The following is a 117,040-nucleotide window of genomic DNA, read 5'->3' as shown; positions in this document are numbered from 1 at the left end:
CTAACTGCCATCCTTTATCTGAGAAAATTGTGTATTTAGAGAGCAAAAATGTCCTCCCTTTCTGGCAGAAGTGATTTTGTTTTGTTGTAACAACTTTTCACTGTGGAACTAAAGTTATAAAATATTATATATTTACAGTAGTTATTGCTTGCCATATTACTTGCGGGCTCTGTCTTTCAATTGATATGTTACCATCATTGGTCATAGCAGTCTGTACAATACTTAGTTTAAATGGGCCAAATCCTGTAAGCGTTACTCCAATAAAACTTCCACAGAAAACCAGTGGGTGTTGTGCCTTATCCAGAATTGCATGATTGGGTCCTATGAGCCGAGTTATAGTCCCAGCTTGCGTTGGTGCAAATTCAGAGTAAATCCACTTCTTTCAATGAGCTTACTCCAGTTATACACTAATTTTTTTCAGAAGTGCTGAGCACCCACAAATCCCATAGGAGTCAGTGGAAGCTGCAGGTATTCAGCATCTTTGAAAATCGGGCCATATATCTGTGCTTTATATTCATAAAGGGGTTTTGCTAATGTCTTGAGATCTAAAAGAGATGCAGCGCTTTTCACTCGGTACTAGATTGAGTGTAAAGATGCCTGCCATCCCAAGCTTGTCAGAAGAACAGTACAGCAGTAAACTGCTGTTTGTTCGGTGCCTTGCCATACCGTCTGGCAGATGTAAGCTAACTACAGGAGGTCATATATACAGGCAGGCAGGCTGTCCTAATACTACTTTCCTTCTCAGAAGCAGATGAATGAGTAGAAACAAAGCATTGCTTTCACGATGTGGTGATGAAGGATGACAGTTTGTAGGAGATGAGTCAACGGTTATTGATGAGAAGATCCATCCAGATAATTGCTATAATTATACCCTGAGGATGCAGTGCCCATCAAAAAGAGTTATGCAATAATTCTATTTATCAATACATACTTGACAGTGAACTTCTATTCTTGGCCTTAAATCAGGCAAGTTCCTCCTTTACATCTAAAGGGAGAAACTTTCATTTTAGTTTTATTAATCCAATTGTGCTGCTTCTGTTGGCATGTGAAAAGGAAATGTTCTTGATCTTCCGAAACAAAAAAGCAATTGTGATTTTTTTTTTAGACAAGTTACTGATAAACAAAAATACCACTTTTTGTTAAATCCTTATGTATAAGTCGGTTGCTTTGAATCCACAACGAATTCAATAAATAGCATGTGTAAGATAAGTGCAAAATGTCATTCACTGAGAAGGTGCAGCTTTCTTGGAGACCACTTGGTTCATCTTTCTGGAGCGTGCCCAGTGGTGGGTCTGCAATGTAATAGAGAGAACAGCCCAGGGACAAGAACTCTATCTGGAACATTGGGGACTGAGTATATCATAGTCGGGGCACTCCCCATGTCCCTATTGCATTAACACCTGTTCAATCAGCTCCTTGCTGTACCACGTAGATGCTGCAGCAGCATGAGATTCTATGGGGTGTGAATCAAGGAAGTTACTGGAGAACCAGGACAACAGACAGGTGCAAATGCACCAAATTCCCAATCTCATCCTAGCAGTAGCTACTGTTAAATGTACAGTTAGTGTTAGACAACATTTTCAAAACTAGAAGCCTAAAGTTAGGTATCTAAGTCGATATTTAGGCTCCTGAATGTGTGGAGAAGAGGCAGAGACCATTTAATTTCCTATACATTGAGTAACAGATTTTTAAAGGTACTCCAGGTACTTTAAGATGTAGATATAATCATAAAATGTAGGACTGGAAGGGACCACGGTAGGCAATCTCGTCCAGCCCCCTGCACTGAGGTATGACTTATTATCTAGATAGGCACCTAATGAGAATTTCAAAGCACCTAGGTGCCTATCTCTCATTGATTTAATTGGGAAGTCAATAGGAGTTAGGGGTCTAGTGGCATTTTCAAAGCATCTATCTGCATTTTAGGCGTGTAAGTACCTTTAAATATCTGGCCCTTAGCCTTAATGTGGTTAACGGCTATGGGCCAGATTGATGTCAGTAATGCCAGTATAAATCAGTACCAAAGCAATGGATTTACACCAGTGTAGCAGCCTAGAACTTTGATTTCTAACACTGAAAGACCCCTTTTTGGATCCCATGACTGAGAAACTGTACATTCCCTGAAATCATTAAACACATTAACCATAGATAATATTTTTTTCAAAATTCAGGCTTTTATGAAAATACTAGACGTCCATCTAGTTATCAGGAAAGAATCAGTACAGGTTGAAATGATACATAGTTTCCTAAAGCTTTAACTAGCCAGATGCCACTCTTCAGTAGTTAGAGACTGGACTGGGAACTTTTTGTTTATAAAGTAATTAAAGGATTTAAGGGAAATGTATCTTTAATGCTTAATAAATCTTTTTTTTAAGAGTAACTTACAAGTATCTGACAGTAGCAAGACTGTAACATACCCTGCCAATCAAATGCATCTGGGATTTTTGAAGAAGGAATGAGTTTGAAAAATGCATGTAATTTGGATAATGAAATTGTTTAATCCCATGTCGGGTGACCAGACAGCAAGTGTGAAAAATTGGGACAGGGTTGGGGGGTAATAGGTGCCTATATAAGAAAAAAAATCTCCAAATATTGGGACCGTCCCTATAAAATTGGGACATCTGTTCACTGTAATCCCATGAGGCCATGTTCCCCCTTCTGCTGTATGACAGAGGCAATAGGGTATGTGCAACTACCAAATGTATCCAGGAAGGGGAGGGGATGTGGCATGTTCTCCCTCAGCCCATTGGTGGCTTCCTGTGTGTATGTGGCTCCTTGGGATTTTCAGAGGTGTCTCTAACTAGAAAGTGAGTGGGCACTTTGGGCAGAACACTGCATTCATTAAGGTATTTGACTACACTTGTCCATCACCCTCCAGTGCCTTTGGAGGTATAATACTTTACTATAGTACCAGTGCTTTGGTGATGCACCTTTTTCCCCTTCTCAGTGTTTTTGTAAGAAAAATAATTGAGCCAGTTCCTTTATTACTGTTTAAGACACAAATTTTTGTATAGTGTATTGATTATTGCCATATTTTGCTCCTTTTAATGCAAGCTTTCTAGAGAAAGCCACAGCTGTTGCTTGCTGCTTTATGTCTACCCCATAGAGAAAACAACAGGATAATATAATCTCATGCTACTTTGGAGTGTTACAAAACATCAAGTCCGGTGCTTCTTAATAAGTAGGATTACAATCCACAAGCTTTGTGGATACATTTATGAGTGCAGCTAAAGCTAACAGCAGAACACCATTACTTGTCAATTCCAGTTCTCAGAGACATTAAGTTTAATTGAGTGAAGAATGAAAAAGCCCTCTTAATCTAAACAGTGCATTCACTAAGCAAGAGTTAAAATGGCATGAACTGATTGACCCACAGAAATCATGTCTTGCTTCACACACAAACAATAATTTACATTCTAAAAATGTTTACATCACAAAATGCTTCCGCTTTTAGGTAACCAGCTATTTAACAAGAGACTCGTCTACACCAGGACACCCAAAACAATAGGAAGTAAAATGATTTGTTTCCAAGAAGAATGTGTCTATACTGTAGCAAACCAACAAAAAGGAGCAAAAACAGCTTGCCCACACTTTTGCGAGGAAGTGTGTTCCTAAGGCAAATATGACCTTGTTTTATTAACAGACTTTATATCTGAAGAAACGGACAGTGCATTTTTCAGACTACGTGTCCTACATAATGGTTTTCTATGGTTACCAGAGATTGCCAAAATTAAGAGGTGCTAGGGTTACCTGGCACTGCATTAAACAAAGGCTTGTTCCTCTCTGATGCACTCTGGGGATTGTTGGCATGTCCAGGCATGCTCCTCTCTTACAACAATTACACAAAGGCTTTGAGAGAGCTATTTTTCTGGAAGCTATTTGGCTTTTTTCTTAATCCTCCTATATTTTTCTCTTCCTCTGTCTTTCTGATCAGATTCCAAGAAAGTGTGATGGGAAGGAAGAATGTTTTTCCTTTAAGTAGATGCTGGTGTAGGCATTATAGTACAGTAATAAATCTTTGCTCTTAGATGGGGGTTAGCCTGCAGCCAGGAGTCCCATTGACTCCAGTGATACTTCAGTGGGAGTACTCCTGTGAGTAAAGACTGCAGGATCCAGTTCACAGTGGTTCATGTCTTTAAAAGTGCCATGCAAACACTCGCTAATTGAATTCTCACAGTATTCCTCTGAGGAAAGTAAATACTATTACACCCACTGAAAAATTGAGACACTAGCCTCTCTATGTTCTAGCATTGTACAATGAGTTGTCTATGTGGTGATTTTTTTTTCTTTTTTGTTTCTAATATAAAAATCCAATAAATTTTTCACTGAGCTCCATGGGAGTGTGTGGAGGAGAGCATGTGTCATTCAGACTATAATCCTCTTTTTAACACTGGTTCAATAATAACACTGCCTGCACCAAATACCTGCTCCCTGATCTTATTCAGGTTCAGATAATATTGAGCCAAACAGCACAACAGTTAATATATAGAATGAGCCAACCTGTGTAGGAGCTACATTTGATGTATACCCATAAACGTTTTTGAATTGTTCAGCCCTTTTTTCGTTACGAGAGGAAAGTTGTAGTGCAAGTTTCAGGACCAGCAAAGGATTGCCGTGTTTGCAGAAATAAGCCCTTGTGCACTGAGCCCACATTTCCAAACTGGCTGAAGGGGCCTCTTTTAGCAGGATCTGGGTTAGTTGTGACTCTTTGGCCTATCCTGCTGGCTAGTGGATGGCAGCAGCCTCTAAAACTTCATTGTTTTCAAGGCAATCACCAACAACAAGCAGCACAAAGAAAAATGCCACAAGTAAAAGCTCATTAAAACTCAAGTTTACAAGCTTGTGACAGCTGCCCAGGGATGGCAGATGTCAGTGAGGCGAGAAAAAAATTCCTCCGTTGACAGGAAAGTAGGTCCAACTGCTGGGGGCAGAGCAGGGACTTGGCCTGCCCCCACCAGTCAGGGCAGCCTTTTGGTGAGTATTGAGATATAATACGTGCTGACAGGCACTCACCCAACTTTGTTCATCCCTCACTTCTTCTTGTGGGCTTCCTGCCTGCCATGAAGCCCCATTGGTCTGGATCAAATTGGGAGAAAACATCAGGATTTTTGGTGCAGGAGCCAAAAGGACTATCTATCATCCAATAGCCATGAAGATTTTTGCCTCTAACATTCCCCCTCTCAACTCCCCAGCATGCATGTGCGTGCCCCACAAAACTTTTGGGTCTCAATGTTCCAGTTGCCCAAACACACCCCACAACTTTAACAGAACTTTCTGGCCCCAAAATTCAATTTGATGGCTCCCAACCCCCTCAGCAACTGCCACAGGATATTCAGGGTCCCATTATCTGACCTAACAGCTCCAATCCCCCTTCCTTCCCTTCTCCCCAATTCCCATGGAACTCTCAGCTCCAGGCGTTCCCAAAACACCCCTCTCAAACGCATGTGTGCACACAGAGATATGCACTTGCTGAGCTCACAGACACCCACCTTTACACAAACAAGCCACGGTCCGATCACACAAATAGTTTAATTACATGTGTAAATATTAATGAAGCACATACTTACCTGATTTGCATACAAATGTGAGACACTAGTGTCAGCAGATGTGCACTCAATTTTGCGGGTCACCCATTGCAAGACACTTTCAAAAATGTGGCCCTCCCTGTAATTTTGCACTCTAAACTCAGAGGGGTGTTAAAAGAATTAAAATGGAGCTGCACACAAATAGTCTGCTCACTTTACTGTCTTAAGAAACTTTAATTATAGAGATCCCTAAAGATGTAGTGCAGCTAAAGTGGCTGAGTAGTATTTAAAGCTGAGACACTTAAATAACCAGTTGGATTTGAGCTCTAATAAATTACTGTGTTTTGATGGCAAAAATTCAGTGAGAGTGTGACAGTCAGATGGGGGTTTGGCAGCAAAAGTTTTAAAAATAGTCATAAATTACAGGAAATTACAGCAAGCAGCTCCTTTGAGTTCTGTTTTTCCAATTTATTATGTGCCTGGGCAGCTAGGCAGCCTGCTGGTAAGCTTTTGACCTTTTGTGTATGGAATAAAATATGCAGATGTAATATTATGAGTGCAAGGATGGGAACCAGTAACTTTACACTGGGAGATTGTGTAATGAGTGTTTCGCAGGGTTTATCAAAGGTGTTCCTCATCGGCATCTAAAAGTTTACATAAAGCCAGCTAAAAATTAGAACTGCTAATGCCAGCTTGTAGGCAATATGTGTATCACAGAGATGTTGTAACATTCAAAAATGGTAGGTCAGTTGGTGCTCATTTTAAAAAAATGATTTTTTCCAGATGCTTGTCTCCTTTACACTGGTGTGAATCTGGAGTGACTATTACAGTCAATAAAGTTACTCCAGAATTACATTGGTGTAATTAAGAACCAGATCTCAGTTACCCTGGAAAAACGCGTGAGATCAGAATCAGGCCCTATTTTACTCTCACTAAAACTAAATTTCTGTAAAATAAAAATTAAACAAATCTAGCTAAGGTACTAATAATGCTCCTATTGCCATTGGATTTGATTGCCTCACAATCTTTGATGTATTTATCATCACAACACCCCCGTGGAATACAGCAGTGCTATTACCTCCATTTTATTGATGGGGACCAAAGTGACATGCCCAACGTAACATAGAAACTCTGTGGTGGAGCAGGGACACGCACCCAGATCCCCCAAACCAGGCCTAGGCTCCAGTCACTGGACCATCCCTACCTCAGTGAACAGGGAAATATAGTGAGGAAAATACTTGATGTAAGGTTTCATTCGTTAAGGATCTAATAATCTAATGCCCACTGAAGTCAATGGCTTGAGTGGATTGTGGATCAGGACTTTACATAGCATGACTTATACTAAGTGAGAGAGCCTGTATGATAATGTGGAACTGCTGCAGAAGATATTTATTGCTATAACTGGGATGACCACACAACTCATGAGTAAAGTTAGTTGAAAAATAGGGAAATAATTTCAATATTTTTTTTCCCAAAATTCCAAAGTTGTTTCCATTTTGCAATGTTTGAAATGGACCCTTTTCCAAAGTTTTTCAAACACTATTTTAAAGCATTTTAGCAACATTGTTTGTGAAATTACCAAAATTCCTCATTTACTGAAAATCTGATTTTCTTAGGCTACATCTGCACTACACAGCCTGTGCTGACATAGCTATGTCATCATAGTCCATAGTGTAGATGCAGCATACGCTGACAAAAGGAGTTTTTCTGCTGATGTAGGGACATTGTCTCCCCTAAGCGTGTTAGCCAGGCCGGCAAACGCACTCTTCTACAGCTTCAGAGATTTGGTTTGGATAAGATCCCAAAGTTTTACCAAATGTTTCACCAAATACAAACAATTTTACAGTTGTAGAATATGCAAAAACCGGGTAGAACTCTTTGCTAAAACAAGTTTGTGCTCCCTTCTTCTACTCAGTCTGGAAATGCTGTGAGAACAGATTTCTCATGGGATTTTTGTCACAGGGAACAAAGAAGCATAGAGGCATAAAAAATAATGTGATAAGAAAAGTTATCCAAGCCTTTCCTTCTCTTGCCCTCTTTAAAGATTCGCTTAAGGTTCTTTTCAAGTGTACCCAAAGGTTTGTGTCAGTTCTTATTTTATATCCAAACTAAATTGCCAAACCCTAATTCTAACCAGCTGCTCCTCTTTCTTTATGTGAAATCTTTTTCTTTTCCCCCACATTTTGACCAAGACAATTTTTCAATAGATTAACTATTCCTGATTACCTCGTGCCATCAAATTTATACTGCAGCATGTATTCTGCAGCTGAATTTATTTTAATCTCATTTTCAAAGAAGTTGGTTTAACTTTAAATGATTTACCTCTCATGTAAAAAGGCCATTCACAAATGAGATTTTCCTATGCAAAAAATGAGTTTTGGGCTGTAAATAAGTGACTTACACAACAGTAGAAGTCTGGCCATTCATATAAGAGGCAATAAAAACCACATTCATTGAATGGCAGTTTCTAAAATTCATTGCTGATGCCTATCAATAAATGAGATGACTTCAACAAGTTCATTTGCACAGTTTAGGAGTAATGAACTCCTTACATTGGTAGATTCAAGACTGCATGGCTCCACTACCGTATCGGACTTCAACAAAATGAGCGCGAAAGATGTATTTTAAAGTAACTTGTTTTAAAGGTGACCTGGAAAGGATTTTTAAAACAGTTTATATAGATATAGATGATATAGATATAGACATGTCTGTTTTAGTACAGTTTGTAGCAATGAAGTACTCATGTTAATTTACCTATTCAAACTACTAAAATAATCTTGTGATGCCTTTTGTTGTCAGTTTGAAAGCTACTGTATCTGTTGCATCTGTTCTACATAAGAGATTTGAGATTAGATAAAGTAATAGTTTGCTTACGTAAGTGTGTTCATGAAAGGACCTATGAATTGGGTAAGATATACACTCTATAGATTGTTGGTCACCTTGAGCTGACAGGCAGTGGAATCTGGTTGGGTCGGGAACCGAAATACAGCAAGGCGAATTTTCTGAGAAACCTAGAGCTTTGTGCAGAGCTCTTGCTCTGCTTTGGGTTTCCCAACCAGAGAGTCCGTTGGATTGGCCTGGAAGAGGGTCGGGGAAGTGATGGTAGCAGAGGAGGATTTTGCAGGACTGGGTTTGGGCAATGAAGAACCAGATTTTGCTAGACAGGCCTATAAAGCTACTGAGCTGACTTCACCAGGGCTGGACACAGGCAGCCACTGACTTGATAGAGTTGACCTCATGGTATCAGACCAGGTAACTGCAGGTCAGAGCTGGACCTGGTGTGGCAGGCTCTTCAGCAGAAAATTGGATTTTCAGCCCAGGGGCTCCCATGATGAGCCACTTCCTCTCACCAGAGGGGAAGCAGTGGTGCATTATGAGAGAGATTGTCTAACCAAGGAGCCTGTGGAGAATGAAAGCATGAAAAACTTGAACATCAACTCCCATGAGATGCCTTGGCCACATTCCCATATTAAAATGTTTAATTTTTTTCATCAAAAGGTCTACAATTTTTGTGCTTGTGAGAGGACATGTTTTCCAACCAGCTCCACCCACTTTTCTACCACTGAATCTATTTGGATTTGTGATTGAGTGTTTAGATGGGTGAGGATTGTCTTGTGAATAAGTGTTTTGAGCCTGAATAAATCAGATAATTCACAGCTGGGGCTGTGGGTAGGTCAGAATCCTTATATGGGTTTTGCTCATTTTTATTTCTGTGCAACTCTTTGATTGACATGTTTTTCCCTAGTTAAAGGTATTTGTGGTTTTGAATTCCCAAGGACTCACATGTGCTTGTGAGTGGGAAAGAAACACCTGCGAAGATGACCAGGTGATTTACATTTTAAGTTCCTAAAATCTGGGAGTGAATAATGTTTTAGGTGGGGAGGTTTATTCACATTAGGAAGGGTCCCCATTAATCATAGAATCATAGAATATCAGGGTTGGAAGGGACCTCAGGAGGTCATCTAGTCCAACTCCCTGCTCAAAGCAGGACCAATTCCCAACTAAATCATCCCAGTCAGGGCTTTGTCAAGCCTGACCTTAAAAACCTCTAAGGAAGGAGATTCCACTACCTCCTACATATTATTTATGCAGGCCCTGGTCACTGCCACTATCAGCTGGTAGAAGGGTTATAGAAATATCAGGTATGTCAGGAATGGTCTTCACTGGTTTTGTCTGAGTCCCAGAAACATGCCTGGTGAGTTCTTACACCGTAACACAGGGGTCAGCAACTTTTCAGAAGTGGTGTGCTGAGTCTTCATTTATTCACTCTAATTTAAGGTTTCACGTGCCAGTCATACATTTTAATGTTTTTAGAAGGTCTCTTTCTGTAAGTCTATAATATGTAACTAAACTATTGTTGTGTGTAAAGTAAATAAGGTTTTTAAAATATTTAAGAAGCTTCATTTAAAATTAAATTAAAATGCAGAGCCTCCTGGACCGCTGGGCAGGACCCAGGCAGTGTGCCACTGAAAATCAGCTTGTGTGCCACCTTCGGCACCTGTGCCATAGGCTGCCTACCCCTGCCATAACAGATAGGACCAGAGTGCTAAGTCCTTTAAAATAAAAAAAAAGGCAGCCTTCAAAGACATCCTTTCTCTCACTTGTTCTTTAGGCATTGGAATTAAATATGAGAAAAAAACAAGTTTCCATTGTTTCAGTTGTTCAGCTTTGAGTTTTGTGACATCATTATTTCACTCTTTCTTCAGTTACCACAGTCTTTCAAGCGAGACAAAGCCTGAATTTCTATTGAAAAAAATAAGCAGACATCTCTACTCTCAGGCTTTTTTTTAATTTACGAACATTTTTCAGATCATTATGCATCAGAAAGAAGCAAGAAATGTCAAAAATCTTTTTATTTTCCTCTTTTGAAGTTCAGCTTTATGATCAATTTTTAACTTCCATATTCCTACTGAAGTAGGTGATATTTTTAAAAAACATTTCAGTGTCAAATACTTGTAAACTTAAGCAATGTACATGAAGAAATCTATAATGCAAGATTTCTCTGCTGAAATCAGTTCTAGCTACTAGCTGGTGGTGGCACCATTACTCCAGAGGACGCTAATCTCAAATCTCTTATGTGGAAGAGATGCTACAGATACAGTATCTTTCAAACTGACTTATCAAAAGGCGTCGCAAGACTATTTTAGTAGTTTGATTAGATAATTTAACACTTGTACTTCATTACCACAAACTGTACTAAAACAGATTCTTAACGCTGATTTCTGAGTGTGAAAACCAGCAGGGCTGCTGAACTGGTAGGTGAGGTAAAAGAGTCATGCACAGACTGACGCTGGGACTTCCACCTGAGATTTACACTAGTGTAAGTGTAACCAAGGTCTGGTGGGAACTGAGAATTGGTGGCCTGAGAATCTGGTTAGCTGGGCAAGACGGGACTCACTATATTAGGTTTTTCAGAAACATTCAAATACTATGGAGTAGATTCAGACCATGATCTCTGCCAATGGGACTCGCTGAGATCCAGTAGAACCAAAACGGAAGCATTCTAGCATGGCAGAGGCCCCTGGAAAGATGCACCTGTTCAGTGGTTCTCTTCAGCAGCCTCTGCTGGTGGAGCTTCCAGCTTCCCTGGCCATACATTAAAGCTGCTTCTCCCATGTGGAAACCCCAAGGGAAGGTAGAACTGAAAATGCCATTATCTCCCTTTGCCTGGGATGGGTTCTTGGAGCACTGAGAGGTATATTTAAATCGGTCTGCATAACAACAGTGGATCTGGCCCTGTGCACATTAAAATCAAAGCCACTATAAAATAATCAGTTTATATATTAGCTATCAGTCCTTGGTGGTTGAAGATTTAAAAAAAAAGTTTTAATAGAGAACATAATTTATGATGAAACAGGGAATGAAACTGCTTGCTGGTGTCACCTAAAGCCTGCAGTCCTTTACACAATCATATCCTGTTCTCTTTCTACACCAGTAATATTCTCCATTAGGTTTTTTTTCTCCCCCTCTTCTTTTAAACTCTGGAAAAAATAGTAAAATTAATTCTAAACTCTGTTTACCTTTATTATGCTGATTATTAGCGTTTCATTTTCTGCATTTCTCATTGCATGTGGATAAGAACAAGACCACAATCCTACATCCCCTGGTTTAGGCTCTGGTTTGTGGTGTGATCAGTTGATAAGCTTCCTCATAGCTCTTTGTTTACTACATAATTACTCTACCAATGTGCACAGGATTCTGTCTGTGGAGCAAGCACAGGCATTCATTTTCCATCAGCTGCTATGATAGAGAGAGCCTCATTCTGTTCTCATTTATACCCATCTAAATCAGGAGTCATTTCCTTGAAGTCAGTAGGGTTATACTGGTGGGGGGAAAGGAGTATGAGTGAAAACTCAATTCAATATTTTGTTCATATATTAGAAAGAGAGAGAGTGTGTATGTGTAGAGAGAGAAAGTGCAAGCAGTTTTGTAAAAAGTATAATCAACGCTTTTCAGACTGTTTGGATATATCTTATCATTTTATATACATGATCATATTTAAGATCTGTATCAAATCAAGCACATATGCTACAGCTCCTTCCTGATCAGAACATGGGCTGGAAGGACAAGCAAGATGCTTATGTGGGATTTGGGGAAATCTACCAAAATCAGGCAGAGTAGCACAAGGACTGTCCCTCTCCTAGTCTCCACAAAGTTGATTTAAGGTTATTAAATAGACCTTTGGCTTATAAACTTACAGCATCTGGGTCATTTTTTCCATTGAGAGAGGTGGCTTCCAAACTTTCAGGAGATTGCTCAAAAATCCTCCCAAGAGCTCCACTGGAAAGACCCTCCATACATATCCATCTTTCAGATGAGATATAAAATGTGGTCCTGGCCACTTGTGGTCTAAAAACTCCATAGCATGATGAGATCCCATAACCCTGGTATTCTGTCTAGTTCCATCTCCTGCATTTGGTACCGTCCTAATTCCTTGTGTCATTTCCTAGATTTGTCTTACATTTATAGGTAGGTTTTACTCAGGGGCAACTTGAGGGAGGGGCACAAAGGGTTAGGGTTAAGGTCAAGTGACCCTCCCCAGGGTCAAGTGCCCCCAGCAGCTGGCCCAGGCAGGGAGAGGAAGGGACCGGGCCAGAGCCTTTCCTCTTCCAGCCACGCTGCCTGGGATGCTGCCCAGTGCAGTGCAGCAACTGCCATCCACCCAGGCCCGTTATACATGGAGGAGGGGTTGCTGAGTTTAGATTCTTTTGTGAGTGGCAGAGCCATGCTAGTGGCTGCATATTAGTCTGTGTCTGTGTTCTCTAACTTTGGCTTTAGTTTGTTTTTCCTGAAATGACTCCTATGTAGAGCTGAGTTTTTCAGTATTTGACAAAGTTAATACTTAATACTAAAAAACATGTATAGCATTATCTATTACCTACAGTGACTTGTATTGGGATATACATTTGCTATCTCTTCACAGGGAAGTTGTTTGATGATCTAAAAATTCCACAGCATGTTGAGATCCCATAACCTTGGTATTCTGTCCAGTTCCATTTTCTCATTATTTTAGAGGCTTTCTCATTCTCTGAAATAATGGGGAAATGGTAGGTTCCTTGATCCAGGGCTTATTTTAAAGTATGTTTTAGTATCAAACAAACACTAAAACTATACCACCTATAAATCCTACTACTGGTCTTCACAATTTTCTTTTCTTCCAAAATTATAGAAAGCACAGATTCACTTTCTCTCATAGTTAATATTGGCTTTTATCTGGGCAGGAGTAACTCATGCAAAACTTATTGTGTATAGGACAGTGCCTAAAAATATTCCAAAAGGTCACTGTGCCTCAGACAGAAGGCAGTGCTCCTTCCAGGCATCGGCACTAGGAAATTCAGGTCTTTGTTTAATATTCATTGTGCATATTCTAAACAGTCAGTGCATGTTTTAAATACACTGCACAAACATGCACCAATGAACATTTTATAATCCCAGAGACTGCCCGGTGGACCTTAGCTTTTCACTGGTGATTTCAGTATGGTCGTACTATTCACTGCCCTTTTGACCTCTTTTTATAAGGTTTACAAATTGGGCCCACACTTTCAGAATTGCACAGGTACTTGAAAAAGTCTTGAGTGCATTTCCATGCCTAACTTGTGCTCACAGTTACTGTAAATGAAAATGCAATGACAATAACAATGTGCATAAATTTCCGATTAGATATTTAACTGGTCGTTTGCACTATTGTTAACCAGGATTGTGTTTATGATGATCATTTTGCATGCATATCATTCTGAAAATTTTGCTCTTTGGTTCTCCCCTCCCGCCCCCCGAGTGATTATATGAGTTTTGCAAAATATGCTCAACTATTATATGTATTTTAAAAGGCCAGATTCTCTACTGTGTCTAATTGACAGTCCATTATAGCTTCCCAGTTCTGTCCCCCAGCTCTGCCCAGGCACAGGTTAGAATCTCCTCCTGGCCTAAGGGTCCATCTGCTAGCAGAGCTTAATACTCATAGTGCATTGGCCTCAGCCACTTCTCTCTCACTCACTCTGTACCCCTCTTGATATTCAAACCAATTTACCAGATCACAATGCTATTGACACTCCTACGCTGTCAGCTGCAGAGCAGGTGGCATTAGGACCCAGATACGCTAGCTGTTGATTGTTGGGGAGGGAGTTAGGGCTGGATTCCATTGTTTTTCCTGCAGGAGCAGTACAAAGGGAAGGGATGACGAAGGCCGGCGAAACCTTTTTTGACATCCCTGTCTTTGCACCCAAACAAAACCGAAGGGTCAGAGCCTGTCCTAAGATATGCACCAATCCAAGCATTATGCCTTTAACTGGCCAACCTGAATCTAAGATTGTTGCATCTCTGCCTGGAAAATGCCAAAATGCTTAGATTTTTAAAGAGTCTGTCCATTTTACTAGACTAAGAAACTGACCAACCTGAACATTGTTCCCATCAGGATCATCTCACAGTCTAGAATCTCCGTGTGTATGGCTTTTGAATTCACCCTACAAAACTGTAACAAAAGACTGATGCTGAGCTTTCCATCTGCCTATGTGATGACTGTATGCTTGGACTACTGTGCATGCACCACACCTTTCACAAGATATATGCACTGACTGTTATATGTCGACTTAAAATAATTGAGTTCCTGTTCAGCATGAATTGTTTGGGGTGGGAATTCTATTGCTGGGGATCCAGAAAGTGAAGCCAGGCAGATGGAATGTCTGCAGAAATAATACAATCATAATAAATATCAGTAATGTTAATTTCTGCTAGAAGAGAAGCAGAAAGAGCCCCATCAGGATAGATGCTGCACAAATGATGCAAAAAAAAAAAAAAAGGAAGCAAATTGCTGATGTTGACATTTCCTGGTTTTGCACCATTTTCTATTAAATACCATATAAAGCAGCCCTTAGCGGCCTCATTCTGTTTAATAATAGGGTCTGAAGATAGACACTTGAAGTCCAGCAGACATGCCACTGGTTTAGCGTGATCAGACAGTATTAATCTCTTATCTTGTGTTAGGAAACCACTCTCCTAATGTGATCTCTGCCCTGACAGATGCTTTTATTCCGTAGCTGAAAAAGATGTAGAGCTTAGGCTCAACCATTGCACTCCCTCTGCATATAAAGCTCTTGTTGACCTCCGTGGGGATTACGTATGGGTAGGACTCTGGCCACCTGAACATGTTGCTGGCTATCTGAGTTGCTCAAATTAGCAGCTCCACCTTGTCCATCCAAGGTTGACAGCCTGTCCTTCCCCATCCCTTCCATTGAGCATACCCCCAAACACTCAATTTCCTCTGTCTTCCCAGAGAGTTAGTTCCACGGAGTGGCACAGGAGAAGAAGCAGAGTTGAGTTGATTAGCTGAGCAGATAGAAGTGAAGGATCCCTGTTTTTGTCCTTCTCCCAGACAGATTTGTACGACATCGGATCATCCTTTGGGGCCCTCTGTCCCTAGAGGTGTCCTGCTTTTCACTTTGAAAATCTAGTCATCCTGCCTGGGCTCCCACTGTTGCCCACTGATGTTCTGTCTCTGGCTAGTGCACAACAGAAGCTATCAGCTGGCCCCTCCTCCACTGTGAATATACCATCACATAAATAACATTCATGTTTGTTCTCTTTACAACATTTGAAAGCAAATTTTAGTGCTTGTAACAAGTGCCTGGTTGTCAGCAGCAGCTCGTACTCATATCATAATCTCTTACTTAGAGGGTGACCTCTTTGTAGCAAGGACTGTCTGTTGGTTCTGTCAGTGCAGCGCCTAATGTCCTTCACCATGACTAGGTGATACCTCAATACAAATAACATATAATAGGCGTGATGGGTTCAATCACAGAAACCCCCTTGCGACTGTCACCTGATATGCGGAGACTACCTCCGAGCCTGTTTTCTCTGCCAGTTTGGGCCTCCAGAACCCTACCTTGTTGAGCCAGACATGCCAGTCTGCTCCAACACAGACCAGGGTCTGAACCACGTGCCCAAAGCTGCAGACTTAACTGAAAACAGCTTGAGAAGTGCTCCTGTCTCCAGCACTCAGACACCCAGCTCCCAGTGGGATCCAAACCCCCAAAAAATCAATTTTACTCTGTATAAAGCTTATACAGGGTAAACTCATAAATTGATCACCTATAATACTGAGAGAGAGGGAGATGCACAGCTGTTTACTCCCCCAGGTATTACTTACTTACCCTGGGTTAATTAATAAGCAAAAGTGATTATATTAAGTATAAAAAGTAGGATTTAAGTGGTTCCAAGTAATAACAGACAGAACAAAGTAAGTTACCAAGCAAAATAAAACAAAACACGCAAGTCTAAGCCTAATACATTAAGAAACTGATTGCAGGTAAAATCTCACCCTCAGAGATGTTCCAATAAGCTTCTTTCATAGACCAGACTCCTTCCTAGTCTGGGCCCAATCCTTTCCCCTGGTACCATTCTTGTTAGCTCCAGCTCAGGTGGTAACGAGGGGATTTCTCAAGACTTGAACCTCCTTGTTCTGTTCCACCTCCTTATATAGCTTTGGCACAAGGCAGGAATCTTCTGTCTCTCTGGGTCCCTACCCCGCCTTCTAAATGGAAAAGCACCAGGTTTAAGATGGATTCCAGTAGCAGGTTACATGGTCACATGTCCTGCGAGACTCCAAGCCTTCATTCTTCCTGGCTTGACTCACAGGCAGGCTTGTAAGTAAACAGAGCCATTTACAACCAGTTGTCGTAGTTGATTTGACCCATCAAGATTCCAAACCACCATTAATGGCCCACACTTTGAATATTACAATAGGACCTCAGGTAAGTGGGGAACAAGACCTGGGAGATGGGTTGGAAACAGGAGGGAGCACGGGCTATAATGGCAGAGAGGAAGGAGGGTCAGGGCAAAGCTGGGAGGCAAGATCAAAACCAGTATCTTAGATGCCTATATACAATTGCAAGAAGTATGGGTAATAAGCAGGAAGAACTGGAAGTGCTAATAAATAAATACAACTATGACATTGTTTGCATTACTGAAACTTGGTGGGATAATACACACGACTGGAATGTTGGTGTGGATGGGTATAGTTTGCTCAGGAAGGATAGACAGGGGAAAAAGGGAGGAGGTGTTGCCTTATATATTAAAAATGTACACACTTGGACTGAGGTGGAGATTGACATAGGAGACGGAAGTGTTGCGAGTCTCTGGGTTAGGCTAAAAGGGGTAAAAAACACAGGTGATGTCGTGCTGGGAGTCTACTACAGGCCACCTAATCAGGTGGAAGAGGTGGATGAGGCTTTTTTCAAACAGCTAACAAAATCATCCAAAGCCCAAGATTTGGTGGTGATGGGGGACTTCAACTATCCAGATATATGTTGGGAAAATAACACCGCGGGGCACAGACTATCCAATAAGTTCCTGGACTGCATTGCAGACAACTTTTTATTTCAGAAAGTTGAAAAAGCTACTAGGGGGGAAGCTGTTCTAGACTTGATTTTAACAAATAGGGAGGAACTTGTTGAGAATTTGAAAGTAGAAGGAAGCTTGGGTGAAAGTGATCATGAAATCATAGAGTTTGCAATTCTAAGGAAGGGTAGAAGGGAGTACAGCAGAATAGAGACAATGGATTTCAGGAAGGTGGATTTTGGTAAGCTCAGAGAGCTGATAGGTAAGGTCCCATGGGAATCAAGACTGAGGGGAAAAACAACTGAGGAGAGTTGGCAGTTTTTCAAAGGGACACTATTAAGGGCCCAAAAGCAAGCTATTCCGATGGTTAGGAAAGATAGAAAATGTGGCAAAAGACCACCTTGGCTTAACCACGAGATCTTGCGTGACCTACAAAATAAAAAGGCATCATATAAAAAATGGAAACTAGGTCAGATTACAAAGGATGAATATAGGCAAATAACACAGGAATGCAGAGGCAAGATTAGAAAGGCAAAGGCACAAAATGAACTCAAACTAGCTATGGGAATAAAGGGAAACAAGGAGACTTTTTATCAATACATTAGAAGCAAGAGGAAGACCAAGGACAGGGTAGGCCCACTGCTCAGTAGGGAGGGGGAAACAGTAATGGGAGACTTGGAAATGACAGAGATGCTTAATGACTTCTTCTTTTTGGTCTTCACTGAGAAGTCTGAAGGAATGTCTAATATAGTGAATGCTTACGGGAAGAGGGTAGGTTTAGAAGATAAAATAAAAAAAGAGGAAGTAAAAAATCACTTAGAAAAGTTAGATGCCTGCAATTCACCAGGGCCTGATGAAATGCATCCTAGAATACTCAAGGAGTTAATAGAAGAGATATCTGAGCCTCTAGCTATTATCTTTAGGAAATCATGGGAGACAGGGGAGATTCCAGAAGACTGGAAGGGGGCAAATATAGTGCCCATCTATAAAAAGGGAAATAGAAACAACCCAGGAAACTACAGACCAGTTAGTTTAACTTCTGTGCAGGGGAAGATAATGGAGCAGGTAATTAAAGAAATCATCTGCAAACACTTGGAAGGTGGTAAGGTGATAGGGAATAGCCAGCATGGATTTGTAAAGAACAATCGTGTCAAACTAATCTGATAGTGTTCTTTGATAGGATAACGAGCCTTGTGGATAAGGGAGAAGCGGTGGATGTGATATGCCTAGACTTTAGTAAGGCATTTGATACGGTCTCCCATGATATTCTTATAGATAAACTAGGAAAGTACAATTTAGATGGGGCTACTATAAGGTGGGTGCATAACTGACTGGATAACCGTACTCAGAGAGTAGTTTTTAATGGCTCCCAATCCTGCTGGAAAGGTATAACAAGTGGGGTTCCGCAGGGCTCTGTTTTGGGACCGGTTCTGTTCAATATCTTCATCAACGATTTAGATGTTGGCATAGGAAGTACGCTTATTAAGTTTGCGGACGATACCAAACTGGGAGGGATTGCAACTGCTTTGGAGGACAGGGTCAAAATTCAAAATGATCTGGACAAATTGGAGAAATGGTCTGAGGTAAACAGGATGAAGTTCAATAAAGATAAATGCAAAGTGCTCCACTTAGGAAGGAACAATCAGTTTCACACATACAGAATGGGAAGAGACTGTCTAGGAAGGAGTATGGCGGAAAGAGATCTAGGGATCATAGTAGACCATGAGCTTAATATGAGTCAACAGTGTGATACTGTTGCAAAAAAAGCAAACGTGATTCTGGGATGCATTAACAGGTGTGTTGTAAACAAGACAAGAGAAGTCATTCTTCCGCTTTACTCTGCGCTGGTCAGGCCTCAGCTGGAGTATTGTGTCCAGTTCTGGGCACCGCATTTCAAGAAAGATGTGGAGAAATTGGAGAGGGTCCAGAGAAGAGCAACAAGAATGATTAAAGGTCTTGAGAACATGACCTATGAAGGAAGGCTGAAGGAATTGGGTTTGTTTAGTTTGGAAAAGAGAGGACTGAGAGGGGACATGATAGCAGTTTTCAGGTATCTAAAAGGGTGTCATCAGGAGGAGGGAGAAAACTTGTTCACCTTAACCTCCAATGATAGAACAAGAAGCAATGGGCTTAAACTGCAGCAAGGGAGATTTAGGTTGGACATTAGAAAAAAGTTCCTAACTGTCAGGGTAGTTAAACACTGGAATAGATTGCCTAGGGTAGTTGTGGAATCTCCATCTCTGGAGCTATTTAAGAGTAGGTTAGATAAATGTCTATTAGGGATGGTCTAGACAGTATTTGGTCCTGCCATGAGGGCAGGGGACTGGACTCGATGACCTCTCGAGGTCCCTTCCAGTCCTGGAGTCTATGAGTCTATGAGAGTTATATTTCATATTTCTAGTTTCAGATATAAGAATGATACATTTATACAAATAGGATGACCACACTCAGTAGATTATAAGCTTTATAATGATACCTTCAAGAGACCTTTTGCATGAGGCATATTCCAGTTACATTATATTCACACACACTAGCATATTTTAATAAAATCATATGGAGCACAACGTAACAATAGGAATAATAAGAACTTAAATTCTCCACCCACAGCACAGGTATTGTATTGTGAGTTCCTCACACCTCCGACTGCCAATCCAATGCATGTTGTGATGGTGTTTTAGACACCTGTCCACTAAGAAATGGACTAAGACCATCCACGCATTTCTAACAGGCAATTTAACAGCGGTCAGACGATAATCCCTTTCAGCTGCTGATGAACTGGGCCGTATTCAAACCAGTGACCTAGTAATTTAAATGTTCATGAATATTCATGTGTGACTAACAAAACAGAAATTGTAAGTACAATTATCAGTGTATACTTGCATGAAGATATTGTACTCTGCTCTGAAGTATTCTGTGTTGGTTTTAATATGGCTAATGCAATGCAAACATGCTCTGAGCCAAGTTCTCCTTTCACTTATGCCAGAGCAAATCCAGTGAAGTCAAAGGGGTTGCAGAGGTGTAAATGAGAGCTGAGTTCATGCCACTGTATTATATATGCATAAATGTAATGGTGCATGCAGGTGGAAGTCTTGTTGTTTTAGGAGTTCCTTTAGAGTTCTGTTAATATTTCCATTCTCAGCCTATTCACGAGCAATTTAAAGCTTGTTCATAAAATGTGCTCTGGAATAAGACTAGGCATACAGGGACCCAGTCTATGAGCACAGTGTTTTGTTTTTTAAATTGTTTAAATTAGTATTTCCAATAACAGGAGAGTGATGATATGGTTGTGTGAAGAACTGATTCTTTTCCACGCACTTTGTCACTCTAAAATGACATTGACATCAGTATAGAAATGTTGAGTCAGTCAGCACCTTTGGACAGTTCACTTTTAAATTAAATCATCTGTCTTTCCTGTGGTTGAGATTTTGGATTTTGGATATTTGGATTTTTTTAAAAAACGCTTATACCGTGTTCCTGGGGCAGGCAGGGGTTACAGTGTACATTGCATATAGAGATTATTCTATAAATACAAAACAATGTGAAGGAACACTTTTGGTTCTCTTGAAACTTATCATCTCTAGTAATAAAAATGTGGGGAATGTGGATTTTTAGATCATTTAGTTTGTTCTTATTGAAACGCTATGACAGGCAATACAAAGAATTTAAGGTTTTTACACAGTATCTATACTTATAGATTGGGTGCCCGAATGTGGTCAATTTGTAATCCAGTTCTGCATAACTAATATATCTTTTCTGGTGTTCGGTAAAGCTGTGTTCATATGTCATCACAATCATGGGCATTCTGAATTTATCTAGCTGCTTGAGATAGCCATTAAAAGCCAGTAGAAAGCTGGCACTTTCCAGACTGCAAGAAAATTAAATTATTAGAACCTTACTCCTACGAATGGGTATGCATGGATGGATTCTTGCAACCACCCAGAGTCCTGTTCACTTCAATGGGGCTTTGAACTGGCACCAGTGTTCACCTGGACAGATCCCTTTGCAAGGTCCGGGCTTAAGAGACCAGACCTGCAACTACTTAGAATAACTGTAATCATATGAGCAGTTCCACTTGTAAATGTCCCAGTAGTGTAAATGAATTCAGTCCTCAATGTGTAATGTTGCTTATCCACTTACAAGAGCAGCCCTCAGAGCCTCCAACTGATTCACTTCATCTAAATCTGAAGATCTTTTTAATGCTTCGATAACAAAATATTGGTCAGATCTCTCTCTCAATTTTGGTCTCTCTCTGTTTATGTATTTTGGGAAATGGAATACATGCAATCCATCTTGGTACATCTGTGTTTTTGTCGGGGGTTAATTCAGTGTGCTACCGACCTGTAAAGAAAAATTAAATTGGAAATTATTATAAAATTTCAAGGGGATTGCTTACCTTGTAAATGAGTATAAATAAAATATTAACTAACACAGGTGTTGTTCGTGTGCTGTCAGGCTTTACAACTGCTAGGAGAAGAAGAGAAAAAGCAGAGCCATTTGCTAATCCTTCCCTTTTGTTGCTTAAGGGAAATTTCAGTATAAAGTAGCAATTTCCATATCATTTGAATGGCAGTTGCAACCCATTGATGTTTAAAACTAAAATGTGCAACTACTATATTCAGCAAAATGTATGCAAATGTCTATTCCTTTAAATGTAGCTCTTTGCTCCATTGCCATCTCAAAAATATCTTGGAATTAAGTTTAGAATGGAAAATTTATGAAGACACTTTAAACGTTCTTTAGAAATACAGTTTGTTTAAATTTAAGCAATTCATACAGTCAGAAATGTCATTGGTTTAAATGCAGTGAGAGAACAGACCTCAGCCTGTGCTATGGACTGTCTTATTGCTTTTTGGGGTAAGGATTTTTTTAAATTCTGCTCACACTGCCCGATCCAATAGCACCTTGATTAGGCCCTGTGAATGTTACTGTGATACCAGTAATTATTAAAAATAACAGAAATGAATACCAGACTGTTAATTTGGTTTTTAGCTAATACCGTGTTGAGGTAGCATACAGGACATTGGACAATAGGTTTGTAGATACCAATGTCCACAGAAACTGCCATTGCTTTGTGTTTTAAAACCATTCCCCAGAAGGCTTTTTGTTTGTGAAAATGGCACGATGGTGTTGAATGTAGAGCTTATTTTATAATTCACATTAACGAGTTGAACAATGAAAACACAGTGGTGGCACTTTCCCTGGCTTGGTCCTGCTGGCTTAACTAGAACTGGTCAGAATGATTTTCTGACAGAAAATGTCCTTTTTGCAAAATCAAATTTTCTTCAGGGGATCCCCATCAGGGAAAATCAAATTAGAGCTCCTAAGCTGCCCTCCCTGGAGGGCTCTTGTCAGTTTCACTTTATGCCTTCAAGGAAAAGTGAAACGGACAAAAATCTTCTGGACAGGCAGCGGGGAGCCACAGTCAGACTGGGAGGCTGAAGGCCTCAGCTGTCTGGCAGCTAGGCTAGCAAGGAAGGCCCATTTTCAGAAGTGACCTAGACAGTTAGAGCACAGATACGCAAAGGTATTTAGAAGTGTAATTCTCAGTGTAATCAATGGGAGTTAGGCACCTAAATACCTTTTAGGATCTGGGCCTTAGGATCCTAGGTGTCAATGAAAATCATCTGAGCACTTCTCAATATTTTATCTGAAGTTTATACTCCTTGTCATAAACAGATAGCTAAGGGTTAACGTCTCTTTCACCTGGAAAGAAGTAATCTGAAACACCTGACCAGAGGACCAATCAGGAAACAAGACTTTTTCAAATCTGAGTGGAGGGAAGTTTGTGAGTGAGTCCTTTGTTCTGGTCTTCTGCCTGTCTCTCTCTCGGCTATGGGAGGATTTCTGTCTCTTGCTTTCTAATCTTCTGTTTCCAAGTTGCAAGTACAAATATAGTAAGGCAGTAAGGTTTCTATTGTTTTTCTTTTGTATTTACATGGGTATAGTTGCTAAAATGTTTTGAATTGTATTCTTTTTGAATAAGGCTGTTTATTCATATTTCTTTTAAGCAATTGACCCTGTATTTGTCACCTTAATACAGAGAGACCATTTTTATGTATTTTTCTTTCTTTTTACATAAAGCTTTCTTTTTAAGACCTGTTGGAGTTTTTCTTTAGTGGGGAACTCCAGGGAATTGAGTCTGTGCTCACCAGGGAATTGGTGGGAGGAAGAGAGATTAGCTCTCGGTACTTCTGTTTTCCAAGGCTGGAAAGGGGAGGGTAGAATCCCTCTGTTTAGATTCACGAAGTTTGCTTCTGTGTATCTCTCCAGGAACCCAGGGAGGGAATACCTGGAAGGGAGAAGGGAAGGGAAATGGTTTATTCCCCTTTGTTGTGAGACTCAAGGAATTTGGGTCTTGGGGTCCCCAGGGAAGGTTTTTGGGGGGACCAGAGTGCCCCAAAACACTCTAATTTTTTGGGTGGTGGCAGCTTTACCAGGTCCAAGCTGGTAACTAAGCTTGGAGGTTTTCATGCTAACCCCCATATTTTGGATGCTAAGGTCCAAATCTGGGACTAGGTTATGATACTCCTCCTCCTCAAAAACCAAGAAGCTCACATTGTGCATATAGTAACTAACTAACAGCTGTGACATAAAGGTGAGGAGCAATGTGTGTATGACCTACCTGGTTCATGATGTAAATTACGTAGGGTGCAAAAAACCAATAAGCACAACAAAACATCATTCAAAGTTGTGCTTTATGTGGGACTGCAAGGATTGCAGACAAAAATTATGTAAGTACTTATTGTTATATTCAGTAAACAGAGATAATCCCCCTGGAAACCATGCATCCGAAAACTCCCATGTGGGCCCAATCCTGCTCCCAATCAAGCCAAGAGGAGTTTTTGCTATTGCCTTCGGTGGGAAGAGGATCAGCTTTTACATTCCTCATGTGGAAACAACAGTTTGGGGATCAGAGTACCAAGAATGCTTAAGGAGAAAATACACCATGTTCTGAAAACTATATATAAAGTAATAGATCATCATAACCACTGTCTAATTAGTACATAGCATTAGGAAAAAATATAGGATGTAAGTAAGATCTTAGAGAGAGATAAATCCCATGCTTTGCCATTTACACCTCCCAGGAGAATGCTGTGTTTACACTATTTACTTTAAATGTGAGAACTTTGTGTCAGATCAAGCCCTTAGCTACTCTCCAGGGAACACACAGTAAAACACTCAGCAACGATCTGGTCACTGTGAAGAAATACAGTTTCTACACTCTCACATTTCATCACAGGAAGAAAGGGAGGAGAAGAAATTAGCAAGCGGTAGAGAGAGAGAGAAGAGAAACAGACAAGCTAGCAGTAAAGGAAACAGCTGGGTTTCTCCAGCCTGTTCATGTGTGACTGTAGAACGACAAATCAGGAAAGCAAAACTGGCATGCACTCTGGGCGCCTGCACTCCCACAAAATCAAACTGTGTTGTTAAGTTGTGACAAACATTGTGATGTGAATCATAAACAATGATGATCATTGCCTGAGGAAACTGATAGGAAGGATGGGCTCCAACTGCAACATTTAGATCCAGACTTTCCTAGCATTTCAAGTCTGTTTGGATCTGAGGTTTTGAGCTGGAAATTCAGAGATAGGAAATAGCCTAGGTGCAGTCACAAATTTCATAGCTTTCTCCAGAGTTTGAGGGGGTTCAGAACTTGGGTGTTGGTCCCTATCTGTAATTATTCTGTTACCAACAGCATTAAGCACATAGATTTTAACTTCTCTTTTAGGAGTTTTGAAGTATAAATGGGAGTACATTCTTGCTCAGTGGTGAAGTGGTGAAGTTTATTCCCTTGGTCAAGATAGGTGGGACTATTCCACACAGTCAGTTTTGTATGATTAGATTGTATCTCCTCACCAGTTTGGAATTGCTGACTAGCTGGTGCCTTTGAAAGAAGTTTAATAATTTAGTACAAATATACACTATGGGTCAAATTTTAAATATGGCTGCAACAGTGAGCTTGGAAAAACACACATTTGCTTCTGTGAACAGGTATTTGTATGCTAAACTACCAGTTTGTATGCACAGTCACCCAGTTTGTGTGGGCAAATGCCCATTGGTTTATGCAAATGCAGATTTTTCTGGGTGTATCTGTTTCCTCCAATTTTGAAAAGTTTTCTGCATGCAAATAAATGCACTGCATAAATAAGTCCTTCTCTATCCTGCAGGCCTGATGAACTTGGCCTTTTAATGATCCTTCCTGCTTCCACGCCTGTGCCATCCAACACTGAAGAGGAAGAGAGGAGCACTTTGTAAGAAGGGGAGGGAAAGAGTTGTAAGTGGTTGTGAGCAAAAGGAGTGGTGCTCTAGGCAATCCTGAGTCAAAGGGGAGGTGTTCATGAGACAATGGGCTGTGCTATGAGATTGAAAAACTCTCATCTAGGTCATAATTAGATGTCAGATGCTGCTACCATGGAAACTAATGGCAGAACTCCTATTGACTTGACCCAAGGTATCTCTTCCTCATCATTTCCATTTGGTTCCCACCTTTGCCTAACCCATTCTTAGTGTAGTTTCAAAGTCCCCAGCAGTAGATGATAGACATGTGTAATGACCGCTAGGGGGCGAAAAAAAGTAATTAGTTGCTGGGCTGATTACTAGGGATTCAGCTTGTGGAAATCAGTAACAGGTGGCAGCATGGACAGAAAAGACTGTAAGATGCACCGCTCAGATTTTTTGAAGCTAACTGCTGGAACTTCCTCTTTCAAAGCTTCTGTTAGGAGCTCCCAGTGGGAGATGACAATGTTCAACAACCCAGCAGGATTGACTCTGAGGCCCACTGAAGTCATTTCTGGAGATTAGAGACCCAGGACACCGAGGTTGGGGTGAATTTTTTCCTGTTTACACAGCCCCATACCTTTTTGCTATATGTTCCCTAGCAGCCACCCTGAATAGTGGCTCTGAATGTTCACCACTGACTTCAGCAGGGCCAGGATTTCATACAGGAATCCCAACATGCCATTCCTATGTGCAGCTCCAATAGTTTCTATTGCCAGAAAAAGTCCCTTTTTTGTTTCAGTTCATAAACCACTGACAAGGTTTTCACTATCAGGCTCCCAGCTTTCAGCAATAAATAGCCAAGAAATAATGGTTAATCACTATTAATGGCTTATTAGTTCACAGCCTCCGGCAAACCTGAAATCATTAACAGTATGCCCACTGTGCTAAGGACTGATTTTTACTAGATGTATAATTTAATATATGGCAACTTTCATGCTTAATTATGCTTCTTCTGAAAGAATTGATTTTTTTTCTGCATCCATTTATTTAAGAATGTTGGAAGCTGAATGATTTTGTCTGCATGCTATGCCGGGCTAAGCACTAAACCAGGACAATTTGTCTGAGATTTCAGTACAGAGACGGGTATTCGCTTCTTTGCTGTTTCGTTCAATAATTCCATCTTGAAGTGTTTGAAAAATAACTAATGGGGATGAATTACTGGCATTTTTAAAGTGACAACATTTCATGCCTCATTGTGTCTCACTACACCTTTCTAGGTAGGTGTAAAACCCAGGTCCTGATGAATGGGGTCATTGTCCCATGGAACTTTGCATACGGACAAGGTTGTTAAACCAATGTCCTGGTGAAATTCCAATTTGGATCACTACAGTTTATCCACCTAAATATCCCCACTACTTTCAGTTGGATACATTGTTCTTCATTTCCTACACTAGACTGTTGTGGAATGTTGCCATATGCTGTGAAAAAATTACCATTACTCAGCCCAGAGAGGGCTGCATTTCAGTGCTGCGTAAAGCAATTCCTCTATGTACAGAGTGGGGCTTTCAAAAGTGCTCAGCACTGGCCTCTGTTCCCACCGAAGTCAATGGAAGTTGACTTTAATGGGAGCAGAGTTAGGCCAGTGCTGTATGCTTTTGAAAATCCCACCCAGAGTTTATATGTAATGCTCGTAAAGTACTTTGGGATCCATTTGGATGAAAGGTGCTATGCATGTACAATGCTTTTCATTGGCATCCCAAATCCATTCCTGTATCACTGAAAGCATATTATAACATTGTCAATCCTAATAATTTTTTAAACTAGCAGCTGACTGAGGATGCTAATAAAAAATAAATTTGATTTTCTCCATCTAAGTGCCAATGTCCCCTTCGTGGAGATTAAAAATTTCCCTATATTGTTTTCAACTCCAAAGAACAAGCAAAGGATAATCTCCTGCTTGAATACACTGACACTGTTTCAATCCACTAATAGGATCGCCATAGAATTTTGACTTAACAAGCAGTGGAAGAGGATAATCCTGTTTGTTTGGCCATCCAGAACACTGGTGATCTAAGACAATCAGAGGGGGTGGGAGGCGGGGGGCATTATCTGAGCAGTTTCAGCCTGAGAGTCATCTGTTCTCATTGACACTGGTTTGCCTTGATACCATCTAACGGGATGAACCTCCTAGCTTTGTGGCATTTATTGCTCCCATAACTGCAGCTCCATTTTACAGCACAGGCACAAGGGAAGTCATCCCAAACATATCACAGCATCCCTCCCAACGCAAGTCACTTAGAAACCTGTCAGTAGGGGAAAAAATTGGTTGATTAACACCGATATGTTGCAAAATGATTGGTCCTCTCTTGAGTAACTATAAATAGCTTTTTTAAGGCCAAATTTAACAAATGCAAATATCCAGGACAGGACCAGTTCAGTACCCCACCAACTAGCTTTGTGCAGGATCAGAAGACACCTTGATTTTCATGCTCATGCTGAGTATTTGCACATGTAAGTTAGGTGTCTACAAATGTGCATCTTCAGAAATCTGTCCCTTGCAACACTCTCTATGGTGATTTTGATGTGTGTGTTTTGAAATGTGCTTTCATGAGGTTTCTTGAGAAAGGGAGAATTATTTACACTTTGAAAGAGTTTCTCTTTCTGGTCATGCAATCATTAGGACTTTGACTCCAAATATTATATCCCAGTCACTTGGCATTTAACTTATTAGATAAAGTTACTGGGATATGCTACAGCTCCACTTCTGCTTCATATCCACTGTCATGCAAATGTAAGAGTTGATAGCTTTCCATCTCAGAAATTTTTGGTAACATTAACTCTTGCAGCTGACACACACTCTGTGGATTAACTTCAAATAACTATGTCAGTCTGGGAGCTTTATCTTCTGATCTCTGAGCTGTCACCGTTCATAATGACAGGTTTATAGGGTTTGGCAGGCTGACAACAATGGCTGTGCGGTAAGTCCTTCAGTTTTTATAACTAAAGCACTGTAGCTAGAGACAGAGAAACTCTTCACCATGGCGACACTGACAAATATTGAACCCAACAAATGATTCATGGGCCCTGGTATAATTCTTTCTTTAATGAACATTTCACAAGATACTAACTTTACTTTAAACTTCCAAATGTGAATGGATGCAGGATAGGATCCAAAGAACAGCATGTGGCCATGTAAAATGTATAAGCCCTAGTGTCTGTGAGCTTGTTTTTAAAAAAAAGGTTTTGCTCTCTGGCTGTTAGCTGGTATTCTGGGTCCCACATGTGGCTCTCATGGTTCTTTCATATCTTTTATGTGCACAATTAAAGAAATGGCTTTGAAAAGTAACACTCTAGCTTTAATTTTCTTCTTCTCCCTCTTTTTCATTCCCATGCTGTACTCTTGGGCTCAGTAAATCCTTCACAACTCGTTGTACAACAGGTGATGCATTGCACATCAGTCCCTAGCGGATATTTGGTAGTACACTCTCCATGCCCTGCAGCCACTCTGAGCACCAGACTCTACAGACTCAAGCTTTAGCTGGCTTCCCGTTAAATGAGCACTGGCTTCTAGAATGTAATAGAGGGTTCTATTACGGAGGTGCCAATGACCTAGTACTATGGTTTAGACGGCGGCCATAGAAGATAAGTGCAGCAGTTCCAAATTTGGCCCTGAGGGAACAGTACAATAGAGAGGTAGGAGGGTAACCTGGCTGTATGAGGTTTCTCAGACATAATGGCTGGGGTCAGGCTATAAGAATGCTATTGGCCTGTTGATCCCACTGGCCAGAGTTCAGGACCATCATCAGTAGTTGCATTTGGATCCATCTACATTATCCTCCTGCCACCCTGCTGTAGCGGTTGCCTCATGGTTGGCTACCCTGACCTTCCTGCCACAGCCAGCTAACAGAGTGCTGCCTCCAGCCCACTATGAGCATTGGCGGATGGACTGATTGGTCACTGTTTTGAACATGTTATTTGGTATATGGGGCCTCATCCTGCTTTCCTAGCACCCAAAGCTTCCAATAATACTGAACATGAACAGTACCATCTCCCAGCTCTCTCAATACCCAGCCAAAAGCAGCACCTGGTTGAAGAGCAGCTGACTAAAGCTGAACCCAGGTAAGACTGAAGGGTTGCTGGTAGAAGAGTGCAGTACTTTGGAGAACTTGCCTCTTCTATACCTTCTCCCACCCTTCTTTTGATACCATCTGCCCTCAGCATGCAGTCACTCCACAGTCTTGCAGTTCTTTGGACTCCTCAGTGCCATTGGGTGTCTCCCTCTTCCCCCGCCAAAATCTTCCATGTACACCTGACTATAAGATTGCAGCCTCATCCAATCAGATACAGAGCAGGCCACACAGTGGCCCCTGTACTTAGCAACACACATCACATAACCATATCACTTGGGTGAATTGCTTTCTGCACAGGTTTCCCATTGACTATGGAGTCCATTTGGAGGCCTCTGGCCTCATAGTCAAAGTCCTCCAGGGTACTGGGCCTAGCTACCTGAGAGAGCATCCCTCTCTCTCCACAACCATGAACTCCCACTACATTCTGCCGGAACAATGCCATTGTTAACCACCAGGGGTCTTGTGAGTGCAGTAACCAGAACTGAGGCAGGAACTACATCTCTAGCATCTGAGTATGGAACTGACCCTTGAGATAATAATGACCACGGAGCTTAGCATTTTCTGGGCTAGATGTAAAACTCAGTTCTACAATTTAATATTCCCCCAATAATTTCTTCACACACAAACTTGAACAAGTCAGCAACCAAAAATCCTGTAAACTAACCAAGCTATTCTTCCTGGAGGGTGTCAAAAAAAGAATCTTATTTCTATCTTAAAGTTTTATATGACTGCTCATCACTGTTGTGTCTGATGGTCTTCCATATAAAATCAGTAGCAACTGTGAAGTCCTTAGTCAATTTTATGGAATCTCTGGCATTTTCTCTTTTTTTCTATTTTAAGTATTTCGGAAATGCTCCAATACCACCATGTAAGTAACTAGATACAGCAAAATCCTGCATTAGAAAAATTTCTCACGTGTGTTTCTATAATACTACCATAGTTTTCTGAAACTGTTTTCAAGTCCAATTTACTTTTCACTGTTTGTTTGTACTTCTGCATTTCTTTTCACTTGGACAAGGGCCAATCAGTTTCACTGCTCTTTATTATGTTTCTAGTCAGTTTTCTGCGGAACTCTTTGCCAGAGGAGGTTGTGAAGGCCAAGACTATAACAGGGTTCAACAAAGAACTAGATAATTCATGGGGGATAAGTCCATCAATAGGTATTAGGCAAGATGGGAAGGGAAGGTGTCCCTAGCCTCTGTTGCCAGAAGCTAGGAATGGGCAACAGGGGATGGATCACTTGATGATTACCTGTTCTGTTCATTCCCTCTGGGGCACCTGGCATTGACCACTGTTGAAAGACAGGATACTGGGCTAGATGGACCTTTGGTCTGACCCAGTATGGCTGTTCTTTTGTTCTCTTTCTGGTTTTCCTCCACTAGCACAATCCTGCAAATATTGACTCCCAAAATGATGCAAGTGCATGTTTATTTGTTTAAATAAAAAATCTTTCTGAGTTTATTTGAAATGACATGCAAACATTTCTGTCAGTCCTAGGTTTTTGTTTGCTGGTTGGTTTTATTAAAACTCTGGGCCAGATTTGACCTGACTAACCCTTGAAGGAGCCATCATCTTGATTGCATGATAGCGTAGGTTTATTTTTCTTTCCAAAGTGTTCTTTGGATTCCCCTCACAGAAAACAGATGTAACCATGTAGATGTGTGGGCCATGGGTCCTCTGAAACTTTGGAGGATGAGCTCAAAGGATATCTTGTGTGATTAATCTTGACAACTTCAGTGGGACATCACTGGTGGACTTTGTACCTCCCGCTCTTCTATGGACTGTGTTTAAAAACCTTGTATTTTTTATTGGTCAGTAACACAAAGCAGAGGGCTGCATGAGTGACCTCCGTCACTAGTACAAGTGGGTTAATGTTGGTCAAAGTTCAAATCAATCAAAAGGTCAAGCTTGTATAAGGGGCCATTATCAGAGCAATATATGATAAGTGAGAAGACAGCTCTGAAAACTCATTCCCAGAAGCTGAAATAGAACCAGCCAAGCTGCAGAAAAAGCTGCAACCATCCACAGACATTTTTGGTGCTTGAAGTCCATGTGGATAGGCTGAATTACCTATGAGTTCATTAACCGAGGACTGGCCCCTGATGTGTAAAATTCTTGGCCTCTCTCCTGCAGAGAAATTGCTGGTTAGTAATGGAGTTAAATCTAGGTGCCACTTCATTTGCTTGAATTTGAGGTTGCCTAAGGTTTTGAGGCAAGCAATAGAATAGGCTTTTTAAGGAGTATGTGGCTTTTTTGTTGTGGCAGTTTCTCATTGAGGCAAGTAGCTGGACATAGCTGCTAAGGTCATTTGTAGCATAGCAGCCTCCAAAGCAGTGAATCTCTGTTGTTGTCTTTGTTTATATGTAGAGCGAGGAAATTTTTTTCTTTTTTCTTTTTCTTTTTTTGTCAAATAGCAAATTCACTGGAAAGCACAGATTCATAGCAATCAAAACAAATTCAGGTTGAATTTGGTGAATAGTTTTGGATGCATAAAATTGAAAGAAAGGAAAAAAACTCTGAAAAAGTTGAAACAGTTCACTTTTGACATTTCTGAAACAAACTATTTCATTTTGAAATGTTGTTTCCAATCAACTTTTTGTTTAGAAAACATTGATTTGAATCAACCCCAACAAAATATTTTTGGATCTTGCTTCGGCAAGAAAAATTAAAAAATAATTAGTTTTGGTTTGAAACCAACCAGTTTGGCTTGGATTTGTTTTGGTTAGGGTCATCCAAAACCAAAAAAATCAATTATTTGCTCATCAATATTCATATGGAATTAGTTATGAAAAAGAAATGTTCAAAACCTCTGGCAAATGAGGCAAATAACACTGGAAACTGATTCAGCCTGAAAAGCAGAGATGGGGGGTTGGAAGAGAGGGGATATGAATCCACTCTGAAATGTACAGCACCGTTGTGTTTAAGCTTAATACGTAAGATGTTCTAGCATTGCCGCACATTAAAAAATCATGAGTCAGAACCCAAGAGAGCACAAGATTGGTTTTAAAATCATGAGGGTTTTTTTGTTTGTTTTTAATGTTGGTGTTTTTTATTTGCCTTTTGGTTTTTGAGTCGTCAGGCACCATATTTTCCAGCTTTTCTCTACAGCCATGCAGATGGGTGGGGTTCTTTGCTCCCCTCACCCCCTCTCAAAAAGCCAAGCTTCTCATATGATCACACAAGCCCAGCAGCTGGCACTGGCAAAGAAACACCAACTAGCACGGAATTCATGATAAAATGATGAGAGTTGGCAACACTGATTTTTAGACAGAAACACAGGGCCAGGCCCTGAGTGAGGTCTTGTTTGTCTGTCCCTCCACCTCCCAGTCTAGGCTCTTAGCAGAATCCCTTGGCTCCATATTCTGAGCATTTAGGCAGTTGAACTCTGGCCTTGAGGTCAATGCAGGTGTGCTTAATTAAGGACTGATTAACATCTGAGGCCCTCTTGGGACTAATCTGCATAGGGGAAAAGCTTTACAGGAGGGATTAGGAGGAGAGCAATAAAGGTTTTTATCAACCTCTTTTCCTTTATTAGTGGGGTTGAAGGCAAGAATTCCCAAGTTTGCCCCACCCAATCCACAGAACTGGAACCAGTGAAAAACCTTTCAGGGAGATGGGAGAAGCATGCCTCTGAGACAGAATTTCCCCTGTCCGGACGTGCAGGCTTTCCCTTCATGTAAAAATACATAGGGAAGAATGGGCTTCGGAGAAAGATTAGGCCCTGATTTCACCAGGAGCTGCAGGTGTTTCTGCACCTCTCGGGTTTGGGTCTTGCAGCCATTTTGGGATTAACTCTGCAGTCTGCCTGAGAATGGCTTGTGGGGATATGGGGGGGGTTGTTAAAGAGGACTTTCTTATGGTATAGTCAGGTCATTTGAGAAATGATGGAGGGCATTACCAAGGCATTAGAAGTCCCACTAGCCTCCTGTGGCACCTGCCTATGCTTTCATACACTTGCAGGTGATGGATTTTTTTTGTTTTAATCAGAGCAAATATTCCCAAAGGGCCAAATATGTAAAGAACCTGGGGACTGATCTGTCCGAATTCCTTGTTATTGACACAGCAAGGAAGTTCTCTGCTCTGGCTTTCTTATATTTTACACTTGTTCATAATTTATCCAGGACCAAACCACCAATCTGACTGAGGGCCAGATTCTGCATTATCTCCCATGGAGTAGTGCCTTACTGGGCAAGTAACCCTACCGACTGATTGCAGTGGGAGTACTCATCAAGTACGACGAAACTTAACATGAGTCAAGGCAGCAGACTTGTGTGTGGTATTCTGTTTACTGGCTCCAGTTCTCTTGTACAGTCAAGCTGTGCTCAGCACAGGAATTAAAAGGTGTTGCCTTTATCTGACCTTTGCACTTCCCATATCTGGGGCCTCAGAGCTGTTCTAAGCTTGCACTTGATCGCATGTGACATGCTTTCTCCAAGGGCTGGATCTACTTCCCCAGCAGCATAAGCAGCGTATTGCAGCTGAGAATTGGGCCCCTCTTTCTCTAAGCTCTGATTCATGTAACCATGCGGGTTGGCTTTTTTAAAAGCAATACACTTCTTTGCAAAATCATCAGTTGCCAGATGTCTCCTAAATAGCTGTACTTTAGTCAGAGGTTAAATCTGTGTCAAAACAGTCACTGATAAGAATTTGTATTACTCTTTAAAACCTCCCCAGTTTCCTTCAGCTTTTTCCTCTGATAACTTCTCTCATGAAAGTTTTATATTTTGCAGAGGGTTTGACACCAGCATCAGTCCCTGATCTACTGATTAATGTTTTTAATGATTAATAGTTGCAATGACTTTGCATTTCCAAGTGACATGGATCACATCTGTCAGCCAAATAATAGCCCAGTGTATTAATACAGTCAGAAGCATTGAATTCTAGTGGATTGAATTCTAGCCTGAGCTGTAATGTCTGGATCCAAATCCAAATTTTCCCAAAGTCTAGAGGTATTCAGCTCCCAGGCTTTCATTTGGAACCAACTATAAACTCATAGGAACAGAGACTCATGGGACTCTGGGGGGATTCCAGGATCCTGCACTTTGGCAGGAATCCCAGAGGGTAGAAAGAATGGAAAGGTTCAGATATGGGTGTGCTCCTCCTTTTTTAATTGCTCTTCAGTCCTAGCATTGGTTGCCTTAACTGTTGGAGGGTCATACTCTAAATTAGTACTGGATGCTCATTTTGGAGGGACGTTGCAGCGCAGAAGGCTTTAAAAATGCTCAAGAGATCAATTAGATTAAATAGATTTACAGAGATTTTAAAGCCAAAAGAGACCATTATAATCATCTAGTCTGGCCTCCTGCACAACACGGGGCAGCAGCTATCGGGTGATAGATTGGATAAAAAGCGTGCTTACTTTTGTTTTTAAAAGCACTGAAAGCTGCATAGTGCAGTGTGTGAGTATGCAAGGCTGGAGACCTGCATTACAACTTGGAAGTTTGCTGAAGAGTAATTCGTCATGTCCAAATCATTCTGGATCACCAGCACTGACCAGAGATAGGGAATGCAAACACTGGTTGTTTTATTATTACTAGGATTGCTTAAGAATCCCAGTCATGGACCAGGAGTCACTGTGCTAGGTGCTGTACAAACACAGACCAAAAAGACATTCCTTGCCCCAAGAGTTTACTATCTAAGTAATGCAGGGAGAGGAAGGGGGATTTAAGCTTCATTTTTTTCCTTTTTTTGGACACAGGAGAGGGCCAGGGACGTATCATAAGATCACATACGTTCATTACTGACAAAATAATCTTTACAAGGTTTTTAGTGCTGACATCATATATGAAAAGCTACTGCACAAATTTAACCAGGTGATGTTGAAGTTTAGTTTCTTTTCCCCCATTTTGTGGCTGGTAAGTGAAAGCAGATGATGGCCTCAGTCTAAACTTTAGCTGGTGTTGGTCCCATGTCACAGGCTGGCTTCAATAGCAATAAATTTTTGTTAGGGCAAGACAAGCCCAGAGAGCATTGCAGATCAGGACTGAAAAGCACAAGTATATATATGAAGCTTTAAATCCCTGATCAAAGTTAGATAAAGCCAACTGAAAGTGTGTTGCTTGCTGTATACTATCTACTTGTTATTTGGCTAGCATCAAAAACACATGGAGTGGCTGGTTTTGTCCATTAGTTGTATTTAACTATAGTATAGCTGAGTTCCTCTGCTCTCCTCTTAAGAATGAAATAAACACTGTATTTTAAATACCCTTTAAAAATGTGTAGGTAACACTTAAAAGTAGAATAATTGTGACACTACTAAGTAATGAACAAAAATATATGTATATTATGTATATATTATAATAAATTATATTTATAATATGTATATTATATAAAAAGAAAAGACAGATTACTAGGCTTTTCAAGACCTAGGAGGACTAACATAATTCATAATACTAAATGATACTTTGCACTCCTGTACTGGTAATTAGTAGTTCACAGTTGCTGCCTGAGTAAGAAGGAAGCTTTGACATTACCACAGCTTTATGATTAATATATGCTATATATCCTGGCATCAATCAGCTGATGGAACTCAGCTCTGCATAGAAACTGATGCCAGGATATGATCCTTTGTGTCTGACTGAGCCTAAAACATGAGGGCGACTTCAGATAAAATATTTACAAGACGTTACAGTCATGGCTTGTAGAAATCATGCCTCAGTAAGCCAATTACAGGCACTTTCTCTTTGTTTTACTGTATCCGTAGATCATGCTTTCTCATGTAAAAATAAGTACTGAAATTACTGCTTCAAAACTGCTAGCTTTGGAATGTCCTTTTATGTCAGTTTCAGATCCACTATTTATTTAAGCTCCATTTTTCTGGGCGCACTGAGGATCTCGCCTTGAGGCATCGAAAGAGAGTGTTAGCGGATTTGTTTCCAATCTTAGACAATGTTTGTAGTTATAGTTTCCAGCAGAGTGAGCTATCTTGCCCCACAGTCTGGAAAAAGAAGGAACAGAGATATGTGAACTAGAGCTGCTTCTGAGGACAAACGAGGACCAAGTGGCCCCATGCTACCTCAGCCAACCCCAGGGCACGTCAGCTCACCAATGCACTCACAGTCCTTTCTCATGGTGATGCTGGTTTCTGAGTTTGCCATTTTTGGGGCTGGCTAGGGAAGGAGCGTGAATGCTGAAAACCTAAGCCAAATGTACACTATAATGGCAGTTGGCTCCTCTTACACACAGGCTTTATTTCTGAGAGGAGTCAGCTTGTCATGTGTATAGGGTGAGGGCTTTTTCTGCCTTTCTTTTTCTAAAAGTTCATTAGAAGTAGTCAGAAAATGGGGGACATTTTGTGAACCTTGTCTAGATTGTTAAGGCCAGAAAGGAGCATCATCACGTCTTGTAGTCTGACCTCCTGTACATTATGGGCTATGGAATTTCACACAGTTACTTCTGTACTGAGCCCTATCGCTTATGTTATGAAAAGGATTATATAACATAGTCATCTGTGATAGCAGGGGACTGGATTAATTGACCCAGGGGGTCCCTTCCGGTCCTATGTTCTTGTATCTTTGGCTAAAGCCTATTTTCTATAAAAAAAAAATTGTCCTTTTTCATGAAAAATATTTGCATGTTGCCATTGTGGGAATGCTAGCAGTTGTATTACAGGAACATACAATTCCTAAAATGTTTCTCATTGCTGGTAGCAGACTGATGATAATCAAGAAGGTTATAGTATTCTGTCTCCAGTCTGTATTTTTGAAATGGTAGGTGCAGCCACAAGCAGGATCTAATCTGATCCAGGCCAGTTCATTTATTTGGCATAATGGATCCTTTGCCTCATCAGGCTAAAAAGGAAAAAGAGAGAATCTTAAAGGTAAACTGCAAAGGATTTTGACAAAATGAGGCCTGTTCTATCATCCCCTGCCCCTTCATTATGATGTATAGGGAGAGTGTGACATTCATAAGGGATTTTTTTGCTGCTTGTTTTTTAACTTAGAAATATCAGGAATGGTAACTTGTTTTTTTGTGGTTTTGTTTTGTTTTGTTGTTTATTTTGCTTTTTGCTGTTGGTGTTGTTGGGGATCTTAGTGTTGTCGCTCATATCGTAATTGTATTGGCTCTTTAACCAAGATGACTTTTCTCCAATGTGTGAAGCGGTCATTGAAGTGTTTGACTAAAAATCCCTTCATCTGCTCACTTTCACTCTCCTGGTTTTTGTGGTTGTGATCATTTTCTTAATACTTCAGTTACATGACGCCTGCAGCCGAGATAGGACCTGAATGTGAAAAACAAACAGAAAACCAAAAATACCTCAGGTTCTTCATATATTATAACAAAGAGAAAAATCAAGTAAGGCAAACTACTTTTCCCCTTTCCCCTGCCTCCTGTGTAAGTCACCGTCAGGTAGCTAATAAGAGTCCACGCTGGAAAGTGTCAGGAACTCAAACCACTTATTTCCTATGTGGCTGGCGTGGCACATAGATGGTGAGGAGGGGCTGCAAACAGCTAAGTACATAATAAACATGCATTACTATTATTTATATTATGGTAACAGTTAGGTGCCCCAGGACCTCACTATGTAAACACAGAACAAAAGGACAGTCCCTGCCCCAAAGATCTTACAATCTTACAGTGTAACCACCTATTTTCCTTGCATGCTCTTCCTTTTTCTACAAGACATGTGCAATGCAGGTTCCATCTGCCCCACAACCCAGGAGAACCCAGGCTCTAAAAATATCCTGCAAAAATCCACACTTGTAAATGATTTAGTGAGACCCTCTAAAGTCAGAAACATCTGCTGCCAGTTTACAGTGGCCAGTGTAAGTCAATGGAAGTTACTATGGAGTCACACTGAGGGTACCTCTACACTACAGGATAAATTCGAATTAGCTTAAACCGATTTTATAAAACAGATATTATAAAGTCAATTGTGCGCATCCACACCAGGCACATTAATTCGGTGGTGTGCGTCCGTGGTCCGAGGCTAGCATCAATTTCTGGAGCGGTGCACTCTGGGTAGCTACTGTAAAAGAATGAGGCCAATAATGTCGATTTGCATCCACACTAACCCTAAATCGATATAGTAATATCGATTTTAGTGTTACTCCTCTTGTTTTGTAGGATTACAGAAATCTATTTAAAGAGCCCTTTAAATCGATATAAAGAGCAGTGTAGTGTGGACGGGTGCAGCATTAAATCGATTTAAAGCTGTTAAAATCGGTTTAACAGCGTAGTGTGGACCAGGCCTGAGAGAACAGAGATCAGAATCAGGTCCAAAAGCCACTGTGTGGCCCGTCTAAAATGGCAGAGTTGAAAACATACTAAAGCTTATCTTCCAAAAGACCTACAGCTTATTGAAAAGGGCATGATGAGTCTTAAATAGCAGTCAAAAGTCTGCTAATTGTTAATCAGTTAATGCCAATTGAGATGAATTAATGAGAGTTACTTGATAAAAGTTGCCTTAATGTCCTCAACTAGCTAGTCCTGGCTAATGTACTTCAGCAATGCTCCAGGAAATGCCTTGTTTCGTCAAGGAAGCAGATATGCCATTTTCACTCTGTTGAACAAGATTTACTCAAAGTATAAATCTGAGTCAGTTCAGCAGGAGACAGTTCCCTCCATCTTTGGTATAAAGTAATAGTTTTGTCCATGCGGCAAGCGGGGTTCTGGCTGCACTGTAAGAAATTTTGAGTGTAAGAAAATAAATCCACATAGACATCTGCTGTCCTGCATGCTCAAAAATTAAGAAGGGCCGATTGCAGCTCTGCAGCTTTAATAAAACAGCAGCAGCGTTTCCCACTGTTACAAGGCTGCAGAAAGCTCGTCAGTAACAGAGTTGGTTGAAGAAATTTCAGGGGAACAGTTTCTGTCAGGAAATACTGCTTTGCTGGAGTCAAGATGTATCACAGGAGCATGTTGATTTTTGAGTTTTCTAAGAAAAGTTTTCACACTGATTCCAATTGAAATGGAGTATTTCATTGTGAGTTTCTCGTTTGAGTTTACATTTTTAACTTTTTAACAATTGCTAGTGCTTTTAATAGTATATATTATTGATGTGTTGTACTTATATATAGTTTATAATAATTAATATTTTATATTCTAATGTTTGGGCATTTTTAAATGAAACATTTCAATAAGGTCATTTCAGTGTTTTTGAAATGAAATGTTTTGGAATTTCCGTTTCTCTGTAAATTTCAACGTTTAGTCTTGATCTAGGATGAAAGGAAATTTTGAAATGTCAGAATTTCCTGCAGGACAGGAACTGTGTTTTCTGACTAGCTCTTGTAATACAGATCTGAGGGGCTGCTCCTTAGGGCAAGTCTACACTACAAAATTAAGTTGATCTAAGTTATTGTCAACGTACAGCCCCCGCAGTAATTAAATTGCTTTTGTATGTCCACATTACGCTCCTTGTGTCGGTGGTGCGTGCCCTAACCAGGAGCACCTGCACTGATTTGAATATCAGTGTGCAATATTGTGGGACGGCTTCTGAAAGGCAACAACAGTCAATGTAAGCAATGCAGTGTCTATGCGGACACCGCGTCGACCTAACTACATCAGCCTAAGCGCTACGCCTCTTGTAGAGGAGGAGTTATTAAGCTGGTATATCAAGCGAGTTACATTGGTGGGAGCTACATGTTAGTGTAGACGCTTACAGAGTTAGGTCAATATAAGCTGCCTTACGTCGATCTAACTATGCAGTGTAGACCAGGTCTTAGGGATAGTTTTTGCCCTAAGAGATCCCAGGTGGAAGAGAGGGGTGTGGAGGGCTGTGCCAAAGATGCACCACTGGAGAAATTCTGTCTAATTTTAGGACTCCATTATGATCTCTTTTTTTATCTTACCTGTCCTGTGCTTTTTGGGGTTTTCCCATAAGACCCCTAGGATTCAGGAATAAAACACCCGGCTGCTTAAGGGAATATGAGAAGTATTTTAGTAACTGCACCAAAGCCCTGGAATTTCAAATATGTGCTACAGTGATTCCATTTTATTCCTTTTTCTTTGTTATCAAAATATATTCAACAGCAGCTGTTTCTTTTCCTGAAAGGAAGAGCCACTTCGGTGACCAAACTCAGAGAGAGCTCCTTCTGCACTTAATCATATGCTATACAGCACACCAGCACAAAAACATTTTCATTTTAAACATTGAATGAAAATATTATTTTAAAAATTTTCTTAAAAAATGTTCCTCAGAATGTGTGCACGCACAAACACAGATTGTCTACGCTATGGAGACTACCCCAGCAAAAGCTGGGCCACCATAGCCCTGTACCATAGACGCCACCTATATCAATAGCAGGAGTTTTTCCACTGGTGTAGGAACACAACCACCCTGTGTTATAAACAGATAGCTAAGGGTTAATGTCTCTTTCACCTGGAAAGGGGTAACAAACAACACCTGACCAGAGGACCAATCAGGAAACAAGACTTTTTCAAATCTGGGTGGAGGGAAGTTTTGGGTGTGAGTCCTTTGTTCTTGGTCTGTTCTTTTCTCGGCTCTGAGAGTGACCACAGGAATCTCCAGGCTTTCTAATCTTCTGTTTCCAAGTTGTAAGTAGAAGGATAGTAAGACAATAGGTTTATATTGGGTTTTTTTGTATTTACATGTGTGTAGTTGCTGGAGTGTATTCTTTTTGGATAAGGCTGTTTATTCATGTTTCTTTTAAGCAATTGACCCTGTATATTGTCACCTTGATACAGAGATCCTTTTATGTCCTTTTTCATTCTTTTTATATAAAGCTTTCTTTTTAAGACCTGTTTGAGTGTTTTTCATTGGTTAAGGCTAAGAAACAAAGGGAGGGGGAAAATCTCTTTGTGTTAGATTTACTAAGCCTGACTTTGCATACCCTCTGGATGAGGCGGGAGAGAGATTAGATCTCTCGGTACTTGTGTTTCAAGGACTTGAAGCAGGGAGTATCCTAGGGTCCCCAGGGCGGGGAAATCTGGGAGGAGGTAAAGAGGGTGGAATCCCTTTGTTTAGATTCATGGAGCTTGAATCTGTATATCTCTCCAGGAACCCATGGTGGGAACACTTGGAGGGGAGGAGGGGGAAGGGAAACGGTTTATTCCCCTTTGTTGTGAGACTCAAGGAATCTGAATCTGGGGGTCCCCCAGGGAAGGTTTTGGGGAGACCACAGTGAGCTAGGCACTGTATAATTCCTGGCTGGTGGCAGCGATACCGGGTCCAAGCTGGTAACTAAGCTTGGAGGTTTTCATGCTAACACCCATATTTTGGACGCTAAGGTCCAGATTTGGGAAGAAATGTTATGACACCCTGACCTAAGGGTATGTTTACACTACAGACACAGTGTCGGCACCTCACCAGGCAATGTTAGCATTCTTTACTCAGCCTAGCTGCATTTACGCTGAGAGAAAGTTAGCTCTGTTGATGGAAACCCTCTTCGGTCGACATAGCTGTGTCTGCACTGCAAGTTACATTGGCATAGCGATATTTTTTTTCACATCCCTGCAGATGTAGCTATGGTGATATAACTTTCCATTGTAGACCAAGCCACACCCCCTAACAGTACTGTCCATGGCACAAACCAGCACCTCCCTTTGGTAATAAGCTATCTGCCCAGCTTGGCTGAACATTGTCAAGAGCATTATAATGAAACCATGGGAAGTTTGAACGTCAAAGGTTGATCTGTTGAATTTAGGCCATCCCTTATTCTGTAACCACACCAAACATGTTGGGTTGGACCTTCCATTTGACTAGGTTAAAATAGACATACACCACCTTTTCCCCTCCTCCTTTCCTGGGGACGGCCTAGGCTGAGCAGCCCCCCATATGTGTATGAACAGTCACAATGTTGATCTAAGTAAGTCCAAAGGCTCAGGATCATCATAGTGCAGCATGTTCTGGCTCCACTCTCAGGAGCTCCTTCTATATGGAGAGGCAGCAGGTTGGTAATATGGGTCCTTTCCCCTGTGACCCAGGGATCTCCAGCTACTTCTTTAGGGCAGTTTTAAATAGAGCCGTTCTGGAACATTTGCACAAAACCATTTTTCACTGGAAAGGTCCAGGATGGAATTTCTGGCCATACACACAGAAAGAGGGAGCAAGAGACCCCATGAAAGCCAACTGGTGAAGGCACTCACTGGGATGTGGGACACCCAAGCTCAAGCTCCTGCTTCAAAGCAGGCTAAGCAGGGACTTGAGCTGTAGTTCCCCCACATCCCAGCTGAGTGCCCTAACCATCAAGCCACAGAGTCAGAAATGGAACATGTCTTTTCTGACCAGCCCTAGATTTAAGTCCCCTCCGCACCACTGAAGTGGCATATAGGAGGGACAGCCCTGTGTGGAGCCAGATATCTGCTGCATTGTAGATGGTGGGGTGGAGAGGATGGATGTAGGGTTGCTGTTCTCTTTGGTTCCCAGGTGCCCAGGCTATGTGGAAGCCGCACAGACTGGTCTGTACACTGTACAATGGAACCAGCCTTCATCTCATATATGCACTAAGTAGCATGATTTCATTTAACCGGGAGCAAGGGAGGAGACTGTGTTCCCTCTGATATAATGATGTATTTCTCTGGAGAAAATGGTCTTTTAAATAGTCCATTAAGGTTTTTACAGATTTAGTACATGTTTTTTTGTTCCCTTGTTGGCTGCCTGCTCCTGTTCATCTGCCAGCTGCGTAATCTACCACCTCTTATCTCCAGCACATTTTGCTTCACCTCCTGCTCATTTTCATTTTATTGCCTGGCTAATCTCATCGTCTTGCTTTTCTTCTAACTGCTCTTTTTCCTCCCTATCTTCTGGAATTGAAACTCCTTTCCCGTTTGTTTGTGTAACTCAAAATTCCTTCACTTCACTTTCCCTCTGTGACGCGGCTCCAAACTCCTGCTCTTGCTGTGTATTGCAGTTTATTGGGTAAAAAGGTCTCTCATCATCTTTCTTCCCACTTTACCTAGACGCATGGGAGTCTTCTTGTGCTGTCTTCATCCTTCACACTAATGCCCTGATCCTTAGGTCCAGCTGAGCTCAGCTTGGTGTGTGACCCATTGTGGGGGAGGTGGCTGTATGCCTCTGATCTTCAGGGGAATCTACAGCTGCCCATGTAGGAGAGCTTGGTGCCTGCATCAGGGCCAATAAGAGGATTATTATTAGTGGAGATGGCCCCAAAAGCAAAACCCCCAGACTAGAACATCTCCAAGCTCTGGAGAAATTTGGAGCCAGATCTCAGCTTGCAACTTGGATCCAGTTATACTTATGACTTCATTCAGTGTTTCGACACTACCACCAGGATTACTGCTTCTTTCATATTTAAAGAACCAGGAGCACCTGATCAGAATCAAGGCCGCACTGTTCCTAACACTTAATAGGATTCTCTCAGTGCTCAGGACACTGTCACCACCAGCAGAAAAGCATCTGTTCTAGAAGAGGCCTCCAGCTGTGTGACAATAAAGGGTTTCTTCTGCAAATGGTGGCTTTGCAGAGCAGGAACATGCGGCCTGGCATAATGGGGAAAAACAAAGTGCAAAGAGTGGCAGGACTGAACGTAAATCCAAGGGAGGCCTAGTTTGCACTAGGATTTTCCAGACCCATCTTTCCCACTGGGCCTGGATCCATTAAGGATAGCTGCAGTGGTATAGATAAGGCAGAGACAAGGGCAGATGCCATCTAATCCAGTCCAGAGCCTGCCTGAGCCTTGTATATATGACAGCTCAGTGACCGGAATCGGTACCTCTCACAATGTTGTCTCAGGTTCTGATCCAAAGCCCACTGAAGTCAATGGGAGTCTTCATTGACTTCAGTGGGCTTTGATTCAGACCCTTGAGTTATGTTCTGCAGTTTCTGGAAGGACCATTTCCTTGTCTCACTTAGCAGCCCTATTTGTAACGCCACTCAACGGTGATGGATTTATCATATCTTTTGTGCAAAATTTGCTGTAAATAGTCAGCTTACTGACCCTGGATGTCCCCTGTACAGACCTTTCCATTAAGAAGAGACCTGTATCTCTCAAACAAAGAGACTGCCACTCCATCTGTTCTCAGAATTGGCACAGGATACCTTACATCCATCACAGATACCGCCTTTCCAATTTGCTGGGTTGAGAATAAAATGTGTCAAGCAGAACAATTCAGTCAATGTTTTAATGATCCCCAGAAGAGGCCTGATCCTGTTTGCCTTACGCATGTGTGTAACTCCATTTGTATGGGTAAGTTGGGCAGGATTTGTACCTGAGACAGCAGAAATCGATAGAACCAGAATCCTTGTTTAACTGGAGCACCTGTCAGACTACATGCTGCATCAGAGTCATTATTGCTATATTGTTACTTGTGATGCACTAGTGCCCAGAAGACCTCATCAGGGATCAGTGTATCATTGGACACAGAAATGAGTGTTTGTGCCAAAGAGCTTACATCTCAGCATATGACAAGAGACGACAGCTGGAGAAAAGCAAACAAGGCAGGTGAAGGACACGGTCACAGTGAGAATGATTGGGAACAATACAAGAAGTAGCAGACTTCAAACACCAGCTGCTTATCCATTGTGGAGTGTTTTGTAGGTATTAAATATCAGGGGGTAGCTGTGTTAGTTTGTATCCACAAAAATAACGAGGAGTCCAGTGGCACCTTAAAGACTAATAGATTTATTTGGGCATAAGCTTTCGTGGGGAAAAAAAACACTTCTTCAGATGCAAGATGTATCTGATGCAGATCTTCAGATGCATCTGAAGGAGTGGGGGTTTTTACCCACAAAAGCATATGCCTAAATAAATGTCAGTCTTTAAGGTGCCACCGGACTCCTTGTTGTTTTTGTAGGTATTACAGGGATCCTCTCTAACTTTGGGGAACACTAGTGCATCTAGTGCCATGCCAAGACCAGCTCTTTGGGTTCACAATGCAAAACTTGCTTCACTCTGAGTCATGTTGGTCCCACCTCCAGCATTTTGCCAGGAGTTCCAGATTTGAACTTGAAACCAACCCCCAAATTCAAAGCACACGCGCTGAGTTTGACTAGGTTTGATGTCAGAACCGCTGTCTATGTGCTGAAAATGGATTTTCAGAACAGCTGTTTAGAAATTCCTGGCCCTCTTGCACATCCCCACAACTGGGAGTGGGGCGGGGTGTCCCTCTCAGCAAATGCTGCCATTTTACCAAGACTTCCTGTCAGGTTGTCCTGTCTAATAATGTACAGATTAGGGCACGTGGGCACTGATCCCAACCTCACACCCATTTTACAATGGTGCAACTCCACTGACTTTAGATCAGAATTGAGACCAGGGGACGCATCTGCCATTTGAATGCATGACAGAAGCAAGAGACTTTCAATGTTGCTTTAAGGTGAGAACTGAGGATCATTGGTCATGGGGCAGGGATGGGGAAGTTTGCATAATCACTGGAGCAGTCTCCAGAGCTGTCAGTCCTATGTGCTGCACAAACACTAATTCCATCAAGTGGGTTGCATGGAGTTGTGATGCTAACAATACCAGGTGAATGTTGAACTCTGAAGTCCTTACTCAAGGAAAATTCCCTTGGACTTCAGCGAGAAGTTTTTCCTTGAGCCAAAACTGAGAAAAACCTTTGATATTTGACCCAGGATGACTCACAGTTTATTCCGGGAGCATTTAGGTACTTTTCTTGCACTGGTTACCCACCTCCTCCCTAATTCTCAGCTTGCACTGCCAAGCTTGCTGCATTTAGCCTCTCTCTCCTCTCTGCTTTTATCTGCCAATGTGTTTAAGAGTATGAGTGCTGAAAAATATGCAGGCAACTTAAGATAAAAGCCAGCAATGTGCTTTTAAAAATAGACTCTCCAGCACCGCTGCAGGTGCCAAGTAAATGGGTGCTCAGCAGAGGGATTGAGTGGATTTAAAAGACACTGTTTAAACAGAAGGTAAATAAGTGGCAGGAGGAACTGCAGTTCATTTTTTTCCCTTACGTATTGCTCAGATAATGCAACATATCTGTAGGCAAACTCGTTATAAAAATGGATGCGGCTCTTGGCTGTCAGGGGGTGACATTCAGGCTCCAGCTCTAACAGACCCTCCCCTAAAGCATCGGTGGGAGCAAAGCAAGTGCATGATAAAGAAATACACATGGAGACATGAAGTGTTCAAAACCTGCAATAACACTAGCCCTCAGCCCTCGCACTTCCTTAAGCGCCTGCCCTTTGCCGTGAGCAATGTATGCCTTTGCATTACCCCGAGCTGTGCGGCACAGGAGAAGCAGCACAGAAATCTAAGGGCTCTGGCAAACATATCACAGAAACATCCCTTCTTGCTGGGATGGAGCCACAAAAACGGCAACCTTCCAACGGCAGCTCATTGGCAATTTAGTTTTGAAGTGTATGGTCCAGTGTCTAATTTTACCGAAGTAGAATTTGTGAGTGACATTAGGTTGATGTAACAAATCAATTGCCCTGAGAGCTTCCTTGGAGTTTTACTGGTGTTTTCTATTAGCTAAATAGACTGCAGAGGACTAGAGGATATGTAGCCCTGAGCAGGGATGTAAATAGGGCTGGGGGAAGGTAGAAAGAGCCTTTCCCACTCCACCCATTGTGCACTCATATAACCCCTGGTGAGTGAGCACTCGTATAACCCCCTGGTGAGTGAGCACTCCTATAACCCCTGGTGAGTGAGCACTGCTATCCTCTGTATTGGTATGTGGGCCTGTAACTCACTCACCAGTGGGGTACAGGACTCACAGATTCTCCTTGAATGCCCCACGGTAGTGTTAGTGGTAGCTCCAGCTTTCCCAGAAGAGGAGCTGAGGAGGCATGGGGACTTGAACATTTGACACCTCTTCAACTGATGTTCTCAGAAAGGCTGTGTTTGAATCAGAAATGTGTTGCTCAAAGCCACTGAAAAGTCTCCATTTCTTGGCCAAATTGATGTGTAAAACCACTGTCAAGCCAAGAAATGAGAGAGAAAAGTAAAGTAACCTGTGTTCCTAATACAGTGAGTGCTACCAACACAGGATCCAATCTGGCAGCATCACAGCAGTCCATTCAACGAAGCATTGGCCCCCTAGTCAGGAAAGTACTTAAGCACATGCTTAACTTTAAGCCTGTGCTTAAATCCCAGTGAAGTTAGTAGGTCTTAAGCCTGCACTTACATGCTTTCTGCAAAAGGGGCCTTTGTTGTTGCAACTCATTATAGTCTTGTTATCAGCAGTGCGTTCCATTCCCTGCACTGGCTTTTCCCTGCACTTCCTTAGCTTTCCCTTGCTTTTTCCATGCACATATCCAGCATCTCCCCTATCCCAGGGGGCACTGATTTGTCTTGTCTAGGGGTTTCTTGGCATCTCTGAAAAAGCTGTTTCAAAGGAAATGGTTGTCCCTCTCCGCAAAACCTTCTCTATGTTGATTAAGGACATCTGGCCAATGAGTTTAGCTGAAATGGCATAACCAGGCACTGTGTATTCTGAAGAAGGAAGTTTAATGTCTCTCTAATTTGATGTCTATAAAAACAATCGTGCCCATTGGGATAAAATATAACAAGGTCTCTTAAAACACATTTATGGGTATCCTGTATACACAGAATCAATTTTTTTTTATCTCCAGTGTTTGTTTTTTAATATCCTGCGTTGGTAATATTTTCCAGACTCTACTGTCTCCAAATTATTCCTATAAAATTTGCCATGGAATATTTCTTGTGCCAAATACCATGAAGAAGCATGGGGCAGTATCAGTGTTAAGGACTTGAGTGTCATGTTGTTCTAGTTAAACACAGCAGAGGGCATTGTTATTATTGTACAGGTTTATCCAAAGACTTTTACTGTATATATTGAAGGCAAAAATGTATGTTGATGTAATCTTAAGGTTACAACTTTAGACATTCAATAAAAGCATGCCCCAAGTTCTCTTCAAGGTTTGTTCGACATTCCCCTTTCAAGCCAAAACCTGAAACCAAGGGATTTTTTTTATAGTGTTAGGGCTCAACCCAATAGCCTTCAACAGTTGTAGGGATTATTGGACATCAATAGCAATGAGACTTTGGGAGAGTGCCCCTAAAGTTCATTATGACCAAAGTATTTGCTTCCCTGTAAGTATGTGAGTCAATGGGACTACTCACATGCGTAAAGTTCCACGTGTGCTTATGTGTTTTGCTGGATCAGGGCCTGCGCGATGGATTGCTGGTGAGATTTGGAGAGTGGTTCCCTCTCTTGTTGGTGCAGTTTGGGCGTCAGCCCCATACATTGAGATGCAGATACATACACTGCATCATCTGGTCTTTCTAAACTGCCTCAGAAAAACATAAAGGGATGTTAATTGTAAGCCTCAAGCTGGCTCTGTGGCTTTGAATTGTCCTTCCATAATGGATAAGAGCCAGATTTTCAGCATGTTCTCACCGGGAGCTGCTGGATGCTGAGCACGTTTGAAAATCTGCCAGTTTCTCTTCGGTGCCTAAATGAGCAATTTTGAAAATCTGTCCCTAAAGACAGGGCCGGCGCAACCCCTTAGGCGACCTTTTACTGCCTTGGTCGTTGGCAGTATTTTGGGGGCAGGATCTTCCGCAGCCTCTGTCGGGGGTGGTATTTTGGGGTCGGGACCTTCCACCACCTAGGGCACCAAAAAAGCTGGCAGTGCTCCTGCCTAAAGATGCATTTTTGTAACTAGGGCCTTGTCTATGCTATTTTTTCCACCATTGCTTCCCCAAGTGCAGTCACAGGGATAGTAACAACAGCAGGAGCCCCAGTCCAGTCAAGGCACCAGCAATGTTTTAACCACTACGTCATCTAGAGCAACTCCGAACAAGGTTGATGACACACCTGTGTCTCGTCTGCCATAAGGTTCCCGTCATTGCTCACGCCAGTAGAGCTGCAACTGTGGTGGCAATAGCAGGCAGGGTTTTTAAAAACAAAAGTTGAGTGCAGACACCGCCTCATTAAGCAAAGAGTTTAGAATCCAGCCCAGCATTTCATTCCATGTGTCAGGATTTCTCCACAGCTCTTCGCAATGCTTTCGAGTCTCTGTTCTGTGATAAAGGGCTTCAATTTATTGTAGGATGAGTGACCATTTTTAGCAATCTGAGGAGAGAGGGGAGGGTGAAGCATCAGCCTTTATGTAAAGGTTTTCCAACAGTTACTCCAGGGAAGGCTTCTGTTTGGATCCTGTAGGGCTGACATCCTGTCCCAGAAGACTTGGCAGCAAGGAGATGAGCCACATGTCAGCAAACCTGGGAATCTGGATGCTCTGAACAAAAGGATGGGAAGGAGTCTGAACACAGAGACTGGAGTGATGCTGGAAGGCTGGCAAGTGTCAGTGAGAAAGAGATTAGCAGAGCTCTTTGGAATGTGGAACCTCTTTACATTAGCCACTCCAAATAGAACTGCAGCCCCACTGACTTTTGCTCAGCCAGTAAAGCACTCTCACACTCCTGTTTGTGGGATTGACTGGGAGAATGGGAAAAGCAACATGTGAAATAATCCCAAGGCTTGTGTTGTATTCTTGCTGCACTTGTGTCCTCCACGTGTTGAAATGCATGTGTCTGTTCAATATTGCCTGCAGTGTAGTTGTAGCCGTGTTGGTCCCAGGATATTAGAGAGATCAGGCAGGTGAAGTAATATCTTTTATTGGACCAACTCTTGTTGGTGAGAGAGAGAGAGAGATGCTTTCCAGCCACAGAGCCGGAAGAAGAGCCCCCTGTGGCTCTGTGAGTATTTCACATTTTGCTTTTCACATTCTCCCAGGTCGGAATCAGAGCTCTGTAGCTCTCTCTCAAACAGAAGCGAGTCCAAAAAAAGATATTACCTCACCCACTTTGTCTTGCTGCACAGTATTGACATTTTCCTTTGCCCCATAAAAATTCAGCATCCTGACTGTTAACACAGCTAACGAGGACCCAAGGAATTGCCAAATCTTACATGAACATCTTTGTCAAAACTCAGGCTGCAACTCTGTGTAATCCAGCCATTTGTTTACATTAGGCCAAAGCAAAAAGGGCCTTATTTGGTCATGTCCTGACTATTGCTAACTTTGCATTCAGATCCTGTGTCACTGTGGTTTTTGTGTGTTTGTGTTATTGCTGCTTCGGTTTGGGTCTCTTTGGGAATGTATCCATTAGGGCTCAGCATGTGCCTGTGGTCAGGTTCCGTTGGATCATTGCTTTTTTTTTTTTTTTTAAATGTATGCCCCATCCACTGCAGCATGGAATCAATAAAAAGACAACCATGCAATATGCCTGGCTCCCATGCACACTTATGCTGAGCTAAGGTGGAGAAATGATGCATTCTCTGTTCTGCAAGCACTCCTCTGGGCCTGGGAAATCCCTAGCTTTTGGCTATATATGGCATGCAGTACCTCACGGAGTATTGTTTAAAGAGAGTATGTGGCAGTGGGCATCAAGTAGGATTCTTGTAAAAACCTGGCACAAGAAGTTGTTTGACAGAGTCTGACAAACCAAAGGCTTTACAAGAAAGAAAGAGAGAGGGGGAAAGAAGAGAGTGATTGAAACCACAGCATATGCAGTGCCAAGTGCACACTCTGTTTGTTTGGAACATAGGAGAAAGGACACTTAGCACTACGTCATACAGTAGGCATGTGGGAATGAGGGTATCAGCCATTGGTGGCCCTGAATTCAAAGCTTTGCCAGTCAGCAGTCACTCAGGAGGAAGTGAGAGCTTCAGCAGAGATTGATATTGCTCAAATCAGCAGATTAGGATCCACTGAACTACAACATGGGACTGTAGACAGTCTCTGTTGGAAAAAAAAAATGAGAGGACTCCCATAGATAGCTGCTGTTCTGATATTGTTGTGCACTGGTAAACAGCTGCCGTGTTTCACCCAAGAGGTAGCTGCATTCCAATACTGGATCTCTGTGTATAGTTTTCAAGCCATTGGTCACTTTGCAAAGCATGTAACTATTATTATGCCTATTTACTATTTCAAGTGCAGTACCATCCAAAGGCCCAAATCAGGAACAGGGATGCCCACTGTGCATGTGTAACCCGCTGGGCAGAGGTCACTGTGTCCCTTTCTGTGCCTGAGCCATAAAGTATGGGACTCTGTTCCAGGCCTCCACCTGGGAGCATGACTCTGCAGCTCAAGCATAGCAATACAGGCTTCCAGCTCTGACGGAGCTGGGATATACATGGAGGCTTATCTAGGATTCCAATTGCTGCTGTGGGCCTCAGAGGCTTGAGATGAGCTTCCCCTGGCCAGAGTAAATGGGTAATTCACTGGTCAGTCCATGTAATGCATCCCCCTCTGTGCCCAAACCGCAATGAGCACATGAGTCTGGTTTAGCCTCCATCGACTGAGCCTGGCTGGTTAGCTGAAGCTATAGAGATTTATGCTCTCAGCTGCAGAGGTCCACAACTCAGTTTCAGGTGTGTGAGCCAAGATAGCCGCCATCACACGAGGCACTGTCCACATACAGTCACATGGTCCTTCTCTTGAAGACTTTACACCTAGATTGTTTTGGTTGAAAGGTACTACACCAATGTAGGATCGTTATCAAGAATGTGTTAGGATGTTTTCATAAAGTGCATCCCACCCAAAGACAAGATTTATTTTAAAATAGAATTGCAACAAAGGGGAGCTCCAGTCCCTTCTAACCCCATGGTTCTATGACACTGTGGCTTGCTTGTTTGCAGCATTTGTTTGTTTGTTTGTTTTCTGGGGGTTTGTTTGGTTTGAGGTTTTGAGGTACATCACTGTATTTGTCTTCAGTTCAATAGGTATTTATTATAGCTTTATGAGGTCATGCTACCTATTTTAAGTACCATAAAACTGATATTTAATTTAAGTGAGTTTGTTTAATTTAAAATTGTCTAATATGTTCTATATTTAGCTGAACCTGCTATGTTTAATGGGGGCAGGGTGTAGAAAAATGTTTCCAGTTAATCCCATCTCTTGTTCAAAGGGTCCAATACAACAGAGAGCTTTCCCCAAGCAAATGACGGCTCCAGCCAGTGTTTGTTGTGTGCTGGAACGATTTAAAAGGTTTTGAAATGACCGTACTATTGTAAAATATGTCTTGCCTTTGCCTCACAAACTTCTAATATAACCCTTCTTACTCCAAAGGTTGCAGTGCATTGGCTGACAGAGTTGTTTTGACTTTGCTCTGCAGCTTGAACAGTGATGTAACAGGTCCTGACACTGCATTAGTCATGATGCTGGAAACAAGGCACTGGCCAAGATGGGATGTGGGAAGAAAGAACCACAGGTTCTTCATCTGTCACTTCACTTCACTATTAAACTCCATGCAACAACCAGTGCCTAAGCACAACTGGAGTTTCCACCTCCTCTCCCCAGCACAAAGGTCTCCCATGAAGGACACAACACGCTTCCCCAGGGTGATATATAGGCTGGTTTGGTGTCCAGACCCTGCTATGTAGAATACTAATGGAGTAAACCCATGACTCGTGCATACTAGCACATCACTTCCGTGGTTCCTGAAACTGTATTGGTCAGATAGATATAAAGGGTCAAATTCTGCTCTGTGACAACCGTGTCAATCAAAAATAATCCCATTAACTTCCCTGGAGTTACTCCAGATTTACACTGGTGTTACTGTAATTCTTTTCCTGAAAGCTGCCAACAGCTTCTCGTCATCCCTGGGAGGGGAGAAAGTGGGGAGAAATATTGCTACAAAATCAGCCTCTGAAGGGCTTCAGAATACCAGGCTCCTTCCCTCTAAATGAGAGACAACCCCATAATACATTTTAATTCCTTGCACAGTAAAATAAACTCCTACAAAGCAATGGAATCGTAGGGCTTCTGTTTTGCTTTTTCTCTATGAGATCATTTGCTGAACTCAGGCATGCATAGAGAGCAGGGAGTTAGCCAGAGTCTTGGAGCCTACCAAGTATGGGTGTTGTTTTCCCCTTCATGGGCTTTTTTGAATTGTAAAAAGAACAGCAGCCCAAACCTATTAATGCAAATATTTAACATCTCCCATCCAGTAACAAATGACTGGGAGAACCAACTGCCTGCCCACCCACCTGGTCACCATTAACAAAGCAGGCCAGGGCAGAAAATAAATAGCAACAACTCCATAGGCTTTGTAGTCAGTTTCACTAAGAAACAAATGCTGAGTCGAGAGAGCAAACAACACCTGCTCAGAAGGAACTAAAAGCAAAGCGGCTGCCTAAACAAAGAGAGCGAAGCATGGCGGGCAGAGATTGTTTGTGCAGCCATTAATCTGTGGGGCAGGTCACCTGGGAGAGGCAGGAGGGAGCTGGCACTCATGTTTTTAGAGCACAGTGTGAATGTTGTGCTCCTGAAAGGGGCCAGGCTGAGACCCCCAGAGTCTAGTAGGGGTGCAGCAGAGATGCGCTTGTGATTAAGGCACTGGAGTGGGACCTGGGAGATGTGGGTTCACATACCGTCTCTGTGTGATCTTGGCCAAGGTGTCTGATCTCTCCATGCCCCGTTCATAAACTAGAGATAACAGTCCTTCCTTCCACTGCCTTGTCTATTTAGATCATAAGTTCTTTGGAGCAGGGGCTGGCTCTCACTTTGTGCTATGCCTAGAAGAGTGGAGCCTTGGTCTGGGCTGGGGCCTCTCGATTATACAGAGTACAAATCCTATAATAGCAGTACGGGCAGCAGCAGGCCAAGCTTCCTTCACTTTGCCCTGTCAAAGGGCCTCAGTCCTTGAGAGTGAGCTTATCATGCACCATTTACAGGGTACCTTCTACAGTGTGGGAGGTATTTCATTCAGTCCCACCTTTATTCTCTGTAGATCACTGAGGAACAAAAAAACCCTGTAAACTTATGGAAGAGGTGAATTCCTTCCATTGTAATCAGTGGCCCCTCCAGCCTGGCGCAGCAGAGAACTGCACCACATGTAGGAAAACAAACCTACTGCCCTGTATCCTAATGCTGCTGCCTTTCACAGAACCTGGGGGTCAGATTCTCGGAGAATGTACACTGAGACAGAAGGGCACAAGCATTCCCTGCAGAGAGAGAAAGAGAGAGCGAGCACAGAAAAGCAGTGGATCATGCAGGCTCTGTGGGAGTGGGTGGCTTAGTGATCCCCTCCCATCATTGACATCTGCATTCCCCCTTGAGAAGTTGCTGCATGGTGATATGAGGCTGATTCCCCTACAAGCGGCTGAACAATACACTTCCCACAGTATCCTCAGCCCCAGCAGGCTTGGGGAGCTGGAGAGCAGGTCTGAGAACCATGTGATTCATGCGGTGTTGCAAACCGCTAAACCACAAGGCCATTAGACTGGCTCCAGAGAAGGTTCAAGTATGACTAGTTTTAGGGACATTGCAGACGATCCGGAGGACCTCACAGCTGTGGGTGCCAATGAGGAAACAAGCGTCATGCTCTTTGAACTAGAAAGTAAGGGAAATGGTAACATATTTTAGCTGTTTCAGCTAGACACATATGTGCATGCCAATGCACCCGTGGCCTGAGTTATCTGCTTTGGGTAGGTTAAGGGTTTTTTTACTGACTCTTCAGAAAACAAAAGTCAGATTCACCAGGTGAAAATTATCCCACACCTTAAAGACAGCCACTTTTCTGTGAAATTGAAGATCTGGAGTCAGACAGACTCACCGGAGAATTTCACTTAATAAAAAAGGTAAGTTTCTAGTAGAGAAAAGCTTGACAATGTGACTGTTAAAGCTCAAAAAACAGAAGGCAAATAAACAGCACCCAACACAGGAGCAGGGGAACTAGGGAGCTGGGGGGTGCGGGAGCAGCCACTGGCTTGAGGTAATAATAGACGCTGAATGCATAGCTTCCATCCTATACAGCATTCACAGTTTTGTTCCTTGGCCTGCAGCACTCCCACTATACAAATCATTCCAGCACCCTGGCCCAAGGTTTATTATATTTAAAATCTTGTGCTTTTAAAGTCAACCTCATGATTTTGAGGGGATCCAGCATTATCTTTCAGTGCTTGAAGTGGGCAATGCTGATAAATACAGTCAGGATAGTCCTGGTAACTTTGGGTTGGTACTATAGGGAACACAATTGGAATTTTATTTGTACTACTGCCAGGGAAGAATAAAGGAGCAAACCCCAGTAACTAATTACCAATATACCCTAGTCTTTCATCTCTTTCTTTGAGTAGGAACTCTTTCTACTACCTCTCTGTTTCTGTGACTCTCTTGTAAATTCTTTACACTGTCAGAAACCTTGCTTCAGTGAGTGACTATCATATCATTATTGCAAAGCAAGGAGTAACTTGGCACCTCTTCAAAGGAAGCTTTTATCAACTGCTTAGTGTTATGTGACAAACTGGGGAAGTAAGCCATTACTCTGATCCTTCCAGATCCTCCCAGCTCTACCTTGAGTCAACTTGTAAGAGAGAATTCTTGCCAATATGATCAAAATGTGCCAGTGTGCACCTTGTTTACAGTTGTACTATCTGTTATGTGTTTTCCTGTATGTGATGGTAACAATGCACTCCCAATGTATGCCAGTAACGAAGTCCCATCTCAGATGGTGAGTGGCATATATCTGCCTTCTTAACCACTGACAATGTGAAAGGTGAACTCTAGCCTGTAAGGATAATCTCATTGGAGACACTGATGTGCTTAAAGTTAAACATGTACCTATAAGACCTGCTCCTTAGTCAATAAAAATACTCTTACTGACTTCAGTGGGCTTTGGATCAGGCCATTAAATTATACACCCGTCAGGGCAGGGACCATATTCTAGCTATGTGTATATCAGTATGGTGGCAGTGGGATGCCAATCTCAGTTAGGGGCCTCTATCCATTGCTAGAGTACAACTAATAAATAGTTTTCAAGAGAGAATCAGGAAAGTGAAAATTAGAACCAGGTGAAATCTGAGTTCTGTTTTTTGCCTTTGCAGTTCAGCTGATCTTTCCCCATCCCTCATATTCCCAATATGAACAAAATTCATCTTTTTGTATCTAGAAGTTGTGAAAATGTGAGTTTTCACATATTCATAGTGATGATGATTTTTAGCTGAAATATAGGTGCCCTTCCCTTCATTTTACTTGGGATTAAGTGCATTTTTTGTTCCAAAACAGACCTAGTTTCACAGGGAATAATATCCATTTTCGCTAAAATAGAGCAATACACATACATATGTTGGTGACATTTCCTGTGAAAATGGGCCTGGTTTTAAGTTGATTGGGAAATGGGAAATCTTTGAATTTCAAGTATAGTAGCTTTGCAATTTGTTGTTCATATTTTGCACAGCTCCAGCAAAATCTGTAGAAGGCAGAGTTTCTTTTCCCAACCATTTCCTGCCTCCTCCAGTACATTCTTCCTATAGGTTGTCAGCCCTGTAATTCCCTGCCCATTGCACCGTGTATCCCCAGCTCCACATGCCTTTTCATCTTCTTTTTGCTGTTCCATTTTTTTCCTGCTTTTTATTTGCACACGAGATGCTAAAAGAATCTAATTCAGTCATGGAGAAAATCAAAATTATGGTGTCATCTGAGCTGACTCATTCTTGGTGCATGATTTGTCTGTTACCTCTGAAGTCATTCCCAGTGCTGAAGGTAACTTAGGCCACAGACAAGCAGCTTGACTCTGAGCCATGACACCAAATGAGATCCAGCATTGCAGATGATTATACGCAATCATTTGTCTATATGAGCATTTACCCATGGTGGCCAAACTTACTGGCCCTCTGAGCTGTATATTACAATCTTTAGCAGTTCAAACAGAAGTTCAAGAGCCGAGGCGCATCTGCTGTGACTTGGGGCTTCAGTCCTGCAGTGGAATGGTGGGACTAGGGGCTTCTGCCCTGTGGGGCGGGGGTCTCAGAGCATCAGCCCCACAGGTCATGCTTGCCGAGGCTCAGGGCTTCAGTTCTGCTCCTGCCCTGACCCCCACCAAGTGCCTTCTGTGGGGCTGAAGCCCTGAGACGCCCCACCCCTGCTGGGCAGAAACCCCAAGTTCCACCACCCTGCCACAGGGCAGAAGCCCCAAGTCCCCCCAAAAGTCTGGTAGGTAGAGAATGAGAGGGGCACGGTGGGCTCCGAGAGCCACACTTTAACTCATGAGATGCAGTTTGGCCACCCCTGGCCTATACTCATAAACAGCACGAGGCTGATATGTACAGTCACTGTGATACACAGGAAATAGAGCTGTAAGAATATACATAGAAATAGGTTTTTCCAAGCCAGATCTTGGATACCATTTGAGGCAGATCCAGGTTAAATTCTTGTTTTGCTTTGCTCACCTTTTGTGTTGATGAAGCTCTTTGACTAAAGCCAGGCCTAATCTAGATGGAAGCTTTCTGAGAGAAGAACTGGCTGGAGGTTTGTACATGGTTTCTGGTGGCTTTGGTTGTGGGCCAGATGAAAGCAGAGACACTAGAAAAGATGCATTGTATGAAGAGGTTCCTTTTGAGGGATAACTCTACCAGCAATATCCCACTTGACTGAGCCATGTAGGCTTCTGAAGGCTCTTGCATAAGCTGTTCCCTAACTTGTTCATCATGGAAGCCAGAGCCATACATGCTGTGCTGCAACATCCATCTGTCTTGGTGCCTTAGCTTGATTGTTCGGGCTGTGTTGGACAACAATTTTTAATCTCTCTTTTCACACTGCTCCACAGAGCAGGAGGCGGAACATATGGTCTGTGCTCCCCTCCCCTGCCAGGACTGGCAAACTGCTCTGTCCTCGCAGCTGGTCAGGGTTACTCTCCTGTGCATCCATGTCAGAGAGGTATGTGGGGATGATAGCTATATTATGGTACAAAGGGGAAGGCCACATGGTGCCAGTCCCTCACATGGGAATGCAGAGGGGAGGGGACAAAAACCCTCGCACCCCGCAGAAGAGCCACAGAGAGTTATAATCTGACAGCTCCCAAACTCTTCTGAGCAGTGCTCCAGCGAGTGTGGCAAGGAGTCTCCCCCAGACACCAGGCTCTCTCAAGCACAACCTCTCCCTGAGTTCCCCTAGGGCAGGGCAGCTCCACACCAAGCCCTACGGGGTGTGGCTAACTGGCACAATCTAGCTTATAATAAGCTATAAACTCTTCTGGGCAGAGACTGTGAGGAGCAGCCCATCTCTTCCCAGCACAGTGTGCAGGGTGCGGTGGGCACATCTTTGGTCCACCGGCACAGCTCAGCTGCAATTGATGATTGAGCCCCGGGTCTGAACAATGCTTGATGGAAGCAATAAGGTCCCTTTGTACCTTTTGCAGCTACTCATCATCATAACATTCTTTCCGGGGACACTCAATGTCTTTCTGTTCCATTAACTCTCCACCGCATTGTCTGTTGATTGTCCTACAATGCTCCTTTCTCTGGGCCTGATCCTGCCCCTACTGAAATCAACAGGAGGCGTGCCACTGACTTCAGTGGGAACAGGACTCCATTCTCTCTCCTTCTTTCCTTCCACTCTACTTCCCCCCATCTCTTACAAGAGCCACCACTCTAATGCTGGACACCATCTGCTGAGTTTCAGTTTTCCTCATCTCACCAGCTGTCACTCCTCTTGATCCTGGGCGTAATGCACTTACATTTTACATCAAAGGCCCCCAAAATATTAGCATTTGTAGACTAGCCGGGCTGTAGAAAAGAATCCAAACAGTTGGCACTTAGTAAGCAACGAGCATTAATAAAAGCATTTGAGTGAGTTTAGTGCCTCATTAAAGTAATACTAATGAACTGCCTGTCTTCCAGCAGCATGAACTTTTAATTTTGTGTAAGGGTTAATCTTGCCAATGAGGCAATATTAAGTTTTCTGGGCAATTTCATTGTGTGTAGGGCCAGTTCTGCAGTGGAGTTACTCTGGAATACACTGGTGTTACTGAGAGTAAAATGTAGCTTACAGCTTGCAATACCATAATACAAATGGTTCAGAAAATATCTCCAGCCTTATGTCATTATAACGGCAATGCGTTCAACGCACTGTTTTCTCTCACAACAAAGTAAAAGTGGCATCTTGAATAGTGGCTATTGTTAACTTCAGAACAGTCAGTCCTGATTTACACAGATTTAAATGAGAGCAAGATCAGATCCAACTTTTTTAGATCCACTACCAGTGTATTTATGATGGGTTGAACCCCGACTCTGGACCCAAGTGTCCTTAAATCTGGAGTGTTCAGACTCCAGCTCTTAATCCAGTTATCTCCAGCTAGCACATGACCCCTGCCAGAGACAGCAAGCATCAACTAGTGCAGCATCTAGGATGTTCTAATTTGGGCCAGGGCTACCATAGATCTGACCCCAGGATCAGCAAGCTTCTACCAGCTCCATTCATTGCAGTTCCCTTTTCAGCTGTGCTAGAAGCAGGTGCAGCCAGGAATCTGGGCCTGTAGTTTAATTGTAAAGATAGGCTGAAATAAAAGAAAATAAATCTCATGTTTCGCTGCTTAGGCTCATCACCTATAAGTTCAGGAAGGAAGAATTCTGATGTTCCTTTTGTGCTTGATCCAAAGTCCATTTCAATCAATGGACTCTCATTAATGTCAGCCGTCTGAGCATCATGTGGCATGGATAGTATTTAAGCGTTGTCCAGGTGCATGTTGGGTTGGTTTAGGTGCTATTTATTTATAGGTGTTTGCCTTCCTTTCAAATATAAGGCTGAGGCAATGCTGGAGGCAGGAGACCTGATCCCAGGGACCTCTGCTTTAATTTTGTACGTCAGTTGACCAGGAAATTTATTATCAGCTAGGCCCAATCCTGCAGGGTGCAGAGGACTCTCAATGTGAGAGTACACAGCAGGACTGGGTCCCACAATACAGATTAATCTGCAGCTACACAACAGGTAGATGTAACCGTTTAAACGGTCATCAGTTAAATTGCTCAATTTCTATTAAAAAAAATGTCTTGACTCTGTTCCTGGGCAAATATGCAGAGTGGTTCCTCATTGTCACCAGTATTACCTTTGTTTATCGAATGTAAATGTCAAACGCATAACGGACAAGGTGCACAAAGAGAAAAATCTCTTTAGAGCGATGACTTATGGTTGGGCAAGCAGGCTGGGGCATGTCCATGAAGAGTGGGCTAGTGCTCTGTGTGTATCTGTTAATTCAGGGAAAATAAATGTGCCTGTTTGTTTAGAAAGAGCCAAAGTGTACTTAAAAACAAATAAATAAAAAGAACCAAACTTGATTGCAATATTCAGGAATGACATATTCTTGGCATGGAAACACAAAGCAACTGCCTCCCAGGTTTGGGCTCTAACCTGCTTCACTCCCATGTCATTTTACACCGGGGTACCTCTATTGACGCTGATGGAGCTACCCTGATTCACACCTGTGTAAGGTCCCGATATTGCAAACCTTTATGCACATGCTTTGTTTTACTACGAGAAGTCCCATTGTTGTCAGTAGCAAAGCAAGGCATGTGTGTTTGCAGGGCTAAATGAGAGGCAAATGGGGCCCCTAGTGCTCACAATGAAGGAAACATTTCACAAGGTGGAGATGGTTCCTCAATGGAGCTGGAAAAAATTTTTCAAAGGAAATATTTTTAATCAAAAAAGATCTTTATTTAAAATCAGCATTTGTGCATTTTTTCAACAAAACTGGAAAATGAAAACATTTAGGGTTTTTTTTTTTTTGAAAAATATTTATCATTTTTTCCTCTCCACCCATTCTCTCCTCCCTTCCACCTCTTTTTCAGTGGCAAAATGGAAAAAGGCATCAAAAAGGAAACTGAAACACCAAAAACTGTGTGTGGGGGGAGGGAGGTTTGCAACTGAAAATTATCTATACACAATTTCTAGACAAAATTTGAATATATAAAAATCTGATACTTTTAAAAATGTGTGGAATAAAATTGACTTAAAAAGTTTTCATGGACAACATTTTCCATTCTTGACCAGTTCTGTTTCTCATTCACTTCACTAAAATGGCTGGATGCAGACATCAGAACACAGGGACGTTACCTGGTTCAGCCGGGGGTAAGAGACTTGACTCTGAACCCAGCTGCCCAGACTTTGAATGAAACTTCAGCTGTGAAAGGTTCCTATGAAGCCCATACAGGCCCTGCACAGCTCTTGTTGTCTTTCAGCATGATTTACAGAAGGTAAAAATTTTAGCATGGCATAAACTGGATAAGGCTCCGAACTGAAACCCCAAACCCAACATTATCACCCCTCCCAAACTTCTGGTTCAAAGCCTGAATAGGAATTTTGCAACTGGCCCTCACCTCTGTCCCAGGGCAGAACAAAATGCCCCAGGACTTTGCGGAGGCTTCTGGTACAGCTCTGGATCTGAATTGTGCAGCTCAGTCTAACTCAAGGACAAATGAGCCTGTGTAATGAGAGCAAGTAATCTTCCCCAGGCTGTGGTCTTATGGTGACCTCAGATTCTGCCATTACAAAAAACAAAACAAAACAAAACAAAAAACACCAAGAAAAACCCCAGCAGCTTGCCTGAGTGTAGTTCCGTTTCAACCCTCCAAGCTTTAGGAAACAGCAGGGGGACATCCTTACCATACGTCTGCAGCTGCTTTGGGCTCCATCTGATTCAGACAGTTGCTGCAACAAGTCAAAAATAAGACAGAAGCACAACACTTAGGCCATTATGACAACATGAGCTCCCCAGGGCAGAGCAGTGAAACAAGCTTCTAAATATAGGGGGAAACAAGTTTTTTTCAGTTAAAGGAAATGGTGTCTATTATTAAAACATTGGACTCATTTCAGACCCTTCTTAAAACAATCCCCATCAGGCAAGGGGGCATCCTAAAAAGAGCTGAGCTGCAAGATGCAGATAGCAGCAGCAAAGACAGTTTGGCTTTCCAGGTTGTGGACCGAATAGATATCAGGTGTTAATGGCAGAATCCTGTTTGATTAGAGATGGGCCGGGCCTGGATCTAAACGTCCCCAGAGCAGGGCTGTGTTTGGACCTGGCATTTTGGACCATGTCTAGTGTCAGTGCTACATACAAAGGTCCTGATTTTCCAAAGGCTGGGGCCAGGCACAGAAATGGGAGAGTGAGCAAGGTAAAATGATAGCAGCTATTGGAGGTGGAGTCTGATCTCACCCCAGTGTAAATCAGAAGTAATTTCCCTATCATCAGTGGGATTACACTGGTCTCAAACCAGCACTAGAGGAGAATCCGGCGCCTGGGCATGGATCCTGGCCCCATGATAGGGCCACTTTGCGCCACCTTCTGCAAAAGATCCTTGCCCAGGCTCTAAACATGAAGCAGAGTATTTCCCTAGTGTGAGGGGAATGGCTGGCTGGCTGACATACAGCCAGCTCTGGGTCACCCACTCTGGCAAAGGAGGTCTGTCAGGGCAAGTGAAGGCAAACCCCAGCCAGCATAATTACCCCTCCCTCAGAGGCTATTACATTCTCCTGAGTGCTGGAGCAGCTGAGGATTGGGGCTTTTAGGTCCAAATGATACAGATCTTGATGCCTCTGTAAAAAAGTCACAGATATACCACGTGGCTGCTCTTGTATTCCCCCACCCAGGGATCAAAACTGTACTCTCTCCAACTGACTTTAAACATGGTTGCTGCTAGCAGGGCCCTCTCACTGTTGTCCTGTCTGTAGGGATTGTTTACTCTGCTGGTACAATGTGAACCAGACTTTGCGGAAGACCCTACTCCTCCTTAGGCTTTATACCATTGTTATAAGGTAGTTCTTGAGGGGGTGGCGAGTCCTAGAACTCAGCACGTCAACACCTGTGTCTGAACACAAGTGGCAATAACAGAATGGCGGCTGTGCGGGGATTGGCTGGAATGCTGGTACTATATGAAGCTAACCTATCGACACTGATCGGGTTAATTCATAGCTACAAGGGATCTATCTCTGAGGCAGTTTTGAAGCTACTGCGGCTAACGCTGGGATTTTCAGTGGGAATCAGGCACCTAATGCCCCTAGGCTACTTTGGTCCTCTCAGTCAAACTAAAGCACCCATGGCTGTGGTGTATTGTTTACACTAACACCCCTGAATGGAACTGGTGAGAAATAGGAATGAAACTAGTGTAGACCTAGGGCAACATTTTCACAAGTGGCTTCATGCCTTAGGTGCCTAACTCTTATGGAAAGTCAATGGGATTTAGGTTCCTAAGTTACTTTGGAAAATGGAACGTAGGCTCCTAAATCACTCAGGCGCTTTTGAAAATTTTACCCCCAGCCTAATTTGTTGTGCTAGAGCGTCCTGTGTAATGGCTATTTCTTCGCATTGCCTTCTTGAGCTTGTTGTTTGAAACAGATGCAAAATCCAGCAGAGTTAACAAACTTTGCAGCATCCTTCCCATTGCACATCCTCTGTTGTCTAAAACTAACCTCCGCTTCAAATCTTGGGACGGTGTAAGAGGGGAGGTACATGCTGTAGAAAATATATATGACTGACAAGAAAACTGGCTCCAGTGCTGGAACCTGCAGGGCTGTTTAAAAGAGAGAATTTCAATAAACCACAAAAATGAAGAAGTGACAAGGGGAAACGATGCATGACTTACAAACGGAAAACAATGGAGCGCTTACCGGAGGGACCTTCCTGCAGTTATTTAACATTTATGTTTGTTATTTATAGATGTAGCTATCAGACGCGGTTCTCAAACCGTGGATCGAGACACCAGAGTGGGTCGCAACCTCATTTTAATGGGGTCGCCAGGTCTGGCATTAGACTTCCCGGGGCTCAGGGCCAAAGGCCAAGCCCCACTACCCAGGTCCAAGGGCTTCAGCCCTGGGTAGTGGGGGGCTCAGGTTACAGGCCACCCCCCACTCTCCCTCCTCTGCGTGGGGAGGTGTGGCTTTGCCACCTCCTCCCCCACATGAGGAGATGGGGCTTAGGCAGGCTCAGGTTTCAGTCCCCTCTCCTGAGGTCGTGTAGTAATTTTTGTTGTCAGAAGTGGGTTGCAGTGCGATGAAGTTTAAGAACCCCAATAAGCTGTAGAACCACAATTCTGTCTGCTCCTGCAGCTGCCTTGCATGCAGAACTTGCCTCAGGAAGAGCTCCAAGGTGTGCTCAGAGCAGCTCCAAGGTGACCTCCAAAGTTCTGCAGATTCCCATGCAGAGATGGCTGGGGCTGGAGGATGAAAATTCTCTTTTGCAGCAACTTTCAAGTTTTGGAGAGTGAGTTGTTTTCCTTCCATACTGGCACAAAAACAGAACATTTGGAACATTTTTATCCACATAGAGTTGAGTCAAAATGTCTGTTTTCCAGTTGAAACCTGAGCTTTTTGATTCAAGAAGTGTGTGTACTGGAGCCTAGGAGAGCCAGGTTCAAGTCCTTGCTATGTGATTTGGGATGAAAAGTTCAGCTTTAATCAGATGGAGCAGGGACTTTAATGTGGGTCTCCCACATCCCAGGCTAGCGCCCTACCTCCAGAGAGTGAAAGTCTTGCTCAAAAAACATGCAGATGAAAATGTCATCAAAATCGATACCTCTCCATGAAACAGCATCAGAATAGGCCCAGCCAGCTCTAGTCCAGTATTTAAACCAGTGCCATGGTTGAAAATAGTGGCCTAAGTTGTGAGAGAAACTCAGCATTGCCCCGCAGCTCATAAATTCAGAGGTTCAATTCTACCTCTGGTGTTGGACCTGGATCTTACAGTGCCGACACTGCTGTGCAGTTGTAAAGTAGGAAGAAATCGAAGGTGATGAGTTACACAGTTCTGTTCTGCCTTTCCAGGCAAATCCTAGAACACAGCTCAAAAAGAGCAGCTGATACCTCGAACATCTTCCCCCACATTCCCAGCAGAACACATTCAATATCTAAGGCTGCATAGGAATGCTTAGCTCTTGCTTGATTTGCCTTCATGATGTCAGCACTACTGGAATTTAACTCTGAATTTTATAGGGTGCTTTGTGTTTGGAAAAATGCTGTAAAAAATCAAGTTCTGTACATTTTAACCCTTATTCAAAGCATAACTTTAGGCTGCAAATTGTTTGGGCTACAGAACATCTTCCTATTCTATAGGCTAGCTTCTGACTCAGGGTATGTGCCCACACAAGGAATTAAGATGGAATAAAAAACTAGAACTGTGTGGAGCATGGAAGGTTTTTTTTTTTCAGGGAGGATTTTGAGATTTGGCTTTATTCCACATTGGAATGAAAACCAAAATTTTCGAAATACTCTGCAAAGGAGATTTGTTTTAAAAAAATGGCTTCAGGTCAGTTTAGACTTTCCTAATGTGATATATTAATAATATATATACAAAATAAAGACAAAAATCATTTCAAAATGAAAATTCAAAATGTTTCCTTCCAAAAATATCAAAACAGGATGTTTCAACATTGTCAGATTTTTTTTCCTGTTTTTCTTCCATAAAGAAATCCTGGTAAAATCGACCTGATTTCACAAAGTGTTTTGACTTCAACAGAACTGTGTATTCCAAAGGAGTATGTTTCCATCAAAATGTCTCTGATCAGCTGTGTAAGAACCGCTTTCTACAGGAGCGGGGGTGAGGGGAGGGGGCAGGCAATGTGCAGAAATTTGGCTCCACCCTCCAGTGGCTAACCAGAGTAACTGAGCCAGTATGGTACTACCTGCAATGAAGGCAAACGTGCACTGTGCTGAAAAATCCAGGACTTGCTATTTAAGCAGGTGTTATTTAGAAACTCCAGATGACTGGATGTGAAATCTACACATTTTAGTTTTATTTTAAGTAACGAAAGCAAAATGGTTTTTCCTTTCTACTGGAAAAAAATACATACATTCAAAGTAATACAGGTGTTCAGCTGGCTTGAGGAAAAGCAACAGTCCTCTCTGTAAAACTCTTAGGGGCTTGATCAGCTTTATTATTGATATTGTGGTTTCACCTAGGAGCACCAGTCATAGACCAGGATGCCATTGTGCTAGGAACCACAGTAAAAATAGCTGTGCGGCTGTGACTATGTGGGCAGTCAGAGGGGCTAGCTGCTCCATGTATGTACATAAGGTTTCAGACAGGATTGTACTCAGGGTAACTAGCCATCCCACAGCACATGCAGCCATCACAACATTGCTATTTTTAGCACATAAGAATGGCCATACTGGGTCAGATCAATGACAGTATCCTGTCTTGCGACAGTGGCCAATGCCAGGTGCTTCAGAGGGAATGAACAGAACAGGCAATCATGAAGTGATTCATCCCGTGTCGTCCAGTCCCAGAGCATGGAGTTGCATCCATGACCATCTTGGCTAACAGATATTGATGGACCTATTCTCCATGAATTTATCTAATTCTTTTGTGAACTCCATTATAGTTTTGGCCTTCACAACATTCCCTAGCAATGAGTTCCACAGGTTGACTGTGTGTTGTGTGAAGAAGTATTTCCTTTTGTTTGTTTTAAACCTCCTGCCTACTTATTTCATTGTCTGACCTGAGGTTCTTGTGTTGTGTGAAGGAGTTAATAACACTTGCTTATTGATCTTCTACACACCATTCATAATTTTATAGACCTCTATCATGTCTCCCTTCAGTTGTCTCTTTTCCAAACTGAACAGACCTAGTCTTTTTAATCTCTCTTCATATGGAGGCTGTTCTATACCCTTAATCATTTTTGTTATCCTCCTCTGTATCTTTTTTACTTTTAATATATCATTTTTGAGATGGGGCAACCAGAACTGCACGCAGTATTCAAGTTGTGGGTGTATCATGGTTTTATATAGAGAGATTATGATATTAGGATACTTTCTGTCTTATCTATCCCTTTCCTAATCAGAGCTAGCACAGGTACGTCTACCTGAGCTGGAAATTACATCTTCTAGCTACAGTGCAGACATAACAAAACAAATGCTTTCACCCTCTTCTGCCACCATCAATTAACAATAGAGCGAGTCCAAATTTTTTTAATAACCGTTTGGTTCAGCACTAGGGGGAGAGGTTTAAATAAAAAAGAATTCACCAGTTTTCCCCCCACAAAATACTTGCAACCAGTTTTATCAAAAATGAAATAGTTGTTACAATTTTTAGTTCAGCCCAAACTGGATGTTTTCATAAATGAACATTTTAATATCATTTTAAATAAAAATGTAGAGTACATCACGTATGAAAAAAAATTAAACCTCCACCCTGCAAAAAAATGTAAAATGCTGTGGAACTTCAAACACCACAAAAAACTTTTCCAATCAGGTCTAGTTACCAATCTGTTGGCAGCCAGGACGGGCAGGAAGTCTGTACGTGACATGTTGGGATTGGATGCAGAGCTGTATCCTCAGCCTAGCAGGAGCTGCACCAATCAGTGAAGTATGCCTGCTGTACCCTGCTAAAACGTGAGGAAGGCTCATTTGTTATGCAAATGTCTACTTGAGCCTGGCATGTGCAGTGGAAAGCTCTTTGAATTATTTTAAGCAAAGGACAAAAGTTTGTTCCCCTCCCCTATCATCTTGGATCTTTGAACAAACAAAATAATAATTAAGAAAAGAAAGCTCTAGCTGTGTGAACCCTCTGAAAAAGATACGCCCTCTGCTTTCCTGGCAAGAGTCTATACAGCCAGGGATACACAAGCAGTTGAAAGATAGAACAATTACAGAACTGTATTGGAGGTGGGTCTAGGTTTCTTTTTCATAATGGCAGCACAAACTAGTCATCCTATAGCTTTATCGCCAGGATTATGCTGGGGCAGATGGCACATTTTAAAGGGATATTCCAGTGCTAACAGGAAGACAGTCACTTCCTGACTGCACGTACACTGTGTACCCACCTAAACGTTTCCCAGTTTGCTTCTTGTTTGAAATGAGGCTCTCAGGGTGATGGGGAGAGGTTAGTTTGGAGAAATGAAAAGCATTGGACTAAATGTTCCAGCCTTGCAGCCTCACAGCTGCCAACGATCCACGTTTGCATGTTGCACCCGCAATGGGCCCATTTGCAAACATGCAGGAAAGAAATTTGAGTGCCTGAGTTCCGTTCTTTTGCGCAGAAGTTCCTTTCTGCCCCAGTAAACTCCTGGTTTGAACATGCAGATAAGTGGCTTCTGGATGCCATGGTTGCACGTTGTTACTGCTGTTCATATAGTGTGATGATGGTGCATGGCATCTAAAATTGATGTCTTTCCCTTTTGGAACAGCTTACAAGCTGTGGGCCTGATCCCGCTCCCATTGGACTCAAGAGCAGAGCTACAGCTGATTACAAAAGGAATCAAATAATGAGGCAAAGGCATCATCGGAGGCTGCGGGTCAGTGGTAAGAACTCACCATTTCATCAGTGATGGTTTATATGACAAATGCCGTAGCATGTTTACCAAGCAACCTGTTCCTCAAGCTGTACCCCCACTCGCCTTTTCATCCCCTGGGATGTCTAGACTTGGTTTGAGCAGTATTTCAGGGCATGATGGTCAAAACCGCAGAAACGGCCCTGGATGGTCCAGTGTTCCCACCACTGAACCCATAAAATGCTGCAACAGTGGAGAACTAAGAAAACAAAGGCCAACGTAGACACAGCCTGAGTGCTCTGGATTCAGTCCTAACGAGGGTGACCAGATGTCCCAATTTTAAAGGTTTCAGAGTAGCAGCCATGTTAGTCTGTATCCGCAAAAAGGAGTACTTGTGGCACCTTAGAGACTAACAAATTTATTATGCTCAAATAAATTTGTTAGTCGCTAAGGTGCCACAAGTACTCCTGTTCTTTTTGCAGTTTTAAAGGGACAGTCCTGATTTGGGGGGCTTTTTCTTATATAGGCTCCTATTACCCCCACCCCATTCCCGATTTTTCACACTTGCTATCTGGTTACTCTAATCCTAACCCATTCTGCTGTTCCTCATGGCACCTGTATGCAGCTCAGTTTATATCTGTGTAATAGCCCCTCAGAAAATCCCATTCTCCTTTGAGATGCACTCTGCACATTCACACTCCTGGGACGCTGATGGTAGAGAGTATCTGAAAGACCTCTGGTTTCAAGCGAATAACCTTCATTTCTGCAGCTTGGGGGGCATAGGAGGGAAAGATGGAAGAGCCTAGAATTCCCCTCGAGCTCAGCAAGGGTCCATAGGCTTTGAGTGACCTGTTTGATTTAAATAGTACACCGTGTTTTCTGGTTTTCTCTTCATCATCCAGCTTCCAACTGGGCTGCGCTAGTGTTATTTGTACTTTGCACTTTGCTGCCTCAGTGTTGGCTGTGAAGTTTAGGACTGGATGAACTGGTTTGGAGGAAGTAGGGAAGGATGAGCTTATGATTCAGTCAGAGATCTCCAGGGCTCTGTTCTCAGCTCTGCTGCTGACTCGGGCAAGTTAGGGGTCAGCAGTAATGCCTTTCTGCATCTTCCACATCTTCACTTTCCACATCTGCAAAACAAAAATAACAATATCCCCCGTGGAGGACTGTGATGCTAAATTCGTTACAGCTAGACTCTGGCCTCTCTTGTGTGGGTGAGCAAGGCGTGGGAAGGGGCAGGATACAAAGAGATATAGCCACCCCTTAGAATATGTCTTTATTGCAGAGTTAGCCCAGGCTCTTAACTGGATGTTGTCCCTGTCTCCCTCCCATCCATGCACAAATCTCTGTCACCTGACACAGCTGGGGGTTTGAGTTAAAACCCGGGTGCTGCTTTCACTCAGGTTGGTAACCCACCCATTCACTTTGCAGTGAGGATGCAGGCTCAGTCACTCAACTGCTGATAGTCCTCCAGTGCCTTCCCACAATTCCCCTGGCATGCCTAGAAGGGCAGATACATTATCCCACCATTCACAGGGAAATACTCGTCGAGCAGCTCAGCCTACTGCAGCACAAAGGACCACAGGATATGTCCACAGGTGTCCTAGTAGCACACGTGGAGGAGTGCAGCCCCAGAGAGCACACAGTATCGTGGGTAGGGCTTCACAGTGTGGCTGCTCATGTCCAGGCTAGGCTCCCACCTGGGTGCTGATCATCTGAGTTAACTTGGCAGTGAAGACATACCCTGCTCCTCCACCTGGCACTCTCAGCCCAGAGCCGGCTCTCAGGGTAGTTCAAAGTGTGGCAGTGGTAAAGGGTACAGCAATGGCTGCTCCCATGTGTGTTCTCCCCAGTAGTCTGCCTACCTTTGCCCTTCCTTGGCCTAGGGGAGAGAGGCTGTCAGTCCTCAGCGTACTTCTGCCCTGACTGGAAGCCCGAAAGTCTGCAGTTCTCATGAGAGAGCATATTCCCTTGAGATTTCCTGCCCTATTCACTCCAGAGTAGTTCAGAATGGGAGTGGGGATAAGCAGCTGTCCTTTTGGCCTGTTCTCCCGGCAGAGCTTGTGGAGTAATAATAAAATGTGGGGGGGAATAATCTTTAAAAAAGATATCTGCAATGGGGGACCAGGACTCCGTTTCCCTGTATTAACACGGTTCAAAGGGTCATTAATGAATTCAGCTTCCCAACCCTCTGGGTGGTTGGTAAGAATTAATTATTTCCATTTGCAAATGGAGGAAGCAGAGGTACATAGCTCCTGCTGTGAGTTACGGCAAAAATCCCTGGGACAGATTCTTATCTCAATTACACCAGCAGAACAGCGATCAGGATTTGGTTGCTGGGATGGTGTGAGGCTTAATTAATTAATGTTTGAGACCCTTGGATGCTATCTGGAGATGAGGGGGGAAATCACTCTTTCCTATCTTGGTGGTTAAGTGCAAAAACACCTTCCCAGCTTTATATACATATGGCCACCAGGTAGGTAAAGTTAAGGCAAAAATGAGATCTTTCCCTGCCCACCCATTTAAGTCTCTTTTGTAGAAACTGTTTCCCCTTCATCAGTTAAGCATCTTGATTTTACAGCCATGCACCAAATGTGGATGTAGCAGAAATGGTCTTTATTAATGTCTTTGGCTGCACTCCCAAGTTAAATTTATGCTGCCATGAACCAGCAGCTCGCTGAATTCCCTTTGTACTGAGCTGCAGGCTAAAAGGGGGAAGCCTCACTTTTTCTATATGACGGATGTTATACACGTAGCCCTTTCTGGAAATTCCTGTGCCTCGTTTTCTCACAGTCCAGTCTCGCCTCTCAGCGCTTGCACTGCATGTGCAGAACTACATAGGCAGCCCATTGAATCTCTGCGGGACAGCCATTGCCCAGCAGAATTCCACAGCTTTGCCCAGTGGGGAGGAACATTAGGAGAGCTGCTTATTGTATTACAGATATTCAATGGTGGAAATAAGGCCGCTCAGTTGGTGGAAACTGTCCATGTCAGCCTCCCAGCCTTGATTTAAGAACCAAATGTGGTTTCTGCTCAACTAATGTATAACAAAGTGGCCTGTTTTACACTGTAAAATTGCACCGTGTTTGAATGCTTGTGTTCACTGGCATGATGCTGAATTTAGTTTCTGTTGGCCAATGCTGACCACAAACCTGTGCTCAACATTATTAATTATTATTATTATTATTATTATTATTATTATTACTATTACAGTAGTGCTGAACAGCCCCAATCATGGACCAGGACCCCCCCGTGCTAGATGCTGAATAAACACAGAACAAAAAGACCCCCTTCCCCCAATAAGCTTACCATATGCTGACAGGGTAACATTTTGTGCTGCATACCAGGCCTGATTGCTAGTAGCAGTCTGCATGGATGGGGCCAAACCTTGTCAAGATGAGAGCTGGTTGACATTTGCAAAAATTTCATCAACCTAGTTTATTCTTGGATAGGGGAGGAGTCTCATGTTTTTTAAATCACAACTTAAAAGATTTCTTTTATTTTAGTTTTTGGTCTCCCTTTCAAAATTCAGAGAACTGAAACAGCTTTAGCTAAGCCCATTTTTAAAAGCATGTTCTAGTGTAGGCTAGAGCACCAGCTGGCCAAACCATCCGACAGCATGGCTCCGTGGGAAACATTTAACCACACTTCTTAAATGAGCCTGTGAAATAGGAATAGATGGAGCCTAAAACTCCCTTCAGAAGTAAAGAACTGGTAGTGTCAGTGCTGGCTGGATGGCTAGAACTGACTTGTCACCAAAACATCGGCCTAGGATGCACTGGATGGTGTGAGGTACCGGTGACGTCTTTTGAAGCTGTTTCTAAATCACTAGTCCCAAAGCCAAGACCTAGAATAATGGACTTTCAGGAACTTTACAGCACCAAAATTAGGGACTTTTCACTGTCCGGGCACAGCTGGAAATAAAGCAGCAGCTTTGCCCATTTCTTTGCCAGAGAGAATTCCTGAGTGTTCAGAGAGACCGAGGCTCAGATTCTCAACAGTATTTTAGGCTCTTCACTGTCATTGCTTAAAATATCTTCGAGAATCTAGACCTGAGAATTCCTTCCCTCCCTCCCATCCATCCATCCATCCGGCGGAGTAACTGACTCTCGTTTGTTTGGCGAAAGGGCTGTTCTCATGGCATAGCTCCAGAGAAGACACCCCCATCACATCCTACAGGCTCTGTATCTCAGGTTTCTTTAGAACAGATACAACCTCTCGCTCACAGTTTAGATGAATTTCAATGTCAGTGGGCTCCATCTCCATGCGAATCTTGAAGCTCACATGCCACCCTGGGAGTGTAGACAGTGGGAAGGAGAGTTTCCAGCCCATGTTTTACGGGGAGGATGTGTCTATGGGCTGCAATTTTTTTTTCCAGAAAATATGCAACAGAGTGATTAGACAGAACAACTGGGCAAACCCATTTTGCTTACCTTAGGGGAGTTCCTTACCAGTGAAATTCACTCCCGGGGTGCGGGGCCCCTGCGAGGGGGGGAGCATCACGGGGTAGCTATGAGTAGACTAGGCCTAGCACTCCTGTGTCAGAGCGGGTTGGCCTAATTAAAGGGGGTCAAGCTAAACCAGGGGTTAGCAAGGGCTGTCAGAAGACAGGAGGCAGACTTATAGGTACAGGCTGTGCCTGGGGAGTGGAGCCATGGAGGAGTGGAGCTAAAGTCTGTAGGGGGGCCCTGTAGCAAGGGGCCAGGTACCCAAGACCTGCTCTTCCAGAAGCATAACAGAGCCAGCAGAGAGCAGAACTGCTGACTAAGGGTGAGCTGTGTTTGTTTTGCTGATGTTTGGATAGAAAGCCTATTTAAAGGTGGCTGTTGGGGGAGGCAGAGGTTGCCTGGAAGCTGGGCAGAAGCCCTGCCCCATGACACTGAGCGCTGCAGTATTTCTCAGCATGATGAGGGCATGAGCAGCAGCCACCCAGATGGGCCTACTAACTTATTGCATGCCAGGGATTAGCAGTTCATGCCAGCTCTGAATAGGAATGCATGTGGAGAGTGCCGGGGAGAGCACAGGGCTAGTGGTGGACCTGCTGCTGCCTCTGCTATGAAATGGGAAATGCTGCTACTTGCAGGGACAATGAGTAGCAAATAAGGAAGTGCAGGACTGCAGCCCCAGCGGTTACCTGTGAGTTGTTGCATGGATTTCATTTCCATAAGACTCACAGAAATTCCAGCTACTTGGACCTTGTACGGAATTGCAGACTGTCTCTTTAGGAGCGTTAAATGGCAGTTGGTATAATAATAACACAAGCTAGTTCACTGACAGATCACAACAGTAGTCAATCTCATTATCCTCATTTTATGGGGGGGGAACTGAGGCACACAGCGGGTGAAGCCCATAGGCAAACCACAAGGAGAGAGGTGTAGAACGCAGGTGTACTGAGTTCCAGTCCAGTGCACTCTCAACTAGGCCACAGTGCCGCACATAATACATAGCTCGTGTTCAAGGATCACACACTTTTTGTTAACTAAAGAGGCAGAGAAGTATTATTATGTTGCTGTTTTATTTGATTATCTCACTATGACATATGAAGAAGCTGAGGGAATAGCTGACCAGCCCAAGATCAGTGTCAACAATTTTAGAACCCCAGGATTTCTAATTCCCAGTTGCATGCTGTAACCACTAGATACATTCCCTGGCCTTTTGCAGAATTGCTCAGCAGTGTGTATGATTTAGGAAGAGTCAGGACCGGCTCTTGGCACCAGCAAACCAAGCACGTGCTTGGGGTGGCACAATTTCAGGGGTGGCATTCCGGGTGCTTTCGGCGATTGGGGGTTTTTTTCGCTTCGGGCGGCAAAGAACCTAGAGCCCGCCCTGGGAAGAGTCTTAGAAAAGATCCTGCATAATAATAGTTAAGGCAAATAAGAATGAAAAGACTCGTTGCAGCTAATGTGAGATAATTGAAACAATGTGAAAATATTTTTCGTTTTTATTAAAATAAATACAAGAGATTGCTCTAATAACTGACCGTTCTAACAGTAAAGCTCTGTCAGCCCATTGCAGCCAATGTGTCTGGTGTGATGCTACTGTATTCTGGGTGATGTTACCATTCACCATTATAATTCCCCCTCATTATTAATGCCTCCATGGTACAGGTACGAAGCTGTAAGGCTGGTGTAATTAGCGAGTCCCAGTACATCAGTTTAAAAAATATGGAGTGCATTGTGTTAGTAATTTACCACAGTGCTGGGAGTAGCTTCCTCTGGTACAGGCAGAGGTTTGTCTACATCAGTGGTCACTAACTGGTCGTTCCTAGAGGAACTCCCAGTCGCTGGTGATCTCTGGCAGCACAGAGGGGCTGTATCTTTACTTAAATGTGTTTTTCAGGAGGTATAGTGCTAAAAATGACTGTCAGGAGACTGGCATGGGTCAGAAGCTCTGTGGGCAGCTCTTGAAATACATTCTAATGATCACAGCGATGCTCCCTCACATTCAGAGAGGCGCAATCCTGTTGAAGTATCATTTGACACTGCCTGTAGTTATCAAAAGAGACACACACATTGATCTCTTTCCCCTTGTTCCCTCCCACCAGTCTGTCTCGCTGTGTCTGTCTCACATCATATAAATAGCGCAGCTAATGGTGGAGATTACAGGTGAAATTTGTAGGGTGAGAATGGACTCCCAGTAAGCCATTCAAGAACACGAGTGACAGCACATACTACATGGCAGACATGTGGCTTTGGTATTTCAGCCAAAGCCCAGTGAGTCAATGGGAGTCTTTCCACTTATTTCAATGGGCTTTAGAGCTGGCCCTTAGACTCAGAGCCCTTTGGGGAGGGATAATCTCAAACTAATTCCCAAACAAAGGCAGAAATATACATGGCCAAAAGTGGACATGGGACCGACACACCTTGAACTAGAGCAGTATTTCTCAAACTGGGGTCTCCGCTTGTGTAGGGCCAATGGGAGCTGCTGGAAGCGGTGGTCAGTATGTCCCTCGGCCTGTGCCGCTTCCAGCAGCTCCCATGGGCCCGGAGCAGCCAACTGCAGCCAGTGGGAGCCGTGATCGGCCGGAGCTGCGGATGGGGCAGGTAAACAAACCGGCCTGGCCCGCCAGGGGCTTTCCCTCCACAAGCGGCGATCCCAGTTTGAGAAACACTGAGCTAGAGGTTTTATTCCCTAACACAGGATTCTACTCCATCTCATACACTATCAACACATATGTTTGCCAAGTTCCAATCATCCAGACCTGTGTAAACCCAGCGAAGGCAATGGGACTGCACAGATATCCCCGAGACATCCTCTGAAGACAATGGGGGTGCACAGGTGTCCGTGAGCACTTTTTGAACCTTGGGCTTGGGTGATGGTGTGCGGGATGAAAGAAACCAGCCTGACTGTCAGAGAAACAGCTTCTTACTTTAAACTGAGCACAATCGAAATGCGACAGGGAGATACAGTGAGCATGGATCATTTTTGCAAAGTTGCCTTTCAGAGCAGCACCAGGCTTTATGCAAAACCAGAATGCAAACTCAGCGCTTCATTTGTATGCGCCAGGTTCAGTGACTAGCTTTATTACAGATATGAGCTGGCCGCTTCCACTCATCATTGGCGCTATTTAAATGTCATAAATTCTGCTCAGGGCAAACCCCATCTGGAGTGCCCCACTCACTTCGGAGCACCGTCCCATCTTGTGAGTCAGTGGGGAGAGTGCAGTTTCAAAAGCCATTGCTTGAAACAAAGACCAGTTCAGTTAGAACCTCCTTTCTGAAGTTCATTGGAAAAAAGAATCTGATTCTGACCTCACGTTGTACTGGGGAAAATGAGGTGTAAATCTCACAATAAATCTGGTGAGAGACGAGGATCTGACCCTCTCCAATTGAAAATGTATTGTGTATTAGATTATTACCCACCCTAGGTAATATGAGAGTATGATTTTAATTACATCGTGATGCACCATCAAACCTGTAATAGGACAAGGATTATTTGCTATGGGGCAGTGAAATGACATGAAGGCTAAAAGGAACAGCTTCCTGAAGCTGCCTTTATTTCTGGAAGCTGGCCACAGTGTTCAGGCTGTATCAGGCTGCTGTACTAGGTAACGTGGAGAACAGGGCTCTGGGTGCAGTCACAGCTACAAGCACGTATATGACAATGTCTTTGCGTAAGTCTCCATGGCAGCCATAGGTTTGAGCTGCAGTTTGTGTAGACGTACTCACACTAGCTATACTCTAGCTCGCTCACTAAAAATAGCAGTGAGGGCGTTGTGCCATGGTGGGGGAGGGGTAGATGGGGCTGTGCAACACGCACTGAAGCCTGTGCTGCTATTTTTTATTGAGCAAGTCAGATTAAAGCTGGCGCTGGTGTGTCTACATCAGTTGCCATTCATGACCTCAGCTGCAGTATAGATGCACCATCAGTAGACGGAAAAAAGGAGTCAATTCATTTGAGGGGCTAGACAGATGAGAGGATCAATAAGGGGCACAGAGCTCTGGATCATGAGACAGTCATTAGCACCCACCTTAGCTTTATTCGATCAGTCACTAACCGCCCTCTGGAGGGACCTCCACATGTTAGAGGATGGGCCTATTGGAGGGGCTGCATTGGGGAAACTTGCTGTGTGGATAAGCAAAAGTGCCAGTGGCCAATGCTGATGATCTGGCTTTCTTTTTTGAATGCTAAACTCACTTTAATAAAGAGACATAATTCATGTTCACCATGACCCATACTTCCTGCTTCTTGCCCTGGCTGCAAGTAGTCATACAGAGGTTAATGCTGATGGCTTGGTCTCTGTTCTATTGTTTGGGATAGAAATGTATTGTCTATGGATATGCATGGACAAGATTTTTTTTAAAGCAACTAATGATTGTGGGTGCCTAAATATTTGGATGCTGAACTTTAGATACCATATATGGACCAAATTTTCAGCCTGCATCAAGCACTCACCCACTGGAAATCAAGCTGCTTTGCCATGTCTTAGGTCAGGCATTCCAAAAATAGAGGTACCTGATTTATTTGCCACTGGACTTAATATCCCTGGAAACGGGTGGGAAAAGGAGGGCACCACTCCCCCACTCCTACTGCCCCCTCCAAAAAGCACATGTGAAATGCCCAGTATTTCTTCTTCTTTTGATGCCTGGCCACGCCAGATTAGCGTGATAGGAAACAGAATCCCAAGCCTTCCACCTGCAGCTCACCAATTGGAATCCAGCCTGGGTTGGTAGTGACTGAATGTTGTCACAATCTGGTGTCAATACAGTGCCCCAGGAAGAAGTGGTTTGGTGACTTCACAATGCTTACCACCATGGTTTGTACTATTTGGCAGTCTCAGCAGAGAGGCCAAGGACTGAACTACCTACCTCATGTCTAGAGGTTGCCTCTGAAGGCTGAGCTAGAGGTGCCATGGAGGACAAAATGACATTTGTACTGTGTGCTATACCCACTAGGTACTCTCACTTATTGTTTTTAAGCACTGACAATGTACTTGGAGCTTACGTGGCACAAAATGAAGGTCGCTCCTGCCCCAGTAACACATTTACAAACAGAGAAGATGGACATTGGGAAGATCAGCGGCAAGAGAAACTTGGAGTGATGGATTCTGTGTGATTTGTTTCCATGTCTTTTGGGCATCAGGGCAGAAGTGAGTCCATAGACAGTGGCCTGGAGGCTCCAGGGATGCTAATGCAGCACTTTTCACCAACACTCAATATTAAAATCATTATTAGGTATCCATGAATCAGCAGGAAGCAACAACAAATGAGTGCAATGGAAGGGTATCGAAACATACCAGACTTTGGGGTTTCATTCGGTATGTCCACTTCTAATCATAGAAAGGAAATAAAGTCCAATGATTTTCATTCATTGTGTGGAAGAGCTAAACCCAGTTTAATCAGCCCCAGGTCTATTCCATTGTCCTTTTCATCAAGCAGGTTTTGGGTATAATGAAGATGTGACACACACGAGTGCTGGCAAGGGAGACTGGTTGCATTTTCTTTTGGCTGGGGTCAGGAAGTAATGTCATGTGGCAGGGGGTCAAGATTCCACTGACTCCAAAGCTTTCTGCTACAGGGAGCTAAATGATAGAATAAAAAGCAGCCCATCTTTTTTGCCTGATGCTAAGAACTTTGCTCAGTTGGCCAGGTATGCAAACTAACCAGCTGGCTCCATGGGCTCAGAATAGGCTCCAGCTGTCTTCTTGTTAGCATTCCAATGAAATTATTCTTTCTGTTGCACTGGAGGATTCAGATCGCAGATCCCAGTTTGCAGGTGCAGGGAGCGATTTTGCTGACTCGGCCTGGTTTCCAGACAACGAGAGTATCCTCATCTCAATTCAGGACCATGAAAGGCTGGGAATTTCTCAGAGGTAAGACAGAGCCAAAGGAAAGGTCAATATGGCCTGCAGGGAGAATTTCTCATCTACATACACATGGATACAGGGCATGTGTTTGTAAGTCCTGTCTTGCCTCGGAAGTGGAGGAGTGTTTGGGCACCTCCATTGTGTTGGGTGTTGTGTCAGGAGTGGGAGGGGGGAGCCGTCAGGGTCTCACCTGCAGTTAGCATGTGAGAACTAAATCATTGTAACAGACTTCCCAGAATCAGCATCTCCACCCCTCTAGCATAAGGCAGTGCTCTAGGGAATGACATCACTGTGTGGGGAGAGGTACGCCATGTGTAGGTACTGGCAGTCCCACAGCTGGAAAACAATCAGGCCTCCACTAACTAGATTTTGCGGGTGGTATCTGTGCCCTCTCACAGAAGAAGCCCAGTCTCTGGATATTAGTGAGCACTTACCTGGCAGGTAACTTGCTGCTGTCTGCAGATAATGCTTAAGTAAATACACGACAGAGTAAATGGAGCATCTCATGCATGACAGCACCACCACTAGCAAGTGGGAAGGCCTCCTATCTCATTGTTGACATGGTATAATTCTATTGTGACTAATGGAGTTAGTCCAGATTTGCACCACTGTGACAGAGATCAGAGCCTGGGCCAAGGAGTGCATTGACCTCAATGGAAGTACAATTGCAAAATAAAGACATTTTGAATGAAGGGCAGTTCCAATTCTGATATTACAAAAATCACGCTTTGACCAAAGTTCATCAAAATATGATCTCTTTCCTCTTGAGTGGAAAGAAGGAAGAATCCCAGAGACAATGAACTGTTTCACTTGACTTGGGAGGCATGATACAGCTAAGGAACCTCAGGGAACATTCCACAGAACTCCTCCTAAGGAGAATGTTTAGCATTTATATAGCATTCTGCTTTAGCAAACAATAATTACTGATCATAATGCTCTCATTTTACACAGAGGAACCTAAGTCAGAGAGGCTGGTTTGCAAACATGCCAAGAACACACAGCTGAAGTCACTGGGAGCTGTGGGTGCTCAGAACCTCTGAAAATCATGCCCGAAGTATCTTACCTTAAACCAAATTATGTAGATCCAGAATTAGCATTTGAGGCTTCGTGGCTCCCAGCTCCCTGCTGCCGCCTAGAATTTTATATGACCTGGTGAGTTAGTTCTGTGTAACACACTGCAACAGAGTGTCTGTGACACTTTCCAGAGCCCAGGGAATGTGCTAACCGACCCTCCTCATAGTATTCCATGAGCTGAGGTTTTCCTTTACACATACATCCACATGCCGTACCCAGTGTCCTGGCCTAATCTCTTGTCACATGTAGTTTTGCACAGCTGTTATATGCTACCTCAGAGGTGGCTGCTCTAAGTATCAAACTGAGAGGGATTTTAAAGTCCAATTTAACTTTTGCTCTTTAGACTGTTTACTTGTGCCAGTGATCAGTTACATTTTTGTAACAGTGACTTTCAGGTTCTTAATGCTGCAGTAATTGGGTTACAGATTCTTCTGGCAAATATTTAGTTGTTTAAGAACAGTTGTTCCCGTGGGCTTTTTTTTTTTTTTTTTTTCAAATTATTAAAACATTTCTAGGAGACCTAAGTTTTTAACGTGTTCCCCCTCTTCTTTTCAAATACTGGGCCAAATTTGACATTTTTCCTTTAAATAAAACTTATATGATTGTCAGAAAACCGTGGATGATTAGTTGTTTGGCTACTGTCCATACAGGGCTTTGAGATACAAATTGCCAAGCTCTGTTAATTATTGTGATTGCTTACAAATCCTGATTTTAAAAAAAGCAAAAAAAACCCCAATAATTTGTTCAGTTGGCAGCAAAGGGGTTAAAAATATGCTGCTAGTTCCAAGCAGCAAGGAGCTGGCCTTTCAAAGAGGGGTGCTGGCTTCTTTCCTCCACATTCTTCTCAGCTGGCATCCAGCATCTGCAATGTAACTGATGGGACCAGCAAATCAGGCACCATTCACGCTGACATAAAGAAACTCCACCACTAAGAAAGGGCGTGTGTGTGTTTGTGGAGGGCCGTGATTTTAACTTTTATGTAATGTAGCTTTTTACCATTGCTGAAATGCTCTTTAAACAACAGGCCCTCTCCCTCCCTCCCCCGGCCCCCACGGCTCCCTGCCTTTGGCTCGCTCTCATCTGGTATTCTCTGCTTTTGTTCTGTTTCAATGGAATTGGCCAAATGACATTAGGCAGTAGCCAAAACAGACACGGAAAACAGAATCCAGTGTTCTCCTTGGCACATGCCCACTCCGCACTGCCTGAGGCTCCCAGGTACAAACACATTGTGGGTTCTGCCGTCTTCAGCAGCATGATAACACTCCTTTGGCCAAGTCTGGTGAGCTCAGATCTGGAGGAGGCAGGGGACCAGTGTGAGGAGGAGTAGGGGAATGTGGGGAAAAAAACAACCCACCAAACGGAGGCAGGGTTTTTGTCTTTCAGAAGCTGCAGACGCAGGCATCATTCAGTGCTGTGCCGCTTGGCATACGTGACGCGCTGTGACAGACCTGGCTCGGCACACTAAATAATACTTTATTTTTTAACTTGTAAAAATAAAATGTGGTCCCACAAGGATGAGCCTTGTTATGCCCAAAGTTGTGCTGGGAGGGTGGCAGCATGTGGAAAATGTAACAACATGGACACTAGCAAACACCACTAGCAGTAAGAATTATTTGAAGACTTATCTCACTACACTGGAAACAAGCCACACTTCAGCTCAGACTCTTTGAAGGCCACTGAGGTTTATCCATGGAAGGTTGGTGATGGGAGAGGGGGATTTTGTAATCATGGCTTTTTATCTCTGAGCTGCTGGAGGCTAGGAAGACACTTCTCCTTTGGGTATGCTAGTCCATAAGTATAATTCTTCAGGATAGGGAGGTTATACCTTCCTCTGAAGCATCTGATACTGGCCACTGCTGGAGTCTGGATTCAAGGCTAAATAAAGCATTATGGTCATCTCAACATATTGACATAATCCAAGTCTCACAAGTAGTAGGTGAAACCACATGTCTCAGCCAAAATCATAGCTTAGGTTTTCCTGTGGGACTGACTGAGCTGCGGACTCAGTCCCAAAGAGAGCCTTGCGGTCCTTCAATTATCCAAAAATCCAGATCCAGCTCAGCTCAGTGATGATTTACTGACTGGGTGTCCTTGCGAAATGAGTTTCAACCTAGCGAGTAGATGTCCACATCACAACGAAACACAAAGCCATTTTGTACTAACTGGCCGCCCGACTGGTAGTCTCAACTAGGGAGACCAGACAGCAAGTGTGAAAAATTGGGAGAGGGGGTAGGGGGTAATAGAAGCCTATATACGAAAAAGATCCAAAAAGCATGACTGCCCCTATAAAATTGGGACATCTAGTCACCCTAGTCTCAACAGAGAAGCCAAAGACCCAATGACAATTCTCTTGTTTATGGTGTCTGTCCCAGCATCATAGGCATGTTTTCACAAAATGTTTCAGTGAAGGAGATACTCAGGTCTCTTGCCAAACTTTGAGTCTGATTTCCAATATCCTTTGGTTATTTTTTTGCAGGCATGCTCTCTATAATAGTATCTATTAGTCATTCTTCAGGGGCATAATGTTATGGCCAGAAGGGACTATTATGATCATCTAGTCTCAATTTCTGCATAATACATCCCAGTGAACCTCATTGAGTAATTTCTGCATCAAATCCATATTTTCTGGATGAGCTAGAGCATATCTTTTAGAAAGACATTCCAGTCTTGCCAACAAAGACTTGTAAGGGATTTTTTTCCATCTCTTGAACCTTTGGTTAAATTACTCCAATGGTTAATTACCCTCACTGTTAAAAATTTCCCCTTATTTCTAGTCTGAATTTATCTAGTTTCAGCTTCCAAACACTGGAGGTTTGTTAAAAAAAATTCTGCTAATTTAAAGAGCAGTCTACTTCTTTCGATAATTCTTATGGTGTACACACATGCACTATGGGAGAGTAATGCATATAGATAACTAAATCATGAAAACATCTTGATTATACATGGGTATATTTCTTGTCTTGCACTGAAAAATGATGTCATTTTACTCACTTCAACACCTGTTCTTTGCTTCTTCCCACCAGTTTGTCTGTATTTTCCACTGTTCTTGACGACCTCTCTTTTTCCTCATATTTGTTGCACGATTTAGTTTTTCACATTTGCTGAATACTATAATTCTTTTTGCATTGTACACACCTTTCATGGGGGTATGTCTACACTGCAAAAAAAAAAAGGTGTTCTTGACTTTAGTTAGTTTATTCAGGTTAAAATAGCAGTGATGACACAGCAGCTTGACTTTTAACTCAGGTTAGTGACTTGAATTAAAGGCTGTTGGGTAGCTACTAATCCAAGTTAAAAGCAGAGATGCTGTGTCTTCACTGGCATTTTAATGTGAGTTTGCTAACACAGGTTTGCGCCCAAGTTAGGAACCTACCTTTTATTTGCAATGTAAATATACACTGGGGTATGATTGTAGTCATTAAAATGTAATCTATATTTTCTCTTTCAGAAAAATTAATAAAACTTTTTTTTACTAGCCAAATATTCCCTTCACCTTGTTCTCCCCATCTCCACTCCATTGTACTACTTCCATTTAATCTTCACGCACTTGACTGCATGGTACATCAGAACATAAATGACTTCCCCAAACTCAGATGAGATCTAGTGGATTGAACAGGAGACAGGATATCCCTGAGCTATATCACTGGTTTGCTGCGTGACCTTCACCTCTCTGGATTGCTGCAAGTCATGTCTCCTCTCTGTGCTTCAGCTACCCTACTTGTACAATGTTTGTAAAGCACAGGGCCAGTGCAACCATTTAGGCAACCTAGGCGGTTGCCTAGGGCACTAGGATTTGGGGGGTGGCCGGATCTTCAGCCACCTCGGTCGCCACTGGCATTTAGGCAGAGGGAGCTGGGGCAGGGGAGAGTGGGGAGGGCCGCCTGCAGCAAGTGGGGGGGTGAGGGGGTGGCACTCAGGGGAACTCTCCACCCCAGCTCACCCCACCCCGCCTCCTCCCCTAAGCTGATTGGCTCCGCAAGCCTGGGAGGTGGGAGAAGTGAAGCAGCGACGGCGTGCTTCGGGAGGAGGCGGATCAGGGGTGAGCTGGGGCAGGAGGGGTGCCTCAGGGCAGAAGGTGGGGGGGTGGGGAGCTTCCACATGGCGGGGACCTCAGGGCAGAGGGGGGAGCTGCTGCGGGGGGGGCGCCTCAGGGAGGGGGCTCAGGAATGGGGGAGGGCGCAAGGTGGAAGTTTCGCCTAAGGTGTGAAACCTCCTTGCACCGGCCATGGTAAAGCACTTTATTAACCAGAGAAGAGCCTCACTGCTACATAGGAAAACATTCATAGTACTAATTTCTGGCACATTCCTGCCCGTAGATCTCAAAGTCCTCCTTTGCTCAGATTGCACGGAAGAGACAAGCCAACTAGAAGAAAAGTCCTCAACCCCTAAAGCATGGCTCATTCCCCATTTCAGCAAAAGGAAAGCCCTGGTGTGATATTTTTCCATTTGGCCTTCAACTACCTGAAGAGGTGTTCCAAAGAGGAGGGAGATAGGCTATTCTCAGTGGTGGCAGATGACTGAACAAGGAGCAATGGTCTCAAGTTGCAGTGGGGGAGGTCTAGGTTGGATATTAGGAAACACTAGGAGTGTGGTGAAGCACTGGAATGGGTCACCTAGGGAGGTGGTAGAATCTCCATCATTAGAGGTTTTTAAGGCCAGGTTTGACAAAGTCCTGGCTGGGATGATTTAGTTGGGGTTGGTCCTGCTTTGAGCAGAGGGTTGGACTAGATGACTTCCTGAGGTCTCTTCCAACCCTAATCTTGTATGATTCTATAATTTCATATTCCCTTGCAAGGTTCTTCCTCCAGCAGAACTTGCTTAAATCCACTTGATCATATTTATGGGGGCTTCTAGGGATTGTCACTATCTGATCTTGGAGGTAGGGAAGCTCTTGGTCTCTGCCTGACACTACTGGAGCCTTTAACATGTTTAGGAAGCTGCAGTTTGGAGTATTTTAACACTGCAGTTTAAGGATATAAAATAAAGATTTCCTCATTCGTAGCATTCACAAGCTGCAGACCACAATACATTATGCTTTGCAGTGTCTCTGAGAGGTCAATTGCCCAGGTCACCTGGGAAGTCACTGACAGCAGGAAGGAACCCAGGAGTCTAGCACTTAGAACGACCCGGCCTGCAAGCCCCACTAATATTATATAGATGCTGCTTAGGTGTCTCACCTATGAATTGTGTGTTTTCCTCCTGCAATGTCATCAAGGCTATAGTGACAGATGGGGTGGCTGAGTCCTTAGCAGTGTCACCCAGTGGAAACCCCTAATCCCTTTGTCCCACCCATTGCTCCAGTATATGGCTGATAGGAGATTTGGGGGAAGTACGATCACTACTGCCATGGCTTTATTTCCCAATCCATTAATCTGGTTTCATGTTCTGGCTTGTTTTGTGGTTCCCTCGTTCCACCCACTCCCTAGAAACTGGAGCCTGATGCCACCTCACCGCCCTTGACCCTGGTATATGCTGGGACACATGAGATCCAGGGGCTTTTAGCTTTCCTGGCTTTCATATCCCCTACTGTCTGCCCCTCCCTACCCCCAGCCCTCCCTGCAGCCCATTCTGCCATTGTTGACTCAGAGGGAAAAGCATGGAACCCACTTAAGATCTTTTCTGGGATTGTTCTCAGGACTGTCCTAAGAATTGATCTGTAAGAATATGCAATCCATTCAACTCCCCTGACTTTCCAAAGCCCTCCTATGTCACCTCTAATATGGCCAAGTAGGCATCACTGCTCTGCCCAATATTACTAAAGTCACCCCTTTCCCGAAGGGTTGGATTGCTTACAGCCAGCTCGCTGCTGGGGCAGCCTCACTGTTTGACTGTATTGTGTTCCCACCCCGGTTCCACTGAGATTTTGTTTTTCCTTCTCCTGCCTAAGACTCCTGCTGACGTGAGGGCAAGTTTACAAACAGGCCAGTCTAAAAGTATCTGAAAACATGCCATCCCTCTATGGAAGTAGAGGGTAATGGTTATTATCAGCGTCAGCCTGTCAGCTGCTGGAGCCGAGATTAGAAAGCTGGTTCTTATCATCCTGGAAGCTCTACAGCCCAGAACCAGCAGCCTTTCACTTTGCAGTTAGAAGAGCCTATGAGCGAGTAGGTTTGTGGTCTTTAAAGTTGCACCATGAGTAAATGGCAGTAGGGCGCTGTATCTCACTTTTACACTCTGCAGAAATGAGTAAGTGTCAGTTCTCTTTTTGGGACCAGATGGTGACTGAAGAACGTTTTTTAAATCAGCTTAGCATGCAACTCTTACCATGTACCAAGCCATGACTCTGCCCTGTAACAACACATGGCAGTCGATGCAGGAGCTAGGCAGTGTGAAAGCATTTCTCTCTGGCATTGCATGTATTACACATCCCTACTGACAGCCATTATGGTTGGAAGGAGGATGCTGTATGTGTGAATCTGGGGTCTGAATTTTCAACAGTCTGCAGGGAGCTGCATTGACTTAAACAAAGAAATCATAAAACCTTAAAACGGTATGTTCATAGGCTGTAAATTACTAAACAAATCATTTGCTGTTGTTTATTATTTGTCTTAGGCAGCGCTGGTTCCAGGTTTTTTGCTGCCCCAAGCCAAAAAAAATAAAAATAAAAAAAAAAAGAGAGTGCAACTGACGAAGCAAAAAAACCTCCCGGAATGCCACCCCTGGAATTGAGCCGCCCCAACACGTGCTCGGTGTGCTGGTGCGTAGAGCCAGTCCTGGTCAGGGTAGCACCAGGAAGTCTGCAACCATTGACCTGGGTGCTGTCTGACCACATAATAAGAAACATCCCTGTCACAGAGAGCTAAACAAATGAGATGCAAGAGGAAACTCAGGTGCTGCAGCCTGCCCAGGGTCACACAGCTAGTCTGTGGCAGAACCCAGAATACTCTCCAAGGCCCCTGAGTTCCAGTCCTCTTGACTCCGCTGCCAGTGTTTTTATTGTATTAGAATATTAAGTCCAACCAGAACTTGGTCCTTTTTTTTTGCTTTCATTCAAAGCCGCTTTGCAAAATATAATTAACTCCCAAACCAATTTTGTGAATTAGGGACTGTTTATAGTCCACCTTATAAATAGACCCATTCAACAGGTGAAAAAATTGAGGTCTTCAAAGAACTGAAAGTGCATTGCCTATGTTCATATAGTGAGTCAGTGGCAAATCGAGGCTGAGAACCCAGGAACCATGACACCCTGTACCCAGCCCCAAGAGTCAGACCAGACTCCTCCTCACCTAGCATAGTGTGGTGGGACTCCAACCCCCCTGTATTTGTTGTGCAAAGTTATCTAAAACAAAGAACAGAGCAGACAACATCTTTTGTCCTGAGCTACTGTGCTTCGGACAGCTTGGTTGACTCTTGGAAACTGGGATGCTATTAAAAGCCTCAGGGAGACTGTAGGCAGGTTGTGCCCGCAGCTACATTGGTAAAAGTCACTTTTTACAGCAGTGCAGCACGTCGTCACTAGCAGTTGTGCTAGAGCAGCTCTATCAGTGTAACTGCCCTGGGTGCAAAAAAAACCTCCAAAGTAGGCAGAGCCTGTCAGGGAGTTTGCAGCTTCTTTTATTTCAGAGCAGGCAGGGGCCTCCTTGCAGCACAGACAGTGGCTGTTAATTATTTGGGCCCCAGTAGAACAATGCAGTCCATGTTCATGCTGTAGTTCTTTCCAGACAGGCGTTGCTGGACTCCTGCTTATTTGCAGAAGGCTTTGAAAAAGCATCCTGCTCACTCACCTGCTGCTCCTTCCATTCTTCCACAAAACCTGGGCTTAGCACCTTGCTTTTTCCTGTATGTTGCCCACAGAAATGCTGACTCCGGAAACAGAGTGCATAGGAAGCGCTACAGAAATGTGTAGTCATCACATCGCTTTGAAGTCACATAATCAGTCTCTGGCCATTTGAAAGCCAATGAGATCAACACATTTGTTCAGTCGGAATTTGGCATTTATTAGCTCATCAGTTGTCACAAAGCTATGGCTAGAATTTTCAGCAGGTCTAGGACAAAATCAGAACAGTTCATGAACACTCACTCTCTAACACTGCAGTATATTGCAGCTGTTGTTAGTCACCCATTGCTGATAACATCTGATCTGATCACAAGTTACTTCATTATTCAACAAGCATCTACTTCTTGGCCAAGTCCAGCAAACCTAAATGCACCAATATGATTTATGTAGGTGGCTTCGCTCCTTCAAAATACTCTGCAAACACAGCCACTGTATTTAAACAATTTTCATATGGGCTTTTCCCATGTGTGGTAACACTGTGCCTGTACAGAGTTCTCAGCAGGACTGGTACCTTCAGGCACATGGCAAATAGCTGTTTATTGACAAGCCAGACTGAAACTAAAGATGTCTTCATGGTCTATTGGGTAAATAGAACTTTTAGAATGCTATGACTATATGTTTCATGGGACCCGGCAATATACATAGCCAAAGAACTGCCTAAATATATATTATAGCAATGGACCAAACTGAGTCCTTAGAGCAGCTTTAGAAACTACCCTGGGTTTCTTACATCCAGGATGGTGACCTTTAGTGGCACATCAGTGGTGACCAGTTTACTTCACTGAGAATTAACTGCCTTATAGGCTATGGGGAAAATGTTTGTGTGTGCCTACGCTTCATTTACGAAAGTGCTTTAAAGTCAAATCTCACTGATGCTCCCATGTGCCAAAGTCACTTTTGAAAATGGAATTCACACTCTCAAAATTTTTAATCTCCTTTTTTTTTCATTAAATAGTGGTTTCCTACTGTTACACACACCCTCGACCCTTTTTCTTCCCAACACTTGTGCTGTACTATGGGTTGTCACAGAACACCTCACTGCTGAGGTTAGAAAGTGGGAAGCATTATGTAAAAAAACCTCCTGGAAATATGTGGGTCCTGTATTCCCTCTTCATTTCCTGTCTTAACCTGTTATTTAGACTTGCAATGAGTGTTCATCATTTGCTGTGTGCCTCACCAGAAGTGGCTGCATTTCAGTGCTGGGTTGGTGCCTTTTCACTATAGGTGTATGCAGTGCCTAGCACAGTGGAACCCTAATCCCTGATTGTGGCCTCTAGGTTTTACCCCCTCCTCCACAGCAATATTAAAGTGATGCTGCCCAATATATTGTATCGTGCTTAGGCTGAGAGGCACTATAAACATAAGCCACTGCATCATTACCATGGCAAGGCCAAATCCTCTCTAATACGGCTAGTCTGCCGTGCCCATTGCAGCACAATCAGCACTGTATAACACTATTGCACTATGACAGTGCTGCAAAGCCTTTGTAAGCGCCATTTGCTGCTTTTACTGTGGGCTAAGCACGAGGAGAACAGAACTTGCTCTCATGTTGCCAAAATAGGAACCTTCCAGTCATGACTGTGTTCAACCTGCATGACTGAAACTATCCCTATGCTGACTACAGCGCATGGGTGCTCTACTCATTGCTGTCTAGCGATGGCTGAATCCCTGCAAATCCAGCCAATCTGTATGATACTGTGGGCCTTCCTACGCTTAATCTAACATACATGTATAACCAAGCCCCTGCAGTACCTGAAGCCTCTTTACAGCAGCGACTAGAGCATGTGATGGTGATGAGCAACAGAAACTGAAATTATGGCATCATACGATGCTGTGGGAAATAAAAAACAGCATAAATGCTGAACGCTAAACTGGATTGTTGAGGGGGTGGATTCTAACATCCTTGCTCATGTTTACATCACTGGGGGCTACTCAAAAGTTCAGGCCTGTCCTCAGCATTAATAAGGGTGGTTGGCTCTAATTTATTTTTATATGTGGTTTTAGTTTTCCCAATCTAAAATCACCGTTAAATAGTTTTGTGTTATTAGTGGCGCAAGAATGGGGAAAAAAATCTATCTAGCCTGATAGCAAGTGTTATCTACAAATATAGAGGTAAGGTTAAAATTTTGAAGTGGCAAAGGGCCAGATTTTTTTTTTATATGTATGTTGCTGCTATTGATCTCCCTGGGAGTTAGGTGTCTATAAGCTCTGGAAAAATACCTCTAAGCACCTAATACAATTTTAGTTGTCTAAATAACATTAAAAATCTGTTCCTAGGTGCTTAAGGGTTTCTTAAGATGAAGAGTTAGTATGCAGCAGGATGGGTGTAAATCTACCTTGCATTAACTTAGGGTGACCATATTTTCCCAAAGGGAAAACAGGACACCCTCAGGGTGGCCTGTGCACCCCTATGTGGGGCTGGCCCAAGACCTCCCTACCTACCGTTGGTGCAGGGCTGGGATGAGGTTCCCCGCCACCCCACATGCGGGGCCACCCAAGCCCACGTGCCTGCACAGGGCCAGCCTGAGGTTTCCCCATCCCCACAGCCAAGCCCTGCTATGCCACACTAAAAGCATCCTAATGTGAGCAACACCCACTAGGGACGTTTTAGCATGCAGCAGCATGGTCTCTATGAGGCACTGGTGTGCAGTGTGGTACCACAAGGTAGATTTACATCTCAGCTTGTTGAGCACTAATTGTTCATACCATAATGCACTGTCATACTGAAAGGTACCTGTGTCATTTAAGGGTTGGGGAAAATTTTATCTGTCTCTTGAACTTATTATTTAAATGTTAAGTTAAAGGTGTGTGTAGACGAGCTTGAAAGCAGAGGCTGTAAATAGCTGATAATGATGGGTTAAGTGTGTAATTTTTATCATGAATATTACTCTCCTGTATCGATTGCATAACTGCAAAGAATTTTCACAGCAGAGCACACTCCAAACCAGCCTCAAACTGCTGGGAGCGCCTGGCTCCTCTGTAACGGGCACTGAAGAATTGCCAGTCTGCATTCTGCAGCACGTTAGGGAAGGCAGGTTTTAATGTGGCACCAGCACAAACCAGAGCATTAGGAAAGACAGTGATTCCTCACTGAGGCACAGGCTGACATCCACAGGCTACCCCGGCATAGCCCAAGAATGGGCAGATGCCTCTTGTGAATGTGTAGCTGATGTCCTTTAGTGTGAGCTGTGGAGCTTCAGGGTTAATGCAGAGCCGGTTTCTATGTGGGGTTTGTATTGTCGGCTGTAGTTAGGACCCGGGTGACAATCAGACCGAATGCCTGGGCCATGTGTCAGCAAAACGAGAGTGCATGTGAAACCTGACCAATGCGAGTCTCATTTATTCGGGGCTCAATGCTTTTTTGTTACCACTGATTTGTTTGTGACTCTGCCCTAAGTTTGGTTTCAGCCTGCAAGGCACAGAATGAATTGGCCTATGCTTACTGTTTGCCAGTTGCCTGGACTGCCCTCCCCCCCATGCAGACACCAGCACTGTCTCTCTGCAGTTTCAGACAAGCTTTTGCTCTCAGGGCCGTAGGAAGTGAGAAGGATCTTTGCCACAGCTTGCTTAGCGCCTTTGTCCGAGAAATGATTACTTGCGCTCCATGCCTTGAGACTGTCTTCTGCATGTGAACTGGCATCGTTCTGCATCTGAATAGCAAAAGGAGTGGAGCAAAGCGGGTGAGGGGGAGTGCAGAATGAGAGACGTGCTCTTGGGAAGTCCCTGCATTCATTAAGTCCTTGGCTGAAGGTATAATACTAATCTCTTTGAACCAACCCCTCTGCTTTGGCTTTTTTTTTAATCCATCCTGTGAATTGGTTGCAGCAATTTAAAGGCAAGTTACTTTTCAGGGGAATAGTGGTGAGCAAACTAATTGGGCCACATCCTGGGAGCCTTGCTCAGTCCACATTTCTATTGCCTGCCGTAGGCGTTTAGGTTAAGGAGGGCCTGCTGTGGCTTTATTGCCCCGTTGTACATCCCCTTTATTTTAATCATCACCGGGCTGTCAAAAACCTTTCCTGTGCAGCAATGCAAAGAGAGCGCCACATGCACTTCATATAAACCACATCCGGGACTCCACTGCGACGTGTAAAGGCTCCCCATAGAAACAGGGATGTGGAAGTTTTCCTTCACTCTGCTGCCATGAGAAACCACGACTCAACCAACCATTCATAGCTAAATAAGCCGATCAGCTGTTCACAGCTGGCTCCTAGCATAGCTGTGGCCTAACCTGGACTTTTCTTCTGAAAATTCCCCCTCTGTGCATTATCTCAGGTGTGACTCCCAATGAGATCAATAGTGAACACAGGATTTTAACCATCCAACTGGTCAGGCTCCTGCATTTACAGCTGTGTGCACCATCATAATAACTGAGTTCAGGTTTGTGTGAAAATTAGGCACACAACTGGATGCACATTTCTAACAAGCGTGGGCCTCAATCTCCTCCCCACACTCTGTATCCTTATCTGAGACAGACTCTTCCCTCTCCCAGAGCTACCCCTGCTCTAGCTCCTTGGAGTGCATAGGTCTATTTTCACATTATTATTATTGGTGGTGGTGTTGTTACCAATAGACTCAAGCTCCAAATTCAGATCTTGAGCCAGATGCAAATGTCAAACACCCCCAGTTTGGGATCTGCTGTGTGGCTTCAGCTGTCTGTAATAAAAGGGTCGTTTGTGAAATTCAGATTTCCAATTCTTCCCCCTCCTCCCCCTTCATGCTCCCTCTCCCCAAGGCCAATTAGATGATTTGTGCCTATCCTCATTGATTAGTATTGTAACCACCAGAAGAAAGGCTGAAAAGTTCCATGTCAATAAATAAAAAATAAAAGGTGGGGGAGACTGGCGTGAGAAGAGGTGTAATCCTTGCCTGCAGTGTTTCCCAGATAGGAGGGCTCAGCCCTTCAGCTCTGTTTTCAATAACAAGGCCAGTTTCCCCCTCACCCCCACCTCCACCCCCCTGCCAAGTAATGCTCATATCATCATTCTAAACGTGTGTACTACAAGGATTTGAACACTTGCACAGCCTAGATTACCATTTATTGTTTATTATTGTTTATTATTCAGGTCACAGGAAGAACCAATTTTTATTGTACCACAGGAGAATTTTTTTTTTTTTTTTAAAGTTTAGGAAATTTTCCACCACCACCACCATAGCTGGCGAGCAGACGCAGCACATCCATTTAAGTGCAAGTGCAGAGATAACAGCAGCCAGGCATTCTATCAGGCTGAACAGAAACTTTTCCAGGAACCATCTAGTAAAACACATGACTGCCCCCCTCCACCCCCCCTTAACTATATCCTGATATATGGCTGCCATTCACTGGGCACAATGCAACAGAGTCAGTTGACTTTGTTATTCAACCTATTTTAGGAATGGTTTTTAATCCAGGCTTTTTTTTTTAATATATTTAAACAAGGGAATCTCTACGTTGGCAGGATTGAGGGAGGCACAAAGGAAGGGAAAGCTAGTTCCAGCCAGAAAATGAAACAGATGGTGTTAGCATTCTTTGTATGTGTCATGGGGGTGAAAACATGACCACGCACTCGAGCCTAACCGGTAAACTGTAGCAAAAGCCCAGTTACCTCCATTAATGTGCAAATAAATGCTCATCCTTTTCCCCTCTAGGCCTCAACTCTTTGGGCACTGGTCTCATAAGCTAAGCAAGGCTGGCTGTTCTCTGTACTTGCCTGGGAGATGTCTGAGGAAGATTCATTGCGCTGTGGAAAATGAGGTGGAGATGCAGTAGGGGGCACTCCTCTTCCCATGGAATCAATGTTGGACCCTGGTTCCAGTCAGATGAGAACAGGCACCATCTTGTGTTTTTCAATGAAATTGATAACCTAGGTCCTTGGCTCTTTGCAGTCATCAAGGATCCCATGGTACTTAAGACTAGCATCCCACCCTCATTCATTCCATCTGGCCCCAATACTTCCTGCCCTCAACTATGTAAAGTTAAAATACTATTGTGTTATACTTCTCAACAGGCTCTGGTTGAGCTGTGGGCAAAGCATCTTTAGATAAGAGACACCAAACCTTCCACCTGCTTGTGCAAATATGGGTGGCTGCAGACAAAAGGGATGCCTCCACTTTCAGACATACCTCATCTACAGAGAAGTTAACAGCATCCCAGAAAGGTTATGTGAACTCAAGAGACCTTACTCCCAGTTGTTTGTTCTAGAGATAGGATTATATACCACCTTACCCCAGCTGCTATTCCACATCTCTGCAGTCCCTTTGTCTAGGCTCTGATCTTATAAAAGAAATTGCATCTATTTCTCTTGGGGTGGCACCATGGGAGTTAAGGGCACTTAGCAGCTCCAGGACCTACTCAGTACCTCACCAGATCAAGCCCCTAGCAACTGGAGCACTGTGGGCATCTGGAACAAATTAGCTGATGTGGCTGCTGGCTGATTTCACATTCAGCTAACCACCACCATTGCTGACACTTCTCCACAGCCCATCAGGGCTTCTCCCAAACCTGAGCCTGGTTTTCTTGGTCTCCTGAGTTCACAAGAGACCAGGGAATGGGTTAATGCAGGATGGCTGTGACTCTACCCCTTTCTCTAGGGATTGCTAATACATCAGGGAGTGAGGAAAGCTATTCATTTAGTTGCTGCGGTCTCTAAATGTTACTAGGCTGATATGCAAACTCCAGGCCTCCAGCAGGAAACATCCAGTCTCCACAAGTGTCTGAACCCGATAAAACATGCTGGCCAGTGACTGCAGTGACTTCAGTCCACTGCCTTCACCAGGCAGTTTATCAAGAGCAGCAAATGTTTTAAAATGAGACTCAGTAGCAGTAAAATGGGTTGTTGGGTCACCCCTTTGACGTCACATGTTAAATCTGGGGGGGGAGGGGTGCATCTTTCTTTAGTAAAGGAGAAACTCCAGTGGGATTTGAGCCTTGAGGGGGATGCCAGCCTACTGCTGGGAGAAATCTCATGAGAACAACTCAGCTCCCACAGCATCCAGCAGCTGAGATCGAAATATCACGAGACAAGCTGTGAGAGTTTGGTGCTGTTCAATCCAAAGCTTCGCACTTGCCTGGCCTCTAGGCCCTTGAGCTGCTGTGAACACTGCTCTGTTAGTTCTCGTCTCGTACACATAGTGCACGTGTCCACAATCCATGAGCATGGCCTCATTTGATCTCCTTGATTGTTTTGTAGAATCCTAGGTTCAAAGAGTTTTTATGACTGAAAATTCCATCAGATAATCCTGCCCCTCTCCCTCTCCCATTAGAAGTAAGAGCTGCAGCCATGTATACCCACACAGCTCAAAGCTCAGGCCTCTGAAGTCGCTAGTTCCTAGTCATTTACACCAGGGATCTTTCATGTAACTTCTCAGGCATGTGACATTCTGACCTTGACCCTGGTGAGAAAGGAGATCTGCCAGGGGTCAAAGTGGGGAGGGAGCACAGAAAAAAAATGGTGCAGGAGGTCCTCTCTCTAGCAGAGGGATCTAAGGGGCTTTGGGGGTTCTAGTCTGTCACTGGGTGAGGGGAATGTTTTGTTCTCTTGATAAAGGCAAATACGAGAACAAAAATCTTAGTGCAACCATCAAGTGCACTTTAATTCTCAGCATCCAGCCGCACTTCTCAACTCTGAGCATAAACTAGAGCTCATAAACTTCCCCAAGCAGCCCTGAACGAGTGGGGTAGCCCCTTAGCTTCACTTGAAAGTAGCCTCCACTACAGCTTCTTCCTAGCATTGTCTTCTCCGCACACCCTCCACTCCTGCAGTCTTGTGGGCCCTCCCCATCCCCCATTTTAAAACTCTTATAGTACTCAGTGGTATGCCTCCATTTCCCATTAGCAAGCCAGCATGCAAATACACACCTAGGATATTGCATCAGACTCCTCCCAGAGCTTTACAATGTCAAAGAGCAGTTCAGTACATGGTAAACAGAGACACCTGTCAGTCCTGCGGCTTTTACATGTCACGGTTTGGCACACATTGCTCCTAGCTACTCTTGGATATGCTAGATGCTCTTGTTAATCTACAGGTGGAGCAGACTAACTTTAGTTGAACAGGTTACACAACTTGCCTGAGAGAGAGGAAGCCACTGCCCAGTTTCAGCCCTTATTCATAAGCCCATTTAGATACACTGGCTCTAGGTTTGCTTTGCATTGTGGCGATATCATCCCAAAGGCCAGGGGAAGAGGAAAAGTCATTCTTTCTGGGTGAAGCTTCCAAATGAAAGTTACATTAGAGACTGGGAATGTTCTAGGACCTTGGCAGGTGTGTAGACTTTTCCTGTGCAGGACCCTGTAACAATCAAGAGGCTGAAACCTCTTATTCCTACATCAGCAGATTGCATTTGGAACCGGGCCCTCCAACAGGGGGATCTGAGGGGGCTTTTGGGGTTCTAGCCTGGCACTGGGTGAGGGGAATGTTTTGTTCTCTTGATAAAGGCTAAACATTTCACTTTCTGTTGTGTGGGTCACCACTTCATTTCCACCTGGAAAGCTCTACAGGGTGGTTCATTGTTATCCCACCAAGCCACCGCTGGGTTTTCACAAACAGGGAGCTGGCAGCTTAGACTATTGTTTTGATGTGGCTTTTTCTAGAAATAAGCCTGGGGCAAAACTGATCTGGATCCAGGAATATATTTCTATACTAATGGGCTGAATAGCTATTGAAAAGGAGACATCTGGGTCAGTTTTCCCTTGTAACTATTGCTTCCTGTTCTGGGCACCTGTTAGGAAGTTGGAGCTAATGGGAAAATCTCTTTTATCAAAAAGGTACATTGTAGTACAGCTTTTTCCATTCACAAATTAATCTTTAGGGGCCTCATTCTTCTTATTGGCTTCAGGGGGAGCTAGGTGAAGATCCTGGAGGAAGACAGCAGACTACATTTAGCACTCCTAATATTGAATTCAAAGCAGCTCTGCTTGAGTGACGAACAAGGAATGCTGACCAGAGGTGCAGGGGGAAAAAAAAAAAAAAAAAAAAAAAAAAAGGAGGCACTTGCACATCAACAGATTTGGGTTTTATAACCACCAACCCCCTTGAACAAAAAAGGCTTAAGGGAGAAAAATATTTCCAAATAAGCCCCTGCCCTTATAGTATTTCTAAACTAGTGACTTCTCAGGCCATGATCCTTCCCCTAAGCGCAGAATCATATTGAGAATGTATTCTATGGTGTGCTGTGCTGCCATTATCACATAAAAGTCCTGGAGTAGCCAGAGAACCTAATTACTTGTTACACACAAAAAAGTTCTAGCTTTATGCTTCTCTCCCCACCACCCGAGTGAGCTGGAACAACATTGTATGAAACTTTAGCTGCAGCCTGAAACAGCAGTGAGGGGAGTAAAACACTGTCTACAAGTCTAAATGGAGTGTTCACGCTGGAGCATAATAATGACCTTCTAAATGTTAATATTGTAACCTATTTTACTGCTGAAAATGTATAGCAAAAACCATCCAGCTAGTTTAAGATAATGGGTGGGAGCCGGGGTTGTGGGCAGAGTATCACCACTTCTTTTGTCCCTAACCTGACACCCCCCCAATGATTTTGTGCATCAGAATCTTCTTAGCAGCAGCATATAGTGGTGCTAAAAACACAAGGATGACTTAAGTCTCACTTTTTCGGTGACCAGCAATAGAAGGAAAAAAGTCAAGATAAGAAAAAAAAATGGAGGTGTTTACAGAGGTAAAACAAAAGAAAAAAGTTTAAACATGTTTAAATAGATTCATTTTATTTACTTTAAAAACAGCTTTTTTTTTTTTTGAGGGTCAAAAGTTGAAAACCAAATTACTAAAGGAAATTGAAGGGGAAAATAAAATGGAACCATGTGGCCAACCTGAGGAAGGCTCCAGGCCCTCAGGCAAGGTGGCTCTAAGGCAAGTGCAAATCCCAGCATGTCTCTAGTCTGCCTGATTGAAGAGGCCCTCAGAAACCCAGACCTTACACAAGACAGAATTTTGGCAGATCAGATTTTTTGGATGGAATCAGTTGTGCAAAATTCCATTAGCAGAGGCATGTGGTTTCTCTGCGCTACATGAAAACCCCCTCAGGACAATACTGATACTGCAGTCTTTGCGAGCCTCCATTGCCGAGCACCTTGGGCATCACTGACATCAGCACACTGTCAGTGAAAGTGCTACAGCTTAGAAAGGAAGCACTAAATACTCACTTGACACTGGACTCAATGGACAACACAACCTACAGGGCAACTAAGGGCCAGGTGTGCTTACAGGCATGTGACTCCAATGGGAGTTGCTGGAAACTGTAGTTTGAATGCAGAGAGGGGTCCAGGAGACTTGAAGGTGGCTCAGAACCTCTCAAAATCAAGTACACAACAGCTGCAGGGTAAGGCCCAGTGTATCCAATTCAAGCTAATTTCATTTGTGTCTTTAATACCATATTTATTTGGCTGGAGCATACAACATAGTATTGAGTTGTTTAAAAAAAAATTATTGTCCTCCTTGTAAAGATGCACTTATCCTATGTGGTCTGTTGTCTCTTTATTTGGCTGTTGTACCATAGGCATAAAAATATGTTACATTTACCCATTTGTTCAAATACGTAAAAAGAGGTTTTAATCCATTCCTAACATTCTCCTAAGCTTTGCCAGCCAACAGCCTGAAAACTGTAACTTTTACATAAATACTGTCCATTTCTCCATAAGTTGCAGCATTATAACAAAAGATCATAGTAGACAATATGTTCAGTATTCCAGGTGGGGTGGGGGCTTTGTTTTTGATTTTTATTTTTATTTTTTGCATTTTAAAAATATACCTAAGTCTGAGATAATCTTAAGAGTAAGAATTACAATAAGAAAATATTACAGTGCGTTGACTAAAGGAATATTCTGCTTTCCTTAAAGCCAATATTCCCTTTTGCATGTTGAAGTGATTCAGCAATTACTTAAGAACTTTTACCTACATACAATAATTTAGTAAAATGAGAATTAAACAAGGCAGATACTTACTACTATTCTTCTGTCTGCAATTCACAGCTCATGCGAATACAATCGCAATAAATATTAAAAAATAGTTCTCTTCTTTTTTCTGTAAGGCATCTGAGTATTACAAAGTTTTTGTACAACCAAAAAATACGATTGCTTTTTATCCATGTTCTCCAAGTACCTTGTGTACCTCAACAGTAAATGAGAGGATTGCAGATCTGATCTGGGGAGGGGAGGGAAGGAGGAAACAACTGATGGATGGGGGGAAGGGAGAAGGAGGGGGATTGAGAAGATGACAGGCAATGGAAGCAGATCACTAAGTGTGCTAGAAACTGTAGTTTTCCTCTTAACATTTCAGTCAATTTAAGTCCATCTTCAAGACAATATTTGCTTTGATTGAAAGAAAAAACTTACCGGAAGTCCTTTTCCATGAGCATCTCAGACAGCAAGAGTTTAGGTTTGTCCTTAACACTATAAATAGCTTAGGTATTCATATGCACCTAGTAAAGTTGGGTGGTTTTGTTTTCTGCTTTTTTTGTTTGTATCCGTCCACTGTAAAAGATTGTCCTACATGGCAAACGCATGGGCAGGGCCCTTATTGCATTCTGTCAGGCTGCAGCTGTTGGGGCTGATACTGAACAAAAGCCGTTGTGTGCGCTGCCGGATTGCTAGCTGTGATGGGCTGCTGAACTGCGCTTGTGTAGCCATATCCCACAAATCCAGCAGCAGGAGAGGCGGCGTAGGGGTACTGGTCGTAGGCAGCGGTGGTGTACTGAGTGTAGGCTTGGCTCGCAGAGGTGTAGTCTATGTAGGGAGACGTGAGTGACTGCACGGGGGTTGGGATGACCACGCTAGGCTGAACGATAGCTTGAGGGTAAATATAGTGAGGGGTGAGCCTGTGGAGTCAAACATACAAAGTCAGTCAGGTCCCCTCCACCAAAAATAAACTCAAAGTGCACTGATGAGAGACAGTGCTGTCTGCCAACACCATCCAGGTGCTGGGGTGACAGTGTAATTAAAAGGTGGGCACAATTAAAGCAAGGAAAATCCTGAAGGTTAGAAGTAGCACAAGGTGAAGTTTATACAGTGGGTACTTAGCTGAGCCTTATCCTCTCTTATCTCTGCTCCTCTAATCTTGACTCTCATGCCCCTTCCACTACAGTATTGCCACTGAATCGCAAAGACAGGGGAAAGAAACCTGGCTGGGAGTTCTCTAGGGAGAAAACCCTTCCGCTCCACTGAAATGGTTCTCGCTGGCTTCTCCCTGAAGAAGTCTTGGAACCTCTCTAATGTCTTCCATCTGCCCCATCACCTTACTTTATCTTACTTCTCCGACCTTCCCCTCCACTGTGTTGCTGTCTCCTTCGGCAGCTCCTACCCATGGTGTCCTCAGAGCTGTATTCTTGGTCATCGCCTCCTCTCCCAGAGTGATCTCATCTACTGTCATGGTCTCTACTCTCTCCTCTATGCTGGTGACTCACAAACCTCCTTCACCTAGTGAATGCATCTGACTCCAGGATGGTCTACTGGCTTGTTGCCAACTCAAGCTAAAAACCACAGCCCAACTTCATTCAGCCTACTGACTTTCTAATGTGCTTTCCCCACCACTGCTTAACAGCACCACCCTCCTCCTCCCCACACTTCCCTTGTGTCACTTTAGACTCCTTTCCTGTATGTTACTTCTTACTCCTCCTTTTAATAATCTACCTAGCCCCATTTGTCCCAGGCACTAACACACTTGTCTATGAACTCTCATCTCCTGCTCTGACTATTTCAACCACCTCCCTTGCCTCCCAGCTACCTGCATCATCCCCACCAGTCCCCCTCCCAGTCTTTCCACAACACCACAGCCAAGATGACCTCCAAAACCCTCAGTCACCTGTGTCTAACTGGTCCACTGAATCTTACTTGCCCACCACGTCCCTGCACCTTTGCAGTCCTAAACAACCCTGACCTGTCTATTGTGCTTCCTTCAACAATACCAGCCTCACTATCTTTTGTTCTTTTCTTCCACGCTGTCCTGTGTGCCTGGGGCACCAGGACCTCTGCCCTGCCATCAGTTCAACCCTCCCAGAGGCTTGCTCCTTCCACAAGGACCCAGACTCAAAAAGAAGAGTGTGTTAGCTTTGCTTTTTACCTCCCTTTGTTAATTTAGCCGCCTTCTCTGGCCCAGCTGCAAGCTCTGAGGAGTAAGGACTCGATCTGTGGCTTGCACAGCACCAGGCACAATGGGTGGTGCTTAAATAGTATCATGGATGGGGGTGGGTGTCCCCATATTGGACTGGCATCGCACAGCTGCCTTCCCCCCCAGGCTCAGCTCCTGTGCTTCCTCTTGACTAGCTCGGTACCCCTCCTCCCAGCTCTGTGGGCCAGTCCCATAGCTTCTGCACTTCCCAAGGCACCATTAAAATGACATGATCTCCTCTTCCTGGGGAATTCCTCTATAAACAGGGATGAGAGGCTATTCATCCCTAAGCCCCTATCAGGATGCTTTTACTACGCAAGGACTGGTATCTCCAGGATATAATCAGAGGAAAGGGCTTCCACGTTTAACATGCCAGCTTATCATTTACAATATATTTACACTGGTGTTTCCACAATGCCAGGCTGCTTGGGCGAAGAGCTACGTGGTGATTATTGTAAAACATGAAACATTAATTCTGTTTGCTTTCCTTTGCGCAATACTTCCCAGCAGTTACCATGTCAACAAGCTGCTGCCCCCCAAAAACAAGCTGTGACTTGTGTTATTTTCAGTATTTGTGACCTTTATGCTGCTTTTCTTTCTGCTAATGGTGTACCTGAAAAAAGCACACAGATGACAGAGAGGAGCTGCCTAGCTTTACACAGTGCTAACCTCCCTTGGAAAAACAGACTCCCTGCTGTGGGGAAAATCATTCCATGGACTGGACTTAAGGCTCCATTTCATCATTAGTGCTGGGCGCCATTTGCATAAGAGAGCTAAGGTCTTTTACTGTGAATGGGAATCCAAAAAAACTTCAGACTGAACCTCGTATCACCATCTACCTACTCAACCAGCTCAGTCCCTGTGTATTCACTCTGCACTTTCAATTGCAAACTGTGTTCTTCACTTCCTGTCCTAAACTGTGGTGCTGCTGTACACTGTTAAACAGTTGATACGTCACATCCTGGATGTGGCTGTATTGCTAAGCAGAATTTAGTGAGGCTCTCGGAAGACCCTTTGGGATGAAAATAATCTGAGTTTATTCATACAGGAGCACCTATTGGTGAGTTAAAATCTGCTGACTACAAAGATAAAAAAACCCCTTCCCTCAAATAAGCAAGTCTGAACATGCAAACTGAACTGGCCCACACAAGGGATGTTAGGAGATGTCCAAGAATCTGCAGCTACAAGCAACACTGGTCTAGACAATTCTTGATTTTACATCTTAAAACGCTTTGGTGCATAAAATGACTGCAGTTTTACAGGCTGCAGAGAAATTCACTGGGCCAACAATTTCTCAAGCACGGCCAGAATTGGGTCTGCAGAAAAGATCGTCCTTGAAAAATAAAAACCAAGATAAGTGTTTGTTGCACCAAAAACCTGGCGTTACAGTAAACTTGTTACATAGAAATACCCCCTTCTGTTGCACCAACATATATTTAAATAAGCCAATAAGTAGTAATTCAAAAAATGTAGTGTTTAAATCCTGCTAAACAGATCTGGGGTAAAAAGATTCAGAAGTGCTTAAGTGACTTAGGAGCATAAGCCCTATTTTCCAAAAAAGTCTCCCATTAAGTCAATTAAGCTTAGGAGCCTAAGTGCCTAAATCACTTTCAAAAAATGTTACCCCTAGCCAATAAGTCACTGGATTATCACACAGAGGTGGAAAAAGACCCATACAATCTAATACATTCCTCTGCGAGGACAGGAATGAGTTCCCTGCAAGATGTTTCATCAGGATTTGTGAACAAAAATTAATTTGTTTGTGTAAGTTCCTCTGACCTTGCTTGTACTGGGTACTGTTCAGTACCTACTAGACAGTTCTGTAACTCCACTATACTGCAATCTATATAGAACAACTGGGGTTGCTGTAAACTCTCCTCCTATCTAATTATTCAGTGCATATTCCTGTTTGCCATTCTGACCATCTGAACATGGCAGAGCCTTTTCCACATCTTGAGTCCCAGTTCAGGAATATAAGCAACGGCTCATTTAAGCAGGGTTCTCAGGCCAACACTTCATTTTTTCCTAGCTAGATCCCTGCCTCTGAATGTGAATGGCTCATACCACTATTGCAGAGCCCCCCCCCCCCCGCAAAGCTGCCTCAGGAGCTATAGTTATCAGCAAAGCAATTCAGAAACAGCACTACCCCTTGAAGCGGGGTGAGGCAGACTTGAGATTATTACCTCAAATCTGTGGAGGGCTAGGAGCAGTCACAAATCCAGTGGTCAACCCACTCCTTGATCTACTCACAGAATATCAGGGTTGGAAGGGACCTCAGAAGGTCTAGTCCAGCCCCCTACTCAGCAGGACCAATCCCCAGACAGATTTTTACCCCAGTTCCCTAAATGGCCCCTCAAGGATTGAACCACTGAGCTATCCCCCCTTGAAGCAATAGCCTCATGGCCTTTACATCCATCAATGTCCCTATCCATCTGGTGTCTCTAGACACTGGCACTCATCTAACAGAGTAGATGAAAACAAGAACCTGCTAGAAATTCCCTGTGTCTTTTCATTGGTTTTAATTCGGATCTGAATTAGGGTTAGGATGGAGTTTGAGGCTAAAATCGGGACTAAAGTGCAAATTCACATTCAACAGTGTTGAAGTCTCACAAGCTCTTGCAAAGTTTCAGCTGTACCCAGCTCAGAACCAGGAACAAGGCCCTTTCTAGATCTGAACCTAACCTAGAACCATAAAGGTGGGTTCAGATTGGAAGATTTGAATCTAACCCAGAGGCAGGGTTCTGGTGCTGGCCCATCTCTGGTTTCAAAAAGGTTTTTTTTAAACCAATCTCTCCCAAACCCCGTAAAGTATTAAACAGTTGCTCTCCCCTGCACTAGCCTATCTGACAAAGGGAAGAGAGGGTCAGATCTAATAGTCTTCTATTGATGAGTCCTCTTTTTAAAGAGTTTGCTTTCAAAGAAGTGCTCCTGCCAGATGAGAAGGGACCTGTAACCAACTCTCTTCCCTACCCATCCAAGTTATGGTCCTTCTAATAATGCATTCCCAGTCTCTCTAGGGAAAGGGCTTGGTATGATTTTTAAAAGTGAATGCCCAATAAGTAATTGAATAATCCTGTTACAAGTGCAACAGCCTACACCAAACCCAACCCTCTCCCCCTGCCCCCAGATCTTGTGTTTGCACTCACAATTCTCCGCACATTTTTGCCCACATATGCAAATTCGCAAGTATGCACCTAGAGGCTGTGGGTTGAGGCCCCTTTTGAGCATTTGGTCCTAAATATTCTCTTGTTAAAAACAGCTCTCCCAAGCACCTAGTAACTTGCATGCAGAACTCACGGCCAAGCTGCTGACATCTCCCACTGAGACTTAACTGTCCACACTCCAACATATAAGCTCACTGAAAGCATAGACACAGAATGGGATAGAAGCTTTTAAATGCCCTTGTGGAAGTCTACAGGTGACATGAAAATATTTGTCCCCAGACATCAATTCTCTTTGCTGCATTTCAGACATAGTTCAGACCAAATTTACTAGAGTAGATGCTGGTGTTGCACATGGAATGTATCCCTGGACAGAACAGACCAGGAATTATTCAGAACCAACAGATGCATGAGAACAATCTTTCATACTGCAGAATTGCATGCTATGTGCGTGTGCACAACCTCCACATCTATTTTCTGGCCATTTGGCTGGATGTATGTGCACTTTCCTAAGAGAAAAGGACCCAATCCTGCAAGGCATTGAACCCACAACTCCCAATAACTTTGGTGGGAGCTGAAGGTGTTCAATATCTGGCAGGATTGAACTTAAAAACGCCCCCAAAACCTCAAACATCTTTATTTTCTCTGATCACTTACTTAAAAAAAAAAAATTGTAGTGTTCTGTAAGTGAGTATTTCTTTAATTGTAGTTGACAAGATAAACTGGTCAATAAACAGATCTAGGACACTAACTTTTGGACTATTTTCTTCCCTTTTGTATTTGCTTCTCTCAAACAGGAGACTGTATAACAAACAGTATTAAGACCTGAGTAGCATGTACTTCTGTACTTCCTTTCCAAAGCCAAGACCCAGCCCAGCACATGTACTAATGCATGCTAAACACCTTTTATTATGTTCAAAAATCACACACAGCCACTCCAGGATCCACTTCTATTTAAAGGGACCACTGGCAGTTTTAAATTGTAGCTAGACATTTCAGTCAGAGTTTGTCAAGTGGACTTTAATTGGATGAGCAGATAGCAACTCATTTATTGGATTAAAAAAACCCCACTTACAAACCAAGATAAGGTCAGCTTTAATTACTAGCAACTACAACAAAATCAAGTGCAAGGTGATGAAGTTATCTGCTGGCTTGGCCTACTTGTCACAAGTGGTCTCAAGCTGTATTTTCATATTTTTAAGGAAGGCTGTTCATAAGCCTTTTAAAGCTTTGCTGAACACACACAATTTGCATTTGATGTCCATCTTTTCTGCAAGTAGCAACTGTCCATGATCATGGTAAAAATGGAACAAGCTGTGTAGTTCATCAAAAGACTTCTTGGATAATTTGATTACATTTTAAAGTGGTATTTTAAGATTCTTATTCTCCTGCTGTGGAATTCTGTTATCCAGGTATGTCAATGTAATTTTGAAAAATATAGGTCAAGTCAGACTTTAATGCCTCCCCAAGAGTTCTGAAAGCCAGAAATGAACTTCATCCAGAGTACACAGAGCGATTATAAATCGTGAAGTGATCAGCAATTGTCATCACAGAGAGTCATCTTGTGACTAGCAACAATATGAGATGCTTTAGGGTATTATGATTAAACACTGGTAGAGGCCACAAAACACTTGAAGAACAATGAACAACATGGTCAAACCTAAAATTAGAATCACTGGTGCCTGCTGGAGAGACTCATCAAGGGCTTTGCTTTGTGCCTTTGGCCAAAGGCAGCGTGAGATGGCTGGTGATCAGGATCAAGGCGCTAACTCAATGTTCCTAACTATCTGGCACAATGCCACACCTGCCCCAATAGCCAAAATTAAAAGACAAGAGACACGGTTATAGAGTCAGAGGAGGACACAGACTTAGCTTTTGATTTTATTCTGCAAAATATAATAAGTAAATAATAGGATGAATATAGCTTGTTTGCAATTTAGTTCATGCTGGAAACACTTTATATATTTGAACATTTTAGGGAGGGCTTAAATGTAAGATGCATCTTTACTCTGTTCAATCAAATGTAGCTTCCAATACATTCAAAACAGGCTTTAAAAACAAACAAACAAAAAAACTACACAACCCTACACAATGTGCTGACTGGGTCATTTCGCCTTTACGAGGCTTACTTTGAAGAACTCCAGTTTGTTGGATTCTCCCTGGGAGCGTTTATAGCCACACCCACACCCCCTGTTAGCATCACTACTGTAGGATATGGTGCTCAGAATACTGTAGGCTGGGTTTGTTTTAGGCCGCTAGCTGATGGCAGTATTCTGAGGGTCATCCAGGAAGGAGGCAAGACAGCTGGCTGACTAGCCTCTCAAGCTGCTAGGGAAGAGTGCCGACTATACTGCGTGCTGCCCAGGATGCTCTCCCTACCCAGCAGCGCTCCATAATAGCAAGCGGGCAGGACTATTCTAAACCCTTGCAGTCCCACTGCCACCAGCCATGCAGCAGGATTGAAACAGGGCCATTCGTAAGTTGGGTGTGCTGCACAGATTTAAGAGTAGAGGAGACAGGCTCGGGGGAAGCAGTGAGGAAGGTGGGTGGTTCTTTCACTCCCACATCCTGCTCAGCACTAGCTCCCAAAGAAGCCATGAAGTTGGGCTTTGCTTGGTAGAGGGAAACTCATCTATTTTTCACCATCCTCCCCCTTCTCTAGGAACAGCCTTCCTACACAGCCCTTTGTACACAGACCAGAAATAAAAAGGTAGAAGATACAGTGGGCCTCCCAATCGACCTTGACAACATCCCTATAAGACAAGCCCCCATCCTATGGGGTAGACAACAGTGCTGCTGAAGCAGTTAAAGAATCAGCAGCACATGTTAAGATCACATCAGAGGCATGACCCTGCTTCGGAGGTTTAGCACAGAAATGCCAAGTCGCCTATTGCTTGAGAACACAACATACAGGGAGCCTGGCAGCTGCAAGATCAGCATATGAGTGCTACTGGCCAAACAGCTTCCTTATTTCTTGAGGAAAGAAAAAAAAACAGAGCCCTTGGCGTTTGCCAACAAGTGCAGGCGTAAGCCATCTGGCCACTGGAACCGGGCCTCTCTATTTTCATTCCGGCTGACTGCTCAGCAGCTAAGGGACATGTTTAAAGGATAAATCCCTTGGGTTCAGTGCATTGAAAGCTGCAAGTCTGAGCACCCTGCAGACTGAAGTCATTGTTCTAAATAGTACTGAAGGCTTCCTTGGCCATCCCATACCCCAGTGCCATCCCCTGGTTCTGGGATGCTAATGGACCTCCTGCTTTTAGTAGCAATAGTATTACAGCAGCACCTAGACACCTCCACCGAGATCACCATCCTGCACTAGCTGCTGTATGTATACCTACCAAAGGACAGTCCCTGCTCTAAGAGTTTACAGCTTTTAAAGACTGTATAATTCCTATTGTACAAATGAGAAATGGAAGACCAAAATATAGGCCCTGGACCATCAAGCACTCATGTAAATGGGACTATTCCCAGGGTTAAAGCAAAGCATGTGCGCAAACATTTGCGGGATGGGGGCCTATGTGCCTCACTCAAGGCCACACAGGAAGACTGGTGGAGCTAGGAATTGAACTCACATATCAAGAGTCCCACTTCAGTGGGACAAAATTGTCCCCCCTCTTTAATACTGAGCTGGAGGAAAAAAAAAAAAACACACACAAACCACAATCGATCTTTGGGGTGAAGCACAGTTCAGATATCATACTTGAGTCTCTGGTTTCTCTGTTGCGACTGCCAAGGATTCCCAACATCAGTGGAAATTTTGTAGGCATCAGTCCACCAGGAATTCGACTTTGACCAGCAACCTCATTCCACATAGGCCGCGTAGAAAAATCTTCAGATGGTAACAACCAATTAGTCTCTACTTTTGTGGGTTGGACTGGAACCAGTGACCTTACACCAAACTTCTCCAATCTCCTACATACAGCTTGTTAAAGTTAGCACTGAGAAAGGAAGTCTAGGAACACTCTTACTTCAGCATCTTCTGTGGTTATTTTTGCCCTTACCAAGTGAGATCCAAACAGAGACAGATATTCTACAAATGCTTCAACAATAATTCTCTCCTTACATGTATATGATTTGCCTTAAGTGCCCTCTATGTGGCCTTAAAGATTAGCAGGTGTTTTATTGTAACTCATTTGCCTTTAACAAAATCAAGGCACATCTTAGGAACACTCTCTGTGGCCTCCTCCTTTCTGTCTTACACTCTTCCTCCTTCGGTTCAGCAAGAAGATTTACACAGCAGTCTGAGAAAGCTGAGCATGTCAGTAACTGTTTACTGCTTCCTTGTTGGGATTATGCTGCAACTCTGGGAGAAAACCAGAAAAGCGCTACATGCCAGCATCACTGACTGGGATGGGGAAAGGAGTGGAAAACATGCACACAATAGGACCTGACGCTATTACTATTGGCCACATAATTGGCACAAAAGGCTACCAAAACCACTGGAGAGAATGAAAAGTGTCAGAGCTGGGTTCAACAAAAGAAATCAATGATTTCCCACTTAACCTAATTTTGAAAGGCTAGGCAGTTTGGGGAGGGGGTATTAAACCCACATGGCTCAGCAATACATCATTACTTTATGATGCTGACAAGTTCAAGATGCAACTGCTTCATTATGTTATGATGGAAAAACAAAAATACAACCACCCTCTAGAAAATGATTATAGTAGAACAAAAAAAACTCACTAAGGTCCAGGAAAACAGATCCCACAGAATGCAACAGGTGGAAAAAGAGACGCCACCCACACCTACTCCCAGGATGTACAGCTAGTGCAGAAGTATGAAAGAGGTGACAAACCATAACCATACGTGGTGAGCACATCCCCTAACAAAGATCTAATCCTCTTCTCTCAGCTCAACCCACAACATGAGCTCAAAACCCAGTTGTAGAGGATAAAGCTATGGCCATGTTCAGCCTGGCACATCTTGCTTCCTCCACACCCAAGAAAACTCCTCAAAGAGACGCTCTATCAGGACCAGAAATAGTTCTGGACAAGCAGGCTTAAAAATACTCAGAGCTGAAGAGAATGTCTGGACAAAACAAGAATCACATGACAGTGAAGACAAAGAAAAACCCTCTCAAACTCGGAAGTCTCACAATATTGAAGACACCCTGTGTAAATACTACATTTGGCTCAGGTGTATTAAATACCAGATCAGAATGGTTGCATTTTGTAACCACTTAGCCCAGATGTGGGTAAATGTCTGCACAAGGTGGGAGGGCTCGGTTCTCCACTGCTAAAGAGACTGCTCTCACTCACACTGGTGAGAATCAAGGGTAATGCAACTGAAGCCATTACGTCAGTATGAGACCGGAGATCAGCCCCTATTCTCACATTTAAGAGTGGAGGCAGAATTTATATTATAGATTAGATAGACTCTTCCAGTGACTTAGTGGAGTAGCTCAGAGTGTAGTGGAATAAAGAATGTGGCTCATGAAACAACAAGCCAGACACTGCCTTGTGCTTTGAGCAGTCATTTACCCCGCACCCCCCCCCCAGTGCAAAAGAAACAAAAGATGCTATCAGATGAGAAGGCAGTATTTATGCATTCACTTTGCACTAGTGAAAGCAACCACACAAAATGCAGGGCTATGATGAATTGGGCCCAAGAGAACAGAATGGTGCTCAAGTGCACTCTGAATCTTTGCTCCTTTTACACACTCGTCTCAAAGGTGGTAAAGCAGTACAGTTTAGGTGTGTATTTACAGGCATTCAGTTCAAGAGGAGCCTGTCTGACTGGCAGTTGTTTGGCCTGTGCCTCAACAGCCATGCTTGGGAATTAACAGCTGAAGCCACTTGGATTTGACTATTTCTTTGGAAATCCCCCCAAAAGCTTTCATGTTACTGGCACAGAGACAACAGGTGCTGTGAGAGCCACCCCACAGGAGCAGCTTGTGACTGACAGAGCAGCCTAGGGTCTTGCAGCAGGGTGTTTTCTTATGAGTTGTACAACAGGAAGCCAGAGCATGGGGAGGCACCACAGTAAGGAATGTGTGTGACTTTGAAACAGCAAAACCACACAGAAAAGAAAAGCTTGTTTCTTTTTATTTGCACCCCAATTGAACGGGCATTAAGGATAACTATCAAGAGACTTTCTTCACTTCCTGGTTGTAGCAGCAGATTGTGAAAGAAACCAAAGAGATCTAACTATTTCAAGGCAAAAGTGACAGCATGCTGACCTGGAGCAAGCAGGCCCAACACAACTGGATGCAGTGTGCCTCATTTTCCATTAGCCTCTGCCTTGTGTAGTCACTTACAGGAGTGCAAGCCAATCCACTTTGCATTGAGATAAGTTACTATACAGGGTGCTGGGCAATGGAGAATCAGGCTCAATAGCTGGCATCAGACCCACTTAGGACAGGTATTTTACTCAGTGGGCCACATCCTGCTGCATTAAACCATCTCTGTAATATTCCAACAGTGCAGAAAGCAGCCCTAAAGCCGGCTTGCTCCACCAAAGGAAGATTTTCCCCTAAGGAGCCCTCTATTAGGTGGTAGAGCAGCTGTAGCAGTGCTTATGCCACACACTGCTGCTGACCAGAGCAAGAGGCATGGCTGGGGATAGAGGATGTAGCCAGGTATGCCCTATGCCCTGTTCTAGTTTATGCCAAATGAAAGGCTGATACTCAGCAGCACCTAGATCAGAGGGGCACAAAGGATAACTTAAAGCCAGTTGCATACACCACACTGCAGCTGCCCTGAATGTTTCTTGTCAAACAATCTACACAGTTGCCCCTCATTGCTTTTTATAAAAAGTCTCAGATGTTCTTGTGAAAAATTTTTTAAAAGGACACTGTAGCAACAAAAACAGCTCCAATTGTTGCCTCACCACATGTTCTGGTCGCATGAGTGCAATTTTATGTCTTCAAATAATCATGCATGCCCACAGATAACTGCAGGCACAAATTCATGGAACTCAAGACATCTAGCTTCCCGACTTGCCACAAACAAGACAGCCAATCGAGTCAATTCTACAAACTAAGCCTGTTAGTTGCAGGAACAATTGGTGGGTGCAAAATCGTGCCCATATATTTAGAGTCTCTCAAAAATTAGGAAAATATTGCTGTGCTTGTGTTATTAAAATCTTAGATTAGAATTTGAAAATTCAAAAAAAAAAATCTAAGTTTGCTTTTCCCCTTTGTGCTGTTTGTTTATTGGTTAGCATTGCTGCTTCAACAGAATTAAGAGCAGAGAAGCTGATTTAGTTTCACTTTCTGTTCTGTATGCCCTAGCCCAGTGCTTCTCAAGCTATCTGATGTGGGGAACCGGCAATTCTCTGCCCCACCCCATGTGCCAGAGACCGCTGCCATATCATCCTATTCGATGTTCTCATGAGGAAACTCGCCAGGGACCGGCAGTCGATGGCTCGCGGACTGGCACCGGTCCGCAGACCACCACTTTGAGAGGCACTGCCCTAGCCTAACGCTGCAGCTGCTTTTGGGTCCCCAGCAGTGCCAAGAACAGTTTAAATTTAAAGCTATCAAAAACATTACCTTTCACGGGTATTTGGGGTTTTTAAACCTGCATGAAAACAGTTCTGTTCATTTTAAGTTCAATAAGCTCCTGCCCCCATCATTCTGCATTCTGGGCCTTCGCTACTCAGCATTCTCTTCAGCATGATTCTGAAGTTAATTTTAAAAACTAGTTCATTGTGTAGCATTTAATAAATTATTCACAAACCACTTCATTGCTGTGTTCTGCGGCAGCATCTGAGATGCAGAGGACTATGGCAGTGGTCTCTAAATCCCAGCATTCCATTATTGGAACATCAGCATTTTAATAGGGATAGCTGCGAGTGGCACAGCATTGGAAGTGTGTTTTGCCCCTGTACCACATATGTAGGTAGCTTAGAAGCAAGTTGCTTATTTATGTAATATTCGTAAGTCACTGAACAGTAGACAGCCAGTTACCAAAGAGGGTGGGAGATGACTAAATAAAACTTAAAGTGAAACAAACTGGGGCCTAATTCTATAAGAATAATAGATCCAAAAATCCCACTGGTGTTAGATGAACTTTTGGGTGATCAAGGAATGCAGGATTAGACCCTACATTGGCTTTTACTTTGAAAAAGAGGCAAAAACAGACAATCAGACTTTGTTGCTCAAATGAACACCTGACGCTCTGCTTTGGAAACATGGTACAATTCATGGCACCAAGGTAAACTGTACAACAACTTTTTTGCCAACGCATGTTTCCTGTGATTAAATCATTGCCGAAGAAGAATGCAGTGAAATTCTTGTTTACTGATGCTTGCAAATGAGATCTATAATCCCCTCCCTCTTCCTCCTGGTCTCTTGGCAACTGATAAATAATTCGTAGTGCTCATTGTCATCTGTACTAAATGTACCCCCATTGGTTTTAATGATGAAACTGAGGCCTAAATGGAACACTAACTGTAGATCACAATGAACACGTGTTCAGTCTCTCACTTCTTAATACATACGCTAAAAGGAAGTTATAAAAACCTCTGCAAAAAAGAATCTTTGTTTGCCCTGCCTATATGGCTGAAATGGCTGGGCAGAGAGTCAGGGACAGGAATGACAAGAGTGTTTGCATGAGTTAGGGCCTGATCCAAAGCCGACTGAAGTCAGTGGGAGCTTAGTTTGTTTCACTGCATTATTCCTTCTCTTTACACTTCACATGGGGAGAGTCTTATTGAGGGCAGTTTTTAAGATCCACATTAATTATGTGCTTGTGCACCCTTTAGAAAAGCCTCTAGTGTGCATGTGACAGAAATACCAAGGTTACTAGTGGTCTCACTGGCTGAGAAAGCTGTCGTATTTCACATGCAAACAAAGCTTTAAGACAAAAAAATACTGTCTACCTGAAACACTTCTGCTCTTCACACCTCAGATAAAAAGAAAAAAAACTTTTCTTTTCACAACAGATGTTACTCCAGTCCTTTCGGAACAGACTTAACTATTTAAGAAACCTAGCATGTTTCAACAATACACACCCAGCATAGGGTGTGAGCACTATTATGGCAATACTGCCTCTTACATCCATACACTGGCTGGAATGATAATACCAAGACAGTTGTGGGCCTATATAGGTGTGAGGGGACAGGAATGAAAGAAGGAGACTATGAATTAAGCACAGGGAAGGAATAAAATATTGTTTTGTTAAAGCAAAAAAGAAAAAGTTATATTGTCATATAAAGTTACAAAAGGGCAGTGGTCAAGAACTTTAAAAACATGGGTTTTTGTTTAGAGCATCAAAGTGCACCCACTATCAATATTCACTTTCTGAAATGATGTGAAAAAGAATGGCATCAATCATTAAACAGTTAAATGAAGGCAGTATGACAGTAGCTATTGTTCTCTTGAAGCACACTTGTATTTTCCAGAGCAGCTGCCAGATCCTATTAGATATATAAAAAGGAGGACTTCTCAGACTGAGTCTGGATGGTATAAGCTATTGAAAACAGCAGACAAAAGCCCACTTTTGCAGACTATTCAAGCCCTGTATAACATCTGTGCAGAATCAATTTTTGACCTAATGTTATTTTCATTAAGTATTAGACTTTGTTTCCAATTCGGTTTGTTTCCCTGACTAAAATTGTACCCAAGTGTGATTCCATGGGAAACAAGATGGAGAGAGCAGATCTTATGCGAAAAACATGCTATGGAACATGTTATTTTCTTGACTGTTTTGACACCTTAAATATTATGACAAAAAAATGTGCCACTTATTTAGAGTCTTCTACATTCTTTGAATTGCCAAGCAGCAAGAAAATGTATTACAAAACGAATCTCTTGTGATTTATGAAGATGATTTGCTGATGCTGAAAAGAGGATCTTTAGGAGTCATATGAAAACTGAAAATTAAAAAAAAAAAAAAAGCTATGCAACTTTTCCAACGCTCGCCTAAAAGAAAAGTGCTATGAAGTTGAATTACTGCTCCTGAAGCTGTACTCCTCTTTATGACTTAGAGCTCTCACACATTTTAAAAATGAGGAAGTTGATTCAAGCATTGGACTTCAAACTGACTGAAGTTAACTACATAAAAAAATACTTCCACTTACCCATATGGTCTCTGAATGAAGGCTGGATGTAGCTGCTGCACACCTATGGTAAAACCTGAAAAAGCATGGGGAAAGCATTAGTATTAAACAAAAAGCAGTCACTGTAGTGTGCAGTTATTATAATGCATACATGCACAACTACAAGTGTGGGGGGGCCTGTGAGAAAACATTTTAAACTCCTTAACAGAACACTTTTTAGAGTTACAATTATTTTAATATACTCATGTAACATACATGCAGGTCAGACTGGAATTCTGAATTAGGAAAACACAGTAAAAAACTCACTCATATGAAGAGACAAGCACTCATTTTCTACAACATGCAATAAACCCAAAGGTGGAGTGGTAAAAACAATTATACTATAGCGGTTATAAGAATATAAATGCACTAGCTTCTGGGGACAATATCCTTACCCTGACCATGTGAGGCTGGGTGTATATACACATGTAATTTTGGCATAGAAGGAAGGTCCAAGGAAACAGGGAGCAGAGAAAGCTGAATTACATAGTGCACTAAACAGGCAAAACTGAGGGGCCAGTGTGGCTCTTCAGATCAATTACCAACACATTTCCCATTTTGCAACTAAGGCTTCTTCAAACAGCAAGAGCTGAGAACTCACCAGTTTGAATACTCCTTGGTTTGGCTCCCAGATACGCCAGGTTCACATTTGCTTTTCTGCCATCAATGATGGGGTTGGGATCTTTGCATGCTCTCTCAGCTGCAGCTCTGTCTGCCATAGTCACCTGGTGTTAAGCACAACCTGTTTTGTAGCAATGGTTCTCCACAAAACCTACACCAAGTGGGGGCTTGATGAAGTTTGCTTATTTTGCGTGAGGAGTTAAATTTGCTTTCTTGAAATCTCAGTTTGCAGGGGAGGGAGAAGACTCAGAGGGACAAGAATGGGTCCTGTGCACTGGGTTGAAAACACCTACAAGTTTCTCTCCTGGTGATCGGCCAGCAATTTTTTTTTCCACTCTAGCACACACAATTTGTTAGAGTAACTTAACCCCTCCCCTCCAACACTCCCTAAAGCAGAGGCTGCTCAAGGAAACTTGAAGCAAAGGACATACTCATGAATCATAAGGAAGATGCAGAAATTGAGAACTGCACAGAATGTGCTTCACTGAAGCGCTCTAAAGAAACAAGCCAGCAACGCGTGGGGGAAGGGGTGTTGAAATGAACTACAGAACAGCCAGCACCGAAGGTTCTTATCAATCAAGGGCCTTTGTCTTTTTTTTGGGAGGGGGGGAAGGGGGGAGTTACTCTCTGCCTCACCCAAGCTCTCCTGCGTTCAGCAGTCTGTCCTGCAGGAAGAAAAACAGATCTGAAGTGGGAAACAACTTTTTAACAGAGGGTGGCTCTGCACAGAAGAGGCCTCCAAACCACCCAGCCCTGTATAACCCCCAAGCTAGCCAGCTGGTGCTAGAGCAGAGCAATGAAGGGGGAGGTCTTGCCCATGGAGAGCGTGGGGGGCATACAGAGGGATTCTCCCTTGCGTTAGAAAGGGCAGCAAGGAACCACTCTCAACAACTAGAGGAATCTAATGGGATACAGTGGGGAGGGGAGGACGGTGTTTCAGTGGGGTAGGGGCTCTCTTCCCTGGGACGGGGTGGGGGGGGTCCCCAAACTCACACGCTCTTTACTGGACAGAAAAGCAAGTTACTATCACAATTACCCCAGCTCCAGAGACCAGGCTCCTCTGGGACATGCCTGACCTGGGCTACCAGGACTAGGGTGACCAGATGGCCCAATTTTATAGGGACAGTCCCCATTTGGGGGTATTTTTCTTATAAAGGCACCTATTACCCCCCACCCCCTGTCCTGATTTTTCACATTTGCTGTCTGGTCACCCTAGCCAGGACCAGCATGAGGAAGCGAACAGGGCACCAGCCCCGGCTAACGCCCGCGTTTCACTCCGCGCCCATCACCGCGGCACCTGCCTAGGCGGTGACGGGGGTGGGGGAAGGGAACGCACTTACAAAGCCATATCCCCGGGATTTGCCCGTCTGCCGGTCGGTGATCACCACCGCTTCCTCGATGTCCCCGAACACCTCGAAGTACTTCCTCAGGGAGGAGTCGGTGGTGTGGTAGGGCAGCCCCCCGACGAAGATCTTGGTGAAGGTAGTGTCCTTCTGCACGGTGTGCATGGCGCTGCGGGCGCGGGGCGAGGCGAGGGGCGGCGGCCGCTGCAAAAAGCATCCAAAATGCCACGGGCGGCCGGGAGCAAACGCCTCAGGGGCTCAGAAGAGGCGTGAGACACCCTGGGCCGGGATCATCCTCCTCCTCCTCACCGCACGCAGCTGGGGGCAGAGCTGGGCAGGGGCCCCCACGCAGCAGCAGCAGCCGGCGGCAGCAGTCGCTTTGTCTCCCATGCACCGGGGATCGCTGCCTGCGAAGAGCCCTGGCTCCAGCCCCGCTTGTGCAATGACCTCCCACAGGGTACCGGGAACAGAGGCGGCCGCTGCCTGCCTGCCGCCGCCGCGCCGGGCTTTGTACCATCCTCTCCCTCCGCCCCCCAAGCCGGGCTCCGGCCCCGCCTCCCCACGGGAGACAAATCCCGGAGGCGCAAAGGCTCCCGGGGCTTGTAGTTCCCACCCGCGGCGGGGAGGGTCGATTGGGGGCGGGGCGTGGAGCAGGGGCTGCCACTGAAGCAGCCACCGGTGAAATAACAATGCGAGGCGGGAGCAAACCAGGCCGCCACTGACATTAACAAAGGCCACCGAACATGTCAGCGCGAGAGGGACACATCTGTCTCCATCAGGGTGGCCAGACAGCAAGTGTGAAAAATCCGGACAGGGGATGGGGGTAATGCCCCTATAAGACAAAGCCCCAAATATAGGGACTGTCCCGATAAAATCGGGCAACTGGTCACCTCGCATCTACTCCATTTTAGACACGCAGCAGATGATGCATCATTTTCTCTCGAAATGTTTTGCAAAAGCTAGCTTATAACTGATTGCCTAAAGCTGGAGCTAGAGAGAGAGATGGGGAGAAACTGGGAAATAGATATTTTTCCACATCATTGGGTTTCGCTAAATTTGCTTGTTTAGATGAGAGAGAGAGACTGTCTGC

General features: G+C 43.4%; 1 protein-coding gene and 2 long non-coding RNA genes across 4 annotated transcripts; 1 reads left to right on the top strand and 2 right to left on the bottom strand.

The window, feature by feature from the left end:
* Window positions 1–35,964: 35,964 nt before the first annotated feature.
* Window positions 35,965–80,592, bottom strand: LOC127031457 (uncharacterized). The gene is made up of 3 exons (XR_007768554.1): window positions 79,897–80,592; window positions 61,932–61,976; window positions 35,965–37,925 (listed from the first exon to the last, which is right to left on the bottom strand). It is a non-coding gene; the product is annotated as an uncharacterized LOC127031457 (long non-coding RNA).
* Window positions 72,757–79,900, top strand: LOC127031456 (uncharacterized). The gene is made up of 3 exons (XR_007768553.1): window positions 72,757–73,297; window positions 78,715–78,861; window positions 79,785–79,900. It is a non-coding gene; the product is annotated as an uncharacterized LOC127031456 (long non-coding RNA).
* A 16,771-nt stretch (window positions 80,593–97,363) lies between the features above and the next one.
* On the bottom strand, window positions 97,364–116,468 carry RBM38 (RNA binding motif protein 38). Of its 2 annotated transcripts, none has more exons than XM_050918236.1 (4): window positions 115,948–116,460; window positions 114,588–114,711; window positions 113,969–114,023; window positions 97,364–99,492 (listed from the first exon to the last, which is right to left on the bottom strand). In XM_050918236.1, exons 1-4 carry the CDS (start codon window positions 116,113–116,115, stop codon window positions 99,192–99,194), a joined length of 648 nt encoding a protein of 215 aa, XP_050774193.1. In that variant the 5' UTR covers window positions 116,116–116,460; the 3' UTR covers window positions 97,364–99,191. The 2 variants fall into 2 exon arrangements, with proteins under 2 accessions (XP_050774193.1, XP_050774194.1); XM_050918237.1 differs by lacking the exon at window positions 97,364–99,492 and adding an exon at window positions 113,110–113,305 and having other exon boundaries at window positions 115,948–116,468.
* Between the last annotated feature and the right edge of the window lie 572 nt (window positions 116,469–117,040).

Source organism: Gopherus flavomarginatus, chromosome 11 (genome assembly GCF_025201925.1).
Source record: "Gopherus flavomarginatus isolate rGopFla2 chromosome 11, rGopFla2.mat.asm, whole genome shotgun sequence".
In the NCBI taxonomy this organism is placed as follows: Eukaryota; Metazoa; Chordata; order Testudines; family Testudinidae; genus Gopherus; species Gopherus flavomarginatus.
Note: the sequence above shows the minus strand (reverse complement) of the source record. Positions and strands in the feature narration are given on the sequence as shown.

Excerpts from the sequence above, each read along its gene's own strand:
- RBM38 (XM_050918236.1), bottom strand. The coding sequence starts at position 116,115 with ATGCACACCGTGCAGAAGGACACTACCTTCACCAAGATCTTCGTCGGG. Across the intron at positions 114,712-115,947 it reads AATCCCGGGGATATGGCTTT|GTGACTATGGCAGACAGAGC; the intron begins GTAAGTGCGTTC and ends GCTTAACACCAG. Across the intron at positions 99,493-113,968 it reads TTCATTCAGAGACCATATGG|GCTCACCCCTCACTATATTT; the intron begins GTAAGTGGAAGT and ends TTGACTCCACAG.